This window comes from Carcharhinus amblyrhynchos, chromosome 3 (genome assembly GCF_965287045.1).
Source record: "Carcharhinus amblyrhynchos chromosome 3, sCarAmb.v2.hapA, whole genome shotgun sequence".
Classification (NCBI taxonomy): domain Eukaryota; kingdom Metazoa; phylum Chordata; class Chondrichthyes; order Carcharhiniformes; family Carcharhinidae; genus Carcharhinus; species Carcharhinus amblyrhynchos.
In genome coordinates, this window is record NC_137326.1 from 15765374 (window position 1) to 15872342 (window position 106969).

The following is a 106969-nucleotide window of genomic DNA, read 5'->3' on the forward strand; positions in this document are numbered from 1 at the left end:
CCCTAATCACTGGTCTCTGTCTTTCTCCCACCAATCCTGTCTGCAGAATGGCAGTGGGACGCCCCCCCGCTCCCATCGATTGGCCCACCAGTCCCCATCCACCCCCATCAGGTCTGCCCCTCCCTCCCCCAGGCCTCACTCTGCCCCCTTGGCACTACCCCATGCTCAATGGGCAGTGCCAAGGTGCCTCCTGGGCATTGGCACTTTGCCCCTTGGGCAGTGCCAGGGGCCCAGGCTGGCACTGCAAAGATGCTAATGCTCAGGAGACACCACCTCTGCCCAACTCTCTGGGGGGCTTCGATTGCCCTGCCTTCACTCCAGCGGGGTTGGGCCACTGGTTCCCCGTTAGTGGGGAGCTACTGTAATCCTCCCTGGTGTAAAACACTCTGGCAGGGGCAGTGGAAAGGATTGCGGGCCCAGAGACGTCAATCCCAGGCCCGTTAATCACATTTAACTTGTATTAAAATGATCATTTAAATGATCCTGGCGCCTCCCCACCCATTTCCAGCGTGGATATTTCGCTGCCAGAAATCCGGGCTGGGAGATGCTATTGGGATGGGAATGCATATGCGAATCCCATGAATCAGCCGACACCAGAACCTCCCCTCAATGTCTCGACTGGGTTGATAGCTTCCAGAACCTGTCTTACTGTTGCCGCTTGTCGAATCTGGAAGATTTCACACTCTGTACTAATGTCATCAACATCCTTAAAAGACATTGTGGCTCTTGACAGCATGTTGGTGATATACATCTGCTTCTCCTGCTTATAGTTCATTTCCAAACGATACTGCTGCAAACAAAATAACATAATTTGCAACCGCTTTGGAGCAGATAGAAGTGGTTTGAGAAAGATGCTTTGAAGTGGCTTGTGGTCAGATTCTACCATCGCTGTAAATCTCCCGAGTTAAAATGCTCACCAGCAAAGGCCGCAGCCAGGCACTCTCTCTCCCTCAATCTGTGCCTAGTGTCGTTCAGTCTGTGCCAACACTCTGGATGCAAAGACAACTGATTGCCTTTGCGGTATGAGGGTTACTCTAAGCCCTGTTTCACTGGCATCACACTCCAGAGTGACTTTGTCATTGTCATCACAGTTCCTCAGCACTAATTGTTTGACATGAGTGAAAGATGTTTCTCATAACTTATTGGAGCAGAATTAGGCCATTCAGCCCATCGGGTCTGCTCCACCATTCAACCTTTTTTGTAATTCATTCATGGGACATGGCCATCACTGGCTGGCCAGCATTTATTGCCCATCCCTAGTTACCTTTGAGGTGGTGATGAGCTGCCTTCTTGAATCACTGCAGTCCGTGTTCTGTGGGTTGACTCTCAATGCCGTTGGGGAAGGCATTCCAGGATTTTGATCCATGGCTGATAAGTTTCTCAACCCCCATTCTCCCGCCTGCCTTTTCCCCGTAACCTTTGATCCCCTCACCAATCAAGAACCTATCTATCTCTGCCTTAAATACACTCAATGACCTGGCCTCCGCAGACTTCTGTGGCAATGAATTCCATAGATTCACCACCCTGTAGATGAAGAAATTCCTCCCCATCTTGGTTCTAAAGGGTTGTCCCTTTACTCTGAGGCTGTGCCCTCGGATCCCAGTCTCTCCGACTAATGGAAACATCTTCCCCAAGTCCACTCTATCCAGGCCTTTCAGTATTCTGTAAGTTTCAATGAGATCCTCCCTCATCCTTCTAAACTTCATCGAGTACAGACCCAGAGTCCGCAAATGTTCCTCATACATCAAGCTTTTCATTCCTGGGATCATTTTTGTGAACCTCCTCTGGACTCTCTCCAAGGCCAGCACATCCTTCCTTAGATACGGGGCCCAAAATTACTCACAATGCTCCAAATGTGGTCTGACCTGAGCTTTCTAAAACCTTAGCAGTACCCCCTGCTTTTGTATTCTTGTCCTCTCGAAATGAGTTCTAACATTGCATTTGCCTCCCTACCTATCAACCCAACCTGCAAGTTAACCTGAAGAGAATCCTGAACCAGGACTCTCAAATCCCTTTGCGCTTCTGTTCTGTGCCCCGATACCATTGGAAATTTGGGCAGCACAGTGGCACAATGGTTAGCACTGCTGCCTCACAGCACAAGGGACCTGGGTTCGACTCCCAGCTTGGGTCACTGTTTGTGCGGATTCTGCACATTCTCCCTAAGTCGGCGTGTGTTTCCTCTGGGTGCTCTGGTTTCCTCTCACAGTCCGAAAGACGTGCTGGTTAGGTGCACTGGCCATGCTAAATTCTCCCTCAGTGTACCTGAACAGGTGTCAGAGTGTGGCGATTAGGGGATTTTCACGGTAACTTCATTGCAATGTTAATGTAAGCCTACTTGTGACAAATAAATAAACTTCTTCCTTGCAGTGAGCTTGAGGAGAGCTCCACACTCTAATGATAAGGACTTGGTTAGGCAGTTCACATATCTTCTTGTGATTCTACTGCTTTCAAATCTGTTGGTTGTGATCTTGCTTCCACAGCTCTCATCTTTATGAGAACCAGAGTGAAATCCTCTCACTGTCAGTGGTCTTCAGTTCCAGCTTCAAGGTCAGCTCTCTCTAGCAGTCTCACTAGACTCTGATCATGGTTTGCGATGGCTTCTTCAATTGTATGCCCTCATCCATAAACTAGCACAATCATTTTCGTTCCTGGAAGATCATTGATTATCTCATGCTGTCTGTGTTGCTACTCTTGCGGTGCAGTGAAAATACCAGATGGTATCTACACCCATCTGTACCTCTCAAGTCACATCCAGAACATAATTATGCTGCTTTCATCCAATGATTCTTGCCAGGTTGTGGCAATATTTCTAAACTGGGTAGAGAAATGGGTGGCATGGTGGCACAGTGGTTGGCACTGCTGTCCCACAGCACCAGGGAGCTGGGTTTAATTCCAAATTGGGTCACTGTCTATGTGGAGTCTGCACGTTCTTCCCTGTGCCTGCGTGGGTTTCCTCCAGGTGCTCCGGTTTCCTCCCACAGTCCGAAAGACGTGCTGGTTAGGTGCATTGGCCATGGTAAATTCTCCTTCAGTGTACCCGAACAGGCACCGGCATGTGCTGACTGGGAAATTTTCACAGTAACTTTATTGTAGTGTTAATGTAAGCCTGTTTTGTGACACTAATAAATATACTTTAAAGAAATATCTTTAAGTTTTATTTATTAGTCACAAGTTGGCCTACATTAACACTGCAATGAAGTTACTGTGAAAATCCTCAATCTTGAAAGTTTTATCGAGATCCTGTAGATCTGTGCATGTTCTCTCCAGATTTTTTCCACTGTTATCATGCTGCCAATCCAGCCTGTAGGAGGTGTCACTTCCTTGGTTAATCCCATCTTTTCAAGTTCCTCCTTATTGTTTTAGGCTAAACTTGAGAGCAGCTGGAACTCAACTCAGAAGATGTTGAGTTAGTCTCACACTCTCGTCCAGGAAGACATCCAAGAAAATGTCTCTGTAATTTGTCAAGACACGTTCAGCAGTCAATGTCTTTGTGCCGTGCGAAACCTGCAAAGTTTTTTCGGGTTACCAATCTGAACTTTTGACTTGATCCAGTTGAGACAAGTGGATTTTGCTCAGTGGTTACTGTCTGGAATTGTAAATCTTCTTTCTTCCCATTGCATTGGACTCTCGGCTTAGTTTGTCCTCTGGGGGTGAGCATTGTCATCATATAGCCACACTTTATCTTTGATGGCTTTATTTTTAGGTCACCACTTTGGGCAACTTTGTGTAGATCTGTGAAGCTCAGGATGTTACGCAGAGCACTGGCGTCTATCTGACGCTTCGCATTAACTTGATGCTGTCCTTCTGCAGTCACAATCTCAATAATCACAAACCATTTTCAACCTGGAGACTTGATGATGCCAAACTGTACAAAGGACGATGTGAATGCCATCTTTAGAGGCATGCTATCCTTCTTTCTAACAAAACAACTGGGTGCAAAGTGATTCAGCTCCTTGCAGTTGGAGCACTGCTTTCCCCACACTGGACAAGCTTCCATTTCCTTTTGTGTCAAATTCCCTGCAATATTTATATGCAGTTCTCTGGCTTTGATCTCTCAGATGGCTCTTTTGTAATTATTTCGTTTTTCTCCATTGTCATGTGCTTGATAGATCTGACCTGCCTCTTAGTAGAGTGAGCACCCTCGCCAGTTCTCCCAACAATACCCTTCAGCTGATGATTAACCATCTCAGAGCTTCTACTTATTTCAAAGTTTTCTTGAGTAAGTTTCTCTTCTCTCAGTCGTCAAGCTCTCTTGTTCCTAGGACAACTCTATCTCTGATCAGATCATTTTTCAGTTGCCTAGACACTCAAGATTCAGCTAGGTGTCTCAGCTCAGCCAGATACTTGTCAATATTATTTCCCTCTCCATGAGCTCTAGTGTTGAATGAGTAGCATTCATAAATGACATTCGTAAAAGTTCAAAGTGGGTCTACAAGGCCTCCAAAATTTCACACCTCTGTCTTTTCTGCTCCTCAGTGAAGTCCAGGGTTTAATACAATGTGTAGCACTCTGTCCCCAGCACTGATAATAGTGTTGCTACTTTTATTGTTCCGGCTTCTTGTTTAAATCTATGGCAATCTTGTAATTCTGCTATTGAGACTGGAGGAATTTCCAATTAATTTTCAAATTTGCCTTCATCTCTATAGGAGCCAGTACTGGAATACTCAAAGCCACCCTGACTCACCCATCGATCATTGTCCTGTACAAAGTTGCAGACTGAAGTTTTAGTTATTCTCTGCTGTCTCTTACAGCTGTTGGCTCTCTGACAGCTATCAAAATCTATTCAATTTAACTGCACATTCCTGACATCGTGTTTCATATGATGGGTAAAAATGGCGTCTGCCTCAAACCTTTGTCTGACCCAAGATGACCTCTGAGGTCATATGGCTATGGTAAGCCACTGTGCACAGAAGTCAACAGCAGGGTACTGTGATGCCAGAGGACACTGGAGAACCACTCCAGCACCTCTAACAAGGCACCTCTTTACTTTTCACTCATTCCCTGACCTTGGGCAGGATTTTACAGCCTCGCTCATTTCAAAACCGTAAAATCCCACCCGAGATCAATGGTCCTTCCCATTGACCACCCCCACCCCCACCTGCTCCAATTCCTGTGGCGGGAGGGACGATAAAATTCTGGCCTTAATGTATCAAAGGTGAAATGCTAATTCTCATTTGCAAATTTCTTCATGGCATTGCCTCACTGTAGCTGGAAACATCCTCCAGCCCTATGTCCCTGTTATATATTTTAGTTATTTCAGAGCAATGCAGGCATGACATTAGTTTCTAATTGTGCACCAGGTTTATTTGTGAGAGTTTTAAAATAGCTCTGCACCCAAGCTTGCAGCTCCATTTCTTCTATGGTGTCTGTCTAATTTAGCTCAGAGTCCATGCCCAGGCTTAACCAATCAAGCACTGTGAGCATACATCAGTTACCAGACTCACATAATTGAACACAGAATAATCAAACACTGAAGTACCAACCAATATCATTTGGGTAGCCTCCTGTCATTGGTAGAATCATAGAATCCTTACAGTGCAGAAGGAGGCCACTTGGCCCATCGAGACTGCACCGACCACAATCCCAGCCAGACCCTATTCCCACAAATTTATCCTGCTAATCCCCTGACACTAGGGTCATTTTAGCATGGCCAATCAACCTAACCTGCACATCTTTGGACTGTGGGACAAAACAGGAGAAAAAATCCAGGGAGAATGTGCAAACTTCACGAACGCCACACAAAGAGTGACCCGGGGCCAGAATTGAACCCGGGTCCTTGGTGCTGTGAGGCAGCAGTGCTACCGACAGTGCCACTGCGCTGCCCTTATCAGAACCTTCAGTCATTTTCACTGGAACTCCCTCCCTGGACTATCTCTCTTGGTCTTTGAAAAGGCTTCTCAAAACCTTGCTACCTGTCAGCTCACCTACTGATGCCCAAGTGCCCGCCTCAGCCCTGTCGAGGAATATTTTTGACATTGAAGTCGCAATGTCGGTTATCTCCTGCTGACCATGTTTGGAGAGAGAGTGATATCAAGATAAAAGTTGCTCTGCTCATCGTCCCAAACCACAGTGTTTCCCTCCTGAAAGGAGAGAAAGCGATTTGTTTCTATTCTGAGAGTGAGAGACAGATAGACAGCAGCTGCTTTAGGGAGGGGTGCTGCCCCCTGCTATAAAACTCTGTTTAAATCTTACCAGAGTGAGACATGGGGGCTAGCTCAGATCTGGGCTAGAAGCAAATTAATTCTTCGGAGTCAAAGCCCTCTGTGGTGTGTGAGGCAGCCTTCAGTCAGCACCACCCCCAACGCATGGAGCCTTTGCCCATACGCAAACACAGGCTCCAGCTGGTTGTGCTTATCCAGCTAACAGCAGCCAAGGGGAGGGAGACTGTCCGTTTGACATGTACTATACCGCTTGTAGCCACAGGAATCTCAGTTTTATACAAGGAAGCATCGGTGTTAGAAGCACAGAAATTTATTTCAAATTCAGAGGTGGAACTGAGTCGCTGTTTGCATGCTGCAGTGGATAAAAAATCAGATCTGGGTCACGGTTACCTGCTGCAGGGAGATAAAAAAAGAAGATAGATATCGAACTGAGCTCTCTATCAGGGAGAGCTTGCTGGATTTTGAAAGTCAAAGGGATTTTCTGTCTCTGCAACACCAGGTGAGTCTGAGTCTACAGAACGCTTGCTTGCCACATTACATGCTGTGTGATAAAGACAAGGCAGGTTTGCCATTAACCATTGCAGAGAATTGGCGTGCAGCCAAAGAAAGTTGCCAGTGGATAGGTAACCATGGAAACTCAATGGCAGCAAGGTGACCAAGGGTACGGGAGACTAGACATATGCAATCAAGGGAACTGAGTGAAGGCTGGGCAATCAAGGTATGAGATAGAGGCTTTGGGAGTGAGAGTGTGCGGTGGTCTGTGCACAGTGGGAGAGCGGCTTTGTTTAAGTCAGCAGCTGTGTGGCCAAGAACACATGGAAGGGGCTGCATGATAGAGAATCAGTAAGGATATGAGGCATTGGGCAGGATTTTATGGCCAAGCTCATCCCGAAACCGTAAAATCTGAGGTCAACGAAGCTTCTCATTGTTTACCCTTCGCCCACTCCAATTCCTGTGCGGGTGGAGTGGCAGAATTCTGGCAAATGTCAAATTTGATCTGATATGTTGTTGTCACATATATTGAAATACAGTATTGTTTCTCGCATGCTATACAGACAGAGCATACCGTTCATAGAGAAGGAAAGAAGAGGGTGCAGACTATTGAGTCATAGCTAGGGTGTAGAGAAAGATCAACTTAATATAAGGTAGGTCCATTCAAAAATGTGATGGCAGCAGGGAAGAACTTGTCCTCGAGTCAGTTGGCGCGTGACCTCAGACTTTTACACAGTGGTGGCACAATGATGGTTGCTATGTGACTGAGGGCACGTGATAGTGACCAGGTGACAGTCGCTGTCAGCAGAAGGATGGGTGAGATGTGACTGAAGAGGTGTGATAGTGATAGTGCTTGGGTGACAAAGGACATGTAACAGTCGTTAACTGTGCGAGGGTATGTAATTGCTATGGATAATAAGTGTCTCAAATCTGGCAGTCCAGAGGGTGAGTCATTTCAAAACTGGACATTTTTAGAAAGTGCAATGCGTTCATTTTGACACTTCCCTGGACAATTATTTAGGAACTGCATTGGCGCGGTGTAGCGCCAGACTATCTGCTTCATGGCTCGCGTGTCAGTCTATTTCCACCTTCCAAGTGACCCTTAACCCCCACCCAACCCAGACTGGCAAAAACCATCCACGGCCCAATCAACCTGACCTAACAAGATCCAGAATCTGGTGTGGCCTCAGTCCTGAAGTTACTGGTTTTGAATTTGTCTGTACTGTAAAGGACAAAATGAGAGCTACAGGTCAAAGGAGGTATGATATTAGCTGCAAGATAGTGAATGAACAGTGAGTGGGAGCAGGAAAATCCAGTCCTCAAAACATACAATCAATGGCTAAATATGTATATTCTTCTTTACCACAGCGCAGGTTGATATTCAATGGAAGGAAATTAGTTTTTATAACTACTAAGATTAAAAATATTTTTTAAAATTACAAGCACGTTCACCTCAGCAAGGGCACATGTGATGCCATGGTAACAATGATGTAACATGCAAATAGCATTAATGAGATATAATTTGTAATCTAACTGTGCTGGATAACAGAGTCTCCCACTGGCTTCGCATGCACACTCCAGCTTATAAAAATTCATACGGCTTAAATATCTCAAATTTATTAACCCTGTGAAAGTAGCAGCAACAATCTGCCCATCACAGGGCTTTCACTATTGATAATTTAGCGTAGGATCATAGAATCTGTACAGTACAAAAGGAGGCCATTTGGCCCTGCAATCCCACCCAGACCCTATTCCTATAATTCCTTACATTTACCCTGATAATCCCCCAATTGTAAGGGGAAATTTAGCATGGCCAATCAACCTAGGCCACATATCTTTGGATTATGGGAGGAAACTGGAGCAGCCGGAGGAAACTCACACAGACACGGGGAGAACGTGCAAACTCCACACAGACAGCGACTCAAGGCCGGAATCGAACCCGGGTCCCTGGCGCAATGAGGCAGCAGTGCTAACCACTGTGCCACCGTGCCGCTCAATAGATCCATATAGGCAAAACAATCAATAGGTCTGACTTGTTTAGTGATCTTTTTCAATTCTTTCATGGACTGTAGACATCGTTGACTAGGCCAGCACTTTTATTGCCCATCCGTAATTGCTACTTGAGAAGATGTTGGTGAACTGCCTTCTTGAACTTATGAAGCCCATGTGGTGTAGGTACACCCACAGTGCTGGTAGAGAGGGAGTCCCAAGATTTTGGCCCAACAACAGTGAAGGAATGGCGATATAATTCCAAGTCAAGGTGGGGAGTGACTTGGAGGGGGACTGGCAGGCGATGGTAGTCTCGTGCATCTGCTGCCCTTGACCGTCTAGGTGGTAAAGGTTGCGTGTTTGGAAGTTTCTGTTGAAGGAGCCTTGGTAAGTTGCTGCAATGAACCTTCTTGCTCCGGGTGTTAAAGGCCGCATGTCTGATTGCCTTCCCTAACTATCCTCCCAGTTTTCAGTTGCAGTCTGATCCCTCTCCCCCCATCACCACCTTTGTAGTGTTTTAGACTATTTTGTGATCTTGAAGTTGCTTTATAAGTGCAGATTGTTCTTAGTTTGTGAATTACTAAAAAAAAATACTTTTCATTTCTGAATGGGTTTAATATTGTAAAGGATATGTCATAACAGCAGATTTATAGCATTTTTTATTACATTGTTTTTAACAATTTTAGAAATGAATCTCCATAAGGGTTTGAGAGATTATTTTGGGCCTCTTTAGAACCAAATTTACATCTGAGTTTGTACAAGCACTTGAAAGTATTGGAGTCTTCAGATCTGAATGGATGTACTTAGAGAATTATAGAATTCCTACAGTGCAGAAGAAGGCCATTCAGTCCATTCACAGTGTGTCTCACCCAGACCCTGCCCCTGCCCTATTCCCATAACCCTGTGCGTTCACTGTGGCTAATCCATCTAACCTACACATCTTGGGACACCAAAGGGCAATTTAAGCATGGCCTAATCCACCTAAACTGAACATCTTCGGAGTGTGGGAGGAAACCGGAGCACTCGAAGGAAATCTAAGTAGACACGGGGAGAACGTGCAAACTCCACACAGACAGTGACCCAAGGCTGGAATCGAACCTGGGTCTCTGGCACTGGGAGGCATCAGTGCTAACCATTCTGCCACTGTGCCGCCCACATATGTGACTGAATATGTGTGCATGAGTGTAGATGTCAGAGGGGGAATGAGAGGATTGGGCTGGGATTCAGAAACTTTTGAATGTGGGTCTGTTTGTGTCACCTCATTACCAGGGATTGATACTTGTCCGAAAGACATGCTGGTTAGGTGCATTGGCCGTGCTAAATTCTCCCTCAGCGTACCTGAACAGGCGCCAGAGTGTGGCAACTAGGGGATTTTCATTGCAGTGTTAATGTAAGCCTACTTGTGACATTAATAAATAAATAAACTTTAACTTTAAACAGCAATGGGGCACAATGCTTAGCACTGCTGCTTCACAGCGCCAGGCACCTGGGTTCAAGTTTGGCTTCGGTTCACCGTCTGTGTGGAGTTTGCACATTCTCCCCATGTCTGCATGGGTTTAATCTGGGTGCTGTGGTTTCCTCCCACAGTCCAAAGCTGTGTGGATTAGGTTGATGAGCCATGGAAAAAATATACCTTAGTGGCAGGGGGACTAGCAGGGTGAACATGTGAGGTTATAGGGTGGGATATGAGGTCTGGGTGGGATTGTGGTCGGTGCAGACTCAATGGGCCAAATGGCCTCCTTCTGCATTGTAGGGGTTCTATGATTCTAAATTTGGAAGCCAGTCCTCTACCCCCCCGTAACCATATCATCTCTGGTGAAATGAGTTTCAGAACAAGGCAAGTGAAGAAACATTTTGGACTTAAGTGAAGCAAGACTGATAGCTCTTGAGGAATGGAATTGAAGGTTATGGAGGTATTTGTGACATTATTTAATTCCTCAGTTGAGTTAAGGCTGGTAATTTAAGGTTGAATTTTAAGATTTAAAGCTCTTGGTATAGTGTTCCACTTAATGAGGTGCTGATTTAGAATTTGGATGTGGAAGTCAGTGTGACCAATTTACAATCCAATTGATTTTTCACTGGGTATTTGCTGATCTCCTTTCCATAAGCACATTCCTCCTGTGGTGGATACAGGGATCAGGCTGTTGGTGCAGATCCCAAGTCCATGATGAAGTAACCATGCATGAACAATCGATGAGGCGGGTTTGATTATTAATTCTAGCAAATTTATCAAACCAGTTGGAATCCTGACAGATAGAGGGATCAGAAGACCATAAGATATAAGACAGGATGGAGTATTCCCCTTAGTTGTAGGGCCATTTACATGGGGGCACAAGTTAAAAGTGAGGGGTGAGGGGTTTAGGGGGGATTTGAGGACAAGCTTTTTTATTCAGATGGTGGTGATGGTCTGGATTGCGCTGCCTGGGAGGATGGTGGAGGTGGGATGCCTCACATCCTTAAAAAAGTATTTGGACGAATACTTGTCATGCCATAACATTCAAGGCTATGGGCCAAGTGCTGGCAAGTGGGATTAGGTGGGCAGATCAGGGTATGTCATGCGTCAGTGAAGACTCGATGGTCTGAAGGATGTCTTCTGCACTGTAGTATTCTGTGATTCTGAGGAGTATAATTAGGCCATTTGGCCCATCGAGTCTGCTCCACCATTCAATCATGGCTGATAAGATTCTAAATCCCATTATCCCATTTTTTCCCCTTTGATCCCTTTACCAAAAAAAAACTATCCATCTCTGTCTTAAGCGCACTCAGCGACCTGGCCTCCACAACTTATGTGGCAGTGAGTTGGGCTCTGCACTCCACGGCTAGTATTTAACCGTTCCCGCCTGCCCACTACCGGAATCACTACAGGCAAGGGGTGGAGCATGGGAAGGTCCGTTGGTCTCGGGTGGGATTTTATGGTTTTGGGATGAGTGAGGCTGTAAAATCCTGCCCCACTTGCTAAGAATGCCGGTCTATCCTGAAGTGGGCCGAACTCTGTGCCCGGGTGCAGTGTTTTTTCAGAGTAATGAACTGGGACCAATTTTCTTCTGCTTTAGTGCCCCGTTTATGCATCATTCCCAAGGGTTTGAGACTTACAGCACCAGCACTTTATCCCATTTGAAGCTAGTGCCCAATTTCGGGAGCATCTCCATGTGGGTAGGAAACTCCAACCTCGGACCAGCAAGGACATTTAGATTGTATGCAAGTGCCATGGGAGTGGCATTACAATGTCCTTTCCATCACATCTCAGGATTCAACTGAGGAGGTGGCCTGCACTCTGAGCTAACTGGTTATTTGGATGGTGCAAGGTTGCCCCCTTGGAATAGGAGGACCTTTGGGGGGCTGTTTGCATTTTTATTAGCCTCAGATAAATACATTTCAATCATCTTTTGGTGTAGCAGGTACTGAACCTGAGCATGGAAGCCATTAAACTCATTCTGACACTGGAGAGCAGTACAATTCAGCCTGGCCATTTACATTGCTAATGGCCTGATCAGTTTTAGACAAGTTGAGTGAGTGGGAAAATATCTGGCAAATGCAAATGGATAAATGTGAAGCCATCCACTTTGCAGAGAGAAAGATAATTGCAGAGTATTAAGTTTTATTAGTGTCACAAGTAGGCTTACATTAACACTTCAATGAAGTTACCGTGAAAATCCCCTAGTCACACTCTGGCACTTGTTCATATGCACTGAGGGAGAATTTAGCACGGCCAATGCACCTAACCAGCACATCTTTTGGACTGTGGGAGCAAACTGGAGCACCCAGAGGAAACCCACACATGGAGAGAATGTGCAGACTCTGCATAAACAGTGACCCAAGTCAGGAATCAAACCCAACTCCCTGGTGCTGTGAGGTGGCAGTGCTAACCACTGTGCTACTGTGTCACCCTAAAAATTCCTTAATCACTGATGGAGACATCTGGATTTGAACTCGGGATCTCGTTGCTCTGCAGTCTAATGCTCTACCACTGAACTATACTCCCTTAACCCCCTTATTATTCAAATGGTGAGAGGTTGGGTAATGTTCACATGCTGGGAGACATTGGTGTCCTAGTCACTGAAAACAAGCAGGCAGGTACAGCAAGCAGTTAGGAAGGCAAACAGAAAGTTGGCCTTCATTGCAACAGGACTTGAGTGCAGGGGCAAAGATGTCTTCCTGCAGCCATGCAGGGCCTTGGTGAGATCAGACCTGAAGTATTGTGTATAGTTTTGCTCTCCATATCTCAGGATATACTTGCCATAGACGGAGTCCAGCAAGTGATGGCTGGATTGCAGTGTGAGGAGACATTGGGTTGATTGGGCCTGTACTCACTGGCATTTAGAAGGATGAGAGGGGATCTGATAGAAATGTATAGATTTCTGACAGGGCCGGATAGACTGAGTGCAGGGAGGTTTCTTCCTCAGGCTGGAGGGTCTAGAACCAGGGGTCACAGTCTCAGGGATGGAACCACTCAGGATTGAGATGGGGGGAAATCTCTTCACTCAGAGGGTGGTGAACCTGTGGAATTCTCAACCACAGAAAGCTGTGGAGGCCAAATCACTGAGTATAGTTAAGATGGAAATAGATAGCTTCCTAGACTCTAAACATGTCGAGGGATATGGGGAGAGCGCTGGAGTATTTTTATTCATGTACGGGATGTGGGCATGGCTGGGCTGGGCCATGATCATGTTGAATGCCGGAACAAGCTCAAAGGGCCGAATGGCCTTTTCCTGCTCTTATGTTTCTGCAAAGCCGAATTCCTTCTTCTCCTCTCAATTTAGAATATCGGTTTGATTAACTGCATGATCCACTTTCTCCTCCTCCCCTGGAATCTCATAGAGTCATGGAATCCCTACAGTGCAGAATGAGACCACTCGGCCCATCAAGTCCGCACCAACCACAAACCCATCCAGGCCCCTTCCCCATTACCTCAGATATTTATCCTATAATCCCCCTAACACTAGGGTCAATTTAGCATGGCCAATCAGCCTAATCTGCACATCTTTGGATGGTGGGGGGGGAGCATGGAGCACCCGGAAGAAACCCATGCAGACGTGGGGAGAATGTGCAAATTCCAAACAGACAATGACCTGAGGCTGGAATTCAATCTGGGTCCCTGGTGCTATGAGGCAGCAGTACTAAACATTGTGCCACCATGTTGCCCCAATTAGTGGATTTCAACCTGACTTAAACTCGGTACTATGTATAACTAGTGAGCTGTGTAGATAGATGAACGTTTCCCAGTAAAACAATAAAATTGGAATGTTGCAAGTGACATTTCAATCCTTTTAGCAGAATAGGTATTACAGTGAATCAGCCTGGGAGTTTCCTAGGCTTCTGCCCCAGGACAGTTCAACTTTAAGATTCACCTGTCTTGGTTGAGTGCTCTCGCGTCTTGCCTCAGTAGGTCTTATAGTAGCCACCTGGCTATGTGAGTTTCTTCAGTTGCAGTCCTGGGGCTACTTGTCATTTCAGTGTCAGATATGGAGATTTCAGAATTACCACCTGTCTTGTGCTTCCTGGTGGGTGGGGTTGGTGGGAGGGGGAGAGCACCCCCCTGAATGGGAGGTAAGCAGTGGAAGATTGATGGCACAATAAAGTGTAACACAAACCAATTTGTGCCAAAAACCAATAGGAACACGTTATCCAGATGTCTACAAGGAACACATTGTCTGTTGCGAGTGTGTTAACTGCAGGGACATCCAGGCGATGAAATCATAAATTTACACAGCGATAATGACACAAGTGAATGGAAATGAAAGAGCTTGTCAGGATTGCTCATTTTATCTGAAGTGTGATGGACAAGTTGCTGCAGGCGTCCGCAATAAAGATAGGGGAGAGGAGAGGCGTGGAGAAGAGGAGGGAAGGAGGGAAGAAGTTATCAAAGCTGTTCCATTATCAGCGAATCCGTTAGCAAGTTCTATCTTGCATCCTTGGTGAAGCGGGGTTTATGTGTTTGCGTCACAAAACCTGATAAGAACCTGTTTGTTGAAAACTTTATTTTCCACTTTCACCTTGATCGCAGGGTTTCCAAAGCACACAGGGTGAGACGCTCTGTCTTTGTGTATGTGAACATCTCACGTGGCTTCTCACTGAGTGTAAGACCGATATAAATGGAATTGACCTTGTAGCATTCAGCTGAGACAAGTACAGTCTCTCTCCAGACAGATACATAAATTGTTCAGGTTTGATAATGTAAAGCTAATGGATGGCACAGCACCATAGTGGTTAGCACTGCTGCTTCACAGCTCCAGGGACCTGGGTTCGATTCCCAGCTTGGGTCACTGTCTGTGTGGAGTTTGCACATTCTCCTCATGTCTGCGTGGGTTTCCTCCGGGTGCTCTGGTTTCCTCCCACAGTCCAAAGAGGTGCGAGTTAGGTTGATTGGCCGTGCTAAAGTTGCTCCTTCGTGTTGTGAGATGTGTAGGTCAGAGGGATTAGCGGGTAAATATGTAGTGATATGGGGGTAGGGGATGAGTGGGAATGTAGTCAGTGCAGACTCATTGGGCCAAATGGCCTCTTTCTACACTACAGGGTTTCTATATTTCTATGTTTCTAATACAAAAGCAAGGACGGAATGAAGCAATTCAACCCATCAAGTTAAGAGTTCCTAATTATTTCAATACATGATGTGGAGATACTGGGGTGGACACAGTAAGAAGTCTCACCAGGTTTATTTGGAATCAGAAGTTTCTGAGTACTGCTCCTTCATCAGGTAAGGCACTCCGAAAGCTCATGATTCCAAATAAACCTGTTGGACTTTAACCTGGTGTTGTGAGACTTCTTACTAGACCATATAGATCATAGAACTCTAAAGTCCAACAGTGCAGAAGGAGGCCATTCAGCCCATCAAGCCTGCACTGACCACAATCTCACCCAGACCCTGTCCCCACAACCCCATGCAATTGCCATAGTTAGTCCCCCTGACACTAAAGGCAATTTAGCATGGCCAATCCACCTGACCTGCACATCTTTCGGACTGTGGGAGGAAACCGGAGCACCCGGAGGAAACCCATGCAGACACGGGGAGAACATGCAAACTCCACATAGACATTCACCCAAGCCAGGAATCAAACCCAGATCACTGGTGCTGTGAGGCAGCAGGCTAACCATTGTGCCACCATGCTGCCCATCTATTTCAATATTATCCTTGGAAGGCCTATGTCACCCAGTCTCCCTTCCTAATTGCACTTTTACACACTTACGTACATTAAATTCATTGTTGGGCTCACTTAAATTTTGTCCAACTCATTCCATATTTTTTTAACCTGCATCAGTACCGCTCCTCCTAGTTTTGGATCATCTATAAATCTGACCACTTCACAATGCGTTGTGTCCCTACGGGCATCCACAGATATCCTCCCCTTAAACCCACTGCCTACTTTGATAGGAAGAGCACCCTAGGGCCCCAGTAGGCACAAGCTGACACTTAGGAAAGAATTTTATCCTTCTGTATCATAGAATAGAATCATAGGGTGGGATTTTTCAGCCACGCTTGCCCCAAGGCTGAACCTTTGCATGGCCTGCCACAGGAATCATAGCAGGCGGGACGGTAAAATTCCGCCCACAGAATCGCTACTGTGCAGAAGGAGGCCATTCGGCCCATCAAACCTGCACCAACAACAATGCCACCCAGGCCCTATCCCCATAACCCCATGTGTTTATCCCACTAATCCCCCTGACACTAAGTGACAATTTAGCATGGCCAATCAACCTAACCTGCTCATCTGTGGGAGGAAACCGGAGCACCCGGAGGGGACCCACGCAGACACAGGGAGAACGTGCAATTCCAGCATCCGAGGCTGGAATTGAACCTGGGCCATTGGCGCTGTGAGGTGGCAGTGCCAGCCACCGTGCCGCTCAATGACTGTGGGCTGCAGGGGCTTTTGAATTTTCAACTCCTCTCTACCCCGGCAACGTAAACAAAAGAAAGATTTGCATTTAATTAATGTCTTTCACAACCTCTGGATGCTCCCAAAGTGTTTTCCAGCCAACAAAGTCCTTTTGTTCAGATGGACCCAACTGCTGTAAGGCTTTATTCCTAGTGTAGACTCTGATTTAAGCGTGGGCAGTGTGGAAGATTGCCCAGTAAAATGTAAACTCCCTGTGTAATACGCTGCCTGATCTGAGCTGCTTTCCTGTGCACTGATGTCTCTCTCAAAACAAACAGAGCCGCAGTTAGTTTGATTTCCATTTTGAAGCGAGTCCAGCTGATGTAATTTTCTGACAGGAAAATTATCCTTGAGAGGCGCAGACAAGCCGGGACATTGCTGCAAGTTGAAATTATTACACATCACTGCCACTTGCTGCAAGATATAACCGCTCATCTTAATCTATTTACCCTGATGATTGACACTTCATCCAAACACAAACGTTTCCCACTTGACACTCGGTGCTGGTGTTGATTATGTCGAAGCCACTTCCAATCAAGGATAACAGCGTTGCTCAGGAACAGGGGACTCCTACATTACATTAGAAATGGCCCTGACAGTGAGGAGATTTAAACAGACAGTCGGTGCCCTTCCCTCAGGATGTTTTGTAGTTGAAAAAGATTACATGTAATGAGGTGCTTTTTCACATCGGTTCAGTGAGCAGGTTTCTTTCTCAAAGAATTGTGAAGAGTTGTGGATAAGTTGGTGATGGGAGTTATAAACTCAAGGCGTTCACACAGCATACAGAATACAGGAATGCAAAGTGGATGATCAAATCAGCCAGTCCTCAGCTCAGGTTATCTTTCAGCACGGTGGCACAGTGGTTAGCACTGCTGCCTCGCATCTCCAGGGAACTGGATTCAATTCCTGGCTTGGGTCACTATCTGTGTGGAGTTTGCATGTTCTCCCTGTGTCTGCGTGGGTTTCCTCCGGGTGCTCCAGTTTCCTCCCACAGTCCAAAAGATGTGAAGATTAGATGCATTGGCCGTGCTAAATTCTCCCTCAGTGTACCCGAATGGGTGCCAGCCTGTGGCGACTAGGAGATTTTCACAGTAACTTCATCACAGTGTGAACGTAAGCCTAATTGTGACTAATAAATAATTAGGCTTATGTTCACACTGTGATGAAGTTACTGTGAAAATCTCCTTGTTGCCACAGTCTGGCACACTGAGGGAGAATTTAGCATGGCCAATGCACCTCATCTGCACATCTTTTGAACTGTGGGAGGAAACCGGAGCACCCAGAGAAAACCCAAGCAGACACAGGGAGAACATGCAAACTCCACACAGATAGTGACCCAAGCCAGGAATCGAACCCAGGTCCCTGGTGCTGTGAGGCAGCAGTGCTAACCACTGTGCCACCGTGCTGCCCACATTCTCCCTGTGTCTGTGTGGGTTTTCTGTGGGTGCTCCAGTTTCCTACTTTTCACACTAGTAATAAAATAACTAAAAATATAGAATTAACATTTTCTTGTGGCAAACTAAGTTCTACGCACTTAAGCATTGTATGTTGCCCTCCAGAATACCAAGGCATGCACCTAGATTCAGAAAGAATGTTACCAATGATGGGGGAGACCAGAACTAGGGGGTCATAGTTTGAGGATAAGGGGTAAACCTTTTAGAACTGAGGTGACGAGAAATTTCTTCACCCAGAGATTTCTTCACTCCCACTGAATGTAGTTGAAGCCAAAACATTGTCTAATTTCAAGAAGAGACTAGATGTAGCTCTTAGGGATAAAGGGATCAAGGGATACGGGTGGAAGGAAGGGATCAGGACATTGAATTCAGTGATCAGCCATGATCATAATGAATGGTGGAACAAGCTTGAAGGGCCGAATGGCCCATTCCTGCTTCTAGTTTCTATGGTTCTATGTTTCATGCTTGCTCATCACTTAGAATCCTTCTGGTAAGATCGCCCCCAGTGGATGTGAAAGGATGTGGTTCAAACTTGAGATAAAAATTAACCTCTTCAGAAAACCACAATGTCATTTAATTGTGACAGTTTGAAAAAATAAGAAAACAAAGTGCCCACAGTGAGATAAATATTTGACACGCAGATAGGAAACTGCCAAGCTGGCAGCTCGCACTCTGAGACCATTAGGCACCAAGCATTCAGCTGTCCATTCCTTTAGCTTATTGACAGCTTGTAATGCCATCAATTGTGGATACATTTCCCTTTAACATTTTTTTAATTGCTTTATTAGAGTCAAGCTGCTGATTCTAAACCTCTCCATTAATTAGCACTAAAAATAGGAACCTCCAGAAAAACTCATTATTCAGGGAAACTCAGTATCGGGTTTTCCCAGAGGAATGAATCCTGTCCGGAATAGTCCCAGTAAAAATTCCCATTACTGTGTTTGTTAACAATGCTTTTGTTTCTCTTGTGTGCACATTTGAGTGGCAGCAGCAACAAGCATTGACTTGTCTGAACCTTGGCTTGAGGAGATAATGTCAGTGAAATCCGTAACTTGTGCACAGACCAGTGGATTTATTTGTTGTTGAAATCTCATTTCGCAATTACTGAGGTGTTCCTAGGATTCGCCACAAAGTTCCCACTGGCTCCCCAGTCTTACTTTGGAAATGAGAGAGACATTACTGAAATGATACTATTAATGATAACAATAATGGGGTTTTTATTCATTTATGGGACATGGGCATCACTGGCTGGCCAACATTAATCGCCCATCCCTACTTGTCTTTGGAGGGCAGTTGAGAGTCAACCACATTGCTGTGGTTCTGAAGTCACATGTAGACCAGACCAGGCAAGGACGGCAGATTTCCTTCCCTAAAGGACATTAGTGAACCAGATGGGTTTTTACGACAATGGTTAGTCAGAAGCTTTTTCCCAGGGTGGAAGAGTCAATTACTTGTGGGGGGGGGGGGGCACAGGTTTAAGGTGCGAGAGGCAAGGTTTAAAGGAGTTGTACAAGGCAGATTTTTTACAGAGGGTGGTGGGTGCCTGGAACTTGTTGCTGGTGAAGATAGTGGAAACAGATATGGTAATGACTTCTAAGGAGTGTCTTGACAAATACATGAATAGAATGGGAATAGAGGGATATAGTCCCCGGAAGGGTAGGGGGTTTTAGTTAAATTGGGTAGCGTGGTCAGTGCAGGCTTGGAGGGACCTGTTCCTATGCTGTAATTTTCTTTCTATCATAATTATCAGTAGATTCTTAAATCCAGATTTTTTTAAATTGAATTCAAATTTCACCACCTGCCATGGTAGGATTCGAACCCAGGTCCCCAGAACATTAGCTGCGTTTCTGGATTTATTGTCTAGCGATTAATATCACTCAGCCTTTGCCTCAGTAGCAGTGGGAATGGTTTTAACCTGTGCTGCCTGTCAGGCGACTGGTGAAATTGGGTGCAAGACTGGTTTTAAACCCTGCCCAACATCATTGACATAATATGAAGAGTAAAATCAGACCGACTATGAGTTAATGTTGCATCTAATCCCATCAATCCTTCAACAAGCAACTTAGGTTAATATCGCCCCCACTGTGTCAACAAATATAGATATTGGTGATTAGTAAGCTGGCATTTGTCAGTGTAGGTTACTGAGGACCACCTCTGGGAGCCACTGTTTGATAACCCGAGGCTTAGATCTTTAGTATTGTGTTCAATCATAGAATCCCTACAGTGCAGGAAGAGGCCATCCAGCCCATCGGGTCTGCACTGACCCTCCAAAAGAGCATCCGAACCACAGCCCACCAACACCCCCCATGTCCCACACCCCACCTCCCCCACCCACTCAATCCCCCTAACCCCATGCATTTACCATGGCTAATCCCCCTAACCTACACATTTTTGGACACTAAAGCCGAAACTTTACCGCCTCTCCCACTCCGGTATTGGGGCAGGCGAGGCTCACAGAACGGAAACCTCCATTGGCCTGGGGTGGGATCTTACGATCTCATCCGACTGAGGTCGTAAAATTCTGTCCTGAGGAAAAATTTATCATGGCCAATCCACCTAACCTATATATGTTTGGACATTAATGGGCAATTTAGCATGGCCAAATACCTAAGCTGCGCATCTTTGGACTGTACGAGGAAACCGGGACACCCAGAGGAAACCCATGCAGACATGGGGAGAATGTGCAAACTTCACACAGACAATGACCCAAGTCAGAATCAAACCCAGGTCCTTGGTGCCGGCCTTTTCTAGGCTGCAAACATCAAATATTTAATAGGTTGCTCCAGGCATCACCCCAAATAAAATGAGTCATCGGGAACCTTAGCCCCAAACACCTAGGGCCAGATTCTCTGACCTTGCCCACAGCTGGGATTTTCCAGTCCCGCTGCGCGTTCTCCTCTTGTCTGCATGGGTTTCCTCCGTGTGTTCCAGCTTCCTCCCACAGTCCGAAAGATGTGCTGTTTTGGCCATGATAAATTCTCCCTCAGTGTACCTGAACAGGTACCGGAAAGTGGCAACTAGGGGACTTTCACAGTAATTTCATTGCAGTGTTAATGTAAGCGTATTTATGATTTGGCTGAGCGGCAAATTCTCCGATCTTGCTGGCAACTGCAGTGGGGCGTGAACAGCCGGAGAATTTCAGCCCTAGAATTATTTTGAGATGAACATGTCTGAGGGAAGGAGTGCAGGGGCAGACTTTAATCCACTTTCTCCGTAATTTCTCTGAAATCCACAGGAGCAGTTTTGAGGTATACACTGTATGGAATGTAAGTTATCAGCCTGATATCAGGGATTGACATGCATCGCTTGGTATAAAAATACCTTTGGAAAACAATGGTCAGCACTACTGCCTCACAGTTCCAGGGATATGGGTTCAATTCCAGCTTTGGGTGACTGTCTGTGTGGAGTCTGCATGTTCTCCCCATGTCTGTGTGGGTTTCCACCGGTTTCCTGCCACACTCCAAAGATGTGCAAATTAGGTTGATTGTCCATGCTAAGTTGTCCCAAGATGTGTAGGTTAGGGGGATTAGCAGGGTAAATACCCGGGGTTACGGGGATACGGTCTGGGTGGGATTGCTGTCAGTGCAGGCTCGACGGACTGAATGGCCTCCTTCTGCACTGTAGCAATTCGATGAATCTATAATTCTAAAAACAACTTTTGCTCTCTGAAATGTTTGGGTTGCCGCATCCCTAAGTATTGTCCACTCAAATAATCATTCCTGTCATTCAACGAAAGCCTGCGATGCCATCTAATCATGGATTCGCTTTGAATTTAGTTCCAAATCATTGTCAAATAATCTGCGATAACGGTTAGATGGACAACCCACCTCGACACAGGAATTCAACCCTTTATTTTGTTGCAAAAATATACTTTATTCGTAAAATACCTGAAAGAACATTACAAACATTTTAAAATGGCTGCCATGGAAAACGCAATGATACTCAAGTTTTCTACATAGATCACATTGAACTCAACCCTGAAAAAAAGACAAAACTTGCAGGACTAACCCTGTATCTAATGGGGGGAGTATTGCAGCCAGCCCTGACATGATACCCAGTCATTCCAAACTCACATCAACTGCCAGCCTTGCACAATTTTAAAGTTTATTTTATTAGTGTCATAAGTACGCTTACATTAACACTACGATGAAGTAACTGTGAAAGTCCCCTAGTCGCCACTCTCCGGTGCCTGTTCAGGTACGCTGAGGGAGAATTTAGCATGGCCAATGCACCTAAGCAGCACATCTTTCAGACTGTGGGAGGAAGCTGGAGCACTTGGAGGAAACCCACGCAGACATGGGGAGAATGTGCAGTTACAGACAGGTACCCAAGCCAGGAATCGAACCTGGGTCCCTAGCGTTGTGAGGCAGCAGTGCCACCCAATTTGGGGAAGTGAGCGGGATTGGCAATTTCACATCCCTTGGCACAGGATTTTTCTTCAGGTTTTTGGAGGATCTGGACATAAGAGCTGAAATAGTATTCAGATTGAATCTACTCTTAAAATTTAGGTATCCATATCGTTAATGTGACAGCACCATCATATTTACCAGGTTGTGAGTGTTGACAATTCATGTGTTGAGCTGAGAGACAATTAGGCAGGTATTAGATGCAAAATTATTTGATGTTTTGTCTGGTGCGTAATGGAGATGTGTTATTCCAATTTGATGATGAAAATGACCAGTTTGATGTAATTCTTGAACTCTCCTGAGCTGGTAGAAATGGACTAAAATATTTACCGTATTTATGAGGCTTTGTTTGACAAGTCTCAGTGTCCGCTTTGTACATTGCATATCTGTATCTCTACACTCATAGAACATAGAACATAGAACATTACAGCGCAGAACAGGCCCTTCGGCCCACGATGTTGCGCCAACCAGTTTTTTTAAAAAAAACACTGACCCACTAATCTAAACCAATCCCTTTTCGTCCATAAACCTATCCATAGATCTCTTAAACGCCCCCAAACTCGGCGCATTTACAACCGCAGCAGGCAGGGCATTCCAATCCCTCACCACCCTCTGGGTAAAGAACCTACCCCTGACATCCGTCCTATAACTACCACCCCTTAATTTAAAGCCATGCCCCCTCGTGCTAGCATTCTCCATCCGAGGAAAAAGGCTATCACTATCCACCCTATCTAAACCTCTAATCATCTTATATGTTTCAATAAGATCCCCTCTTAGCCTCCTTCTTTCCAGCGAAAACAACCCCAAATCCCTCAGTCTCTCCTCATATGACCTCCCCTCCATACCAGGCAACATCCTGGTAAACCTCCTCTGCACCCTCTCCAAAGCCTCCACGTCCTTCCTGTAATGTGGGGACCAGAACTGCACACAGTACTCCAAGTGCGGCCGCACCAGAGTCATGTACACTTGCAACATGACGCTGCGACTCCTAAATTCAATCCCCCTACCAATAAACGCCAAGACACCGTATGCCTTCTTAACTACCTTATCTACTTAATTCCCAACCTTCAGGGATCTATGTACACATACACCTAGATCCCTCTGCTCCTCCACACTATTCAAAGTCCTCCCGTTAGCCCTACACTGAACACATCTGTTACTCCTACCGAAATGAATTACCTCACACTTCTCCACATTAAACTCCATCCGCCACCTCGCGGCCCAGCTCTGCAACCTGTCTAAGTCACCCTGCAAACTATGACACCCTTCCTCACAATCTACCACACCACTGACTTTGGTGTCATCAGCAAACTTACTAATCCACCCAACTATACCCTCATCCAGATCATTAATAAAAATTACAAACAGCAGTGGCCCCAAAACAGATCCCTGAGGCACACCGCTCGTAACCGAACTCCATGACGAATATTCACCATCAACCACCACCCTCTGTCTCCTATCTGCCAGCCAATTCCTGATCCAAGTACCTAGATTACCCCCAATCCCATACATCTGCATTTTCTGCAGAAGCCCACCATGGTGAACCTTATCAAACGCCTTACTAAAATCCATATATACCACGTCAACTGCCTTACCCCTATCCACCTCTTTGGTCACTTTCTCAAAGAACTCAATAAGGTTAGTAAGGCACGACCTACCTGCTACAAAACCATGCTGACTGTCTCTAATCAATTCATTACTCTCCAGATAACTATAAATCCTATCCCTAAAGTAGGGAGGTCTTGCTGCAGCTGTATAGGGCATTGGTGAGGCCGCAGCTGGAGTACTGTGTGCAGTTTTGGGCGCCGCACCTGCGCAAGGATATTTTGGCCTTGGAGGGAGTGCAGAGGAGGTTTACTAGGCTGATACCGGAGTTGAGGGGGTTGAGCTATGAGGAGAGGCTGAATAAACTAGGCTTGTACTCGTTAGAGTTTAGAAGAATGAGGGGAGATCTCATTGAGACGTATAAGATGATGAATGGGATGGATAGGATAGAGGTGGAAAGACTCTTCCCGCTCAAAAAAGACAGTAGGACTAGGGGGCACAGCCTCAAGATAGAGGGGGGGCGGTTCAGAACGGAGTTGAGGAGGAACTTCTTCACTCAAAGGGTGGTGAATCTCTGGAATTCTCTGCCCGTTGAAGTGGTGGAGGCTGCCTCGCTAAATATTTTTAAGAAGCGGGTTGATGGGTTTTTGATAAGAGAGGGGATTAAGGGTTATGGGGAGAGGGCGGGAAAGTGGAACTGAGCCACGACAGATCAGCCATGATCTTATTGAATGGCGGGGCAGGCTCGAAGGGCCAGATGGCCTACTCCTGCACCTATTTCTTATGTTCTTATGTTCTTATGTTCTTGCCCACAACAGAAGTAAGACTCACCGGTCTATAATTCCCGGGGAAGTCTCTGTTCCCCTTCTTAAACAATGGGACAACATTCGCTGTCCTCCAATCTTCCGGTACTATACCAGAGACCAACGATGACCTGAAGATCAGAGCCAGAGGCTCTGCAATCACCTCTCTAGCCTCCCAGAGAATCCTAGGGTAAATCCCATCCGGACCAGGGGACTTATCTATTTTCAAGCCCTCTAGAATATCCAGCACATCCCCGGTTTCAACTGCAATACTTTCTATTTTACACCCCTGCACCCCAGTGTCCTCCACAGCTACATTCATGTCCCCCTGCGTGAACACCGAAGAGAAATATTGGTTCAATGCCTCTCCAATCTCTTCCGGTTCCACACACAACTTCCCTCTACTGTCTATAACTGGCCCTAATCTTGCCCTAACCAACCTTCTGTTCTTGACATACCTATAGAACGCCTTAGGATTCTCCTTAATCCTATCAGCCAAAGTCATCTCATGTCCTCTTTTAGCCCTTCTTAACTCCCTCTTCAACTCCCTCCTAGCCAATCTAAAGCTTTCTAATGCACTACCTGAGCCCTCAAGCCTCATCCGAACATAAGCCTCCTTTTTCTTCCTAACCAACGAATCAACTTTTTTAGTACACTCAGCATACTTTATTGTGTCCTGTGCACTTTGAGGAAGAAATCGGATCTCAAGGCCCAATTTTTGGGCATTATTGGCCTGCATTAACAGGTGATGACTATGGAGGTTGGGTAGGGAGGTCCTGGTTAAAATAATTGTAAACAGATCCTTTGCAGAATGGGTTTGATGGGTTGAGTGATTCTTTCTCACTCTGGATTTTCATATGCTATAATTTTCTATAACTTACCTCTGGGCGTTGCCATCAGCAGAGGACCCAAAAGGACCCCCATAAAACTCCACCACTCACTGCTTCTCCAACAGGGGCTTAGTTCATGCATCTTTTTATTAAATTGACTTATGGGACGTGGGTGTCTCTGGCTAAGCCAGCATTTATTGCCCATCCTTAACTGCCCTCAGGAAGTTGCTGATGAACCTGCCTTCCTAAACCGCTGCAGTCCATGAGGTGTAGGTACACCCACACTGCTGTTAGGGAGGGAGTTCTCAGATTTTTTTCCCAGGAAAGGCCAAATACAAGAGGGCACAGGTTCAAGGTGAGAAGGGGTAAGTTTAGAGGAGATGTGCGGGTAAAGTTTTTCACGTGAAGAGTGATGGGTGCCTGGAATGCACTGCCGTTGGAGGTAGTGGAAGTGGTCACATTAGCAACGTTCAATGCGTATCTTGATAGACATATGAATGGGAGGCAAATAGACGGATAGAAACTAGATATGGACAATGAGTAGAGGGGCCAAATAAGGATTAGGAATTGGTGTAGGCTTGGTAGGCCAAAGGGCCTGTTCCTGTGCTGTACTGTTCTTTGGTCTGTGTTATTTTGACCCAGTAACAGTGAAGGACTAATGATATATTTCCACATCAGGTCCATGTGCTACTTAAAAGAACATTACAAATGTTTCTTTCCTGATATTAGGTGAATGGGGTTATAATTGATTCATACTCCACTGCTCTTTTGACTGTCTGGATTATATTATCAATCCTCCAATCCTCAAGGGCAACCTCTGAAGCAAGGCTTCCCCTCATAATTTCTACTCTTATTTTTTGAAGGATTTCAGGATGTATTAACTGCTCCAGCTGCCATTTAATGCTTGAATTATTTTCCCAGCACATTCCTTCCTGACTCATGGATGGATTCCTGAAACCATTTATTGGGATCTGGAATTTGATCTATACATTTGATTCCAGTTAGATCAATGCAAAGAATTTATTTAATCCTCACTTTTGATCCTCATAATATTTGTTATGACAGATTGCACCAAATAAACCTTTAGATCCTGAGCCGATTTTGTTCAAGTTTAAAAGGAAAATCTTTTGATTCCTCTTGCTGGCATCAACATCATCCATTCTATTGATCTCTTAGCCTTTTGATTACAGTATATTATTGTGTAAGAAGCAGGGCCTCTCCCCTGGCAAAACGATTTATTTCCTTCAGATGCGTTCCTTCATATCTTGGTGGGGGAGATCTTGTGGCGCAGAAGGTTAGCATCTCTGCCTCTGAGCCAGAAGCCCCACCCCAGGACTTGATGGCCAAGGAAGTGTGTTCATAACACAGTCAAACTGGTTGAGTGTCAGCCTATAAATTCTTGCTAACACACCAAAGGCAGTAAGAGCGGGGGAGACTCCTGGTCAGCCACACTGGCTGTGGAGTGGCTCCCTTCAAGTTATAAGCCACTAGCAACATCATACAGCACGGAAGAAGCCCTTCGGCCCATCAACTCCACACCAACACATTAGAAACGCCTGAACTCCCACCTAATCCCATTTGCCAGCATTTGGCCCATATCCCTGAATGTTATGACATGCCAAGTGCTCATCCAGATACTTTTTAAAGGTTATAAGGCAACCTGCCTCTACCACCCTCCCAGGCAGCGCATTCCAGGCTGTCACCATCCTTTGGCTAAAAAGTTTTTCCTCACATCCCCTCTAAACCTCCTGCCCCTCACTTTGAACCTACGTACCCTTGTGACTGACCCTTCAACACAGAGGAACAGCTGTTCCCTATCCATCCTGTCCATGTTCCTCATAACCTTGTGTACCTCAATCAGGTCGCCGCTTAGTCTTCTCTGCTGCAATGAAAACAACCCAATCCTCTTCATAAATGTTCCATCCCAGGCAGCATCCCAGTGAACCTCTGCTGCACCCTTTCCAATGACATGTTCCGGGAAGTATTAGCTATGGAAACAGTGGGAAGTCTTGGTGCACCATTAGATGTGGGACAAGAATTGGAATATCTGTCTAGAAGGAATAAATCACCACGGGATCAATCCTGAGCCCACACTCTCTGCCCATGGGAATGTCGGAGTGCACACAAAATCCAGAGAGACTCAGAAAGCACGGTACGTGCTGGCGAGTTTCTGAGTTGCGATCCCCCCCTCTCCTCACCGGTGATGTTGTGTGAGACACACCGGGGACCTCAGGAAGCTCATTTATACATTGACCTGTCATTAGTGGGCTCTCTCTCCAGGACTCCCCTCCCTCCCAGTGGATACTAAGTGGGCAGTGACGTGACATCACGCTGGCACTATTTATAACAGGTTCAACTTGAAGTGCACCTGTCGTGAGGGGTCTCCCCAGGGACAAAAAGGTGAGCAAGGGGCAGTGACATGTCCCCTGGCACTGCCCCTTGGCATTGATCGGCACTGTCAGGTTGGCACCATGTCCATGCCAACCCGATAGTGCAAACCTGTGCCAAGGGATGGGCCCCAGTGAGACCCTTTATGGGGTACGGGCGATGGATATTTATTCAGATTTGGTCAAGGGCCTGGAGTGGATGGAGGAGCAGGAGATGCCGGTGACAGTCACTGGGGAGGGGAGTGGGGATGGCTGATGATCAGGGGGAGGGTGGGGAGTCCAATGATTCGGGGGAGGGATGAACAGAAGGGGCAAATGATTGAGCGGAGAGGAGTGCGATTATTGGGATTGGGGGAGTCTGAAGATTGGTAGGTGGGGAAAAGCGTCTCTCTGCTCTACTTTTCGGAGACTCAAAGGGCAATCGATATCACTTTTTCCTTCAGGTTTTGTGGTTCTGTGAATTACTTTAGAAATTTGAGCACAATAATCCAGACAGACACGCCCAATGAGGCACTCATACCAGCCAACCTGGTTATTTATTTCATTGCTGTCCCTGCGACCTTACTCTACACAAATTGGCGACCTCAGTTCCTGCGTTGCTGTGTTGACTTCGAACATACTTTGCTGGCTTTAAAGTGCTTTGGGATGCCGAGAGATCGTGAAATGATCTCAACGAGGCCCATGAGGTCAGTCCCTTGGAGTATGAACTCCCTGATTGAGGTAATGATTGCCTGTCCAATCAGGGAGTCTCACCTGTGGGGTATGTAATGAGGAGTGTCATGGCTGCTGGCACTCGGGATTCTGACTTTGTGCCTGAAGCACTCTTAGGAGTGGAATTGAGTTGTTAAATAAAGGGAATCTGGTGACGGGGCACCGTCCTCTGAGGAGTTATTTCAGATTGTGAGCTTTTCTTGACTAAAGTTTTACTAGAACTTTCTTCAACAACTAGAACTTTCTTCAGGATTCCTGCATCTGGTCTTCTTTGAATTTTCCAGAAGATTCCATCCCAATACTCAAACCCATTTGGGAATCTTGGCTTTTGATATAGTTTTGCTTTTGGACTTAAACATTTGAGACCAACCATGTTGCTTCATTCTGGTCTAAATGTTGATCTCTCCTTCCCTGTATCAATAACTTTGACTGATTGAATTCAATTGTTTGTTTCTGGAGAATGGTTGCAATAAAGGAGAACAGGAAATTTGTTTTTAAAGTTTGTTTATTAGTCACAAGTAGGCTTATGTTAACACCGCAATGAAGTTACTGTGAAAATCCCCTAGTTGCCACACTCTGGCACCTACTCAGGTACACTGAGGGAGAATTTAGCATGGCCAACGCACCTAATCAGCATGTCTTTCACACTGTGGAGGAAACCAGAGCCCCCGGAGGAAACCCAAGCAGACAGCGTGCAGAATTGCACAGTGGTCAGCACTGCTGCCTCACAGCACCAGGATCCAAGTTCGATTCCCATCTCGAGTCACTGTCTGTGTGGACTTTGCACATTCTCCCAGTGTCTGCGTGGGTTTCCGCCAGGTGCTCCGGTTTTCTCCCACAGTCCAAAGATGTGCGGGTTAGGTTAATTGGCCATGCTAAATTGACCCTAGTTTCAGGGGGAATTAGCAGAGTAGATATCATAGAATCATAGAACCCTACCGTACAGAAAGAGACCCTTCGGCCCATCGAGTCTGCACCGAAGACAATCCCACCCAGGTCCTACCCCCATATCCCTACATATTATACCCACTAATCCCTCTAACCTACGCATCCCTGGACACTAAGGGGCGATTTCTTAGCACGACCAATCAACCTAACCCGCACATCTTTGGACATATTTGGGGTCACAGGGACAAGGTTGGATTGTTGTTGGTGCAAGCTCGATGTGCTAAATGGCCTCCTTCTGTATTGTAGGGATTCTATGATTTTATGACTCCAGTGACCTAAGCTGGGAATTGAACCCAGATCTCTGGTGCCATGAGGCAGCAGTGCTATCCACTGTGCCAACCACTGTGCCACCCACAGTTGTCACATTTGTTACTCAATTAACTGGTGTGTGGAAACTTACCACATTCAAAGTGAATCCTTCTGTTTGACACTAGTCCTGTCCTGTCCGTGTTGGAGTTTTTGCAGTCTCTCTGTCTTTTCCAATATCTCAAAAAGGTCTGTGCACTTTCGTCATCACTCAGATGCAGGTCTAGGTAGAACGGATGAAGTAAGTTATAGATTATTTGATATTATGGTACTTCAGACTGAATTCCAACATGTGTATTTTAGGCATTGGAGTGAAAGCAGTCAAAATTTTAGTTAAGGAGATTGTGAACAAAATCCTCTACGAATGCGTCAATAGTTAAGCTACGAACCAGATCAATATGCTGGAGGTGTAGAATTTAATACAAAGTGGATTGTCCCTGAATAGATATAGGGTCCAATTCTCTGATCTCCTTGGACGGCTCCCGGGGAAAGGGCATTGTCCAGAAATCAGAATTACCGACGGGCATGAGGTCTCTGAGGATTCACCCGGCCTGCCCCACCCGCTCCTATCCAGAAGGGCACCACTCGCTAATTAAACAAGGCCACTATTTTGAATTGTGGATTTGACAGGACATTCACCAACCTCTCGGAGTGCTGCAATGATATAAAATCCTGCCGGGGGGCATGGAGGTTAAAGTGACCCGGCTACTTAAGAATCTGTACAGTTGGCAGTCAGGAATGCAGATGCCAGGAGTAATCCTCTGGTCTGCCAGGGCTACAATGAGCAGTCCAGCCACAAATACCCCCATCCTGGGGGAAGAGTGGCAAGGTCAACCCCTTGCCCCCAATCTCTAGGACCCATGAGCATGGCAGCAGCAGAGGGGCAAATGGCCCCTGAACCCCACCTCCTTGAGTCCAATATACCAGACCAGGCTGTCAATGCCAGGGTCTCAGGGGACAGTGCACCATGGGCACTGCCAAGGAATGTGGCCTGAAGGGAGGCTGAATGGGGGGAGGGTATAAAGGGGAAGGGGGCTGAGGGGGGAGTCTGAGGGGGAGGGTTGGACCCTCATGCCTGTGGATGTGTGTATGGGGGGGAGGGGTTACCTGTTATTTGTGGGTTGCGGGGAGGAGAGTGCACATCTTTGGTGAGGAGTTGGTTGTACTCCCCTGGTCAGTGAGGTTGGTTGGGGGGGGGGAGGTGTCACCATTTCATCTTTGTGGGGAGAGGGGTAGAGCCTGACTATGAGCACAGAGATTGGGCCACCCTTTAAAAATGGCGGCCAGGTCTCAGAGCAGTGGGGTTGGCCAGCGGGTTGTTCAAAATGAGCGTATCCCGCTTGACAGAGGCTGCTAGTGCTCTCAATATCTTGCCAGCGTGGGCACTTAGCCTCGAAATGGGAGAAAGGAACCAGAAGCTCTCCCCTCGACCTACCTTCCCTCCACACAACCTTTTACTACCTTGAAAAGTGGCCACCCTTCACAAATGAATCTGGATAATAATTCAATTATAAACAGTCATGTGAGCCTCAGTCTGCCCTGACTCAGTGTCAGCCATACATGATGACATTATTTAGCAGAGGTTTCTATTTAGTGACTGGAGTCCAAAAATTTGGACTCAGACTTTCAACCAAGCCTAAAATGATAGGCCCATGATGATAGCTGGCATGTAATGAGCCTGTGCTTCCTTACTCACTTCTTTGGAGGCTGAGGGAGCCAGTTAGCATCTGAAAAGAGCAGCTACATGACAACGCCCGCGATCTACACAGGGAATCACAACTTGACCTTCCAGTTGGGCTCGTTGAATATGAGATCCTTGGGATTTGTAATTAGCCAAGCAGGTGGTGCTTGTATACCGAGTCCTGTATAAAGCAAGACCCTGAGAGGGTCCATTAACCTTTTAGTCCTGGTTGGGATCTGTTGTGTTTACCACAGGCTTGTGGTTATTGTTCATTTTCATTTTGTGCAATAAAAGCATGATTCTTTCACAACCAACTCCTGGAGTTATTAAAGGCTACCTGATCAAATTTCTATGCCCTTAGTTTTCCTTAACTCTAGCCAAGGAATACGATGGGAACTGATATTATTGCTAGGCTATTAATCCAGAAATTCAGCTAATATTCTGGGGATCCCTGCTCATGGCAGATGGTGGAATTTGAATTCAATAAAGAAAATAATTGGTGACTATGAAACCATTGTCAATTGTCGGAAAAACCCATCTGGTTCACTCATGTCCTTTAGGGAAGGAAAGCTACCTGGTTTAGGCTACATGTGATTCCAGAGCCATAACAATTGCTCCAGTTTTCCTCCAAGGGCAACTAGGGATGGGCAATAAATGCTGGCGAGCCAGCTGTGCCCATGTCCCATGAATGAATAAAAAAAAACACATTTGCTGATGACACAAAGATAAGTGGAAAAGCAAATTGTGCAGAGGGTATAGAAAGTCTGCAGGGGGATCTAGATAGGCTGAGCGAGTGGGCGAGGACCTGGCAGATGTTGGCAAGTGTGAGGTTATCCACTTTGGCAGGAATAAAAGTAGGAAGGACTACTATTTAAAGGGTGAAAAGCTGCAGCATGCTATGGCGCAGAGGGACCTGGGGGTCCTTGTGCATGAGTCGCAAAAACCCAGCCTACAGGTGCAGCAGGTGATCAGGAAGGCAAATGGGATGCTGGCCTTCATAGCAAGGGGGATTGAATATAAAAGTAGGGAGGTCTTGCTGCAACTGTACAGGGCACTGGTGAGGCCGCAGCTGGAGTACTGTGTGCAGTTTTGGTCGCCGCACTTGCATAAGGATATTTTGGCCTTGGAGGGAGTGCAGAGGAGGTTCGCAAGGCTGATACCGGAGTTGAGGGGGTTGAACTATGAAGAGAGGCTGAATAGACTGGGCTTGTACTCGTTGGAGTTTAGAAGGATGAGGGGGGATCTTATTGAGACGTATAAGATGATGAAGGGGATGGATAGGGTAGAGGTTGAGAGGTTCTTCCCGCTCAGAAAGAACAGCAGGACTAGAGGGCACAGCCTCAAGATAAGGGGGGCGCAGTTTAGAACGGAGTTGAGGAGGAACTTCTTCACTCAAAGGGTGGTGAATCTCTGGAATTCTCTGCCCGTTGAAGTGGTGGAGACTACCTCGCTAAATATATTTAAGACGCAGGTAGATAGGTTTTTGGTAGGCAAGGCGATTAAGGGTTATGGGGAGAACATAAGAACATAAGAAATAGGAGCAGGAGTAGGCCATCTAGCCCTTCGAGCCTGCCCCGCCATTCAATAAGATCATGGCTGATCTGTCGTGTCTCAGTTCCACATTCCCGCCCTCTCCCCATAACCCTTAATCCCTTCGCTTATCAAAAACCCATCAACCCGCATCTTAAAAATATTTAGCGAGGCAGCCTCCACCACTTCAACGGGCAGAGAATTCCAGAGATTCACCACCCTTTGAGTGAAGAAGTTCCTCCTCAACTCCGTTCTAAACCGCCCCCCCTTTATCTTGAGGCTGTGCCCCCTAGTCCTACTGTCCTTTCTGAGCGGGAAGAGTCTCTCCACCTCTATCCTATCCATCCCATTCATCATCTTATATGTCTCAATGAGATCTCCCCTCATTCTTCTAAACTCTAACGAGTACAAGCCTAGTTTATTCAGCCTCTGGAAAGTGGAACTGAGCCACTTCAGATCAGCCATGATCTTATTGAATGGCGGGGCAGGATCGAGGGGCTAGGTGGCCTACTCCTGCTCCTATTTCTTATGTCCTTATTGTCTGTGATCACAATAAACAGAGGTGTTGGGAATAGTATGAATGTTTGCAAGGACTGTCTTGACGAGGAATGCAGGCAGGGAGAATAATGAAAGAGTGGTTTGGGACGACATTTGTGAATGCTGCCATTAGTTCTGCAGCAAATTTGTTTTTCTACACTGAGACAGGCTTGACAGAGAGGAACGCCTCCCACTAACATAGCAACCATTGCTAGGAAGGCTCAGGGAAGTACTGATGAAAAGATGTCTTATAAGTGCAGGTGCATGGGTACAATTATTTTTCATTCCTTGATCCTGTACTTGTTTCAAACCCTTCCAAGATCTTTCATGAAACACTTAGCCCATTTTCCTTTTGATATCTTGGAGAAAAGAAACGAAAGAAAACAGTTATTAACTATTAGCGCTGGCGACAGTGCCTTTGAGGAAATGTGCTCATTACCTGGGAATGACACTCTCCAACTGGGAATGTCTCAAACTGCTGCGGTGTCTGAGCAGCTGCCCTTCTGAGAGACCTAACTGAGCAGCGGATCTGTTGTAAAAATATGTAAACTGCAAGCACTATCCAACCACGCAAGAGCTCAAGCTAGGAACAGCCTACTCACAACTGCAACATGTGAATGAAGGCCAAAATACCGTGGATGCTGGAATCTAAAACAGAAAACGCTGGAGAAACTCAGCAGGTCTGCTGGCACCTGTGGAGACAGAATAGAGCCAACAGCTGGAATTTTATTTCCATGCCTGCCCTGGAACTGGGGTGGATGCGGCTCACGGAACGGAATTATCCGTTGGCCTCAGGCAGGATTTTATGAGCTTCGCCTGAACGAGATTGTAAAATACCAGCCAACGTGTCAGTCGAGTTGGCCTTGTGAAGACCCAGAGCCCTAGTCCATGACGCATTCAAGTTGAGTTCATTCCCATCTTTTTAATTAGTTACTGTTGTTCATTATGAATTAATCGCTTGGCCCTTCAGTTGAATAACCCGGAGTAGCTAGACTCCGACAATGAATGATAAACTGCGAGATGGATTTCAGACACACTAATAATTAATAAAGAGAAGATTTCTGAATCGAATAACCAAAAGCTATGCTATAATTAGGTGACCCCCCCCCCCCAGTTCAATTAACGAGTTATGCAATGTTTTCTTTCCAGTAACTTAGAATTAAATAGATTCCTTTCAGTCCAGAAGGAGGCCATTCGGGTCTGTACCGACCACAATCCCACCCAGACTCCTATAACTCCACGTTTACCCTGCTAATCCCTCTGACACTAAGAGGAAATTTAGCAATACCATTCAATCTAACCCGCACATCTTTGGAGCATGGGGGGAAGTTGAAGCACCCCGAGGAAACCCACACAGACACAGGGAGAACGTGCAAACTCCACACAGTCAGTGACCCAAGCCAGGAATTGAACCTGGGACCCTGGCATTGTAAGGCAGCAACACTAACCACTGTGCTACCAGGTCACCCTTGTCTGATGAAAACAAAACATCAACATTAATGTGAAATATTTTAATAGATGTTTAAATATTTTTTCATCTGCAGCAATGAAATTTGAAATAAGAACAGGGAGATGCTGGGGATACTCAGCAGGTCTGGCAGCATTCGTGGAAAGAGAAATCCAGTTTATGGCCTGAATTTCTAACCTTGAGGTGGTTAGCGGGAGTTGGGAAAATTACCACTTGGCCCGCTCACTTTGGGAGAAAGTTCCCACAAAGGGATCTCTTTTACCCGGGAGGAGTGGGGGAGCGTTTGCAGGCTGCAATTGGGCCAGCTAGGGCAGCACAGTGGTTAGCACTGCTGCCTCACAGTACCGGTGACCTGGGTTCAATTCCAGCCACGGGTCACTGTCTGTGTGGAGTTTGCATGTTCTCCCCGTGTCGGCATTGGTTTCTCCCTCCGGGTGCTCCGGTTTCCTTCCACAGTCCAAAGAATGTTCAGCTTAAGTGGATTGGCCATGCTAAAAAATTGCCGCTTAGTGTTGGTGGGGTAAGTATGTGGGGTTATGGAGAGAGGGCCTGTGTGGGATTGTGGTCGTGTTGACTCGATGGGCTGAATGGCCTCCTTCTGCACTGTAGGGATTCTATGAAATTGAGAAGTACAGAAATAATCACAGAGATTGCTGGGTACAGGCTGTTAAATAGCCCATCTCAGTGCTGAGGGACTTCATCCCAGTTATAGTAAAAACACAAAGGTTCTCTCAGTCCTCACTTCCAAAACCACTTGCTTTTCTTTCACTGTATCTGAAGGAATTGATTGAATTGTCAGGCGTAGGATCACCCGGATATCCAGTCAGCATATATTCCGAAGGGGACAATCTCCTTGACTTCCCGTGATCGTTCCCTTTACAGTTCCTGTATAACAAGCTGCAAAAAAAATTTTCGCAAACTATTTCATAGAATCCCTACAGTGCAGAAGGAGGCCATTTGACCCATCTGCTGGAATACTACCGCCCCACCCATCATGGATTCAGAGCAGGCGATGGGCAGATGATGGAAATGTCTGCTGACCTCGGGCAGGAATTTCTGGTCTTGCTTGAGTGAGGCCGATAAAATCCTTTCCATCGAGTCTGCACTGACTCTCTGACAGAGCATTTCACCCAGGCTCACCACCCACCCATAAGCCCACACATTACCCCGCTAATTCCCCCAACCTACACATCCTTGGACACAAAGTTGCAATTTATCATGGCCAATCAACCTAACAGACGCATCTGTGGGAGAAACTGGAGCACCCAGAGGAAAACCCATGCTGACACAGGGGGAATGTGCAAACTCCACACAGTCACTGAAAGCTGGAATTGAACCCAGGTCCCTGTGGCTGTGAGGCAGCAGCTCTAACCACTGTGCCACCGTGCTGCCCCCTAAAAGGAAGTGAAACCACTTATTACAGCTTCAAGGTGACGGTACAAGGTGAATGGAAATAACAGACAACACACACACACACACACACACACACACACACACACACACACACACACACACACACACACACACACACACACACACACACACACACACACCCCCCTAAATCCTGGCTGGAGTCTGCAGGAATGCTAAACAGAAATAATTTGAATAAAATCCTCCCAATCCATTAAAGATTGAACTATGTGGCAAGCACATCTTTCTCGCTGTACTCTTAGAGTAAGGAAGGATGTGGTTGTGGCAATCCTGTTCGAACTTGGAACAGCAATAACATGGTGCACTCAATTTCCAAAGAACTTGGATAAAGTTCCATCTGAAAGGCTATTAAAAAAGGTTAATGATCAAATGTAAGGCCAAGGAGGTCACAATGAAATAATATGATGATGTGGCGTACCATGCCCCATGAAATATGTGAGAGCTTGAGGTAGTTGCAAGATGGGGCACAACTCACAGAGCTACTCTGCAGAGTGAGGGCTTTGGGTCACAAGGAGAGATACACTTTCAGCCTGGAAAGGACATACGTGCAAGATGATCTTATAGAGAGAGGTGTGTAAGATCGTTAAACATATTGACAAAGTTAACCTGGAATATCACTTTGAATGGAACTGCAGAAGTCGAACTGGGCAGCTCAGTCAATAGAGCATCAGATTTATAATCTGTGAGTTCAGGGTTCAAGTCCCTATCCAGACAATGTGTTGAGGTCAAAACATTGTGTGATTTCAAGAAGGAATTAGGTATAGAGGCATAGAGGTTTATAGCATGGAAACGGGCCCTTCATCCCAACTTGTCCATGCTGCCCTTTTCTTTAAACACCTAAGCTAGTTCCAATTGCCCGCATTTGGCCCATATCCCTCTATACCCATTTTACCCATGCAATGTCTAAAACCTTTTAAAAGATAACATTATACCCGTCTCTACTATTTCTTCTGGCAACTTGTTCCAGACACTCACCACCCTCTGTGTGACAAAAATGCCCCTCTGGACACTTTTGTATCTCTCCTCTCTCACCTTAAATCTATGCCCTCTAGTTCTACACTTCCTTACCTTTGGGAAAATATATTGACTATCTAGCTGATCTATGCCCCTCATCATTTTATAGACCTCCATAAGATCACTCTTCAGCCTTTTACACTCCAGGGAAAAACGTCCCACTTTATCCAGCCTCTCCTTATAACCCAAACCATCAAGTCCTGGTAGCATCCTAGTAAATCTTTTCTGCACTCTTTCTAGTTTAATAATAACCTTTCTATAATAGGGTGACCACAACTGCACACAGTATTCCAAGTGTGGCCTTGCCAATGTCTTGTACAACTTCAACAAGACGTCCCAACTCCTGTATTCAATGTTCTGACCAATGAAACCAAGCATGCTGAATGCCTTCCTCACCACTCTGTCCACCTGTGACTCCATTTTGAAGAAGCTATGAATATGTACCCCAAGATCTCTTTGTTCTGTGACTCCCCCCAATGCCCTACCATTTACTAAGTCCTGCCCTGCTTCAATCTACCAAAATGCATCACCTCACATTTATCTAAATTAAACTCCATCTGCCATTCGTCAGTCACTGGCCAAATTGATCAAGATCCCGTTGCAATCGAGATAACCTTCTTCCCTGTCCCCATGCCACCAATCTTGGTGTCATCTGCAAACCACGTCCCCTATATTCTCATCCAAATCATTAATATAAATGACAAATAACAGTGGATCTAGCACGGATCCCTGAGACACACTGCAGTTCACAGGTCTCCAGTTTGAAAAACAACCCTGTACAACCATCCTCTGGCTTCTGTCATCAAGCCAATTTTGTATCCATTTAGCTACCTCATCCTGGATCCCATGAGATTTAACCTTATGCAACAACCTACCATGCAGTATCTTTCTAAAGTCCACGTAGATAGCATCAACTGCACCGCCCTCATCTATCTTCTTGGTTCCCCCTTCAAAAAACTCAATCAAATTTGTGATACATGATTTTCCATTCACAAAGCCATGCTGACTGTCCCTAATCAGTCCTTGCATCTCTATATGTCTGTAGATCCCATATTTCAAAATACCTTCCAACAACTTACCCACCACAGATGTGAGACTCACTGACCTGTCGTTCCCAGGCTTTTCCCTGCAGCCCTTATTAAACATAGGTGCAACATTTGGCATCCTCCAATCTTCAGGCACCTCACCTGTGACTATCGATGATTCAAATATCTCTGCCAAAGGACATGCAATTTCCTCCCGAGCCCCCCACAGTGTGCTAGGATACACTTCATCAGGTCCCAGGGATTTATCTATCTTGATGCGCTTTAAGACTTCCAGCACCTCCTTCTCTGTAATATGTACGCCCCTCAAGACATCACTATTTATTTCCCCAAATTCCCTAACATCCATGCTTTTCTCAACAGTAAATACTGATGAGAAAGATCTATTTAGGATCTCACCCGCCTCTTGTGGATCCGCACATAGATGACCTTGTTGATGCTTAAGAGGTCCTACTCTCTCCCTAGTTACTCTTTTAGCCTCTATGTATTTGTAGAAGCTCTTGGGCTTCTCCTTTGCCTTATCTGGCAAAATAGTCTCATGTTCCCTTTTTGCCCTCCTGATTTCTCTCTTGGGCTAAAGAGATCAAGGGATATGGGGGCAAAGTGGGATCAGGATATTGAATTTGATGATCAGCCATAGACCATAAAATCCCTACAGTGCAGGAGGAGGCCATTTGGCCCATTAAGTCTGCACTGCTCACAATCCCACCCAGGCCCTATTCTCGAAACCCCGCACATTTACCCTATTAATCCCGTTGATATTTAGGTCAATTTACCATGACCAACCAACCCAACCCACACACTTGCATGATCATAGTGAACGGTGGAGCAATCATTTAGTTCCCAACCAGATGCTACAATGGGAGAGCGTTAAGGACCTCTCTGGATGAATGTATTAACATGGGACGAGCTAGGATTAGCATGCAATCCAGTGTAACAAACTGGCAAAGGAAGAGGAAGGGTTAGCACTGCTATCTTACAGCACCAGTGATCCGGGTTCTATTCCCGGCTTGGGCCACTGTCTGTGTGGAGTTTGTATGTTCTCCCCCTGTCTGTGTGGGTTTCCTCTGGGTGCTCCGGTTTCCTCCCACAGTCTGAAAGATGTGCTGATTAGGTGCATTGGCCATGCTGGATTCTCCCTCAGTGTACCTGAGCAGGCGCCGGAGTGTGGCAACTAGGGGATTTTCACAGTAACTTCATTACACTGTTAATGTAAGCCTACTTGTGACTAATAAATAAACTTTACTTCTTTTCCATTTTGCCAGAGTTTCGTGAACAATAGCAACATTTAAAAAGTATTTGGATAAGTACATGGATGGGAAAGGATTAGAGGGATATGAGCCAAATGTGGGCAATTGGGACTAGCTGGGAGGGCACCCTGGTTGGCACGGACTGGTTTCCATGCCATAATTTTCTCTGACTCTATGAATATTGACTACAGGGTGCAAACAAACTCAGTCAGAAATTGGGCAAGGCCACTGCAATAATCTGACAGTTCAACAAATTGGCAGTATTGGAAATAAATTGGAAATATATCATCTAATCCAGGATAAATCAACATTGCCAACAACTGGTAATAAAAGCTCACATCCTGAGCAAGGAAGATTGCCAAGTAAAAGAGCTGATAGTATGAAGCTGGTTTGTGCCTCGGGGTGATCCTTAGATCTCAAGATTCAGCATTGCCGCAGCAGCGTGGAGCTCTGTAATCACCTGCATGGCCTTCATTACAGCATAATCAGATGTTCTGTTATCCTCTGATTATGCCTAGCGTGACTGATTCAGACAGTGGAGAGTGGTGTGTGTTTTAGTGAAGGTTAGAGAATACAAGACTGCTCAGTAATAGGGGCTATTACCCAGGGACTGCAGAAAGCGTTTCGAGTAATTCAGACATTCTTCACTGACAGTTCATGTAGAGACCACGACACAGGCCAGGTAAGCTTGTGTGTCTATTTTATTCACCTTCTTTGCTATTAAGAGTGCCGTGAGAAAGATGTGCATGCCAAGTATGTTAATCTTTAATGGATTGGGAGGAGTTTTATTCTAATTATTTCTATTTAACATTCCTGCAGTCTCCAGCCAGGATTAGGACTCTGTGTGTGTGTGTTTGTGTGTGTGTGATGTCAAATTAATCTCAAATGCACTCACAGCCCTATCAGGATGTGGGTTGCCTGTTATTTCCATTCACCTTGTACCTTCACGTTGAACCTGTAATAAGTGACCTGCCTTTTTATTTAGAAATAGCTGGCAAAAAACATTCTTGTTTTGTTGCAGTTCATTCGATAGTAACGTAAAGACTGCAGCAAACCTCACGAGAACACCGGCTCCCACTATATTTTGGGTGCTTGTAGAATATCTGAATAAACTCGGTCATTTCAATCCTGCAACCCAGGTTTGATGACATTTCATGCCAGATCTTTTTCACGTGGATATCTGCAGCAGTGCCACTGCAGATCTGTTCCTTCACAAAACAGCACTGTCATCATGAATCCCTGGCTGCCCAAGGTAAGTTGCATTTTTATGCAAAATTGCTCATTTTGGCAGGTAACCAGGTTGGGCTTTGGAAAAGAGAAAGCCCTCAACAGCGTTTCGCGAGGAATCTAGTTTTTTTTTGACAAGGTGACACCTTTGACCCAGTTTGTTAATGTCGCTAATTTAACAGACTGATTTGCTTGTCTAAATTTGGTTCGTCCAACTAGCTCGCTGTAAGCACACAGCAATATCCACCACAGGGAGACGGAGTTCTAAACCCTCGGGCAAAATGCCCCTGTATAGGGTAAGAACTCAAGAAGAACTATTGCTTATAGGCTGGGTGAGTGTGCCAAGTGCCAACCAGGAAGATAAGGTTTCCCCCTCACTTTTGAGCTTGCAGTCTGTGCTCAGATAATTTTGGGGAGTTATGTCTCAATGATGAGATATCTCCCTTAGGGAAAATAGATGAGAAAAAAAGCAACTCTTTGGCATGTTTTTAAAGTTTATTTTATTAGTGTCATAAGTAGCGTCACACGTTAACACTGCAATGAAGTTACAGTGAAAATCCCCTAGTTGCCACACTCCGGCGCCTGTTTGGGTACACCAAGGGAGAATTTAGCATAGCCAATGCACCTAACCAGCATGTCTTTCGTAATCCTGTAATTGACAGTTTATATGACAGCATTGGCGGTAAATTGTAGCAACGCTTTGCATCATTTTGAGCTGGGTGCAACAGATCTATAATGCAAAGAAAATTTCTAAATGTTACACTTTAATTTTTCCAATTGCACCACTTGGCTGCTTCCACTATATCCTCACCCTCAATTATCTCTGGCTAAATCCATATGCCATTGTTTATTTTAACCAGGGATATCCTTACCTGTAATCCAACTAATTGTCAAACATTCGCCCGAGGTCAGCATCTGTGCTTCATTATGTTCCTTTGTCTACAGAAAGGCTTTTCAACTTTTATATAACCAGTACAGGAGTGACATTCAATACATTTTGTATGCTTTCTTAAGCATTCCTTGACTTGATCCTGGGCACGTTCTTCACTTAAGATTGCTTGTGACTGGGGAACCTTGAGTTTGAAATTCCTTGAAGCTTACTCTGTTGCAGAGAGTAAAACACTTCTGATTACCTCTCTGTCCTCATGTTGACCCTGTCCCAAATCCCAAGGCAGGAATCAGTGCAGCAAAAGGGTTAAGCCGGCCTTGCCATTTATGTCACAAAGGCACAGTGGTTAGCACTGCTGCCTCACTATGCCAGGGATCCGGGTTCAATTCCGGCCTCGTGTCACTGCCTGTGTGGAGTTTGCACATTCTCCCCGTGTCTACGTGGGTTTCCTCCGGGTGCCACGGTTTCCTGCCACAGTCCAAAGATGTGTGAGTTAGGTTGTTTTGCCATGCTCAATTTCCCCTTACAGTCAAGGGGACTAGCAGGATAAATATATAGCGTTACAGGATTGGCCTGGGTGGGATTGTTGCTGTCGCAGGCTCGGTGTGCTGAATGGTCTCCTTCTCTACTGTAGTGTTTCTATGATTCTATTTGATAATAATTTTATGGTGGTTGGCCACGATTGTACTATTACCATTGGCACATCAGTATTGTGGACTCTAGGGTGGTATCCTAACAAAATTACTACATCACAGTGGCACAGTTTGCAAAGGATGAGAAACTACTGGATGGATAATCTCCCTCGTTCTGCCTTCATTAGATGCAAAGAAGACCCACCTCCATCTGCCATTATAATTCATTAACATTCAAAAAAGAGATGGGCTGGATCTGGGCAAACATAAAATTCCACATCCCAGCATTTTCCCAGTCTCCCCGACTCTGGATCCTTGTTTTCGCAAATTCTCTGCCATTTCTTTCCTTAAGTTAGCCATGAGAGGTGTCGCGAAACTGCGTCTTGATTGCATCTTTCTTCGAGTTGTCATGGCGATTTCTCCTGCAGCTTCAGTGAGGAGCTAGACTTGAGGTTCTTTAACTAACAAGTTTATTTTGTATCCAGCATGCAAATGTGGGTGGAATGGTGGTTAACACTGCTGCCTCCACAGTGCCAGGGACCTGCGTTCGATTCCCGGCTTGGGTCACTGTCTGTGCAGAGTCTGCACGTCCTCCCCACGTCTGTGTGGGTTTCCTCCGAGTGCTCCGGTTTCCTCCCATAGTCTGAAAGACGTGCTAGTTTGGTGCATTGGTCATGCTAAATTCTCCCTCAGTGTACCCGAACAGGCGCTGGAGTGTGGTGACTAGGGGATTTTCATTGTAACCTCATTGCAGTGTTAATTTAAGCCTATTTGTGACACTAATAAATAAATAAACATAATCTCACATATTTACGTCATTAATCCCCCTTACATTAAGGGGCAACTTAGTATGGCTGATCCACCTAACCTGCACATCTTTGGATTGTGGGGCAGTCAGAGGAAACCCACGCAGACACAAGGAGAAAATGCAAACTTCACACAGACAGTGACCCGAGAATGGAATTGAACCTGGGTCCCTGGCACTGTGAAGCAGCAGTGCTAACCACTGTGCTGCCTTGCCACACCAAAATTCCAGTTGCGACCACAACTTTTCACTTTATACATCAGTGATCTTCATTCGTCGGTGTTATACATCACTGAGTGCGATGTGGCTAAGTTTGCAGATGATACAAAGATAGGTGGAGGGACAGGTAGTATTGAGGAGGCGAGGAGGTCTGCAGGAGTACTTGGACAGGTTACATAATAAGAACATAAGAAATAGGAGCAGGAGTAGGCCATCTAGCCCTTTGAGCCTGCCCCGCCATTCCACATTCCCGCCCTCTCCCCATAACCCTTAATCCCCTCGCTTATCAAAAACCCATCAACCCGCATCTTAAAAATATTTAGCGAGGCAGCCTCCACCACTTCAACGGGCAGAGAATTCCAGAGATTCACCACCCTTTGAGTGAAGAAGTTCCTCCTCAACTCCGTTCTAAACCCCTTTATCTTGAGGCTGTGCCCCCTAGTCCTACTATCCTTTCTGAGCGGGAAGAGTCTCTCCACCTCTATCCTATCCACCCCATTCATCATCTTATACGTCTCAATGAGATCTCCCCTCATTCTTCTAAACTCTAACGAGTACAAGCCTAGTTTATTCAGCCTCTCCTCATAGCTCAACCCCCTCAACTCCGGTATCAGCCTAGTAAACCTCCTCTGTACTCCCTCCAAGGCCAAAATATCCTTGCGTAAGTACGGCGACCAAAACTGCACACAGTACTCCAGCTGCGGCCTCACCAATGCCCTATACAGCTGCAGCAAGACCTCCCTACTTTTATATTCAATCCACCTCGCTATGAAGGCCAGCATCCCATTCGCCTTCCTGACCACCTGCTGCACCTGCAGGCTGGGTTTGGTTAGTAGAGTGGGCAAAGAAGTGATGGATGGAATACAATGTGGGAAAGTATGAGGTTATGCACTTTGGTGGGAAGAATAGGTGTGTAGTTTAAATGGGGAGAGAATTCAGAAATTGGAAGCACAAAGGGACTTGGAATCCTAGTTCAGGATTCTCTTAACGTTAACTTGCAGGGTGAGTTGGTAGTTAGGAACACAAATACAATGTTGGTGTTTATTTTGCAAGGATGAGAATTACAAAAGCGGGGATGTACTGCTGAGGCTTTAGAAGGGTCTGATCAGACCACATTTGGAGTATTGTGAGCTCGAAGACTCGAAGGGCTAGATGGCCTACTCCTGCTCCTATTTCTTATGTTCTTCTGTTCAATTTTGGGCCCTGTATGTAAGGAAGAATGATGCTGCCTTAGAGACGGTCCAGAGGAGGTTCACAAGAATGATCCCAGGAATGAAAAGCTTGATGTATGAGGAGCAGTTGAGGACTCTGGGTCTGTACTTGATGGAGAAGGATTGGGAGGGGTGGTGGAATCTCACTGAAACATCCAGAATATTGAAAGGTCTGGATAGAATGGATATGGGGAAGATGTTTCCATTAATAGCAGGGGCTAATGGCACAGCTTCAGAATAAAGGAAAGATTCAATAGAACTAAGACGAAGAGGAATTTCTTCAGCTAGAGGGTGGTGAATTTATGGAATTCATTGCCACAATAGGATGTGGAGGCCAGATCATTGAGTGTATTTAAGACAGAGATAGATTCTCGATTGGTAAGGGATTAGTTACAGGGAAAAGGCAGGAGAATGGGTTTGAGTAACATATCAGCACTGATTGAACAACAGAGCAGACTCAGTGAGTCAAATGGCCTAATTGTGCTCCTATATCTTATGATCTTATGATCCATTCATTAAAGGCAATCTAAAGGAATTTCTCTCACTGAGAGTAGCCTATATTTGACTTAATAATCTGCTTCTTTATGCTATGCCTATTAACATTATGTGGCAATGTTCTTAAAGGGCCTTTCAAATTAGTATCTGCACATCGCAACTGTATCCTTGACTACCAATGAGTAATCATTGCAGATAAACTAATGGTTTTATTTTTAGCCCAAAAAAGATGCAGTTGATTTAATCAGTTTTATTTATTTCTTAAAAATCTGAACTCAGGGAAGATAGGAAAGCCAAAAGTCAGGAAGGACAAAAAATAGATTTGCATTTATTCAGCATCATGGATGATCTTGGGACATTCCAAAGTGATTTTCATTCAATGTTGTACTGTGAAAGTGCACCAAATTGTAAATATAGGAAATATGGCAACCAGCTTGCATGCAAGGAGCTCCTTGGGGCAGTGAGATAATAACCGGATAATCTGGATTTCTTTTAAAGAGATATTAATTGAGTGATAATTATTAATCAGGAGGCCAATAATTGCTCCTTCTTTCAATAGCGCCAGGAGATCTTTTACATCCAGTTTAGAGAGCAGACAGGAAACAAAGAACAAAGGACAGTACAGCACAGGAATAGGCCCTTCAGCCCTCCGAGCCTGCACTGATCACGTTGTCCTATCTACACCGATCACCTGCATCTCCCTGTTCCTCACTCATTCAAGTGCCTATCCAGATAAGTCTTAAATGTCACTAAAGTATCTGCCTCAACCGCCTCACTTGGCAGTGCATTCCAGGCCCCCACCATCCTCTGTATAAAAAAACTTCCCATCGCTACTGAACCTTTCCCCGTCACCTTGATCTCCTGCCCCCTGTTATTTCTGCCCTGGAAATAGCATACCTTATCTATGCCCCTCATAATTTCATAAACTTCTATCAGCCTCCGTCTTTCCAGGGAGAACAATCCCAGTTTATTCAATCTTTTCTCAGAACTAATACCCTCCATACCAGGCAACATCCTGGTAAATCTTTTCTGTACTCCCTCCAAAGCCACCATGCTGGGCCTGGGTTTAATATCTTATCTGAAAGACAGCACTACTGACAGAGCAGCACTCCCTCAGTACTGTTTAAAAATGTTAAAGTAAAGTTTACTTATTAGTCATAAGTAGGTTTATATTAACAATGCGAAATTCCTCTACTCGCCACTCTCCGGTGCCTGTTCGGGTCAATGCACCCAACTCGCACATCTTTTAGACTGTGGGAGGAAACTGGAGCACATCCATGCAGACACGGGGAGAATGTGCAAACTCCACACAGACAGTGACCCAAGCTGGGAATCGAACCCAGGTCCCTGGCGCTCTGAGGCAGCAGTGCTAACCACTGTGCCACCATGCCACCTGTATGGGAATACGAGCCTATATGCTGTGCTCGAATCACTGCAGGGCAACTCTAAATCACAGCATCCTGCCTCAAAGGTTGAGAATGCTACCACAAAGGCAGGCCTGATGCAATGCCGCTCTATACATTAAACAAAGATGCACACTGAGCAAGTTGGATATGAAGCATTGACGAGGCAGACATACTCCACCTTTACACACCTGAGCCATCCTTCCCCTGTCTTATAAAAAAAAAATCATCTATAACATTGGTAGTTTTTTCCGTGCTCTAATTATCCAGTTACAAAAACAAATGTTGCCTGTCCATACATATTTCATGACTATATGCTTGATGGCTATGTTTAATGGCCAGAATGTTACACTCGCCTCCCACAGGTTCTGATGCCGGTGGTTGAGGTTCCCTCTGCGATCTTGCCTACCCTGACTCAGTTGTGATTTTTCATGGGGTGGCTACAGACAGGAAGCCTGCCCGTGCCCCAACTTAGTGGCCATTAAGTCGCCACCTAACAGCCACGTCAGGGCCTTTTCCCATCCAGCCTCAGTTTTTAGGGTGCCTAATGACAGACGGTGGGAAATAGAAAAAGCTTTCACTCTCAATCTTGGGGAGGGTCGAGTAGTGACCCCCTCCATCAGAAGATCCCTTCAGACTGATGCACCTTCCCTCACAGATCAAAGACCTCCAGTTCTTCTCCCCTCCTTCCCCTTCCCCGGTCCAACCCCCAACATCATAACCAGACCTTTGCCACACCCAAAAGCAGCCCCCCACCCACCACCACCACCCCCCCCCCCCCCCCCCCCCCCCCCACCCCGGATCCCCCCAGGACCCCTGGTACTTACTAGAACTGCGGTTGCCAGGACTTGGGTGGCACAGTAGCACAGTGGTTAGCACTGCTGCTTCACAGCTCCAGGGTCCTGGGTTCGATTCTCGGCTCGGGTCGCTGTCTGTGGGGAGTTTGCACATTCTCCTCGTGTCTGCGTGGGTTTCCTCCGGGTACTCCGGATTCCTCCCACAATCCAAAGATGTGCGGGTTAGGTTGATTGGCCATGCTAAGAAATTGCCCCTTAGTGCCCAGGGATGTGTAGGTTAGAGGGATTAGTGGGTATAATATGTAGGGGTGTGGGGCTAGGTCCTGGGTGGGATTGTGTTCAGTGCAGACTTGATGGGCCGAAGGGCCTCTTTCTGCACTGTAGGGTTCTATGATTCTATGATCTAAATTCAGGCACAGTGCTGCAGAACCTTTTCCAGTCACTTCAGTCCTGGGCCCGCTAATCAGATTTAAATTATACTCAAATGACCATTTAAATGGTCTTTGCACCACCCTGTTGATCTCCAGCATGGAGCAGACTCTAGCGGGGCGTGAATGCGCACCTAAACCCCTCAAATTGCCCGCCACGGGATTCTCCAGGTCCGCTGCACTTAAAAATTAGCACAGCAAGATGGGAGAATCACCCCCATAATTTCAAAAAAGCTATACACTGACTATCTTCAAGTCACTCCTTGGGTAGTCAAAACCTCATCAGAATCTTATTGCTCTGTGGGTTCTGTTGTTTTAAAGTTGATGGTCACATTAACAATGTATCCCAGTTATTGTGTGCGCTAACAATGATGTTTCCAGTTCTTTGTAACTTATCTCATTCCTGTTCAAATAGCTCTGTTACACCTTATGTAAAGGGAGAACATCTAATGTAAGCTGAGATCACTTTAATTTCTCTACTTTCAGCATATAATAAGCACACACCAACTCGGCATTGCAGTGTTTAATGTAGTCAGCGTTTGGCGATCATTGCAAAGGGTGAACTTTCTACCATAGCGATATAACAACACAACAAAATGATAAGGGGAGCGATAGTGAGGGAAAGGATCAAGTGAAAAGGAAGCTGCAAAACCAGGTGACAGATAAGGATATTGTGTTAGACAAGCCAAATGGTCAATGGAACAATTAAGTTTAAAGTTTATTATTATTGTCACAAGAAGGCTTACATTAACACCGCAATGAAGTTACTGTGAAAATCTTCTAGTCACCACATTCCGGTGCCTGTTCGGGTACTCTGAAGGAGAATTTAGCATGGCCAATGCGCACCTAACCAGCATGCCTTTCGGACTGTGGGAGGAAACTGGAGCACCCGGAGGAAACCCACGCAGACACGGGGAGAACGTGCAGACTCCACACAGACAGTGATCCAAGCTGGGAATCGAACTGGGTCTCTGGCACTGTGAGGCAGCAGTACTAACCTCTGTGCCTGTGGCAGGATTGGAGGAAGCAAAGCAAATCTTGGAGGAAGCTGTGACTTTATCCAAATTCCCTCATCTATTCATTGGTAAACCAACTTTTTGAGTGGAATTTTCCTGGCTTATGCACCATCGGAATCGTAGCAGGGTGGGGGAGTTGTGGGGAGGGGGGTTGGGGAGAGGGGGGAGGTGCAGATCATGCAAAGGTCCATTTACCTCAGGTGGGATATTCCAGTCTTGAGGTGAGCATGGCCAGAAAAACCCATCCTTTGATTTTGCTCATTGCCCTGTCCCGTACAGGGAAGTCCCACTGAGCCAATGCTGTAGCAACAGAGGCCACAAAGTCCACCTTCTTTACTGTGCCTTCATCTGACCTCATGTCCAAAAGGTTAGGACAGAGCAAGAAACTTGCAAAAATGATTTGAATGTGGCTCAAGCCCACAATCCTTCCACCAGATTTATGAGATCGAGGCCATCTGTGAACTTGCGTTGTGTATCCAAATGGAATTTTGGGCCTAGATTCTAGATGTTGGGAACAGTATTGATGGAATCTATGATCTGGGAGTGCCAAACATCCCCTGGGGGTACTATTCTAGGGACCTGGGTTCAAATCCCGTCACAGCAGGTGGTGGAATTTGAATTCAACAAAAAATATCTGGAATTAAGAATCTACTGATGACCATGAAAGCATTGTCGATTGTCAGAAGAACCCATCTGGTTCACTAGTGTTCATTAGGGAAGGAAATCTCCAGCCTTACCTAGTCTGGCCTATATGTGACTCCAGAGCCACAGCAATGTGGTTCACTCACAACTGTCCACTGAACAAGGGCAACTAGTAACATAGCCAATGTTTGCGTGGGTTTCCTCCGGATGCTTCAGTTTCCTCCCACAGTCTGAAAGACATGCTGGTTTGGTACATTGGCAATGCTAATTCTCCCTCAGTGTTACCTGAACAGATGCCATAGTGTGGCGATTAGGGTATTTTCACAGTAACTTCTTTGTAGTGTTAATGTAAGCCGACTTGTGACACTATTAAATAAAACTAAACTTATAAATAATGATACACTGGATTCTATGGCTGGAGTTCTCGATCCGTTCACTCCAGAGGGGATTTTCCTGCCCTGCTGTTGTGAATGGAGATTTGGCTGAGTGCCAAATTCTCCATCTTCTCTGGGAGTGGTGAACAGGGGGTAAATTCCAGCCCATGTGTGTGCGATAGGAATCTACTTATGCGTGTTTCTCAAAAGGTTATAACTCGAAATGGGAACAATGTAAAATAAGATTAATTAACTGGGGGAAAGCCAACTTCAATTGGGTAAGAATGGCTCTCGGCTCAATAAATTAGAATCGAAGGCCCAGATTTTTATCTCTGGGCGACAGGAAATTTTCCAGTTCAGAGAACCCGACCTTCACAAATGGCCATCCAGGAGTCAGATCTTTTTTGGATGGATGAGTGGGGTGACCCTGGGTGGGTGGGGTGATCCTGGGTGGGTAGGGCAGACCCAGAGAAGGTCGGCTGGGCATAAGGTCTGCCGCTGAGCTTCAGCAAAAAATAATAAAACCATAGACAGCCCTCAAGTCCTCACTGCCACGCACTCCCTATGCCCCATCAATGACAATCTATGCCAACCCGTAACCCCTACTCACCCCCATGCTCTGATGCCAACCCATGTCCCTCTACTCAGCTTCCATGGCTTCTCATATCCTCTACCCATCCCAATGGCCTCTCATAACCGATAAGCCAACTCAGCGGCAACAGGTGACCTCTTACCCTCTACTCACTATCTTTTGCCCTTTTCCCCTCCATGCCAAATCACCTAGCATCCTTTGTCTTGGATGGTGTTGAGCTTCTTCAGTATTGTTGGAGCTGCACTCATCCAAGCAATGGCGAGTATTCCATTATATTTCCGACATGCACATTGTAGATGGGAGACAGGCTTTGGAGAGTCAGGAGATGAGTTACTTGCTGTACAATTCCTTGCCTTTGACCTGCTCTGGTAGCCACAGTATTTATATGGCTAGTTCAGTTCAGTGTCTGGTCAATCCAGAGGCATTGATAGTGGGGGATTGAGCAATGGTAATGCCAGTGTATGTCAGGGGATGATGATAAGGTGGTTGAATAGTGACAACAACACACCTGGAGTCTGCTCAGGGGAAGACATGAGACTGGATCCATGGGGGATGGCGAGGTAAGGGGTGGTGTGGGGAGAGGACTGGGCTGAAATTCATCCAATTAACAGTAAACATTATCCCCAGGGTGAGGTGAGGGGAACTGAGACTTACCTAGATGTTGCACCTTCACTGTTTCTAGGTGAGGTGCTGGGACTGACTCCATATGCTGCTGCCTGTCTTCACTTGCAACCTTCTCCTTTTGCTTAATGATTTGCCTTTATCAAACATGGCTGCTGACTTTCTGATGACTAACTATAGTACTTGCCAATGTGCAGATTTGAGAATGGATGCCACCATCAGGGCAAAAATAAAGTAATACATTTTGCTGACACACTACCAGGTCCCTTGGGGCTTTCTTGTGGACCTTTCCACTGAGAAAGCCTGGCCTACGGAACACTCTCCTGATGTATAAAAAGGCAATGAATGCACCCTGCCCATTCCTGAGCACATTTCACTGCAGTCTGGAGATGTTTTGATTTCTTTCAATTTGATTTATTATTGCCATATGTAATAGTATACAGTGAAAAGTACTGTTTCTTGCGTGCTATACAGGCAAAGCATACTGTTCATAGAGAAGAAAACGAGAGAATACGGAATGTAGTGTTACAGTCATAGCTAGGGCATAGACAAAGATCAACTTAAAGCTAGGTAGGTGCATTCAAAGGTCTGATGGCAGCAGGGAAGAAGCTGTTCTTGAGTCGGTTGGTACGTGACCTCAGAATCTTGTATCTTTTTCCCAACAGAAGAAGGTGAAAGAGAGAATGTCCGGGGTGCGTAGGGTCCTTAATTATGCTGGCTGCTTTTCCAAAGCAGTTGGAAGTATAGACATTGGCAATGGATAGGAGGTTGATTTGAATGATGGACTGGGTTTTGTTCATGACCCTCTGTAGTTTCTTGCGGTCTTGGACAGTGCAGAAGCCATACCAAGCTGTGATACAACCAGAAAGAATGCTTTCGATGGTGCATCTGTAAACGTTGGTGAGAGTTATAGCAGACATGCCAAATTTCTTTCATCTTCTGAGAAAGTAGAAGCGTTAGTGGGCTTTCTTAACTATAGTGTTGGCATGTGGGTACCTGGATAGGTTGTTGGTGATCTGTACACATAAAAATTTGAAGCTCTCGACCATTTCTACTTTGTCCCCATTGATGTAGACAGGGGTATGCCTTCCACTACGCTCTCTGAAGTTGATGACAATTTCCTTTGTCAAGTTGACTTTGAGGGAGAGATTCTTGTTGACGCACCAGTTTACCAGATTCTCTATCTCATTCCTGTACTCTGTCTCATCATTGTTTGAGATTCCACCTCTATGGTGGTGTCGTCAGCAAACTTGAAAATTGAGTTGCAGAGGTCTTTGGCCACTAGGCCAAAGGTGTATAAGGAGTATAGTAAGGGCTGAGAATACAGCTTTGTGGGGCATTGGTGTTGAGGATGATCACAGAGGAGGTGTTATTGCCTATTTGTACTGATTGTGGTCTGTGGGTTAGGAAATTCAGAATCCAGTCACAGAGGGAGGTGCTGATCCCCAGGCTATGAAGTTTGAAGATGAGTTTTGTAGGAATAATGGTGTTGAAGGCTGAGCTGTAATCGTTAAATAGGAGTCTGACATGGCGTCTTTGTTTTCTGGGTGTTCCAGGGTTGAATGTAGGGCCAGGGAGATGGTGTCTGCTGTGGACCTGTTGTAGCGATAGGGGCAAATTGTAGTGGATCCAGGCAGTCCGGGAGGCTGGAAATGATTCGTACTATGACTAGCCTTTCAAAACACTTCATAATGATGGATGTCAGAGCCATCGGACAATAGTCATGAAAGCATGCTGCTTGGCTTTTCTTTGGTACTGGGATGATGGTCACCTTCTTGAGTGGATAGGGACCTCAGATTGTTGTAAAGAGAGGTTGAAGATGTCTGTGAATATCTCCACCAGCTGATCCATGCGGGACCTGAGTGTTCTTCCAGGTAGCCCATCTGGGCCAATTACTTTCCATGGGTTGATCTTCCAGAAAGCTGTTCTGATATCTGCAATGGTGAGCTTGGATATAGGCCGTCCAAGGCTTCCAGAGTGGAGAGCATGCTCTCACTGACCTCAAAACGGGCATACAATGTATTGAGCTCACTGGGGAGAGGTGCTTTGGTGTTACAATTTTACCTGCCTTCATCTTATAGCCTGTTATGTCTTACAGGCCTTGCCATAATCGGTGGGTGTTGGTGTGGCTAGCCTGGGACTCTAGCTTGGTTCGGTATTGTCTTTTGGCATCTTTGTTGGATCTCCTTAGATCATATCTGGCTTTCTTCTATTACAGTAAAAAGTCTGACAACACCAGGTTTTAATCCAACCGATTTATTTGATAGTAAACGCACAAGTTTTCGGGGTTAGTCCCTTCGTCAGGTGAATGGAGAGTTCTGGCCTCAGACAGAGCATATAAAGCACAGACAGTTTAGAGATTACTGATTAGAATGCGAATCCTTACACCTAACCTGCTGTTCAAGACCTGAAGTGGTTGACAATGTGAGTGGAAGGAGCACTGATCACAGGCTAAAGAGATGTGTATTGTCTCCAGACAGTACAGTAAGTGAGGTTTTGCAAACCCAGGCAAGTCACGGGGGTTACAGATAGTGCGACATGAACCCAAGATCCCTGGTGAGACCGTCCTCATGTGTGCGGAACTTGGCTATCAAATTTACTATCAAATAAATCGGTTGGATTAAAACCTGGTGTTGTCAGACTTTTTACTGTGTTTACGCCAGTCCAACGCTGGCATACCCACATCATTTCTTCTATTAACCAGGGTTGCTTGACTTGAACACCTCAGACCTGGACTTCGACAAGCAGTGGACACCCCTTTTCACCTATGGTTCCCAGTTGGGAAGCATGCAGATTTGTTTCTTTGGCACACAGTCTTCTACACACTTACTAATGAAGTCAGTTACTGTAGTGGCGTACTCGGTCAGACTGGTTGCAGAGGTTTTAATACTGACCAGTCCACTGACTGTAAGCAGTCCTGATGTGGAGATGCCGGCGTTGAACTGGGATAAACACAGCAAGAAGTCTCACAACACCAGGTTAAAGTCCAACAGGTTTATTTGTTAGTAAACCCACAAGCTTTCAGAAACGCTGTTCCTTCGTCAGGTGAGTGAAAAGTTCTGATCAGAAACAGTGCGTATAAAGGCACACACAGTTCACAGGAAATCATCCGATTCCTCAGACCAACATTGTACAACTTTCTTTGACAGATTCTCCCGTTTCGGTTTTTGCTTGTAAGCCAGGAGCAGGAGCACAGTCTTGTGGTCTGATTTGTCATGGTGCGATAGAGCGGTAGGCATGTTTGATATTTGTGTAGAGGTAGTCTAGGATGTTCGGGCCTCTGGTGGAGCAGAAGATGTGTTTGTGGTGTCTTGGTAATACGCTCCTGATCTTGGCCTGATTGAAGACCCAGCCACAATGAACAAGGCCTCAAGATATTTCGTCTCGAGGCTATTTGTGGTGGTGTATATTTTGTCCAGTGCGGTCTTCACTATATGTACACTGGATGGAAACCAAATTAGGTGAGCGATTTAACAGATTATTATTAATATTGATGAGATGGGAGAGGGAACACCTACAAAGCAGAGACAACAGAAAACAGTCCACATTGCTGCATTGTTTAAGTCCAAACCTCTCAGTCAATGAATGAAGTGGGGAAGTGGTCTTTAGAGGGAGCCACCTTCACGGTCAAAGGATGGTTGGTGTGATTGTGTGATCGGGGCTGTGTGAAATGTACACAACAGGTTTTAAAAGTCAAGGAATAAGAGGAGGCTGATAAGCTTATTTTTCAACTGCAAGTATTTTTCATTCTGTCTGAATGGAGATTCAAAGGTTAGTACTTCCACTATCAACATTTGGGTGTGTCTATATGCTATCTCTTGGCTCTGTGCTTTCTTTGTGTTTCTAGGTAGAACACACCCGAAATAAAATGTTACATCACTACCACTGACGCAGAATAATGTTTCCATTATCTGTTCCATTGCTAATAATGTCTGTTAATAATTGCTGTCTGAGATAAAGTAACACTCAAAAATATATCCCCATCAACACATCCTGGTTTTAGCGACAATAGTAAGGTAACATTTCTTGCTTATCTCCAATTGCCTACATCTGAATGGATTAAGAACCAACCATATTGTCGATATCACATGTAGACCCGCACCAAGAAATTGAACACAAAAGTCTTGGTAGATACTTCATTGCACTACTGAAGGAGTGCTGTACTGTCAGAGCAGTTTGCGTATTCTCCCTGTGTCTGCGTGGGTTTCCTCCGGGTGCTCCAGTTTCCTCCCACTGTCCAAAAGAAGTGCTGGTTAGCTGCATTGGCCAAACCAAATTGCCCCGTAGTGTCCCAAGTTAGATAGATGGTAAATGTGTGGGGTTGTGGGGATAGAGCGGGGGAGAGGCCTGGATAAAATAATTTGTCAGCGCATTTGTGCAGACCCAAAGGGCCAAATGGCCTTCTTCTGCACACTGGGGATTGTACGATTCTATGAACAGTCTCAAAATCAATTTCCAGATGAAAACAGAACTATTTTGTGGATATTTATGGCTGTTCCAAAACTGGGTGACTTTTTAAACTCTGGTATTTATTAATGTTGATCCAGACATATAATGAGAATGTTGGTCATGAATGAAAGTTACCATGTTTTAAGTAATCCCAAACCTTAATTCGGATCTCTTTGATTTCAGAGACCAGAGAATTTCACTTCAAAGAAATGAGCATTTGAAACTTGAAGGGAGCACAGTTGCACGGTTCATGTGCTGATGGAGCACCGAGATGTGTTGTGGGCCTGGGGGCTTCTTCTCATCTATTCTGGTATCGCTCAAGCTATGACTTCACCTTCTGCCAAAGAATCAGCCAATAACACTTCAATACACCACAATACATCAAGCAAAATGAAATCCACTGAAGTTGACCATGGCTTGAATGCAGTCCCTCTGAGTGGCTTTTCCACCCTCTCCCCTCAGCTTGAGATATCCAACAAGGACCCAACTCATGCCAAACTGGTCTTGCCCACACACCCCAGCCAGTCCTCTTGGCACCAGAGTGTGGCACAGAGAGAAAATGCTTTTTATTTCAGTGGAGACGGTGAGGATGTAGATAGCGAGGATGATTTTGACGTTGAAGAATCTGACAAGGACATTTTTGAATCAAAACAGTTTACTTTAGGAAACACGTCCATTCCATTGGCCACCTCTGCTCAGGCGAATGTCAGCACTGATCACTCCTTGGCAAGTCCATTCGAAAGTACTCCAGATTATCGAACAATCCAGATGCCTCGAGGCTCTGTCAATTCTCAAGGTGGCGTAGTTGTGGATGATGACACTTTCCTGAAAGGGTGGGCAGCAGCATCTCCGAGTGATTCTCTGGTTTTTGAGACCACTACTCGCCACGTAATTCCAGCTCACGCTGAGACAGGGCAGGTGACGGCTGGGCCATTGGTCGCCCTTGGAAACGTGGCTCCAACAACAGCTCCAAGTCACTCAGACACTCGAGAGCAACACTCAGTCACTGGTTCGTATCAGTCGCCTGGAAAGGAGGAGGTTGTTGTGCAGTTTGTAAGGGAACCCGGTCAAGGATGGTCTCCATCAGTTACTGACTCTTCCCTCACAAAAATGGAGGAAGCCTTGGTTCAAAGGGGGCCAGGTGAGAGTCACGTGACTCCTGCGCCAGTGCAATCTGCTTCACCATTGCTCACCACGTCTAATTATTTCCCAAAGACAAGAGAAAGCTCAGTCATGGTTGGCCAGCCCAGTGATGGCGTTCCAGCGCTGGGCGATCAGATGGATTCCCTGTACGCGATTGGCTCTGCAACAACCAACAGCCAGTACAATCAGCAACACACTGTGAATGTTGCAACAAATCTTCAGAATTTGCCCACCTCCTCTGCTACTGGGCAGCTGGGAACTGGGCTGAAGTGGCAAGTGACTGGTCAAGCTAGGCCAAGCGGGAAGCCACTAGGTGCTGTTGACAGCGCAACTATATCACAGCGGCATAGATCTCCACCGTATGGCAGCGGCAAGTCCCTGTTCGCCTATCAAACCACATACTCGTACTTTAGCTCAGAGCATGGGTATGACATCTACACCAACCCAGTAAATAACATGACCACAGTCATTAAGGTGCTGCAAGATGGCCGACTCCTCACTCATCCACTCTCTGACCTTGACGGAGGTTTTACAGCGAGGGCCGTGCCTCCCACAGAAAAGGTTACCGTGTCTCCAACAGCAAGGTTCCAGCACCTGACCGTGAGGGGCAGCAGAAAGGAAGTGACATCGACCGAGCCGCCAAAAGCAGACACTTCGACTTACTTCTTGGCATTAACCGCACGGAGACACGTGCCGTCGGCAGAAGTCAACTCGATTCTTGCGTCTGCTAGGACGTTGAGAGTTGAGCACACGCTGAGCGCTACTTACACGGCAATGCTGCAGACTAAACCTACGGTACTACCTCAACGGCTGTCAGCAAAAGTTTCAAACAAAACAGACAATCCTGTGACCCGGCAACCTTCAACCCAGGAAGGAACTGGGACCAAATGGACAACGACCAGTCTGAGTGTGCCTCGGACCACACTGAAACCGCTCTCTCCCACTTCCCAACCCACCAAAGTGTTTCAGACAGAGACATCAAGTGGACCAGGTGAGGTTCTGTCTGATTCTGTTTCTGGCCATGTGTTGCCAATGTGAATGGGATGATTTGATTTATTCTGTCTGAGTGGGCTGTGTTCATTGATGTGGTATCTCCAGCTGGCCATGGAAGCCAGAACTGTTAACATGGAAAGATCTTTCTCGGCACTCAGGTGGTCTGTCCTCATCTGGCCTGGGGGAATGTGGGGTATGCAGATGTTAACTGAGCCTTCATAAAGTCACTGGCCCCAATTCAATAGAAGGGTGTGGCTGGGGGTGAAAAGAGGACAGGAATTTAGGTGGGTCTGTCCTCCTCAATTCCTGCCAGCACTGACTTAAAGGGATTTCATACACACACACACACACACACATGCATGCATGCACACATACACATGCACGCACAAACACATATGCATGCATGCACACATACACATGCAAGCAACACACATATGCACACACGCACGCATGCAAGCACACACACGTGCATGCACATAAGTTGCATGCATTCATGCAGGTGCACATGCACGTGCATGCATGCACACACATGCACGTATGCACACACGCACACGCATGCGCACACATATGCATACACGCAAACATGCACACATGCACATACACATGCACGCATGCACACACACGCACACACACACACACATATACACACACGCACATAGTCTGTGTGCGTTTCCTCCGGGTGCTCCAGTTTCCTCCCACAGTCCTAAAGACTTGCTGGTTAGGTGCTCAAAGAGAGAAAATGCAGGAAAATCTCAGCAGGTCTGGCAGCATCTGTAAGGAGAGAAAAGAGCTGATATTTCGAGTTAGGTGGTTAGGTACGTTGGCCGTGCTAAATTCTCCCTCAGTGTACCCGAACAGACGCCAGAGTGTGGCGACTTGGGGATTTTCACAGTAACTTCATTGCAGTGTTAATGTAAGCTTACTTGTGACACTAATGAGTAAAATTAAACTTAACTTACACACACACACACACACACACACACACTTGTTCAGCCTGTTCTCTTTGTTTTAGAATGGAAGGATCTATATATGTAAATACTCTTGTTAACCCTGTCTCCTTAAATGGGGGCAACTCACACAAAGTTGTTCATCCTGTTTCCTTTGTAGAGGGAATTTATGCACACGCTAATTTTGTTTCCTCGCTTAGAGGTGACGATAAACATAAATTGTGTCTCTTTGTGAGTCATCTGCACACATTTTGATTTGATTTGATATATTGTCACGTGTATTAGTGTACAGTGGAAAGTATTGCTTCTTGCACGCTATACAAAGCATACTTTACATAGAGAAAGAAAGGAGAGAGTGCAGAATGTAGTGCTACAATCATAGCTAGATTATGGAGAAAGAGCAACTTAATGTGCAGTAGATCCATTCAAAAGTCTGATGGCAGCAGGGAAGAAGCTGTTTATGACTCGGTAGATACATGATCTCAGACTTTTGTATCTTTTTCCCGATGGAAGAAGGTGGAAGAGGGAATGTCTGTGGGGTCCTTGATTATGCTGGCTGCTTTTCCAAGGTGGTGGGAAGAGTCAGTGGGTGGAGGCTGGTTTAAGTGATGAATGGGCTTGGTTCATGACCATTTGTAGTTTCTTGCGGTCTTGGGCAAAGCAGAAACAGGAATAGCAGGATGCCACTCAATAAGCGTGTTCCCTTATTGCGATGCATCTACACACACACACACACACACACACACACACACACACACACACACACACACACACACACACACACACACACACACACTTGTGGTCTAACCTTGATCAAAGGGTTCTACCAGCACTCCTTAATCATGTCTCCTCAGTTACAGGGTCGATATATTTTCCCTAATCCAATCCCCTCATTTAGGCAGAACCAAACACCCATGAATCATCTCTTAACTGGCAGAGGGAACCTCTCCATTCGCCCACTAATCCAGCTGTGTCTCGCCAGGGCATCCAAGCACATATTTCATATTGCTGGTTAGCAGAAGCTGGTCTTTATGTTTCAGAGAATATTAAAGATTCCTGAGTCCTGTTTTAGGAATATCTTATGAAAAGAGGCCACACATTAAATAACATCCAGATGAGCCAAGTGCACCGCTCTATCAGTTCTGGTTAGTTTTATTTAGTCTGGCCTATAATCTGTGCATTGCACACATCTTGTTAAACCAGATGTTCCACGTCTCTTTCAAGGCACTGTAACTGCGAGGACAACTCCACGGGTGACTGGGAAGCCTGGGATCCATCAGAATGTCCAGACAACAACAACGGGCAGCCAATCAGGTGAGAACTTGTCTCTTAATTGGTGCAGCACACACCAAGCTTAACATTGGCAAACCTGCTTGCTGCGTCTGAAATAGGATGAAGGCTTCTGAGAAGTTATACTTTATAATTACAGACATTCGGACACACCCTTCCATCTATTTCTTATGTTCTTATGTTCTTATGTTAAGACTGACAGCCTCATGATTGAATAACTCCTTGCATTGAAAACAAATAGTGATACACACACTTACCTTATTCCTCACTTCACTGGCACGTCGTATTTCAAAACAGAGAAAGTGAAGGAGGTATCGGAGCAATTGGGAGAGAATGGTCTTGGGGCTGGAGGGTAAAGCTGGGAGGGGGTATGAAGGTGTGTAGGGGTGTTGCTAGAAGGGAGTATGAAGGGATGGTGATGGCCTAGTGATATTATCATGGACTATTAATCCAGAAACTCAGTTAATGTTCTGGGGACCTGGGTTTGAATCCCACCACGGCAGATGGTGAAGTTTGAATTCAATGAAAAACATCTGGAATTAAGAATCTCCTGATGACCATGAAACCATTGTTGATTATCGGAAAAACCCATCTGGTTCACTCGTGTCCTTCAAGGAAGGAAATCTGTTGTCCTTATCCTGTCTGGCCCACAAGACTCCAGGGCCACAGCAATGTGGTTGACTCTCAGCTAGGGATGGGCAGCAAATGCTGGCCAGCCAGTGACACCCATGTCCCACAAATGGATTTAAAGAAATGAAGCTGTCAGGAGTATAAAGGTGTTTGCTGGCTGAAATTGGGACAGAGAGCCAGAGGTCATGGGTGGGAAAGGTGTCCCGGGGAAGGAGGGGGTTATGGAGCAACGAAGGTGCCCGGAAAGTGTCCAAGTGGGAAAGTGTCACAGGGGAGAATGGTACAAGTGCGGAAGAAGTGAAGAGGGAGTTCAGGGGTAGAAGGGAGGGTAGGGGGGTGGTGCTGGTAGTGTTGGTGAGGGAGAACTCAGTGGGGGAAGGGGGTGCTGTTTGGGAAGGTGTAGATGGGAATTCGGGGGGGGGAAGTTGTAAGAGGGGGTGGAACATCCAGGTGAATGTGCGGGGAGGGTGTGGTTTTTGGAGGCTCTGAACCTCTTCTGGAATCTCTCTCCAGCCCCTCCAACCCTTCCAGACATCAGCACTCCTGCAAATAAGTATCCTCAATTTGAATTGGTCTACCATTATTGGCCTTGCCTTTAGATGGCAAGTCCCTGAGGGCTGGAATTCCACCTGCTCACTTCTCTCTCTCTTTAAGACACACTTTAGTTTTCAGTCACCTGGCCCTATATCCCCTTTTGTGGCTCTGTGTCAAATATTGTTCCTGTGAAGCTGTGGGATGTTTTACCCTGTGAAAGACATTATACAAATAAAAGTTATTGTTTTGTTGTTCAGCAAAAGGCATAATCGTTCTGGGATTCGAGCCAATTGGATCCCTCTTACCCTAATTAAATTGTAAATCACTTGTCTGAGTGGCTATTGAGAAAGAAAGACTTGACATTGCGTGGTACGGCTAATGAGGTCACTGCGTAACCAGCTTGTCCTCCTTATATGCATGAATGTGATTTGTATTTATTGAAAAGAATAAGGTTTTGAGATTGGTTTCCTGATGGTTAGGTTAACTATCAGAACGATATCCTCCTCGCTTGTAATTTGGTACTATTGACACTAAACTGGAAGGTGCACCAGTCTTTACTCATATTTCCTTCAGAGGGTGTGGTTCTGAATGGGACGTGAGTTGGGGAGATTCCTCCGTTCTCGGTTGAGGCTTGGAGCTGGCTGGCTCTGCCATTTAGGTGGTGGGGGAGGGAGGGAGGAATTATATTTCAGGTTAGTAGGTGTGGGGAACAAGCTGAGGATGGCCTAGTTATACCCCAGGTAGCTGAGAGGATAATTATCTTCTTTTATCATTGCCTACACTACCATCATACACAAAAAGAAGCAGCTTGTTACTATGGAGCCGCACTAAAACCAGGCTTTCCAACATAACGGGCTGTGTGATTGATTAGGAACATGGGAGCAGGAGTAGCCCTTCGAGTCTGTCTCACCTTCAAGATGACCATGGCTGATCTTGTTATGGTCTCAACTCCACTTTCCAGTCTGTCCCTATACCCATCCCTATTACTCTTGACTCCCTTGTTTATTAGGAACTAACTCTGCCTTGAATAAATGGAATGACCCAGTCCCCACTGCTTTCTATGAAAAAGAATTTCACACGCTAACCACCTTGTGAGAAAACATTTCTCCTCGTCTCCGTCTTAAATGGCAGACCTCTTATTCTTAAGCTGTGTCCCCTAGCCTCTCCCACAAGTGGAAACATTCTAGTATCCGTCTTATCAAATCCCCTCAGGATCTTAATAAGATCACCTCTCATTCTTCTAAACTCCAATGGGTATAGGCCCAACCTGTGAAACCTTTCTTCTGAAGATGAACTCCTGATCTGATTCTGAATAACTCTTATTTTGTGGAAGATCTAGATCATTTAATACACATTTGTGTCTGTGGGCAAGCAGTATGTGTGTGATCAGATTTTGTCATTCCACTCAAGACTCTCACTGGGAGGGGAATACCAGCAGACCTGTTAGCTCCTTAGGGTCAGGGGGACTGGCTGGGGTAAATGTATGGGGTTATGAGCTTAGGGCCTGGGTGGGATTGTGGTCCGTGCAGACTCGATGGGCTGAATGGCCTTCTTCTGTACTGTATGATTCTATGATTCTGTCATAGACTTGGCACTGTCTTGTTAGCCAATGGGTTAAAATTAAAATGTCAATTTTACAGCTAACAATCTCTTTTTTATCTCTGTTAAGTGGCTGCTACTGGCAAGGCCAGAATTTACTGCCTATCCCTATCCAACTGAATTGTTTGTGAACCATTTCATAGGGAAGTTAAAAATGAATCACATGACTGTGGGTCTGGAGATGCCAGACCAGGTACTGACAGTGGATTTCCTTCCCTACAGGACATCATTAACCAGATGGGTTTTCATATAAAACTCAAGTGTTTTGTGGGTATCGATTTGAATTGTAGTATCTTTAATCCAGGTTTTATACGGTTAACTGAATTTAAATTCCCTCCAGTAATTGTGATAGGATTTGAACTCCTCTCTCAAGATACTATAAGCCAAGCCTCTGGTATGCTGGCCTTTATAGTGAGGGGATTGAATATAAAAGTAGGGAGGTCTTGCTGCAACTGTACAGGGCACCGGTGAGGCCGCAGCTGGAGTACTGTGTGCAGTTTTGGTGGCCGCACTTGCTCAAGGATATATTGGCCTTGGAGGGAGTGCAGAGGAGGTTCACTAGGCTGATACCGGAGATGAGGGGTTGGACTATGAAGAGAGACTAAATAGACTGGGTCTGTGCTTGTTGGAGTTTAGAAGGATGAGGGGGGATCTTATAGAGACGTATAAGATAATGAAAGGGATGGATAGGGTAGAGGTAGAGAGATTCTTCCCGCTTAGAAAGGATAGCAGGACTAGAAGGTACAGCCTCAAGATAAGGGGGGGGGGGCGCAGTTTAGATCGGAGTTGAGGAGGAACTTCTTCACTCAAAGGGTGGTGAATCTCTGGAATTCTCTGCCCGTTGAAATGGTGGAGGCTACCTCGCTAAATATATTTAAGTCACGGGTAGATAGGTTTTTGATAGACAAGGGAATTAAGGGTTATGGGGAGAAAGCGGGAAAGTGGAACTGATCCACTTCAGATCAGCCATGATCTTATTGAATGGTGGGGCAGGCTCGAAGGGCTAGATGGCCTACTCCTCCTATTTCTTATCTTCTTATGGTATACAAGTTACAACACCACAGTGTGAAAAGGCCCTGTGGCACATGGTGACATTAATGACTCAGGGAACCAGACTGGAAAGGAGCATTGTTTATTACAAAGTGCGAAGTAAAACTACGACTGTAGTGGTCACACACTAGTCCCTGCCTGGAACTACAGTTCAGCAGGCCCAGTCCTGGGCCTGCCTTATAAAAAGCTCAGGTAATGAGTTCCAGCTGGGCAGACCACTGCCTGTTACCAGGGCAACTCGGACTCAACGAGTCCCGCAGGGAGATCAGTCAGTGATTCTCCATGGATCTCATGGGGATTATCACAGTGACTTTGCCAGTAATGTGGGGTAGGTATAGGAAATCGCAAATGCAGAAGAGTGGACTCTGGAAGTGATTGACAGGAGATTTAGCCAATCATCCTCCTTCTGACTGGGAATAGAGACATGGTGAAATGTAGCCAACCTCTGCTGGATTTCCACTGCAGTGAAACTCCGAAACAACAGAAGCGTGAGTGTATTTGGGAACCTGTCTGTCTCAGACATGGATTAGTGTGTGGCACAGACAACCCAAACTTCAAATTAAGGGGATATGAACAGAAACTGGAGAGATTTATATAAATGCATAAAGAAGCTTTGTTTAGAAGTGTGATAGTGTGTGCCTTTCTGAATCTGTCTTCTGGTGCAGAGTCCAGACAGAGAATAGGATGCAGAATCACTCAGAATCCTGGTCCACGTAATCAGGAGCCCATCCGCTTCACTATCCATGTGGGAATGGGTCAGTCCCAGTGTCCTGGCCTGTACTCAACCGACCACTTGAGCATTCCCGATTTGTAATCCCCCCCACATTGGTGGCTGTGCCTTGCGATGCCTAGTGTGGGATTTTCCACCCTGAGACGAGAAATTCCCTGAATCAATGGACTTTTCAAGGATCCGTCAAATTGTCTGTCAGGCCTGCGACGATTCCCGTGGTGGGCGGGACAGGAAAACCTACCCCCTAGGAGCTGAACTCCGGAATTTCCACCTCTCCATCTCTTTGTGCTCCTTGGAGACACTTCTTAAAGTTTACTGTCTTTGATCAAGTCTTTGTTCCTTTGAACATTTCGGAAATGGTTCAGTGTTATATTTTGTTCTGTTGTGCTCCTGTGGAGTACCTTGGTGTCACTTTTATGTTAAAGGCACTGAGTAAGTATAAAGTTGTTGATTCAGACTGAACTCCTCCCGACTTTCATTTGATTTAATTTGATTTATTATTGTCACGTATTAATATATACTGTTAAGTATTGTTTCTTGCGCGCTATACAGACAAAACATACCATACATGGAGTAAATAGGCAGGGAGAGGGTGCAGAATGTAGCGTTGCAGTTACAAATAGGGTGTAGAGAAAGATCAGTTTAATATATAGAATCATAGCCTCCCTACAATTCAGAATACCATCCAGCCCATCAAATCTGCACTGACAACAATCACGCCCAATCTCCATTCCTGTAACCTCACCCTGCTAATCTCCCTGACACTCAGGGGCAATTCATCATGGCCAGTCAGCCTAACCTACACATCTTTGGACTGTGGGAGGAAACCCACGCAGACACGGGGAGAACACGCAAACTCCATACAGGTCAGAATTGAACACAGGTCTCTGACGCTGTGAGGCAGTGGTGCTCACCACTATGCCACCATGGCATCCCCAGGAAAGAATGGTATGTCCATTCAAAAGTTTGTTGGCAGCAGGGAAGAAACTGTTCTCGAGTCAGTTGGTACGCGTTCTGAGACTTTTGTATCTTTTTCCTGATGGAAGAACATAAGAAATAGGAGCAGGAGTAGGCCATCTAGCCCTTCGAGCCTGCCCCGCCATTCAATAAGATCATGGCTGATCTGTCGTGGCTCAGTTCCACTTTCCCGCCCTCTCCCCATAACCCTTAATCCCCTCGCTTATCAAAAACCCATCAACCCGCGTCTTAAAAATATTTAGCGAGGCAGCCTCCACCACTTCAACGGGCAGAGAATTCCAGAGATTCACCACCCTTTGAGTGAAGAAGTTCCTCCTCAACTCCGTTCCAAACCGCCCCCCCTTTATCTTGAGGCTGTGCCCCCTAGTCCTACTGTCCTTTCTGAGCAGGAAGAGCCTCTCCACCTCTATCCTATCCACCCCATTCATCATCTTATATGTCTCAATGAGATCTCCCCTCATTCTTCAATGGAAGAGAGTACGTCCGGGGTGAATGGGATCCTTGATTACGCTGGCTGCTTTTCGGAGGCAGCGGGAAGTGTAGACGGAGTCGATGGATGGAGGCTGGTTTGCGTGATGGGACTGGGTTACGTCGATGCTGGGTTTGAATGACCTGAAGTTGTGTAATGAAATATTTGCGCATGTGGATCACACATTGCAAAGGGTCCTCAGACACTGTTAAGCTTAAACCTTCCCTTTGCAATCTGTCTGTGCGGGTGGCAGGCCTCAGAATGCCCAGCAATGGCCATGTTAGACTCACCTCACTGTTTACACAGTTCCAGAGAGAGTTCAGTTTCCTGAAAGGGAGCCAAGGCTGTGATACCTGACACTGACTACCCGGGCCTGTAAGCCTCAGAGAGCTCAGACATTTTCCAGATGTTTGTACTGTCTTAATTATAAGCCTTGTTAGTTTAGGAAAAGAAATGGAAGCTAGACGCGACATTCAAACTTGGCATTGTTTAATGCTTCTTGTCACCACATTGGAAAGGTTTCAGGAAGGCTTTTGGCTTCACTTCTCTCAGACAGACTTTGTATTTTACTATTGCCAAGAAATAGCTAAAGTCTCTCTCTCCTACATCTATCCCCTGGATAGATATTGCACTTTGAGACTCTCAGTGGAAGTCTGGCAGTTTCCAGGGACCTGCTGAAACTCCTTCAAAACAATTCATTTTAAAACTTGTGCCTTTGTGTGATATTAATGATTGTGACTAATTTAAATTTCCAACTTCAACTTTTCCTTTCCGTCTTTAAAAGGAGCACGTGCAGGAATTAATCCTTGCGTGCAAATGAACATATTTTTCTGAGATTATTGTGACAAAAAATTAATATGGTTATCTATTTCAGGGAGAAACGTTTGCGAGGTCACAGGGACAGAGTAAGGGAGTTGGACAAATTGATTAGATCCCAGTAAAGCTTGGTGGCTCAGTGGTTAATGCTGCTGCCTCATAGCGCCAGGGACCTGCGTTCGATTCCCAGCTTCTCCCCGTGTCTGCATGGGTTTCTTCAGGTTCCTTCCACAGTCTGAAAGACGTCCTGGTTAGGTGTATTGGCCAGGCTAAATTCTCCCTCAGTGCCCTCGAACAGGTGGCGATTAGGAGATTTTCACAGTCACTTCATTGCAGTGTTAATGTAAGCCTACTTGTGACACTAATAAATAAACTATAAGTGTTAGTATCAGCACAGTGGGCTGAATGACCTCTCTCAATGCTGTGAGGGTGACATTAAGTCCTCACCCACCTTAAGAATGGGTGGATTTGATTTATTATCGTCACATGTATTGGGATACAGTGAAAAGTATTCCACGCTATACAGACAAAACGTACTGTTTGTAGAGTTCATTGAGGAGAAGGAAAGGAGATGGTGCAGAATATTGTGTTACAGTTACAGATAGGGTGCAGAGAAAGATCAACTTAACATTGGATGACATTACGGCACAGTGGTTAGCACTGCTGCCTCACAGCGCCAGGGACCTGGTTTCGATTCCCAGCTTGGATCACTGACTGTGTGGAGCTTGCATTCTCCCCGTGTGTGAATGGGTTTTCTCTGGGTGCTCCAGTTTCCTCCCACATTCCTAAGATGTGCGGGTTAGGTTGATTGGCCATGATAAATTGATTTTAGTTTCAGTAGGATAAGGTTGTGGGGATAGGGTGGGGGTGGTTGTTGTTGCAGGCTCGATGAGCCGAATGGCCTCCTTCTGAACTGTAGGGATTCTGTGGATTCTATGAGGTTGGTCCATTCAAACGTCTGATGGCAGCAGCAGGGAAGAAGCTGTTCTTCAGTCAGTTGGTATGTGACCTCAGGCTTTAGTATGTTTTTCCTGACAGAAGAAGGTGGAAGAGAGAATGTCCAGGGTGTGTGTGGTCTTTAACTATTCTGGCCGCTTTTCCAAGGCGGCAGGAAGTGTAGACAGTGTCAATGGATGGAACGCCAAAATTTGAAAACTTACAAATCTGACTCCAACCCCACCTACTGCTGACTTTAAAAGTGGTGGGCAGGGCTTGGCAGCTTGGTTAGTAAAAAACTTTTAAGAGTCTTCCAGCTTCCAGTTATGCATGTTTTACTTGTTTTGGCCGGATTTCCTAGGCCTCAGGATATCCAATCGGTAAAAGGAGGCCAGAAGGGCTGGTTCCATGAAGTAAGTGCACTTATTCCACAGCTTGAGGGTCAGGAGAAGCGGGATTGTGTCCATGATCATCTGACATTCCCCCCAACTCCATCCCTCCAAGATCTCCAACCCCTCCCCGCACCTCCACCAACCCCTTCTCCCGCCATCTCCCCACGGATCTCGAACTTCCTTGATCCCCCTACCAATTTCCCAAGCAAAATTTCTCCTCTAATCCCCAACTGCTCCTTCACTACCTCCCTGCAAATACCAGAGCCACGATTCAATGAAGATTTTATCATTGAATCTCTGCTATAGTTGTTTCTTTCACAAGTTTAAATTAAGGAATAAGCATACCTATCTTGTTAATGAGAACTGCTTTCGTAGTGGTCATTATTTAAAACATTGTTTTCCCATTGTGGATATAGACTCCATTTTAGTCTATCCTTAATGCCCTGAAGTGTATCAAACAACTGGAGGTGGATAATATGGAACAGCATTCATTTCTGGAGGGCTAGATTACAAGAGCAGGGATGTACAGCTGAGGCTGTATAAGGCTCTAGTCAGACCCCAGTATTGTGAGCAGTTTTGGGCCCCATACCTAAGGAATGGATGTGCTAGCCTTGGAGAGGTTCCAGAGGAAGTTCACAAGAATGATCCCAGGAATGAAGGGTTTGTCACACGAGGAGTCTGCGTCTATACTCGATGGAGTTTAGAAGGATGTGGGAAAGAACTAATTGAAACTTACAGATACTGAGAGGCCTAGATAGAGTGGACATGGAGAGGATGTTTCCACCAGTGGGAGAGATTAGAACTCAAGGACACAACCTCAGAGTGAAGAGACGCTCCTTTAAAACTGAGATGAGGAGGAATTTGTTCAGGGTGGTGAATCGATGGAACTCTTTGTCACAGAGGGCTGTGGAGGCCAGGTCATTGAGTGTCTTTAAGACAGAGATAGATAGGTTCTTGATCAACAAAGGGATCAAAGATTATGGGGAGAAGGCAAGAGAGTGGGGATGAGAATCACATCAACCATGATTGAATGGCAGAGCAGACTCAATGGGCCAAATGATCTAATCCTGCTTGTATATCTTATGGTCCTATAGGATAGCATGGTGAGTTTGACGGGTAGCAAAATATTAGTGAGTCAGGTGGATTTTTATAACAATGCAGCTGCTTTAATAGTCAAATATTCCTCTGTGTTAATACACAAATGACCAGGTTTGTGGTGAAATTTGAATGCAGAACCTCAGAGTTATTGCTCTAGCACCATAGTTTCTGCTGCTAGCTCCCAACCTGGTTGCCATTGATGACCAAAGTAAACTTTCAGGATTTTCTGAGGCTGGTGACCAGCACAAGAAGTATTCCACATGTCATGTCTGGGTCAGTTGTAGACTAGTGAATGGAGATTAATAGCAAAGATTAACCGACAACTTCACCGTTGTCGCATCATGTACCTAAGCAGGGTGATGGGAATTAAACTGGGTAAACCTCTCCAGCAATCCCACGTTCTAAGAGTTCCATTCCAACACTTTGACCATTTCAGCATAGAATTAATTAATCAACCTCTACTGCTGAAAGTTTAAATGAAAATACTGAATTCACAGAGTGTTACATGGCAATCAGTGTCATAACTTCACTAGAACTCATGGCTTTATTCCTGACCATAGCTCAAGATGCAGTTTCTAAAATAGAACATAGAACAGCACTGAACAGGCCCTTCAGCCCACGATGTTTTGCCGAACATAACGCCAAATTAAACTAATCCCTTCTACCTGCTCTTGGTCCATATTCCTTGCATAATCATGTGCTTATCTAGAAGGCAGCTTATCTAGGGATAGCAGTGATTAACATTGCTGCCTCACAGCTCCAGGAACCTAGGTTCAATTCCCAGCTTGGGTCACTGTCTGTATGGAGTCTTCACATTCTCCCCGTGTCTGTGTGGTTTTCCTCCAGCTGCTCCGCTTTCCTCCCACAGTCCAAAAGACATATGGTTAGGTGCATTGGCCATGCTAAATTCTCCCTCAGTGTGCTCAAACAGACGACTAGAGGGATTTGCACAGTAACATCATTGCAGTGTTAATGTAAGCCTACTTGTGACACTAATACTAATAAATTAAAGCCCCTTAAATGCCCCTATCGTATCTGTCTGCACCACCACCACCCGGCAGCGGGTTCCAGACACCTGTGGTGTGGGATTTTCCTTGACAGAGGTCTGAGGTCTGTCAGAAGGCTGAAAGTGTGTGGCCTCAGTCCCACCCCTCCTGTTCATGGAACCCTGCTGAAAGGGACCTTATTTTTGGAAAGTTCGGGTGACAGCTTCCAGGGTGAAACAGCAGCATGGTTAAAGGAAAGGGAAGGGGTGGCACAGTGGTTAGCACTGCCGTCTCACAGCGCCAGGGTTCATTCCCGGCTTAGGTCACTGTCTGTGTGGAGTTTGTACATTCTCACTGTGTCTGCGTGGGTCCCCTCCCACACTCCAGAGATGTGCGGGTTAGGTTGGTTGGCCATGTTAAGTTGCCCCTTAGCGTGCTGGGATGAGTCAGTTAGAAGGATAAATGTATGGGGTTGTGGGGATAGGGCCTGGGTTGGGATTGTTGTCGGTGCAGACTCAGTGGGGCGAATGTCCTTCTCCGGCACTGTAGAAGTCTACGATTCTATTTCTGTGGAAAGATTTGAAGTCGTGGTAACGTGGCATCAAGGCTGGCTCTTAAAAATCAGAAAATTACAGCAGGGATGTGAAAAGAGAGGTGGGGAAGGTTCTTTTATGAGATTCTGGGAAAGGATGAGTTATGGCATGAAGCTGTGTAAGAAGGTCTTGACTCTGCAGGAATCCTGGGCCAGGATTTCATCCTAAAAGGTTTCTGGACAATACTGAAATAATACAAACATGTAAAGACAGATCTGAAATTGGGTTTTTACAACACTTGCAATGTCACTTATGAACGCATGTGAGTATAGACTGACAAAAACAATTATAACGAAAAATCATTATGATCGCTTGATTAAAACTGCTCGACATTTCAAAGTGTCCGCTTGTGGTAACCTGCATATCTCCTTTCCACATTATTGGTAACTGGGGAGGATACAAGCAACAGGGAGGCTTAAAAAGTAATTGTAACTATTCGCTGGCATGGAGAATGCTCACAGATAGTGTTGCCAATGTGATTAAATGTATTCCTGGAGATTTTGTTGGATGGCTTTTTCTTCATGATCCAGTCATTAGTTGGCCAACACATCCATCCATGTGCCACACTGTCTTCCTATTTATTTATTAGTGTCACAAGTAAGTTTACATTAACACCACAATGAAGTTACTGTGAAAATCCCCTAGTCACCACACTCTGCCATCTGTTGGGGTGCACTAAGGGAGAACTTAGTACCTAGCCAGCACATCTTTCAGACCGTGGGAGGAATTACTAGCTGCCCTAGGTGGTAAAGATTGCAAGTGTGAAGGTTCTCTGTAGAAGACGCCTTGGCAAGTTGCTACAGGATACCTTGTACGAGGATAGGTGTGCTCTTGTGAGCTTGAATGCAATTTACACCCACTAACCTTTAAAGTTAAAGTTTATTTATTAGTCATGAATAGGTTTACATTAACACTGAAGTTACAGTGAAATTCCCCTAGTCGCCACACTCTGCCACCTGTTCAGGTAACTTTAAAGGTGAAGGTAAATCTTGGGCTCTGAAGTGGGGCGTTCAACAAACTAAACCTCCCCATTGATTTCTTTTTAACTAACATTACACAATGTGTGTTATTTAAAGTGACCCCTTTAAAAATACTTTTGTTTCAATGTTTCATTTTCCATTAATAACATAATAAAGACCTCGTGAATAATGTACATTGTTGTAAGCTTTCTTTTCACATCCTTTTTACAAACAAGAAGCAAGAGTAGGCCATTCAGCCCCTCGAGTCTGTTCCACCATTCAATAAGTTCATAGCTGATTTGATAGTAACCTCAAATCTTCCTAATAACCTATCCCCACCCACTTACTTACCAAGCAATCTATCCAACTCTGCCTTAAAAATATTCAAAGACTACTTCCACTGTCTTTTCAGGGAGAGTAAGAAGTCTCACAACACTAGGTTAAAGTCCAACAGATTTATTTGGAATCACAAGCTTTTGGAGCGCCTGAGGAAGGGGCAACGCTCCAAAAGCTTGTGATTCCAAATAAACCTCTTGGACTTTAACCTGGTGTTGTGAGACTTCTTACTGTGCCCACCCCTGACTAACGCCGGCATCTCCATCTCATTTTCAGGAAGAGCATTCTAAAGACTCACAAACCTCATTTTTGACCAATTTATGATGTATTGCTATCTTAAATGGACGCCTCTTATTTTTAAACAGTGACCCCTAGTTCAATATCCTCCCACAAGAAGAAACATCCTCTCCACATTCCCCCTGTTAAGAACCCCAGGATCTTACATCTTTCAACAAAGTCACCTCTTACTCTTCTAAAATCCAGCAGATACAAACCTAACCTGTTCAACATTTCTTCATAAGACAGCCCACCCATTCCAGGTTTAATACTTCTCACTTATAACTCTCAGTTACACTTCTTCAGTCAATTTGATTTTAACTCAGGAAAATTTATTCCAGAATAAATTGGCGGCAGAGTAGCACAGTGGTTAGCACTACTGCTTCACAGCTCCAGGGTCCTGGGTTCGATTCCCGGCTCAGGTCACTGTCTGTGTGGGTTTGCGCATTCTCCTCATGTCTGCATGGGTTTCCTCCGGGTACCCTGATTTCCTCCCATAGTCCAAAGATGTGTGGGTTAGGTTGATTGGCCATGCTAAGGAATTGCCTCTTATTGTCCAGGGATGCGTAGGTTAGAGGGATTAGTGGGTGTAATATGTAGGGATACGGGGGTAAGGCCTGGGTCAGATTGTGTTCAGTCCAGACTCGATGGGCCGAAGGGCCTCTTTCTGCACTGTAGGGTTCTATGATTCTAGAAGACCAGTGATGATATGTATGACCCCAAATGATTCATTCCCAACCATCCCCCGCCTGGTGGTGGCATTACTTTATCGATACCTGCAGCAGACGATGCATAAGAGAGATGGTGGTGTGGTGGTAATGTCATTGGATGAGTAATCCAGAGGCCTAGATTAATGCTTTGAGAAACAAGGGTTCAAATCCCACCACGGCAGCTGGTGGAATTTAAATTCAATTCGTAAGTTTATAATTGAATGCTAATCTCTGGAATGATGCCCATGAAGCTATTGTTGGTTGTTGCAGAAACCTTTTAGAGAAAGGGAATCTGCCGCTTTTACCCAATCTGGCCTACATGTGACTCCAACCCCACATCAACGTCGTTGATTCTTAACAGTTCTCTGAAACGGCCTGGCAAGTCACTCAGCTCAAGGGAAATAAGACGTGGGCAACAAATGCTGGCCGTGCACACGTCCCATTAAATAATTTGAAAACAGTTGAAACAGCGCAAAGAAAAACAAGAAAACAGCTCGAAGAAAGGTGGAAAATTGGAACGTTTCCTATTTTGAACTGGTAGGATAATTGATACTTGCATACAGCTGTCTTTCTCAGAGAGTAAATGGCCCTGAAGGCTGAGTTTCAGTTCCCCTCTCCAAGAATTTACCAGTTCCAAGGAATCTTCCAACTCATTCATTGATTTGCCAATCAAGCAGAGCCCTGCTTCTGACCTGCAGCGTGATCCAGCTTGAGCTGAGCAGTCATTTCAAGAATACACAACAATTTACACCCCAAGCAATTGAGAAATACACACATAGCTATCAAGAAATGCTTGCAGGGGTGGTATGATGGCATAGTCAGTTAGCACTGCTGCCTCACAGCACTAGAGACCCGGGTTCAATTCCAGCCTTGGGTGACTGTCTGTGTGGAGTTTGCACATTCTCACTGTGTCTGCGTGGGTTTCCTCCAGGTGCTCTGGTTTCCTCCCACATTCCAAAGATGCGTGGGTTAGGTTGATTGGCCATGCTGAATTGACCCTAGTATCCGGAAGATTAGCAGGGTAAATAAGTGGTGTATCGGGGATAGGGTCTGGGTGGGATTGCTGTCAGCGCAGGCTCGGTGGGCTGAATGGTCTCCTTTCGCACTGTAGTGATTCTATGATGTAGTGTGGCATATTGGACTGGGTTTTAAAGCTCTTAATGTTCACTGTTACTGAAGTGTAAATCAGTAAATGGTGAGTTACTTCCTGTGTCAACAAAAGCACAATTAAATGTGGAACTCAGCATGTCCAACTCCAGAAGCAGCACTATTTGTATCTTTTGAAGAGGAATTGAACTGGTTGATGTCAATATGCTTTTAAGTTTAAGATTATCCTTAGTTATCAGTGTCACAAGTAGGCTTACACCAACACTGCAATGAAGTTACTGTGAAAATCCCCTATTCGCCACACTCCGGCACCTGGTTGGGACACTGAGGGAGAATTTGGCATGTTCAATCCACCTAACCTGCACGTCTTTCGGACTGTAGGAGGAAACCGGAGCACCCGGAGGAAACCCATGCAGATACGGGGAGAATGTGCAGACTCCGTACAGGCAGTGACCCAAGCCGGGAATCGAACCTGGGTCCCTGGCGCTGTGAGGCGGCAGGGCTGACCACACATGCTTGTGTGATACGTGCCTATTCAATCTGGCAGAAAGAGTTTGGGCTTGTCCAAGTTCCAGTTAATTTGTAATAAGTCTTACTGCCAAACTACAATGGAAATTGCCTTTGGAGTTGAAGTTGGATATTAACTTTTTCAAGTTATTCAGATTTATTTTGGGTTAATAGTTATTGTTTTAAAAAATATCTGATTCCTCTCTCTTAATCCATTTTTTTCTTACCCTCGCTTTATTTTGCTTTCTGAACCTGAGTTAACATTGAATTAAATACAGCATTCTAACACGCACTTTCTGGTTCAGGCTTGATCTAATTGGTTAAGAAGTTGCATGCACTGTTGACACAGCTCCCCGATCCCTCGTCTAGGGCTGTCCAGAAGTTTGGTTCTGCGATTTGCAGTCAGTTCCAATGCAAAATCCCAAAGGAGGTCTGGGAGCAAACATTAGCATAATGAATGGCTGACACCATTTATTCACCATCGACAAAATCCAGCCCAACGATACTGTCCTGTCCCGAACCCTAAACCTCCTAACTACTGTTAACAACACAACAACAACCTGCATTTATACAGTGCCTTAAATGTAAAAGTCACCCCAAGGCACATTACAGATAGACTTCTGGAAAGAAGTAGAATGGGCAACACGGTGGCACAGTGGTTAGCACTGCTGCCTCACAGTGCCAGGAACCTGGGTTCAATTCCAGTCTCAGGACACTGTCTGTGCAGAGTTTGCACGTTCTGTCCGCGTGGGTTTCCTCCGGGTGCTCCGGTTTCCGCCCACAGTCCAAAGGTGTGTGGGTTAGGTTGATTGGCCATGCTAAAATTCCCCTTAGTGTCAGGGGGATTAGTAGGGTAAATGCGTGGCGTTGTGGGTATATGGCCTGGGTGGGATTGTTGTCAGTGCAGTATAATCACCCGAATGGCCTCCTTCTGCACAGTAGAGATTGTTTAAAGTTTATTTATTCGTGTCTCAAGTAGGCTTACATTAACACTGCAATGAAGTTACTGTGAAAATCTCCTAGTTGCGATCTATTCGGATACGCTGAGGGAGAATTTAGCACGGCCAATGCACCTAATCAGCATGTCTTTCAGACTGGGGGAAACCGGAGCACCCAGAGGAAACCCACGCAGACATGGGGAGAATGTGCAAACTCCATACGGACAGTGACCCAAGCCAGGAATTGAACCAAGTCCCTGGCGCTGTGATGCAGCAATGCTAACCACTGTGCCACAATGATAAAACCTCAGTAAAGCCTGTTGGTGAATGTTTTCAGCTTATTGAACACATATGCATGGCCATTTATCTGATTTTTCCATATTAGAATTTATTTTTATCTTTATGGTAGTTCGGCTTGTTGGCCTTCCCATTGCAAAGCCCAAGGTGTTGTGCCAATTCCCAGTTCACCCCAAGTCACCCAAGGTCCCAGTTTGGGAATACGTTGCCATTCCTTCATTGTTGATGCTCAGAATCCTGGAATTCCATGCATAATGACAGTGTGGGCATAGCTTCACGGCAACAGTTCAAGGAGAGATCTCAGCACTCTCCTCTCATGGGCAATGGATGCCAGCCTTGCTAGCGGCATCCGTATCAGAAAATGTTTTTCTTTTAAGTGCAGGATTGGAGATTGCGATCAGAAGCAGAACTGATAGTTCTGTCTGTTTTCAGCTCTCTCATGTCCCGCTGGCACTGTCTTGTGCCGGGATATGTTTCCGGATACTCCCTGTGTCCTCCAGTGCGATAGTCAGGTGCGGGTCCAGACAGCGGGCGTTGGCGAGGTGGTTGCCTACGTCACTAAGGATGACATCACAGCCAGGCCCAAACCTGCTCGATTGTGCTGTTTATTATCTCTGCATTCGAATCCTGCAGTTAAAGCTTGCAGTTAATTTTAGACCGGGGTCAATGTTCACACACACATCCCAGCAAAGAGTTTCCAGATAACAAACTAGGTGTGGGCACCCGCGACGGTTGGGGTGGGTGGTTGACAAGAATTTGCCCAGCTCAGTCCCGAGTTGATCCGAGGCTTTTCTTTAGCAATCTGTATGACTCAGTTAACCGGCAGCTAAACCCACAGCGATCACTCATAAGTTTCTTTGAACAGAGGCGGCATTGATGAACTGAACGGCCTGTTTCTGAATGCTAAGCGAGAGGGCGTGCCGAAGGAGGTCCAAACCTCTGAATTGTGAAAGGATACTTCCTCGGGTTAAAGGGATGAAAGTTCCTCAGGTTCCAATAGCCGGTAGTGGAATGAGGAGAGAGGTTAGGAGAGACTTGGTGGAGGAAGCAGGGAAGATACAGGGAGGAAGCTAAGCAGTGTGGTTAGTTCTGGATTGATTTAGCAAAGGGCTGGCACAAGCATGATGGGTCAAATGGCCTCCTTTAGTGCGAGAACCCTGTATGGTTCAACCATTTCAACCAATTTTATACATCATGGCCAGGACTTTATATTCGCAGTGGGGAATCATGATTGTAGGTGTGTGTGCAGTGGGGGGAGGGGGGAGGGTGGGGTGCCATAGCACACGGGGAGTGACCCCATCTTGATTGTTTCGGGACCCGTGCCTGCATTTTATTAGGGGTCAGACAACTAAAGGACAGCCAGCCGCCAACCAATCAGAGGCCCCGGCTAGAAGGTCAATGGGATTGGGCGGTTTGGGGCCACTTGGGTAAGTCCTGCGGAGGTTTCTTGGCGGGTGTAGGTGAGGGCAGTAGCGCATTGTTGTGGGGGGGGGGGGCAGCCATTGCCATCCTGTGTGAACCAATAAAATGCCTGAATAGAAGGGCCTCCTCCCGGGCCTAATGCCAAGGATCCGCTGGTGGCATTCCCATACAGCAGAAGGCATCCTGTCATCGGTAAAGTACCAGCAGCAGAGGGGAGAAGCCCTTAATTGGCTACTTTTTGTTCTTTATCCATCCATGGGACATGGGCGCCACTGCATTTATTGCCCATCCCTAGTTGCCCTTGAACTGAGTGACTTGCTCAGCCATTTCAGGGGGCAGTTGAGAATCAGCCACAGATTTCCTTCCCTAAAGGATATTGATGGGTTCCCTGACAACCAACAATGGTTTCATGGTAGATTCTTAATTCCAGATGTTTTTATTGAATTCAAATTTCACCATCTGCCATGGTAGGATTTGAACCTTGGCAATCCATAGTCTAGCGATAATACCACTAGGCCACTGCCTCCCAGCGCTTCAGTTGGCTTTTGGCTGGGGGTGGTCTTCTTCCACCTTCTCCACTACCCTCTTGGCAAATAAAAAGATGATGGTATGACTGGCACTAGCCCCTGCCTTACTTTGCCACTTTAAGGACCCCCTCTCCCAACCAGTGTCCAAATGGCTGGGGAAATAGAGTCCCATATATAAAGATGGGCTGGTAAGATTGTTACCCATAGTGACCCTATTAACTGGGCCGATATGAGTTGCTCATAGAGGATCTCTTATTCTTCTAGGGCAATCAGATCATTCTCTTCTGAAAACCACAAGATTGCAACAATATTTCCAACACCCCTTCATTCTGAGGACAATCTCTGAATCGTTCCTCCCAATCTTTTAACATACTTGCTGGTAAATTTTTTGTGAATGAATGGAAAGGTTGTGTCAGTCCAAAGCTCTAGCAATATGAAACAGCCCATTGAATCCACAGCCAATCTTGCTGCACCCTGTGTCATCGGCCATTGACTGAGCCTATGCGCCCCCCTCCCCCACTCCCCGTGGCATTACCCGCGGGGCTGTGCTCAGCAGGAACAAGCCCGGAAAAAGGAAGCTGTCAACAGTAACCATTCCGGACAGTAAAAGTCCAGAGGGAAAAGCAATCATCTTTGAGTCTTGTCAGATGCAGAAGGAAGAATCCCCCGGGATAGTTGATGGGGAGCAGCCATGCCAACGCTGAGCTAACTTCCACCAGAGGGGCCAAGATTTCCCATCCCTTTTCTAGTCTCTGATGCCAAAGTCTTGATATCTGATCTTCCCTGGAGTGGTAAAGTTATTTATCCCTTTGGTTTAGGGAATGCTGCCTCGGGGCAAAGGAGTGTTTCCCATTCAGCGGAATTATTTTCCCCTTGCTTTCTAAAATAGTGCTGAAATCAACATGTTTGTAAATTGAAATCTCTGTCTGAAATGTATCGTGTGCCTGTTTGACGCTTTCACAGGATGTGGGCATCGCTGGCAAAGCCAGGAGTTGTTGCCCATCTCTAATTGCCCTTGAGAAGGTGGTGCTGAACTGCCTAAATGAACCACAACATCTGGTATAGTTAGCAGACTTGTAGATCATGGATAGATTTTGGGGAGTCAGGAGGTGAGTTACCTGTCACAGAATTCTCAACCTCTGACCTGTTCTTGTAGCCACAGTATATGTATGACTGGTCTACTCAAATAGGATTGTCTAAAATGGCAGGTTGATTCGGACATACGCTAGGGTAGCACAGGGCGCAGTGGTTAGCACTGCTGTCCCACAGCGCCAGAGACCTGGGTTCAATTCTGGCCCTGGGTGGCTGTCTGAGTGGGGTTTGTGTGTTCTCCTCCGGGTGCTCTGGTTTCCTCCCACACTCTAAGAATGTGCAGTTAGGTGAATTGGCCATGCAAAGTTGCAATTTAGGTTGGACAGATTAGCCATGGAAAAGCTGTGGTGTTATGGGGATATTTTCTTTATTCGTACGGGACATGGGCATCGCTGGCTGGTCAGCATTTATTGGCCATCCCTAGTTGTCCTTGTTCATAGGGCAGCTGAGAGTCAACCACATTGTTGTGGTTCTGGAGTCACATGTAGGCCCGACCAGGTAAGGATGGCAGGTTTCCTTCCCTAAAGGACGTTAGTCAAACAGATCGGCTTTTCCAACAATCGGCAATGGTTTCATGGTCATCAGTAGATTCTTAATTCCAGATATTTTTTATTAAATTCAAGTTCCACCATCTTCCATGGCGGGATTCGAACCCAGGTTCCCTAGGACATTAGCTGAGTTTCTGGATTAGTAGTCTTGTGATATTACCACTAGGCCACCTCCTGCCTGGGGAAGAGGGCCTGGGTGAGATATTCTTTCGGAGGGTCGGTGCAGACTTGATGGGCTGAATGGACCCTTCAGCACTGTAGGGATTCTATGATCTTATGATATGAAGATTCTTATGCCACCATCTACCCTAACTATATAGTTACCTCATTATTGGGATCTGATTAAATGGAATACACCAGAGCAATAAGAATGGCTTCTGTCCAGATTTGTGTTGGACAAGAAACCATTAACTAGGCTTCTCTTTGCAGACAGGGCAGAGGGAGGGTGAGGATCTGTAAATAAGCTGGAGAAAGACTTCTCCACAATGAGAATCATGAATGTTCCCGTCTTAAAAACACATTGCTCCAGACCCCAATCAAACGTCTTTTAAAGCATGATGTCAGACAGAGCCACAGGTGACCCTTAACATCGAACTGACTGATTTATTCAATCCTTTTTATCTGATGTTTAAAATTTATGCTGTGACAAACCGAACGCAACGTTATCTGCCAGCCAGTGTGCTATGTAATCTCAGCTTGCAGAACGTTGAGGCAAAAAGTATCCGATAGTGTTTGATCAGACAGTGAAGTAAACCTGAAAGTGAAGTAAAGCGGCTTGCAAACCCGCGAGGGGTCCCAACCCAAGGTGTGGGGGCCTGCCGGTTCCTGGCAGGGTTGATACTGCCAGGCAGGGTTGGAATGTTGGCAGGACGGGTGACGGGCAACAGGTCCACATAAAAATGACATTTTAAACAAAGAACGTGGAAAGGCTGCCCCACTCCCACCCCCCACCTCGCTGTGCTCACCCTCCTCTTCCAGCGCAGTGCTGACTAAAACACAATGGAGGAGGCCCAGGTCAAACCTTGGCAGCGTTAAAGGGGAACATGTTACTGATGATTGCAGTAAAATTCGAGATTTGGATAAACAATTGGAAGATTTTATACTCTGTGCAACCCTAAACTCTTGACTGAGCCTGAAGCTAAAATACTTGGTGTACTTCCTGATGCATCCCTTCAGCCAAGTTGAAATTGACATGAGGCACAGTGGTTAGCATTGCTGCTTCACAGCGCCAAGGACCCGGGTTCAATTCCAGCCTCAGGTCACTGTCTGTGTACAGTCTGCACATTCTCCCTGTGTCTGCATGGGTTTCTCCGGTTGCTTCGGTTTCCTCCCACATTCCAAAGATGTGTGTGTTAGGTTGATTGGCTATGGAAAATTGCCCCTCATATTAGGGGAATAGCTGGGTAAATATGTGGGGTTAAAGGAATAGGGTCTGGGTGGGATTGTAATCGGTGCAGGCTTGATGGGCCAAATGGCTTCCTTCTGCACTGTAGGGATTCAATGATTCTATGAAATGTTTATGGAGGAAATGATCTTTCTGTTCCAATAAGTGAACTTAAATTGTGCCCAGACAGAGGAGGAGATGTCTCCTGCTTGGTGGGCTACTGAATATTGCAACTTGTTAGTGAAGTCGGTTTTGTGCGGGGTCGGGGAGACTGCGTGGACATTTGAAAATAGTGGCACCCGATTCTGGGATTCCAGATGCCATTCCTGGGGTTTCTGATTTTTAACAGCGCCTTTGAAAGGTGCAGGCTGGTTCGGGGCATGAGCTGATGCTTTGTATTCCTAACCCAGCTGGCTCCATTCTGATAATAGTATGTCCCAGTACGCCACAATTTTCATGGAATCAGGCCAGTTTTTCAAAGAGATATTTTAGAGATGCCATGAACCATTGTCTACATGAGGGAACCTTTGAAAGCTAAGTTCTAAAGGTCCACCACTTACTCCCTATGCCCTCATATGGCTCCCCAAGCAACTCCTATGGCCTCTTATACCCGCCATACCATCGTACATTCTTGATAAAACCCAGGCATCAACTGCAGAATGGAAACACCTGGGAAGACCCAGGGAAAACATTGCTTTACTGACAGCTCTGGCTCTCTGATCTGTGTGGTTAATTCTTTGATATTTGTTTACACAGTAAAAAGAGTTTTCGAGTGCTTGCAGTTTCTGCTGTTGATAATTTAAAGGACAATTGACGTTTTTATTGGCCTGCAGAAAAATAAGTTTTGTTTAAGAAAGTGGAAAGTTATCCATTGATGACTTTTTTAAAGCTTTTTTTAAAACACATCCAATTATCATTAGAAGGTTCATTATTTTGAGACTGTGTGTTTTGAGTGAATGGGGGTCTTGATGTGCCATGGGGAGTGGGTAGGGAAATACATTGAAATGGAGGGGGATCATGTTGGGATAGGTTGAGGGCATAGCTCATGATTTGTTTTTATTCATTGCGGGACAAGGGCGTCACTGACTGGCCAGCATTAATTGCCCATCCCTCGTTGCCCGATGGCAGTTGAGAGTCAACCACATTGCTGTGACTCAGGAGTCACATGTAGGCCAGACCAAGTAAGGATGGCAGATTTCCTTCCCTAAAGGACATTAGTGAACCAGATGGTCTTTTCCGACAATCGACAATGGTTTCATGGTCATCAGTAGATTCTTAATTCCAGATATTTTTTATTGAATTCAAATTCCACCACCTGCCATGACGGGATTTGAACCCGGATCCCCGGAACTGAGTTTCTGGATTAATTGTCTCGTGATAATACCACTGGGCCATCGGCCTCCTCCCCCACACTTGTGATGGAGCCTATGCGGGATCATGTTGGGGTAGGTTGAGGGGTATAGTTTCGCATGGAGGATAGGAGGGTCATGAATGGGGCATGGAGAGTGTGGAGGGGAATGAGGGGTTAAGGCTGGAGGGCCATTCTGTTTTTGTCCCAGTTATAATAAAAACAGAGGCCCAGCTTTGTCCCAGTTATAATAAAGCTGGGCCCTCCAAAAAAGGCCCTTGGCATCCAGCAGCCTCTCTGGCTGCTTCCGACAGTGTTCCCAGATCCACCACTACCTTCCTCCCTAAGGAATGAAAGCTCTGTCCTTGCGGGCGCTTTCTCCCAAGGTGGGTGGACCAAGGCAGGAATTTTCCCAAATCTCACTCCCAGTCTCGAGTTTGAAAATCCACCCCATATTCTCCACGGGCAGTTACACCTTAAACTCAGAGCTGACACAGCAGTGTGACACTGTCCTCCACCTCTGTGTCAGGAAAAGTCAATCTGAGAAAAGTAGCCTTTGATGTTTAAAAATAACTGACTCTGCGAAATTCGACACGTTATCAACATGAAAGCTGCAGTAAGAGCAATGGAAGGGCATTGGAACACAAGCAGCCTGCTAGCCCGCTCGCTAAATATACTTAAGTCACGGGTAGATAGGTTTTTGGTAGGCAAGGGAATTAAGGGTTATGGGGAGAAAGCGGGAAAGTGGAACTGAGCCACTTCAGATCAGCCATGATCTTATTGAATGGCGGGGCAGGCTCGAGGGGCTAGATGGCCTACTCCTGCTCCTATTTCTTATGTTCTTATGTTATGTTCAGTATGCGAGTGTTGCAGTGGAAGCTCAGACTGCTGCCAGGCTAGGTCCCAGTGTGGATGGCGGTGTGCAAAGTATGACCCAGTCGCCCTCTCTCAGGATGACAGCATTTGTCATCCCCTCGCTTCTGTCGCTGCGCTGGTATGCTCGCTGTTGCCAGCCTGGGCTGGTGCAGCCTGTGACGAGATTGTGCAGGCTGGAGCCACTCTTCCTCGGCTCAGAGTGTTTGAGGTCACCCTCCAAGGCTATCCGCAGTCTCCTCCAGTGAAAGTCAGAACCCAACCACCCAACACACTGCCGCCAGTCGGGGTGACAGTATTTTGTGTTAGGACAGGCAGAAAGACAGGCTCGAGGGGAATGTGTAAGGGTCATTAGTTGATTTTCGGATGCAATGTAACATTAGTTTAGGTTGCTTTTATTTTATATGGTGCGTTTTACTTTTTGCATTGTGATCATGGTAATGGTCAGTGCTGGGGAATAATAAGGATCTTGAAGAATAGGGAATTGGGTTTTAGTTAAAGGAGAGTTCTTCATGGGCAGCTGAGGCAGAGAGGACTGTGCAGGTTACCACCTCCCCCACCTCTTCTTCCTCCTCTTCGTGTTCCCCTTCCTCAGCTGCTGCTTGTATCGTTGGTAACAAGTGTTGCCCCCTCATGGTGACGAGCTTGTGCAGCACGCCCGCAGATCACCATGACTCTGGTTGCCCACCTATCTCCCCTGTCATGTCCTCTAACAATTTTCAATGAGATTACCTCTCGTCCTTTGAAACTTGAGAGAAAACAAGCCCAGTTTTCTCAATCTCTCCTCATAAAACAATCCCGCCATCCCAGGGATTAGGCTTGTGAACCTCTATTACGTTCTCTCTATTGGCAAGTGTCTCCTCCCTTAGATAAGGGGACCGAAACTATACTCAAGGTGTGGTCTCATCAAGGCTCTGTACAATTGTAGCAAGGTATCTTTACCCCTGCTCTCAATTCCTCTTGGAATGAAAGCCAACATAGAATTCACTCGCTGCACCCGCATGCACGCTTTTAGAGATTCATGAACAAGGACATCCTGATCCCTTTACACATCAGCACTTCCCAATATCTCTCCATTTAAGAAATACCCTATCTTTCTGTCTTGTCGAAAAAAGTGTTATTTTATGTGTTATGAGATCACTGTGGTTTTTAATGTTGCATCTTTAGGTAAGAAAGTGGTGGTCAGCACACAGCAGTTATACCCTCTTCCTTCAGTGTCCTCATCCTCTTGTCTAGGTCTCCGAAATATCATTGCAAAATACTCATTAATATTTACACGGTTTGATGATATTATTTGTGGAATTGGTGAGGGGAGCTTCAGAAACAATCACAAGTTGAGCAAGATCTCAATGAAATTAAATCCCGGTAAAATAATGGTGTTGGTCTGACCTTAGAACGTATTTGTATATAAAGCTTTTAGTTGCAAAAGTTGAGGCTAATAATACAGTCCTAAGTCAGCAACATTACTCACTGCTTTCCCACTGAGGAGCAGTTTCAAGACTCCAAATCACTGCTGAGCTGTGAATGGTTCACATCTGGGCATCGGGAAGTCAAAACAGATTGCTAGCCTTGCTCAACTTGCTGACTGTGCAAAAACAGAAATCTTTAACACAGACAAGTTAATTGTACCATTTATTGGGGCGGCACAAGGTGGCACAATGGTTAGCACTGTTGCCTCACAGCGCCAGGGACCTGGGCTCGATTCCCGGCATGGGTCACTGTCTCTGTGGAGTTTGCATGTTCTCCCCGTGTCTGCGTGGGTTTCCTCCCCCACTCCAAGGATGTGCTGATTAAGTGGATTGGCTATGCTAAATTGCCCCTTAGTGTCAGGGGGATTAGTGGGGTAAATGTGTGGGGTTACAGGGATTGGACTTCGGCGGGATTATTGTCAGTACAGGCTCAATGGGCCAAATGGGCTCCTTCTGCACTCTAAGGATTTTGTTCTATCACTGCTTCAAGCACAGTGGCTGGTTTTAGTATAAAGGAGGCAGGTGTCTTTTGGGGAGGACAGAAATGTTTAATTTTGTTCCCTTCTGAATTCGCTTAGATCGAGTTTATTTTTGCATGACCAATTTCAAAGATGGACTTCAAGGAATAACTTGAGGAGGCACGTCAAAGAGCTACTTTCCATTTCCATTCATACTTCAAAACTTGGAGGGTCCAATCTTTCAGGCCAAGCTCAAGACAGGAAAATGATTAGACGCTGTGATATTTTAATGTTAAAAGATACTGGCTTGTTTTCACAGGTTCCTGGAAGGTTCCAAAATAAATACTGTGCCAGCAGCAAAGTGCCAGATATTTCCAAGACTAAGCTGTGAAGGACTTAGAAAAGGTTCACAGTTTACCTGTTACACTAGTCTTTGAATATTAGTACTGCTTGTACAATCTGGGGAAATTGATTTGTCCACTAGTTGATAGAAAAAATGCTTTTGACAATCTTGGGGACTTAGCTGCCTCTGGCTTATTGGGTTAAAATCCATTCAGGTAAAAGGATGATAATCCTAGAGTTATTAATTCCCTCCCATTTTGGGCACAAGTTCAGTATTATCAATCTCTAGGCATGGGGTGGAGAGACAGAGTAGAAGTTTGGACCTTATTTGGGTGACAGAGTGGTTAGCACTGCTGCCTCACAGCTCCAGGGCCCTGGGTTCAATTCCCGTCTTTTTGTCTGTGTGGAGTTTGCACATTCTTCCCATGTCTGCTTGAGCTTCCTCCAGGTCTTCAGGTTTCATCTCACAGTCCAAAGGTGTGCAGATTAACTTCACTGGGCAGGGAATTCCACAGATTCACAACCCTTTGGGTGAAGAAGTTCCTTCTCAACTCAGTCCTAAATCTGCTTCCCCTTATTTTGAGGCCATGCCCCCTAGTTCTGGTTTCACCCACCAGTAGAAACAACCTCCCGGCTTCTATCTTATCTATTCCCTTCATAATTTTATATGTTTCTATAAGATCCCCCCTCATTCTTTTAAATTCCAATTGGTACCAATCTATTCAGTCTCTTCATAAGCCAACCCTCTCAACTCTGGAATCAACCTAGTGAATCTCCTCCGCACCCCCTCCAGTGCCAGTGTATCCTTTCTCCAGTAAGGAGACCAAAACTATACACAGTACTCCAGGTATGGCCTCACCAGCACCTTTTAGAGCTGCAACATAATCTCACTGTTTTTAAACTCCATCTCTCTAGCAATGAAGGACAAAATTCCATTTGCCTTCTTAATTACCTGCTGCACTTGCAAACCAGTTTTTTGCAATTCATGCACAAGGACACCCAGGTCCCTCTGCACTGCAGCATGCTGCAATTTTTTTACCATTTAAATAATAGTCCATTTTGCTGTTATTCCTCCCAAAATGGATGACCTCACATTTACCAACATTGTACTCCATCCGCCAGACCCTTGCCCAGACCCTCTGAAAGAAGAAATTCCTCCTCATCTCTGTTTTAAATGGGCTCCGTACTCTGAGATTATGCCCTCTGGTTCTAGATGCTCTCACAAGAGGAAACAACCACTCAGCATCTATCCTGACAAGCCTGTCAATATCCTGAGACAACTCAAAGATAACAAGTCTTTTAAGGCATAATGATAAAAAAAAAATCTAAGGTTGGGGCAGCATGGTGGCTTGGTAGTTAGCACTGCTGCCTCACAGCGCCAGGGACCCAGGTTCAATTCCCGATTTGGGTCACTGTCTGTGCGGAGTTTGCACGTTCTCCCCACGTATGCATGAGTTTACACCGGGTGCTCCGATTTCCTCCCACAGTCCAGAGATGCGCAGGTTAGATGGATTTGCCATGCTAAATTGACCCTTAGTGTCACAAGATGTGTAGGGTTAGTGGAATAAATGTATGAGGTTATGGCTATAGGGTAAGATGCTCTGTTGGAGAGTCGGTACAGACTCAATGGGCTGAATGGCCTCCTTATGTGTTGTAGAGATTCTATAGCTAAGGTATTTTTCTTGTAAAGCTCAGTAATGTCTGATCTCCATATCTGATCCATCTTCTTCGGCAAGCATGAATTACAGCGGCCCACATTCAAATTTTGTTTGGAATTATCTCGGCAGCTGTATGCATACCTGGACAACACTCTGCTGTGTTTAGTGCTTGGCTGCTAAAACTCACATTTCTTTCAGTTGAGGAGTTTACTGAGATCTTCAGTTATGATGTCTTCATTGTCAACGATGTCCTCATTCATTGGAGATCAGTATTAATGCAGTGGCAGCATTATGGTTGCTTATCTTTATTTCTCTTGTTGCAGTAACATGACTTGCAGCAATATGAATACAAACACTCTCCCCTCTGACCTTGTCAATGAGATGCTAAAGGAGCCTATATTTAGTTTGAAGGTGAGCTCTCCTTCAGTAGATGGGGAGGATGAATCCTGGTTTCGTAATATAATACAACTTCATCGCCACACAGAGAATTGAACCTGCACAACTCCTCTTTCAAAACAGGGCAAATGTTTAGAGAGTTGTGTTTAACCATAGGATTCATCCCTCCCCAACCACCTCAAGCTTGTGACATTCAGTCAGTACTAGGAGCTGGACCTGAATTTTTATATACTCCTGTCCCCTCCAGTGACACCGACTCTCTCAATCCCTTATTCAGAATCATAGAATTGTTACGGAGCAGAGGAGGCCATTTCCCCATCGTGTCCACACTGGCTTTCCAAATGAGCATTAGTGCCATTATGCTGCCTTTTCCCCATACCCCTGCTCATTATTTCTAATCAATTAATCATCTAATACACTCTAAATGCCTCGATTGAAGTTGCCTCCAGCATATTCCCAAACATTGCATTCCAGATCCAAACCACTCGTCATGTGGGGAAAGATTTTCCTCACATCACATTTGCTCCTTTTGCAAATCACCTTCAATCTGTGCCCTCTTGGTTTTGATGCTTTTACAAGTGTCCTCCTGATCCATTCTATCCAGCCCCCCGTCATGATTTTGAACACTTCTATCAAATTTCCCTCAGCCTCCTTCTCTCCAAGGAGAACAATCCCAACCTCTCCCATCTATCCTTATAACTAAAGTTTCTCATCCCTGGAGCTATTCTTGTGAACCTATCCTTCTGCGCTCTCTCCAATGCCTTCATATCATTTCTATAGTGCATCTCCCAGAATTGTACATAACATTGCAGCTGAGGTCCAACCTGTGTCTTGAATAAGTTCCCATGATGTGGAGATGCTGGCGTTGGACTGGGTAGGCACAGTAAGAAGTCTCACAACACCAGGTTAAAGCCCAACAGATTCCTATGGAATTACGAGCTTTCGGAGCACTGCTCTTTCATCAGCTGTGGAGCAGAGTGGAGAGACCCCTACTCACCTGATGAAAGAGCAGTGCTCCTGATAGCTTGCGATTCCAAATAAACCTGTTGGACATTAACCTGGTGTTGTGAGACTTCTCATTGTACAGGTTCAACATAACCACCTTGCTCTTGTATACCCATATTAATGAATCCTAGGATACCGTATGCTTTATTAGCTGCTCTGTAAAATAAAGTTAAAGTAAAGCATATTTTCTAGTCACAGGTAAGCTTACATTAACACTGCAATTAAGTTACTGTGAAAATAATACCCTAGTAATAATAAATCCACACTCCTGTGCCTGTTTGGGTACACTGAGGGAGAATTTAGCACGGCCAATGCACCTAACCAGCACGTCTTCAGAGTGTGGGAGGAAACCAAAGCACTCGGAGGAAACTCATGCAGACACAGGGAGAACGTGTAGACTCCACGCAGACAGGGACCCGAGCCGAGAATCCAACCTGGGTTCCTGGCACCGTGAGGCAGCCGTGTTAACCACTGTGCAACTGTGCTGCCCTTCCTTAACAATTTTTGCAACAATTCTGTGATTCTGAGTAAGGGATTGAGAGAGTTGGTGTCATTGGAGGGGACAGGAATATTAAAAATTGAGATGCAGCTCCCAGTATTGACTGAATGTCACACGCTTGGGACGGTGGGGAGGGATGAATGGTACAATTAAACACAACTCTCTATACGTTTGCTCAGTTTTGAAAGAAAGAATTGTGGAAATTCAGTTCTCGCCTGTTCAGCCATCTCAATGATTGCTGCACCGAGGTCCCTCTGCTACCTGCAGCCCCTTAAGAATTTTACCCTTTATTTAATCGTCACTCCATTTTCTTCCTGCTAAAAATGCATACTCACGTCTGAATTTCTGATAACAGAAGGGAGATCCTCACTCACATTTGCCATAATGCAATCTTTAAATGGACCATGGTGTCTTTTTCCAAGCCTGCATCATAAACAATGAGCCTTATTGTCAACTACATTTATTATGGGATTGTGTCCAACCATTTGACAAAGTGCGAAACTATCCCAAGAGTTGGATGAAAGATTTTGGGTTGGTTCACTTTGCCTGCTCAAGGTGTGCAGTATTTTGTGGAAAGTACTGTTACTCAGGCGGAAGAGCACTTCAGGGCAGCTTTGGGAAGTGACACTGCAGCCTTTCACTGCTGCAATGCATCTGTTGGAACAGTTTGTTCAGGCAGCTTGCCCAATCACTAAGTATCATTGTGAGAGGTACAGAATAATGCGGAGGGAAGGTTACCCCAACAAATCAACAGAGACGAGAAGACAATCTAAATAATCCAGCTTTTAAATCAATAGTTAGGAACAAAATTATCTAAAATAATTTCACTAGACAGGGTGTCCAAAGATCTTGAATCTACTAATACTGAGTATAAATGTGAACATATTAATTATTCATTTTTTCATTCATTTGTGGGACATGAATGAATAAAAAATGGCTGGCCAGCATTTATGAAGGAGCGGCGCTCCAAAAGCTAGTGGCTTTTGCTATCAAATAAACCTGTTGGACTTTAACCTGGTGTTGTGAGACTTCTTACTGTGTTTACCCCAGTCCAATGCCGGCATCTCCACGTCACAGCATTTATTGCCCATCTCTATTGCCCTTGGAGGGCAGTTGAGAGTCAACCACATTGCTGTGGCTCTGGAGTCACTTGTAGGCCAGATCAGGCAAGGATGACAGATTTCCATGCACAGAATCCCTACAGTGCAGAAGAAGGCTGTTTGGCCCATCGAGTCTGTACCAACCACATCCTACCCAGGCCCTATTCCCATAACCCCACACATTTACTGCTAATTCCCCCTTCACTCAGGTCAAATTAGCATGGCCAATCCATCTAACCCGCCCATCTGTTGGAGGAAGCCTGAGCACCTGGAGGAAACCCATGCAAACACGGGGAGGAAGTGTAAACTCCACCTAGATAATTTTGTTCCACCGAGGCCGGAATTGAACCTGGGTCTCTGGTGCTGTGAGGCAGCAGTGCTAACCACTGTGCTGCCCAATCCTAAAGGACATTAGTGAACCAGATGGGTTTTTCCAACAATTGACAATGGTTTCATGGTCATCAGTAGATTCTTAATACCAGATTTTTTTTATTGAATTCAAATTCTACATTTGCCATGGTGGGATTCGAACCCGGGTACCCAGAACATTAGCTGAGTTTCTGGATTAATGGTTTAGTGATGATACCACTTTGTCATCACCTCTCTCACATGTGATTCTTTGCCAGTGTACGGTTAGCTTTGAAAGATGCTCTACTCTTGCTGTATGCCATGATTTGTAGGAAGGTCCAGAATGATATGACCAATATCCTCTTCCCATATCTTTTCAGGGAACAACGGACAAAGCCCAACAATGAAGATAGCATCCAATACTTCAATTGGTGTCAACGCTTCTTCTTTCAAAGAACAGGACATTCAACAAGGACCAGGAGGGAAAAATGTCATACCAGACAATGCCCAGAAACCAGACCAGCCGCCAGACACAAAGGCTGCCGTTGGCAATCTCTCCGATGAAATTAAATCTTATTCCCAACTGTGCGCCACATGGGATAGGGGATGTGTCTCCAATAAAACTTTAGCTCAGTGGAATGATTTGAAACGGACGTTGGGCTTTGTTTGGGAAATGCATGTGTATGGGGCGGGAATACTGTTTGTTATCCTCATGTTGCTATCTCTTATTAATTTGATAGGCTCTCCTATTTTGTACACTCCAGATGTTGGCTACCTCATGGCGGCTAACGGCCTACTATTTGCACTGGCCCTCTTGAGAGCTGTGTACTTGTTCTTTGATCCCTATGGCAGCAAGTCTAAGCTTCCTGCGGTCGGTAGCTTGGTGTTGTATAACGTTACGTTTCCCCTTCTCATCACCACCTTTGGCATTCTTATACTCCTTCTGTTGAAGACAGGTAAGCTGCAAATGCTCTCCTCAAAAATCCAGAGCCCGGCCTTATTGGCAGTGATTGCGGTCATCCATTTTGTTGTGCTGGTAAGTGGGGATCTCCTGTACTCCCTGCTGAATCCTGCTGTGAACATCGTCCTCCACATCTTCTCGGTTTCATGGGGGTCATTTCTAATCTTTGCATTTTTTCTCACCTATCGTAAACTCAAGAGTCGCTCTGAAGCCACAATTGGGCAAATCCAGAAACCTACCATCCGCAACGAAGAATCCCTGGATCTTCAGAATCAGGAGCGGGCCCTAAAGCGGCTTCTGATTTCCTCTCGCGTGATGGCGATCGGCGGTATCTTTGGGTTCCTTTGCTGTGCCCTCCAGATCTACGCCATCTTATGGATTTACGGAGTACTGGGAGAGAAGGGCCATTTCTACTGGTCTTGGTGGTTCCTCCAGTTTTGGTATCGAAGTTTTGAGATTGCAATATCGTTCGCCATGTGCTTTGTGACCTCCTATGCATTCTGTCAGCAGCAAGGCCGGCCTGATTACATCTGCTGGAGCAAGATCGTTCAATACATCCACCACTACCGGAAAAGGGAAGTTCCAGAGTACCCGAACAACTGCTACGATTGGTCTTCCGCAACCCAGGACAGGATAACCGGTAATGACATTTGCAAGAACCTGATACGGAACCAGCCAGAGTGCATGCCTCTTAAAACATTGAATGAAATGAACGAGCCTAAACCCAACAAAAGTTACTGCAACAACGATGGCTCCATGGTCTCCCTGGATCACCGGCCCAGAATACCGGTCCTGGGACCCAAATCGCACAACTTAATGATGGGTCGTTCCTTTACCAGCATCTGCATTGAGAAGGAATCCGTAATGTCCCTCAACGTCTTCGACTTGCGTCCGCCTTCACCCATCAATCTTAGCCGTAGTATTGACGAAGCTCTCTTCAGGGAGCACATTGTCAGAGACAGCTTGTTTCACACTTCTAGTCTTCGATGCCCCAGCGACTTATCCGTGGAGGACTCCTGCTCCTCTCTGAGAACACACAAAGCTCTCAATCAGGATAACGTCGCGATGCCATCGTCGGACTTCACGCGTCGGAACAGCGACCCAGACTTTTTGTACAGCGCTGCCAAATGCAGCTCGCTCAACAACGTCCAGAGGGACACGTCCAGATACTCCACCCAGGATCTCGAACGCACTCAGGCGTCCAGTAGGTTGCACAGGTCAGCCTCCAGCAGCTCCCTGGATAGCGCTTCGAAAACATCCTTTGGAATCCACTGGTACTCATGGACTCGTAACCCCTCCTCTGGAGAGAGTGTGCCCTCTGTTGACCCGGCGAGTGAGAGCCTTCTCCCACATAACAACAGTTTGGACAATTCTGAAGTAAAATTGAAGGCAGAAGACGCCGACATTGAGGCACAAAAAAGTTTTATAGAAATAAGAGTGATTGACGATGTCAGTCTTTCTAGTGATACCATTGAACTTTAATCTTCAGGCAGACATCGATTTCTTTAACAGTATTGGGGGAAAATACCAGGTTGAAGATAAAGGTATTTTGCATTATTTTTAATAAAAGGCTCATGCTTACTTTATCACTGATTGAAAGGAGAACTACAGGTCATGCAGAAAAAGGACCAGCAATACTTCATCTTCATTCTATGAGACTTGGTTAGTGTGATTCTGAGACTGAATGAGCCGGGATTCTCTGACTATGTTCACATCCCATCCTCGCTGCCAGCGGGAATGGAGAATTTGGCGCTCAACCAGAACACCGTTCATTGTAGCAGCACCGGAGAATCCCAGCCGTGGAGGTGTCCGGCAAATGTTTACTTCAGATGACCAAGCCTTTTATTTTGTGACTTATGAGTGTGTTGCCTTTCAAAGCGCACTGGCTGTCGCTGATTATTCATTTGAACATGAAACAAAAGTCACTTTTAAAGATAAGAGTTGCACCTGAAACAAATGCCAATCTTAAAATCCCCAACTGTGGTGGAGAGATTAACCAAAAATCTGCTAAAAGGAGGTGATTTTTGATAAGATTCATTCTTGTTGCAAAGGAAATACTGTTTATCTAGGTATAAAACAAAACCTGTCACACGTGCTTTTAGTATGAAGGAACATGTTATATGATTAAATAGCACTTTATTGGACCGTGTCAGAGAGACTAACATGCCACGTTTCCCGAGGACACCTCAGCACGGGTCCAGGAAAATATCAAGAGTTCATATTATTCACTATGATGTAGAGATCCTGCCTTTGGACTGGGGTGGGCATAGCAAGAAGTCTCACAACACCAGGTTAAAGTCCAACACGTTTATTTGGAATCACAAGCTTTCGCAGCACTGCGCCTTCAGTCACCTGAAGAAGGAGCAATGCTCCAAAAGCTCGTGATACCTAATAAACCTGTTGGACTTTATCCTGGTGTTGTGAGACTTCATATTATTCACCATCAGTCACTTAAATCTTGTATACCTTTGTTTATGGAGCATGGCATTGACCCCATCCAAAGAGCAAATGGTTGCCTCAGAAAGTCACCTCTGTGATAAAATCGAATCATAGAATGATGCAACACAGGAGGGTGCTATTTGGGACATCTTCTCTGTGCCAGATGGGGACACAGGCACGAGAGAGGCAAAAAGAACAAAAGAAAGACTTGTACTTGTAGAGTGTCTTTTACAGCCTTAGAATGTCTGAAAGACCCGCGTAGACAATGAAGTAGTTCTGAAATGTTGTAATGTAGGAAAGGTGGGCAGAGGGAGAGAAATAGAGGCAGAGAGAGAGGGAGAAGGAGAGAGAAAAACAGACATAGAGGCAGAGGGAAAGAAATAAATTCTACCCGTCATAGAAAGAGAGAGGGAGAAAGAGAGAGAAACAGATGTAGAGGCAGAGGGAACGAGACCCATTCTACTTATTATACAGAACTGCAACAAGTGTCCTCTGCACTATGGACCTCTCCTGGTCTGAGGAATCTGAGTTGGAGGGAAACAGTTACAGAATTTTGCTTCTCAGTTAATCAAGCTTATTATTTGATGGGTTTGCCAGCTGTTATGAGTTTTGCAATACAGTGTTTATTCAGTTCTCTTGTTTGTAACAATGATTGAAACCACGAGGCCTGTTTTCACAGATAAATTTTGAGATGGAAGAGCTTGGAAATGCTAATTTTTACTCAATTCAGAGAATCCTTTTGCTTCCCCCTCCCACCCATCAATCGTCATTTTTGAACATTATGTTGATGTGTGATGACTCGATGCTGTAAATAGTCTCTCCCTCGCTACCGGCCTCTCAGCCATTAATAGTGAAACAGTTTTTTAACCCATTGCTCTTTGATGAACTCTGGATTAGCTTATTTACATCCACATTTTACAAGATGATTTTTTTATTAACTGAGAGCCTTTTGCCCAAGTTGTAATGTGTAAAAGAGTGAGAAAGAGCAAAAGGGGAGAAAGCAGATTGGAAATTTACTCGAGGAGAAGAATGTCCCAGCATAAACCTAACAGAAGCAATTCAATATCAACATAGCTGCTCTTGTTATTGGTCAAATGTTTTCCAGTGGGTCTGTATCAGATCATGTGGTTTCAAATGAGATTGAGTGTGTCTTAATGGATTCTATTCACACTTATTGAAGCTTGCAACTTAGTAATTCACTTGGGTTCATTATTAAATGAAGAAGGATACAATTCTAAAGGGGACAAAAGGACAGGGTGTCTATGTGTACAAATCATTGAAGGTTGAAGGATTTGCTAATTAGACATATGGAATTCTCTGCTTTATAAATAGAGGCATTTATTTAACATTGAAGTTAAAGTAAACCTTTGGAAAATACTGGTTGGTCCACAACTGAAATATGGGCCGGGATTTTACAACCTAGCTACGGGTGAGGCTCGTAAAATCCTGCCCGAGGCCAACTGAGAATCGGACTGGGTGTGCCAGTAAAATTCCAGCTATGGTGTCTAATTTTGGGTTCTCCACTTATGTGAAGGCCTTAGAGAAGCTGCAGATAAGGTTTATGAGAATGATTCCAGAGACGAGGGGTTCCAGAGATGAGGGATTCCAGTTCTGTGAACCGTTTGGAGAACCTGGGACTGTTCTCCATACAGAAGAGAAGGTTGAGAGCAGATTTGATAGTGTGGTGTTCAGTGTAGGTGAATTTGGGACAGAGTAGAAGGAGGGAAACTGTGACCCACTGGTGGGAGGGTTGAGAACCACCGATTTAAGGTGAATGGCCAAAAGAATGAAAGGTGAGTCGCTGAAAGACTGTTTCTCACACGGCGGGTGGTCAGGATTGGGAATGTTTGAGGTTGTGGTCGAAGCAGATTTTAATTTCAAAAGGGAATTGGATTATCACCTGAAGAGAAAAGATTTGAACGGGCACAGGACATGGAGAGGGATTAGCTGAGTTGGTTTTACAGAGAGGGGGCACACAATGACCCTCATTCTGCACTGTAATTGTTCAAACGATCCCATGAAAAGGTGGTAAAGAAAATGGTGAGAAAGCCAGTACAGTCACACGGCTGGATTGTGGCATAGGAGATGTTAGAAAGAGAGGGGTTTTTTTTATCTCTCTTTGGCATGCTCAGCATCAAGAAGGTTTTCTGCTAAAGCTTTTTCCAGCCCCCAATGGGCAAAATTTTACCATGATGTGGGTATGCCGGCGTTGGACTGGCGTAAACACAGTAAAAAGTCTGACAACACCAGGTTTTAGTCCAACCGATTTATTTGATAGTAAAGTCTGTGCTTTATATGCTCTGTCTGAGGCCAGAACTCTCCATTCACCTGACGAAGGGACTAACCCCGAAAGCTTGTGAGTTTACTATCAAATAAATCGGTTGGTCTAAAACCTGGTGTTGACAGACTTTTTACAAAATTTTACCGGCATGTCTGCTCAAGATTTGTACAATCCTGCCCAAGTCCAACAGAGAATGCCATTCTCCGAACCTTGCCCTCCCTGGAATTGGGCCGGGCATGCGAGTAAAATTTTGGCCTATGTCCTGGCGTTTATGCTGTTGATGGTCTTAATTAGGTCAAAGCAGAAGAAACACCGCTTTCTACGCTCGCTGTCAGTCATTCCCTACAACAAATAAACTGCTGAGTTTCAGGACCAAGTTTCACCCATTCCCCTTAAAACATTGCTGCGTCATTTGGGCGTTAATGTATATATAGTTGCACTGTGTCTGGAAAATAAAATGACATTATATTGTTGAGTTGCCAGAGAATGCATGAACACATTACCTCTGGATTTGACGTGGTAATTAATCAGAGAAGTTGAGAGAGAAATGCACTGCTCAACAGGTTCATGTACTGAAGATTGAAGGCTTCTCTGCGGCTACACTCAAAATTGAACTTGGGCATAAGATTAAAAGTAACAGTCAATAACAGGGTAAAACTTTTCCAACAAGAAATGACTTGATTTCAAATTTATTTTTTAAAAATCGAAACTGTTTGCGAGAAACACAATCAGTATGAGGTGGTACAGGAGGAATGAGGTTGGGGTCCATTATTGAACTGGGGAGAGAAGCCAAGAGAACTGAGGAACATCTCAGATCTGGAGGATTTTCACAATCTCCTGATGTAAGAGCAAAGTGGACGCTGCTAATTGAGGTTTAAGCAGCACTGTATTTAAACAAATGTATCTCCATTTTTTTCACCTACCATTATTTGTATAATAATTCTGTATTTTTAGGAGCAGTTTTTTTCTTCTGTATGTTTATCCTGTCCGTGAACACTTCTGATTTTGATGACATTGCGAATCCCTCTAAAGCAAACGGTATGGTAGCACAGTGGTTAGCACTGCTGCTTCACAGCTCCAGGGTCCTGGGTTCGATTCCCGGCTCGGGTCACTGTCTGTGTGGAGTTTGCACATTCTCCTCATGTCTGCATGGTTTCCTCCCACAATCCAAAGATGTGCAGGTTAAGTTGATTGGATATGCTAAAATTGTCCCTTAGTGTCCTGAGATGCGTAGGTTAGAGGGATTAGTGGGTGGATATGTGGGTAGGGTTTGGGTGGAATTGTGGTCTGTGCAGACTTGATGGGCTGAATGGTCTCTTTCTGCACTGTAGGGTTTCTATGATTTCAAACATTATCCACAATTCAGAGTTAGAAATACCCAGTCAGACAGGATATCACTGACTATGAACCCGCACTGACTGCCTCTGCACATGTACTGATGGCGCTTCCACACCCCGCACCCCCCCAGGTTTTAGTGTCAATAGACGCAACAATGATCATTTCTAGTTACAGTATTTCCAAATCGCAATATTTGCAGCGACAGCCTTAAAACAAATGCATTTGCTCGCCACTGAATTATAATGTTACACTGGTTGATCTACCAGTGTCAATGTAATGGGTGGGTTATTAGTGTAATAACTTATTTTCTAAGGATTCCCTGGGACAGAGATAATGCATCGTTATATACACTTGTTTGCATTCATTTTTAACTAACACCATCGCTGCACAAGTTCGAACAAAGAACAGTACAGGAACAGGCCCTTCGCTCACCAAGCCTGCACCGACACATAATGCCTTTCCAAACTATAGACCTCTTGCATCTATGCAGTCCATATCCCTCTATTCCCTGCCTAATCATGTATCTGTAAAGATGCCTCTTAAGTGTGGTTATTATTTCTGCTTCTACCATCTCCTCTGGCAGGACATTCCAGGCACTTTCCACCCTTTTGTAAAATACTTGCCTCTCATATCTGCTTTAAACTTTCCCCCTTTTACCTTAAACCTATATCTCCTAGTAATTGATATTTTTACCCTGGGAGTTAACAGCCAGGAACAGATCCTATTCTGCACTGCCACAGTAAATATGCACCAATTTTCTTGCCAAGATTAGCAATTTGAATGGGGAATGTGTAATGGGATCAGCAGCAGAAATTTTTGGTAGCTTGTTGCATTTGTGCAGATGAAGTGTCATTGCGTGCATATTATTCAGGGAGAGGAGAAAATGTATGTATAGGGGAGGGTGCATGTGCATGTGCAATTGTCAGTGGAATATATATAAGTTTGTAAAGAATGAAGACAGAAAGGGCTTGAAACACTCGGAGCACATTTGTGAAGAATGCGACAGTTATTTTTTCATCATATTTTCAGCAGCTGCAACATTTGCTTTTAAATTAATAGTGAGATGGATGTATGTGTGTACAAGTTGACAGGGACAGGGTATGTTTGGGGGCATGACTGTGTGGGGTGGTGTTTAGATAGGAGGCATATAAAAAAGGATGAGAAGAATGTGTATTGGCTTCCATATTTGGGATATGTTCATGCATGCAAGCAAAGGGAAGAGTAATACCTTTCAGTATCTTCTTGAAACTACAGGGTATCTTTGACGGCACGGTGGCACAGTGGTTAGCATTGCTGTCTCACAGTGCTAGAGAAAAGAGCTGACGTTTTGAGTCCAGATAAAAGCTTTGACCTTGGCCTGGCCTGATACTGGAGATGAGGGGGTTGGACTATGAAGAGAGACTAAATAGACTGGGTCTGTACTCGTTGGAGTTTAGAAGGCTGAGGGGAGATCTTATAGAGACGTATAATAAAGGGGATGGATAGGGTAGAGGTAGAGAGATTCTTCCCGCTTAGAAAGGATAGCACGACTAGAGGGCACAGCCTAAAGATAAGGAGGGGGGCAGTTTAGATCAGAGTTGAGGAGGAACTTCTTCACTCAAAGGGTGGTGAATCTCTGGAATTCTCTGCCCATTGAAGTGGTGGAGGCTACCTCGCTAAATATATTTAAGTCACGGGTAGATAGGTTTCTGATAGGCAGGGGAATTAAGGGTTATGGGGAGAAAGCAGGAAAGTGGAACTGATCCACTTCAGATCAGCCATGATCTTATCAAATGGCGGGGCAGGCTTGAAGGGCTAGATGGCCTACTCCTGCTCCTATTTCTTATGTTGACAAAGGGTCATCTGGACTCGAAATGTCAACTCTTTTCTCTCCTTACAAATACTGCTGAGATTTTCCAGCATTTTCTCTTTTGCTTACTAAATTGATCCTTTGATCCAAAGGTGTGTGGTTTAGGGGGATTAGCCATGGTAAATGAGCAGGATTACGGGGATAGGGTGGGGGAGTGGGCCTGGGTAAGACGCTATTTTGGAGAGTCAGTGCAGACTCAATGGGCCAAATGGTCTCCTGTACTGAAGGATTTCTATGACCAGGCGGGCTGAGTAACTCCTGGAACCCAAACAATATGATGTGATATTCAAATATTGTGAGATTTAAACATGCACCTTACAAGCCCTTTGCTTTAGATTGGTGAGTGCTATTACTTGCAAACATTTTTCTCTCAGCGTATTCTCATGGGCCTCTTCACAATTGATTTACTGAAGGCCGTTAAGGCCAAATATTCTATCCTGATACATATTCCAGTCTCTTGATGGTTAATCTGGCAAGCATTTGCTAAAAATACTGGGGTCCATTTAGTCACTCATTAAGGATAGATTAGAAAAATATTTTAAAGACAGGAATCATGTGATTGCCTGATAGCATAACTCTATTTTACTAAGGATAGTTTTAATAAAAGGCCTGTCCATTTCCTGCCCTATATGAACTGAAAGGAAGACATATCTTATATTTTAATTCTACGCATTGCAGTACTTTGGCCAAAGTGACCAAGTTGGCCTTAATATTTTTTAACCTCTTACACGCCAGTATAACCAAGGTTCATGGCTTCTAATTAAATAAAAAATATTACAGGTGAATTAATGAGACAGTATCTTTGTATGCTTTTTCTTTATCTTTAAGCTATGTGCCCTATAGATTTGACCACAAGACGTGACCAGTGTCTTGGTACGGTGGCACAGTGGTTAGCACTGTTGCCTCACAGCACCAGGGACCCAACTTCGATTCCCAACTCAGGTCACTGTCTGTGCGGAGTCTGCACGTTCTCCCTTTGTCTGCGTGGGTTTCCTCTGGGTGCTCTGTGTGAAAGACGTGCTAATTTGGTGAATTGGCTGTGCTAAATTCTCCCTCAGTGTACCCAAACAGATGCTGGAGTGTGGCGACTAGGGGATTTTTACAGTAACTTCATTGCAGTATTAATGTAAGCCTACTTGTAACACTAATAAATAAACGAAACTAAATCGTTTAATACTAAGCCAACTACCACAAATGGCTGTCAGGTCTGTTGCTCATTGACAGACTGTAAATGGTCTCCACTCTGAGACTGACGGGCACACTAGGCATGGCTGCCAGTCTGCAATTGCAGTGTTTAAAGCACATTTTGAGATTTGTGTAGTGTACACGGCTGGCGAAGCTCTAACAAAGAGGGACAATTGACCCGGAAAAGTTTGAAGTGCTGAGATGGATCAGCACAAATGATGTATAGTAAAATGCATTGCTGATGGTATATCTGTATGATACACTTTGTACAGCCAAAGCATAGCAGTAATTGTTTAAATCCCCTTGTAATTTTATTCTACATGTTGCTTTTGATGTTATTTTATAGCAAATTTATACTTTTAATTTTTTTTACGTTTTGTTCGTATAATAAATCAAATGTTCGTTTTTGCTTGTTCTGTGGTCTCCTTCTTCTCACTAAATGGTGCAGGTTTTGATCCGTGGAAATAGAATGGAAGCTATCATGCACTGAAAGATGAGGTGGGCACAAGCCAATTCCACCTCCTTACATTTTAGACAATACATAAATAGAATCACTATCTGTGAAGGAATGTAACAATGTACCTCCAGTTAGTACTTAGACTAACCTCGATACAAAAATTTAATTAGATAAGTATCTCCATGTGATTGCAGGATTGGTAAAACCACAAAAAAAGTAAATGGCGTTCTGAGTTTTACAATTGGATGTGATATAAAGGTCTCCATACTGGACTAAAACTCAGAATTTGTGGGTTAGAATTCCACTGCGGCAAGTTGTCAAACTGAATTCAATAATTCTCAGAAAAAAGGCACCATAAAAGCTATCAGGTTGTCACGGAAACATCGTTACTTCCTCTTCTGAATAGCCAGCTTATATTAGCTATCCTCCAATCTGTAGGAACAAGCTGAGAGCCCAAAAGATTTTGGAAAATAACCACCAATGGATTTACTATTTCCAGGGCCACTTCTTTAAGTACTCTGGGATGAAGATTATCAGGATCTGGAGATTTAACCACCTTCAATCCAATCAATTTCCCCCAAACCATTCCTCTACTAATGCTGATTTCCTTCAGCTCTTCACTAAAACATGTTTCTCTCAGCACTTCTGGTGCATTATTCATGTCTTCCTTTGTGAAGACTGAAGCAAAGTTCAAATTTAATTCCTCAGACATTTCTTTATTCCCCATTATGAATTCTCCCATTTCTGACTGTAAGGGGCCTACATTCTTGTCTGTAAAGGTTGCAGAAGGAACTGGAAGAGCTAACACAACAAATATCTATCAACTTCAGCTTAGAAACTTCAATTAATCCAATGTCTGTTTTTGGGAGCGAGTTAGCCTTGTCTGAGGAAATGCTTACAGGTTTCATTGCTGAATGGCCTTAGTTTAAGATTATGACCCTTTCTTTTAGATTTCTCCAACAGAGTAAATACATTTTTTAAAAATGTTTTAAACACCTTGATTAGATCGCTATTCACGTTTCTAGGCTTAAGCAATACAAGCCAGGTTTATACAACTTTTCCTAGTAGCTAAATCTCCTGAATCATTTTAGTGAATTTGCGCTGCACTTCCTCCAATACCTGGAACTCAGGCCTGAACACGGTGTGGTGCAGTGACAACACTGCTGTCTCACAGCGCCAGGGACCCGGGTTCAATTCCTGCCTTGGGATAACAGTCTGTGTGGTGTTTGCACATTCTCCCCAGGTCTGCATGGATTTCCTCCAGGCATCCTGGTTTCCTCCCAAAGTAAGAAGTCTGACAACACCAGGTTTAAGTCCAACCAATCTATCTGATAGTAAACTCAAGTTTAGTACCAAATAGATTGGTTGGACTTAAACCTGGTGTTGCCAGACTTCTTACTGTGTTTATCCCAGTCCAACGCCGGCATTACCATATCATTCCTCCCACAGTCCAAAGATATGCTGGTTAAGTTGGTTGGCCATGCTAAATTCCCCTTAATGTCAGGGGACTAGCTACGGTAGACACCTTACAGGGTTATGGGGATAGGGCCTGGATGGGATTGTGGTCACTGCAGACTCAATGGACCGAGTGGCCTCTTTCTGCACTGTGTGATTCTATGAACACTAGTCTCCAGATGGAATCTATACAACTGAAGCATAATTGTCTACCTTGTTGTATTCCTGCATCCTTGAATTTTCAATCTGGAACATTGCCTAATAGAAAATTGAGCTACAATTCTTGAAGCTGAGACCAAAGGGGGAGAAGTTAGGGTGGGAAAGGGATGGGCAAGTAAGGTGATGAGTAACAGGGAAACCTGGACTTGAAAATAAAATGGAAATGTTGAGTGAAGAGTTCACCTTGTCTGTGTTGTGTCTCCAGAATGCAGGGGAGACTGCACCATGAACTTGCCTTACTAACTTGAAGATTTCACAGGTGAATGTTTGCCACAAATAGCAAACTCTGACCAAGGATGTGAATAGGAAAATAGACTCGTGTTGCATTTATTTTGGTTCAACAAGAAAGGACATAGACAAGGATAGCTAGAAGTAAAAGTAGTTGAACAATGTGGCATATGGAGAGGTGAATCACATTGGGAAATACAGGGGGAGGGGGAGGAAAATCTGTTTGGAGCTGGGATTGTGTGTCCCTCTTTGTCCAATGAAAGTTGATGGAATAGCACTATCTTTTCTGGAGATTCCGCAACCCTCTGTCTGAGCATTAACTTCAGCAACTACAGTATAGTTTTCGGGTTGGCTGAAGAGTACACATCTGCAATGTCATTATCTACCTCTTCTCTATGCAAATACTGGCACACCTGCTGTGTATTTCCAGTGTTATCTATTTCTTTTTGCATTTTCAAGAGCTAAAATATGGATTTGACTGCTTGGCTCCTGCAGTGTCCTGATTAACCTGATATCAGCCTGTGGAGACACTGGAATGGTACTTTTAAAGTTAAAGTATATTTAACAGTCACAAATAAACATTACATTAATACTGCAATGAAGTTACTGTGAAATTTCCCTAGTTGCCACACTTCAGCGCCTGTTTGGTTCAATGCACCTAACCAGTATGTCTTTCAGACTGTGGGAGGAAACCAGAGCTCCTGGAGGAAACACTCGCAGGCACGGAGAGAATGTGCAAACTCCACACAGACAATGACCCAAGCCAGGAATCAATCCCTGGCACAGTGAGGCAGCAGTGCTAACCACTGTGCTACCATGCCACGTCTATTATCTTTCTCGTCCATTGGTTAAAGTGAGCCAGAAATCCTGATCCATTGTAGGGAAATGTAAATGGGAGGTGATAATCCAATGATATTATTACTGGATTATTAATGCAGAAAGTCAGCTAATGTTCTGGGGTCCTGGGTTCGAATCCCGTCATGGCAAAATTTGAATTCAATAAAAAAAATGCGGAATTAAGAATCTACTGATGACCATGAAACCATTGTCGGAAAAACCCATCTGGTTCACTCATGTCCTTCAGGGAACGTGGTTTGGTCTACATGTGACTCCAGGGCCACAGCAATGTGGTTGACTCTCAGTTGCCCTCAGGAAACTAAGGATAGGCAATAAATACTGGCCAGTCAGTGACGCCCACGTCCCACGAATAGATTTTTTAAAAAACTCAGTTGTGATGCTTCCAACAGATGATCAGCCTGAGTTTTTTTTATATACCTTCATGGGATGTGGGCATCACTGACTGGGCCAGTATTTGTTGCCCATCCCTAGTGTGGGTTCGATTCCTGGCTTGGGTCACAGTCTGTGTGGAGTTTGCACATTCTCCTCGTGTTTGCGTGGCTTTTCTCCGGATGCTCCGGTTTCCTCCCACAGTCCAAAGATATGCGGGTTATGTTGATTGGCCATGCTAAAATTGCCCTTAGTGTCCAGAGATGCATTGGTTAGAGACATTAGTGGGTAAATATGTAGGGTTATTGTGGTGGGTGCAGACTTGATGGGCCGAATGGCCTTGTTCTGCGCTGTAGGGATTCTATGATTCTGTTCTATGATTCTATAATTGCCATTGAACTAAGTGGCTTGCCAGGACCATTTCAGAGGGTGTTTGAGAGTCAACCACGTTCCTGTGGTTCTGGAGTTGCATGTAGGCCAGACCAAATTATAATGGCAGATTTCCTTCTCTAAAGGACATTACTGAACCAGATGGGTTTCACAACAATCGACAATGATCGTCATTAGACATATAATTCCAGATTTTCATCAAATTCAAATTTCCCTACCTGCCATGATGGGATTCAAAACCAGGTCCCCAAAGAATTACCCTGGGTCTCTGGATTACTAGTCCAATGACAATATCACCATGCCACTGCCTCCCCAGTGAAGCTGGAACAACATTTTGTATTTACACCGCAACACTGGTGTAGTCAAAGATCCCAAGGTTGGTCACAGGAGCTAATCAGACAAAATACAGTTGAAGAATTAGGAGAGAATGCCAAACATTCAGTCAAAGATAGAGGTTTTAAGCAGCATGTAAAAGAGGATGGAGCTGGAGACATCTTGGGAACAACCTGGAATCAAGCGTTAACAAATAGTGACTTCCTGGATGCAGTATTGGAAGCAATCCATCTGAGCAGGAATCAGAAATGTCAGGCGAAGCAGAGAGAATGCTGGCAACTGAAGCTTGGTCAGAGTATTGAGTACAGGAGTTGAGATGTTATGTTTAAAGTTTATTTATTAGTATCACAAGTAGGCTCACATTCACACTGCAATGAAGTTACTGTGAAAATCCTCTAGTCTCCACACTCTGACTCCTGTTCGGGTACACTGAGGGAGAATTTAGCGTGACCAATACACCTAACCAGTATGTCTTTCGGACTGTGGGAGGAAACCAGAGCACCCAGAGGAAACCCACACAGACACGGGGACAATGTGCAGACTCAACACAGACAGTGAGCCAGGCCCGGAATCGATCCTGTGTTTCTGGCGCTGTGAGGCAGCACTGCTGCCACTGTACCACCCACACAACAAGACATTGGTAAGGCCACATCTGGAGTACTGCATACAATTCTGATCGTCATGCTATGGGAAGGATGTTATTACACTGGAAAGAGTGCAATAAAAAGATTTACAAGGATGTTGCTGGAGCCGGAAAGTTTGAATTACCTGGGGAGGCTGGATAGGCTGGGACTTTTTTTCCCTGGAGCGTAGGAAGATGAGGGGTGACCTAATAGAGGTTTATAAAATCATGAGGGGCATAGATAAGGTGAATGGTCAAAGTCTTTTCCCCAGGATAGGGAAGTCCAAAACTAGAGGGCATAGGTTTAAGGTGAGAGGGGAAAGGTTTAAAGGGGACCCGAGGGGTAACTTTTATGCGCAGAAGATGGTGCGTATATGGAATGAGCTGCCAGAGGAGGTGGCAGAGGTGGGTACAATTACAACATTTAAAAGACATTTGAACAGGTACATGGATAGGAAAGGTTTAGAGGGATGTGGGCCAAATACAGCAAATGTTCAGTTTAGGAAATTTGGTCGGCACAGAGGAGTTGGGCCGAAGGGCCTGTTTCAGTGCTGTATATTAGGACTACTACTTACAGGGCGAAAAGCTGCAGCAGGCGACGGTGCAGAGGGACCTGGGGGTCCTTGTGCATGAGTCGCAAAAACCCAGCCTACAGGTGCAGCAGGTGATCAGGAAGGCGAATGGGATGCTGGCCTTCATAGCGAGGGGGATTGAATATAAAAGTAGGGAGGTCTTGCTGCAACTGTACAGGGCACTGGTGAGGCCGCAGCTGGAGTACTGTGTGCAGTTTTGGTCGCCGCACCTGCGCAAGGATATTTTGGCCTTGGAGGGAGTGCAGAGGAGGTTTACTCGACTGATACCGGAGTTGAGGGGGTTGAGCTATGAAGAGAGGCTGAATAGACTGGGCTTGTACTCGTTAGAGTTTAGAAGGATGAGGGGGGATCTTATTGAGATGTGTAAGATGATGAAAGGGATGGATAGGGTAGAGGTGGAGAGGTTCTTCCCGCTCAGAAAGGACAACAGGACTAGAGGGCACAGCCTCAAGACAAGGGGGGTGCCGTTTAGAACAGAGTTGAGGAGGAACTTCTTCACTCAAAGGGTGGTGAATCTCTGGAATCCTCTGCCCGTTGAAGTGGTGGAGGCTGCCTCGCTAAATATATTTAAGACGTGGGTGGATAGGTTTTTGGTAGGCAAGGGGATTAAGGATTATGGGGAGAAAGCGGGAAAGTGGAACTGAGCCACTTCAGATCAGCCATGATCTTATTGAATGGCAGGGCAGGCTCGAAGGGCTAGATGGTCTACTCCTGCTCCTATTTCTTATGTTCTTATGTCTATGATTCACAAAATAAACTCAACAGTTAATAATGGAAGATATTTTTGATTAGGCTTGCAGCTAGATTTCTGCTGATGCGTGCAAATTTACAAGGCCTGGAAGTGTATATTTAACATTTTCCTCGCGAGCAAACCTTCTGTTTTAGCATCTGTGGTGAGGAGAACGCAGAGAGGCAAGAGACATCTGGTTTCAACAGCTAAGTAGTACATGGG

The 106969-nt window shown here is 45.3% G+C and overlaps 1 protein-coding gene across 5 annotated transcripts; it reads left to right on the top strand.

Moving 5' to 3' along the window:
* The first annotated feature begins 6385 nt into the window (after nt 1-6385).
* On the top strand, nt 6386-100863 carry LOC145336236 (uncharacterized). 5 transcript variants are annotated; one of them, XM_080181737.1, is made up of 5 exons: nt 40402-40539; nt 40879-41109; nt 55841-57791; nt 59965-60054; nt 90821-100863. In XM_080181737.1, exons 3-5 carry the CDS (start codon nt 55916-55918, stop codon nt 92881-92883), a joined length of 4029 nt encoding a protein of 1342 aa, XP_080037863.1. In that variant the 5' UTR covers nt 40402-40539; nt 40879-41109; nt 55841-55915; the 3' UTR covers nt 92884-100863. The 5 variants fall into 5 exon arrangements, with proteins under 5 accessions (XP_080037865.1, XP_080037863.1, XP_080037866.1 ...); XM_080181739.1 differs by lacking the exons at nt 40402-40539; nt 40879-41109 and adding an exon at nt 6386-6660; XM_080181740.1 differs by lacking the exon at nt 40879-41109 and having other exon boundaries at nt 40402-40547.
* Nucleotides 100864-106969: the final 6106 nt, after the last annotated feature.

Excerpts from the sequence above, each read along its gene's own strand:
- LOC145336236 (XM_080181739.1), top strand. The coding sequence starts at position 55,916 with ATGGAGCACCGAGATGTGTTGTGGGCCTGGGGGCTTCTTCTCATCTAT. Across the intron at positions 57,792-59,964 it reads AGAGACATCAAGTGGACCAG|GCACTGTAACTGCGAGGACA; the intron begins GTGAGGTTCTGT and ends GTCTCTTTCAAG. Across the intron at positions 60,055-90,820 it reads AACAACGGGCAGCCAATCAG|GGAACAACGGACAAAGCCCA; the intron begins GTGAGAACTTGT and ends ATATCTTTTCAG.